The 115453-nt window shown below is 39.6% G+C and overlaps 2 protein-coding genes across 2 annotated transcripts; both read right to left on the reverse strand.

Annotated features, from left to right (window-relative positions):
• Positions 1–16617: 16617 nt before the first annotated feature.
• MIPEP (mitochondrial intermediate peptidase) lies at positions 16618–94242 on the reverse strand. Its single transcript, XM_070749786.1, has 19 exons — positions 93869–94242; positions 91808–91981; positions 87226–87314; positions 87017–87103; positions 85699–85762; positions 83788–83970; positions 81257–81413; positions 79780–79828; positions 79222–79282; positions 78621–78673; positions 70030–70183; positions 68560–68637; positions 66219–66423; positions 61410–61519; positions 48064–48138; positions 44757–44876; positions 35468–35589; positions 32770–32843; positions 16618–16820 (listed from the first exon to the last, which is right to left on the reverse strand). The coding sequence occupies exons 1-19, from the start codon at positions 94037–94039 to the stop codon at positions 16723–16725; spliced, it is 2124 nt and encodes a 707-aa protein (XP_070605887.1). The 5' UTR covers positions 94040–94242; the 3' UTR covers positions 16618–16722.
• Positions 94243–97676: 3434 nt separating this feature from the next.
• On the reverse strand, positions 97677–103736 carry LOC139166367 (complement C1q and tumor necrosis factor-related protein 9A-like). Its single transcript, XM_070749793.1, has 4 exons — positions 103654–103736; positions 102324–102494; positions 100164–100226; positions 97677–98917 (listed from the first exon to the last, which is right to left on the reverse strand). The coding sequence occupies exons 1-4, from the start codon at positions 103688–103690 to the stop codon at positions 98121–98123; spliced, it is 1068 nt and encodes a 355-aa protein (XP_070605894.1). The 5' UTR covers positions 103691–103736; the 3' UTR covers positions 97677–98120.
• Between the last annotated feature and the right edge of the window lie 11717 nt (positions 103737–115453).

Consider the following 115453-nt stretch of genomic DNA (forward strand, 5'->3'; position numbering starts at 1 on the left):
ATGAAGAAGGTGAGGTGAGGGGAATCAAAAAAATCCAAAACTTTAAGGCTTAAAAAAAAGAGGTACTCTGAGGTGGCGAGGAGGAGCACGCGCCTCCAATAAATCCGGCGCGAAGCTGCTTCCCATACACTGGCTGCTGCTGCTGCTACCTGCTTCCTTTTCCTTCCCATGCTGAAGGGCTACCCTCTCCTCTCACTCGCTCACTTTGTAGCCAGCACCTTTCCTTCGCTGTGGTGACTCCTTGGCTGCCCAGAGCGAAGGGAGCGTTTCTTTTCTCTGGGCGCTGGCAGAGAGTTATTCCCTCTCCAAGCACCCAGAGAAAGGAAAATGCTTTGTTGGCTCTGGACTGCCAAAGCCTCCTTAAGTGCCACCGAAAGGCTCCTCTGGCAGCCCAAAAAAGCCCAAGATGGCCGGGATTAAAGAGGGAATGGCAGGAAACTGGCTGTGCCTTTGTGCCACTCCCAAATTTCCTGGCAAATTTTTTCGGGCTCGGGGTCTTAAGTAGAAAATTGTTCTTAAGAAGAGGCAAAAAAATCTTCAACACCCGGTTCTTATCTATAAAAGTTCTTAAGTAGAAGCGTTCTTAAATAGAGGTACCACTGTAGTCTGAAATTCTAGATTTTAAATATGTTTTCCCTGTCTATTTAAAGCATCTGTTCCATTTAAAATATTGCACAGTCATAATAAAATAAATCTATCCAGAGCTGCATTGTGGAGTGAGATGGATGGCATATAAATTTATTTTAAAAATGAACCGACAACTTCCTTTAGATGTGTTTGAATTCTATCCCCTGACAATGCTGTTTTTCACTGCATCTAAACTGTTCTGTCTGGGTTCCCCCAGACGCCAACACCAACTGAAAAGAGTATCCAGACACGCTGGTAAAAAGCAAAGTCATTTTATATCTTTGAAAACAAACACAGATAACAAAAACTGTTCTTACAAACTGGAATGCTGTGAAGCTTCACAGAAGAGTCATGACGGCCAAACAATACAACAGGCTTCTTGCTGGCACACACACCACTGTAGATAATAAAACCCACGCCTCCCGCAAGTTTTCAGCCTTCGAGGCCACAAGCCAGAATCAGAGACGCCAAGGATCGAAGCAAGGTCACAGGACTCCCAAAAGATAACTCTCCACAATACAGGAAGGGCGGGCTTGCCTTTTCAACCTTTCTGAGGAGAACCACACCCAAACCCAGCTGTTGCCTATTAGGGATGGAAATACCTAGCTAATTGTCCCCTTCGTTGTGCTGCCCTTCTCTGCCTCATATTTATGATGGCTTGTGCGTTCTCATCTAATGACTCCGGGCTACTCGCTGGGGAGAGCTCCCCCCCCCCGGGGGTCTCAAGCTGTTCCCCCTCCTCCTCGTTCTGACATTCCTCTTCCCCGTCTGCCTGGTCCTCCTCCTCCTCCTGTTCCTCGTCCTCCCCCTCTGAGCATGGAGCCGGCAGAGTTCCAGCCGTTCCCTGAGGAGCCTCAGACTGAATCACAACACTAAACAATACAGTTATACAATTGCATTTTATTGTAACACGTCTGTATTTCTGTAATACATTTCTGAAACATTTCTTGACACCAACAATTCTTGTTTTCTGGAACATTTTGCATTGCTTACAGTTATTTAAGCAACCCAATGAAGTACATACAAAGTGCATTTGCCGATGACTCTAAAGTGTGCAATAGGTTTGATATTCCTGGAGGCGTCTGTAATATGGTAAATGATTTAGCTTTATTAGTGTTCAGTTCTGGAGACCTCACCTACAAAAAGATATTGACAAAATTGAACGGGTCCAAAGACAGGCTACAAGAATGGTGGAAGGTCTTAAGCATAAAACGTATCAGGAAAGACTTAATGAACTCAATCTGCATAGTCTGGAGGACAGAAGGAAAAGGGGGGGACATGATCGAAACATTTAAATATGTTAAAGAGTTAAAGAAGGTCCAGGAGGGAAGTGTTTTTAATAAGAAAGTGAACACAAGAACAAGGGGACACAATCTGAAGTTAGTTGGGGGAAAGATCAAAAGCAACATGAGAAAATATTATTTTACTGAAAGAGTAGTAGATCCTTGGAACAAACTTCCAGAAGACATGGTTGATAAATCCACAGTAACTGAATGTAAACATGCCTGGGATAAACATATATCCATCCTAAGATAAAGTACAGAAAATAGTATATGGGCAGACTAGATGGATCATGAGGTCTTTTTCTGCCATCAATCTTCTATGTTTCTATGTTTCTATGCACATCCCAATAAATCTTGATAATGAGGTGTAATACCAGGATAATACCTTTTGAACAAGCCTGGGGATGTGGCAATTGGCTTCTCAGGTGAGTAGATGAACATTTGGGTATCGTACCAAAGTTAAGCATCCCGATAATTCAAAAGGAAAGAGGGAATTAGGATCTTTCTTAAATTTATTGCAGTTGCAACCTGTTATTCCTGTTGGAGCAGCCTTCAACCATCAATCAGCAGCTGAGAGAAGAAGCCATTACTTCAAAAGACCAGTTTATCAACAAACAGCTCTTGTATTTTCAAAAAGAATCTTGGGCAACGTGTTTTTTATTTAATCTCCCTTTATTTAATCAATAGAACTAGTTTGGCAATAACGGTGCATAGCTTTCATAAGCTTGTGATGCACACAGTGCTACTTCTTGCTTAGGATCTGGTTATAAATCTGTTGTAGATATTAAGATTCCTATGTCAATATTTGCTGTCCAGTGCTCTTGGGTGCTGACAAAAAATAATTGCAAATGAAGGGACAAAATGGAAGAATATGCAAGAATTACAATTGCAGAATACAGTAGCACAGAGATCTTCAAACATGGCAGCTTTAAGACGGGGACTTTAACTCCCAGAATTCTCTAGCTGATATAAAATATCATGGTATGGTAATGGTGGGAAGACATGGTAACTATTATTCTCAGGCTCTTTTTCTTCCTCCCTGTCTACTTCAAAACTTTAAATATTTGAAGTAAACTATGTTCCAACAATTCGCGTTATATTATATTGCATATGTCAACTCTTAAATCTTTAGTGTTTTGACATATCTTGACCTCTTTTTGATTCACAGGTAATAATAAAATGGAGTTCAGCTCATAAATTCTAATGAAATATTTTTAGATAGTGGAGTCTGCATTGGTTGCCGATCAGTTTCCGGTCACAATTCAAAGTGTTGGTTATGACCTATAAAGCCCTTCATGGCACCGGACCAGATTATCTCAGGGACCGCCTTCTGCCACACGAATCCCAGTGACCAGTTAGGTCCCACAGAGTGGTTCTCCTCCGGGTCCCGTCAACTAAACAATGCCGCTTGGCGGGACCCATGGGAAGAGCCTTCTCTGTGGCGGCCCCAGCCCTCTGGAACCAACTCCCCCCAGAGATTAGAATTGCCCCCACCCTCCTTGCCTTTCGTAAGCTACTTAAAACCCACCTCTGCTGCCAGGCATGGCGGAATAGAGATACCCTTTCCCCCTAGACCTTTACAATTTTATGCATGGTATGTTTGGGTGTATGTTTGGTTTTTATATTAATGGGTTTTTAATCGTTTTTAGTATTGGATTATTATTGTACACTGTTTTATGATTGCTGTTAGCCGCCCCAAGTCTTCGGAGAGGGGCGGCATATAAATCCAATAAATAAATAAATAAAATAAAGTATGTAATTAATTCACTGACAAATGACAGCATCTTGAGAAATTTGACGGGAATGGGATTTTGAACAGTCGAAGGTTAATTTGGAACAAAACACCAGTGGACCTTTGGCCATTGATGTTGCATCTCCTAGAGCTCCAAAAGGGTTTGGCATCTTGGCTGAAGGCATCACTTTGAACAAAGATATTGCTTAAATTTAAAAGTTCCTCATTAAACAAGATTGGACATGCCTCCCAGGGCAGTGATGGGCTCCTAAGGGTACGGTCAGGAACACAATACTGGTAGCAAAATTTGGAGCTCCACCCCAGAGCACCCAATTTGTACTGAAAGATATAGTCTGGAGGACAGAAGGAAAAGGGGGACATGATCGAAACATTTAAATATCTTAAAGGGTTAAATAAGGTTCAGGAGGGGGAAGTGTTTTTAATAGGAAAGTGAACACAAGAACAAGGGGACACAATCTGAAGTTAGTTGGGGGAAAGATCAAAAGCAACATGAGAAAATACTGTATTATTTTACTGAAAGAGTAGTAGATCCTTGGAACAAACTTCCAGCAGACGTGTTTGGTAAATCCACAGTAACTAAATTTAAACATGCCTGGGATAAACATATCCATCCTAAGATTAAATACAAAAAATAGTATAAGGGCAGACTAGATGGATCATGAGGTCTTTTCCTGCCGTCAGTCTTCTATGTTTCTAAGATATTTAAACAAAATGCATAAGCCACGCCCACAGTGTGGTAGTAAAAATTTTGGTAGCCCATCACTGCTCCAGGGTGATACTGCCCTCCCCTTCACACTAAAAAGATATACTGTACTAGTGAAAATTATAGTATTTTGCAGGATAACAAACGTTACTCGCTCATTGTGGGAAGTTAAAGGTTCTTCATCTTAATTTAGAGGATATGAATAGCATCTTAACCAATAGTAAGAGTTGTCCCTGGAAATTGCCATTCTTTTTCTCTGACATTTACCATTTTTCCCCAAGCCTTGGCATTTGGATGCCTGTGATCTGTTCCTGTTTAAAATTGCTGCTTGTTAGCCCTACATGGCATTGGACATAGTTATTTGAGGGAGTGCTTACTTCTCATAGACAATTTGATCCTGCAGGGTTGATTTACTCTAAGTCCCTTTGATTAACAAGGTGTCCCTTCTCTGTTACAGCTACTGCATTATCTTTTAGGTTCCCCAAGGTCCAAAAATTGTGGCGCACTCTGTTGTTGTGTAACTGCGAAGTCCCGACTCTTCCCCCTGGATTTTTAGAGAAAGAAGACTATGATATTTTGCTTTATCACCCAGTCAATATTTTACATTTATCTTTTATCTTTATATACTTTACAGATGGTATACATTTGGAATCCTGTATTCAGTTCTGGAGACCTCACCTACAAAAAGATACTGACAAAATTGAACGGGTCCAAAGACGGGCTACAAGAATGGTGGAAGGTCTTAAGCATAAAATATATCAGGAAAGACTTCATGAACTCAATCTGTATAGTCTGGAGCAGTGTTTTTCAACCAGTGTGCCGTGGCACACTAGTGTGCCGCGAGACATAGTCAGGTGTGCCGCGAAGCTCAGAGAGAGAAAGAAAACAAGAGAGAAAGCAAGCAAGAGAGAGAAAGAAAGCAAGAGAGAAAGAAAGCAAGAGAGAGAGCAAGAAAGAAAGAAAGCAAGAGAGAGAAAGAAAGCAAGAGAGAGCAAGAAAGAAAGAAAGCAAGAGAGAGCAAGAAAGAAAGAAAGCAAGAGAAAGAAAGCAAGAGAGAAAGAGAGAAAGAGAGAAAGAAAGCAACAGAGAGAGGAAGAAAGAAAGAAAGCAAGAGAGAGAGAGGGAAGGTGGGAGAGAGAAAGACATAGAGGGAGGGAGGGAGGGAGGGAGGGAGAGAGAAAGAGCAAAAAAGAGGAAAGAAGGAAGAGAGAAAAAAAGAAGAAGGGAGAGAAAGAGGGAGAGAGAAATAGAGCGAAGGGGAGGAAGAGAGAGATTTTTTTTGTCCAAGCTTTTTTTAGCCCCCCCCCCCCAACTGTGCCCCATGGTTTTGTAAATGTAAAAAATGTGCCGCGGCTCAAAAAAGGTTGAAAATCACTGGTCTGGAGGACAGAAGGAAAAGGGGGGACATGATCGAAACATTTAAATATGTTAAAGGGTTAAATAAGGTCCAGGAGGGAAGTGTTTTTAATAGGAAAGTGAACACAAGAACAAGGGGACACAATCTGAAGTTAGTTGGGGGAAAGATCAAAAGCATTCTATTCTATTCTATCCTATTCTATTCTATAGAAGCACCATATGTTCAGCTATTCTGTGCCTAAAACCAGACAGCAAATGCTCTGTTTTTGGTGTGCAGGAGGTAATCCTGCCTCCCCATAATTCCTTAGGGGGGAAAAAACTCTCAATACAATAACATCAAATGGAATATAGGCCCTCATAACAAAATCCCAGCTTATAGGCACAACAACATTACGTCTTGAGAAAGGAATGACTGATCCTAAAAACCTGCATCCACCAGAAATCCAAAATAGCTGATTCCAGCTCAGAGGGCAAGCTCATTCATCTCAGCCACCGAATGAGCCATATCAGAAGGCAAACTATAAAACATTAACTGTGCTTCAAGAGGATAAAAAGGTGTGTTTGCAAAACACAGCTGTGTTTTATTTACGTAGTTCGGGGGACCCCATTCTTCCTTTACATTCAGTTTATTCAAAAGAATCCTGAAGACAGCCAGGCTAAAGGGGCAGGAGGTAAACGTATTCACAAATGCCTTTGAAGCTTCCCTTTCTCCTTCCCACCCCACCCCTCTGGATTTATCAGTAAGCCATAATCATGAGCAGTTAAAACAGGAAAGGTATAATTATTGTTCTGTCTCTATAATCCATCTCTCTCAAGGTGCAATTGGTTTCCACTGTGTGGCACGTAAATTACTAGTTACAGAGGCTTAAAAAATGGTCACATCAAAGACTTGTCCTTAAAGGGGTTCCTTCGAAAGTAGAGCAAGAACGAAATTATTCTTATTTACTTATTTAATGGCAGAATTAGATGTGATGGGCAGCTGCTCAGGGGAAGGAGGGGGAGAAGGAAATTTAAAGCAGGAATTGGCTTTTTTTTTTTGCACCCAAACTAAGTGAGGCTAGGGATTTTTTTCTTAAAACAACAACATCACAGTCTGATATAGTCAGTTATTATTTTTTTATTATTATTATTTATTAGATTTGTGTGCCGCCGCTCTCCAAAGACTTGGGGTGGCTCACAGCATATAATATAAAACAGTAGTACAAAGACAAATCTAATAATTAAAAACTACATAAGCTAAAAACCTGATATATTAAAAATCAATCAAACAAATTCAAATCACATACATCACATTTATTGGCCAGGGGGGCCAAAATCTAATTACCCCAAGCCTGGCGACATAATTGAGTCTTAAGACTCTTGCAAAAGGTGAAGAGGGTGGGGGCAGTGTGAATCTTTGGGGGGAGGTGATTCCAGAGGGCTGGAGCCCCCACAGAGAAGGCTCTTCCCCTTGGTCTCTCCAAATGACGTTGTCTGGTTGACAGGACCTGGAGAAAGCCAACTCTATGGGACCTAACCAATCAATGGGATTTATACGGCAGAAGGCAGTCCCACAAGTAATCTGGCCCAATGCCATGCAGGACTTTTAAGGTCATTACCAATACTTTGAATTACATCTGGAAACCAATCAGTAACCAATGCAGTTGTTATTGTGTCCACAAAATCAGAGGGGCTGATGTTGACTCAGAGACAGTGGAGGCAAGTAAAGGTGTCCTGTGTTCATGACACTGGAGACTGACAGTGAAGAGGACGTGGGGTCAGAGGCTGAAGAGCAACCAGAGCCTTCTGCATCTCCTGAGATGAGTGACTCAGGAGAAGAGGAGCCCCTTCTTGATGCTAGGGTTCACAAGGCATCTAGGAGGCATGAGTGGTTACTCAGGAGGAGATTTACTCATGAGTAACAGCGCTGGCTAGTGGGCCACACCTTCAGGCTATTTAAGACAGAGTCATGTGTCACTTTGGTGCAGAGAAAAATGCAGTTCATCCTAGAAATCTAATTTCAATTCTTGTTTTGGCTTGTGTTTAAAAGGACTACATTCTTGGCTTTCTTGATGAGCTCTGGGCTTCCAGCCAAATTATATAAGTTCATGGTAAGAAACTTATTACAATCTAGCAATTATTTGCTGTATTTGTCTAAGAGCCGGGGTGGCACAGCAGGTAGAGTGCTGTACTTCAGGCTACTGAAGCTGAATGTAGATCTGTAGGTCAGCGGTTGAAATCTCATCACTGGCTCAAGTTTGACTCAGCCTTCCATCCTTCCGAGGTGGGTAAAATGAGAACCCAGATTGTGGGGGCAATATGCCAGTTCTATTAAAAAGTGCTATTGCTAACATGTTGTAAGCCGACCTGAGTCTAAGGAGAAGGGCGGCATAAAAATTGATTGATTGAAAGAATGAATAAATAAATAAATAAATTCCTGGGACTCTGGCCAGCTGCTAAGACTTTATAATCAGTGCAGAAATTCTGTAAAGGTAAAATGGGGATTGAAGCTTCCATAAGGGTATGGAATTCCCTCTTATCTCGCTTCCCACCCTCCGCTCCAAAACCCATCAAGAAAAATACTTAATTTGGGTTATTGAGGTGCCATGAAATGAAGGTTCAAATTACTATTTATGCGTGTGACCTAATCATCAGGTGACTGGGTAGGAGTGGCTTGCCAACCATGTGACCAGGTGGGAGTGGCTTGACAATCATGTGACCAGGGTGGCTTAAAGATCATGTGAGTGGGTGGGAGTCGCTTACCGACCAAGATATGTTTTCAAATGGGTGCTTGGAATCTTTTTAAGTTGATTAAGTCACATTATTTGAATAGCCCCAAAAAGGAGAAATGATAGACAGCATTATTTGTTGAGGAGCACAGTAACAGATTAGACAAGTAGCTCGGTTTTCTTTAATTGTTCTAAAAGTTCAGTTCTAGATAATGATTAAAATGATTAATGTATATTTTATTTTATGTACGCTGAGAGCATATGCACCAAGACAAATTCCTTGTGTGTCCAATCACACTTGGCCAATAAAATTCTATTCTATTCTATTCTATTCTATTCTATTCTATTAAAGCGTTTATAGATAAAATATTTCCTATTTAAAAATTTTAAATTAAGGATCATACTAAGGTACTAGAGAAGGAAAGACAATAAAGGAACTATTTTCAATAAATAGTGCATAAACCTACTCTTCCCACTGTGTCCCCCCCCTCCGCGGGGACAGCAGCCCATTACTGGGGATGGATTCCAGAATACCCTACGAAAATAGACTAACCATCCTGGGCCTTGAAAGCCTAGAACTACGGCGCCTAAAACACGATTTGAGTATTGCCCACAAGATCATACGCTGCAATGTCCTTCCGGTCAACGACTACTTCAGCTTCAACAGCAACAACACAAGAGCACACAACAGATTCAAACTTAATATTAATCGCTCCAAACTTGACTGTAAAAAATATGACTTTAACAATCGAGTTGTCAAAGCGTGGAACTCATTACCGGACCCAATAGTGTCAACACCCAATCCCCTACACTTCTCCATTAAACTCTCCACGATTGACCTCTCCAGATTCCTCAGAGGCCAGTAAGGGGCGTACATAAGTGCACTGATGTGCCTATCGTCCCCTGTCCAATTCTCTTTCCTTACCCTTTTTATCTTATATATTCCCTCCTCTCTATATATTCTCTTCTTATCCACTTCTCTTCTTTTTTACTTCCTATCTTTATATATATTACCTAATGTCTATTCTCTCTCATATTATTGTATATTGGACAAAGAATAAATAAATAAATAAATAAATAAATTATTTTTCAAGCTAGAGAATCAGCTAAATGGAGATATTAAATGCAGCAGGCATTTATTACAAGTACCAAATCCAACTTGGTCTCCTGCTGTTCCTTATTCTGCAAACACACAAACACATGTTTGGTTTGTGCTCTTTCTCACAGACTATTCATAAAGCTAAGCAGCTGTTTAAATTCTTCTTCCAGCTTTGCCTTTTGTTCCAGTGTTTAACAATAATCACAGCCACCATAAGCAAAAAAGAGAGGGAAGAAATAACCAACCTCAAACTTTTCCAAAACTAAAGAGAGCTGCAACTCTTTTGAATGATTCATGAATCATAATATCCATGTTTTTTTTAACTTTTAGTACAGAGTGACCGTATCAACCAATGTGGATCAACACACCAGCAAAGAAGTTAAATTCTTCCCAGGCTAGATCTGGTTGCCTTATTTATTTATTGCAAAACAGCTCTGAACTCTGTTGCTATCTGTCATGCTTCTACAAAGGTTTTCTATTATGAAACCCTGCAGCCAGGATGGAGGGCTTTCTTCATAAAATCAAATAAGCATCAAGCTTTGATGTTATTTCTTCAATCACACTTTTTCCCCCCTATCGGTGTTTCCTCCAAGAAGCTCTGAGAACATTCAAATGTTCAAAGAGAAGCAATATGTTGTGATTGAATAGAATTTTCGTATTCCAATCAGAATGAAGAACAGCATAGCATAAAGATGTGTTAAATGCATAAATACAATCCCAGAAAAGATAATCAAATCAGTCATAGTCTAATTCAGTCCAGTTCTCATCTCTTCCAGGATCCAATTAGCATTGTGTGACTGGCTCTGTTTATAGGCTGAAATTAATAAAAGAGAAGACTGCCTCCAATTCTTGAAAAGACCTTGGGAACTGGCAAGCCTATTGAAGCTTGCAGAGTATGCCCGTTAGTAACCTGGATAACAATGCCATTTATTTTTTGTTTAACATAATGAGCAAACCAGGTCACTATGTCTTGTCCAACAAAGCCTATTTAATCAAATCCTGGTTTAGCATGTTTTATTTATTGTATTTATATGCCTCTCACTCCAAAACCGACTCTGAGCAGCTAACAGTAGAAATAAATACGACAACAATAAAAACAGTTAAAATCTAATAATAATAACTAACAATAAAATAAAACAGTAACTGTTCTGTAGGGCTCTCTGGTACACTCCTCCCAAAAATTCACAGGTACAAATTTCAGACACACACACACGTTTGAAAATTCAAAACAATGTTCTTTATAATGAAAAGTCACTTAAACCAAGCCCTCTTTTGGTATAGCAAAGAGCACTGGTCTCCAAACAAACTGGTAATTTGTACAAGTCCCTTATCAGTTCTGTGATACTTAGCTTGCAGCTGTGAGGCAATTCACAGTCCTTCCTCTTTCACAAAGTGAAACACACTTTGCTCTGGTTTAGTTTCAAAGTGGGGAAAAATCAGCACACAAAAGGTCAAAGTCAGTAAAGCAGTCACGAAACACAACTGTCAGATAATCCTCCACAATGGCCAAACCCACAGGCTGCTCTTTATAGCAGCCTCACTAATTACCACAGCCCCACCCAACCACAGGTGGCCTCATTTTCTTTGATAATAATCTCTCAGTTGTTGTTGCCTATGCATCGCTCTCCGCATGCGTGGCTGTATCATTAACTCTTGTTCTGAATCCAAGGAGGAGCTAGATAATTGATCTCCTTCTGAGCTGTCTGCCACACTCTCCTCCTCCCTGTCACTCATGTCTTCTTGGTCAGAGGAGCCTTCATCAGCAGATTCCACCGGGGGGGAAAAACAGGCCTGCAGCATGTGGATGTCTCCCCCACATCCACAGTCCTTGGGGCAGGAGCTGGGCCAGAGCTAACCACAACAGTAACGACATAAAAACCATACATATTTGCAATCAACCTAATTCCAGGCCTGCCGGAAAAGCCAGGTCTTAACAGCTTTCTGGAAGGCCGGTAGGGTGGATCTCTGGGGGCAGTTGGTTCCAAAGGGTCAGAGCCACTACAGAGAAGGCTCTTCCCCGAAGTTCCACTAACCGACATTGTTTGGTGGATGGGACCTGGAGAAGGACTTTAGTGGCCGCAGTGAGGTATGAGGGAGGGGGTGCATAAACCTAACCAAAATAATGCTCAATACAAAGCCTGTAAAGAAACTTTAGGGGCCTCATAACCACTGGTGGATTTCAATTATTTTTTAAAATAGAATAGAATATAATAGAATTTTATTGGCCAGTTTATTGGACACACAAGGAATTTGTCTTAGTGCAGATGCTCTCAGCGTACATAAAAGAAAAAGATACATTGGTCAAGAATCATGTGGTACAGCACTTAATGATTGTCATAGGGGTCAAATAAGCAATGAAGAAACAATCATGATTAATGAAAATCTTAGGATACAAGCAACAAGTTACAGTCATACAGTCCTAAGTGGGAGGAAAAGGATGATAGGAATGATGAGAAAAACTAGTAGAATAGAAGTGCAGATTTAGTAAAAAGTCTGACAGTGTTGAGGGAATTATTTGTTTACTAGAGTGATGGCGTTTGGGAAAAAACTGTTCTTGTGTCTAGTTGTCTTGGTGTGCAGTGCTCTGTAGCAACGTTTTGAGGGTAGGAGTTGAAACAGTTTGTGTACAGGATGCGAGGGGTCAGTAAATATTTTCCCTGTCCTCTTTTTGACTCATGCAGTATACAGGTCCTCAATGGAAGGCAGGTTGGCAGCAATTGCTTTTTCTGCAGTTCTGATTTTCCTCTGAAGTCTGTGTCGGTCCTGTTGGGTTGCAGCACCAAACCAGACAGTTATAGAGATGCAGATGACAGACTCAATGATTCCTCTGATAAAGCGCTCACCCCCCCCCATGCGCTGACACGAGTAACACCGAGATGGCCACGCCCTCCCCACTCCCCCCAAGCTCAAACACAACCCCAATGCGATCTTCAATGAAATCAAGATTGACACCCTTGTTCTAACACTATTTATTGCATCCTAAATCTACTAACTTAAAATGAATTACTGTATAGTCTTCATAAAACCTTCCATTTAAAGAAAATATAGAAACATAGAAACATAGAAGTCTGAAGGCAGAAAAAGACCTCCTGGTCCATCTAGTCTGCCCTTATACTATTTTCTGTATTTTATCTTAGGATGGATATATGTTTATCCCAGGCATGTTTAAATTCAGTTACTGTGGATTTATCTACCACGTCTGCTGGAAGTTTGTTCCAAGGATCTACTACTCTTTCAGTAAAATAATATTTTCTCATGTTGCTTTTGATCTTTCCCCCAACTAACTTCAGACTGTGTCCCCTTGTTCTTGTGTTCACTTTCCTATTAAAAACACTTCCCTCCTGGACCTTATTTAACCCTTTAATATATTTAAATGTTTCGATCATGTCCCCCCTTTTCCTTCTGTCCTCCAGATATGATTAGTTCCCTCCAGTTATAATGAGAGCTAAATTAAGTGCAAAGCATTAAATGTGCTCAATTAGTTGCATGACTTCCTGCCATTGTGATGGAAGCATGTTAAGCATGCACGGACACTTCTATTTAAGAAAACAACAGGACCAGAATGGCAAAGAAGAACCACAGCAATGAGCTTGAAAAAAGGAGTGCCCTGTCTACATTGTTGGAAATGGGAAGGAGCCCGAGTGGGAAGCTGTAAAAACATACTTGAAAAGGCTTAGAAAAGGCTTTAAGGAACAAAATTGTGTGCCTTGGGCAATAATAAGAGCTTGCCACTGAAAAGCTCCAGAGTTAGAGCAGGGGGCGGAGGAGATGGCTACTTCTTGCATAAAGTGATCCAACCACCCATTGACCCTCCGGCTTGCAATTCACAAGGAAAACAAAATATTTAATATTGCTTTCATTCACTCTTTCTGCTCCTGGATACTTCAACTGTGTACTTCAGTGTTAATTTCCTCTTTGCTTTTTCTCATTTGCATCCCCTGACCTATCTATTGTGGAGTACAGTAGTGAAATCAAATGCAAGACTTGAAAGACAACTTCAAATACACAATATTGCTTTCTGAGCCCCGATTTAATCAATTTAGGCGTAATCATTCCGAATCTTGGGCATCTAACCCAGTTGCAGAAAAAAATAGTACTGTATTAAGCATATTTAAATATACATGCAACTGTTATGTACTCTGCAGCGTTTCATTAGAAATAGACACACAATCACTTATTCCCTTGCGTTCCTTGAATCTAATGATTATTTCCCCTTATTTTCTAATTAGTAGTAATACTATGCTGTCTGTTTCATGAAATTGCTAGAGGAGAGCCTGTATTTTCATCTTATTGGGTCTTTCCTTTTGGTGTGTGTGTGTGTGTATAAATTGCTATTGTTTTTCCACACCTTACAGAGATTCAAATTCACATAGCTCAAATTAAAATACAATACAATATCATATCAAATGCAAAACTATTAATCCAATTTTCCTAATTATTTATCCAATGTATTCTGGTACATATTATTCATCCTGTGCTGCCTCCTTTTCAAATACAGTGTTCCCTTGACTTTCACGGGGGATACGTTCCAAGACTGCCCGCGAAAGTCAAATTTCTGCGAAGTAGAGATGCTCCCTTTCTTTCCTTCCTTCCTTCCTTCCCCTCCCTCCTCCATTGCTGGTTTTACTTACCCCCAGAACCCACAGGGGCAACGGGGTGGCAAACGGGGCAGCAAGCAGGGGGCTTTGCTGTGCTCACGGCGGCGGCAGTGGGCAGCAGTAAGGCTCAGCTTCAATTGGAGCGTACCAATGCTCCGAGAATTAAAGGGGTGGGATCGGAAGGCTGGGGCGGAAACGGAGCTTTTATTTAAAGAAGCAGGATGGCTGAGGTGGAAGGGAGGAGGAGAGTTAAAACGCACATTATTGTACATCGGTCAGCCCCAGAAAAACCTTGGTGTGCAAAAAAACCAGAGAGTATTTTTTTAATAATATTTTTTGAAAAAACGTGGTATAGACTTTTCGCGAAGTTCGGACCCGCAAAAATTGAGGGAAAACTGTACTATCATCCAGATTTCAGATATTATTTTTCGCCTTCATTTGAATTCAAAATGTTATTAGCTATCTAAATTTCTCTTGGCTATTTGCTGTTTTCCAAAAGTATGCTGTTGTGCATTTCTTGTATTCTTACTAAACTCATTCCTGCTTTTTAAACCCTCATTTTATCTAGCTACCCTTAACAGAAGAGCTTTCCAAATTTACTTCTCTTTAGATCCCAGGAAGGAAAGAAAAGAAAAAAAATACCGTTCACATCATATTTTAGTCTAATTATAACAATATCAATATACATAGGAGGAAGGGTTGTTATTAAAGATTTAAAATATACTTCCTACTCGCTTCATTCCTTTCATTATACCGGTATATCATTTCTACTTTAACAAGTCAAAATCATTATATAGCATATTATTATATTATTTTTCAAGAAAAGTATCTTCCATTAGAAATCCCAATATAGTAATATTCTTCCCTAATCTATATATTTTCCACTGCCGTTCTTAGTGTAATAATCTTCCCTAATTTATAAGTTCCACTGCCAATCCCACAAGAAGGTCTTTTGGCAACTTGGGAATCTGAATGCTTTCATGTTAGTGATTCAATCTTGTGATAAATGGCAAAGCAGCTGGGGGAAAGTTAAGGCATGCAAAAGTTCAGAGAAGTCAACGTTTGTCCAAAGCTGCATTAAAGGAAATCAGTCGCTCCCTGTTATGTGGCAGTTATGTGAGAGTTGAGGAACATAATAGGAAGCTCAACGTAGCAGGAATGGGATACTTCAGGAAGAAATGCATGTGATAAGAGAAGAATAAATGTTGACTGAATTTAAAAGTGGATGTAAGAAGCACATCCAAGTAGACAAGTAGATAAGCTTGGCAATAACATAAAAGACATTCTACAAGTCATTCTAAAATTTATGACTAATTATGGCTAGCCAGGAGTCATAAAGAAACAAGTAATAAATCACAAATGATACCTTACGCTTCGGAACAAGATCCGGACGCAGCCATTCATATTTTGCAAGATTAAACTAATTCAGCGTCTCTTCCGTTTTACACCCGGATGTGAAGTAATTCATTATTTATTTTATTTATTTATTGGATTTGTATGCCGCCCCTCTCCGGAGACTCCGGGCGGCTAACACCAATAATAAAACAATGTACAATAATAATCCAATAAATACTAAAAATGATTAAAAAACCCATTAATATAAAAAACCAAACATACATACAGACATACCATACATGAAATTGTAAAGGCCTAGGGGGAAAGAGCATCTCAATTCCCCCATGCCTGGCGGCAGAGATGGGTTTTAAGTAGTTTACGAAAGGCATGAAGGGCTTTATAGGTCATAACCAATACTTTGAATTGTGACCGGAAACTGATCGGCAACCAATGCAGACTGCGGAGTGTTGTTGTAACATGGGCATATTTGGGAAAGCTCATGATTGCTTTCGCAGCTGCATTCTGCACAATCTGAAGTTTCCGAACATTTTTCAAAGGTAGCCCCATGTAGAGAGCATTACAGTAGTCGAGCCTCGAGGTGATGAGGGCATGAGTGACTGTAAGCAATGACTCCCGGTCCAAATAGGGCCGCAACTGGTGCACCAGGCGAACCTGGGCGAACGCCCCCCTTGCCACAGCTGAAAGGTGTTTCTCTTTAATTAATTAATTACTCTCTAATATCTCCTCCCTTTTACTTACCAGCATTTCTGAAACCTTCTGAAACGAGCATCCCTCCATCTGTGATCTCCCCCATTTGAGTAACTCAAACTCATGTCTATGTCATTAGCTCCGTGGTCTTCACTAGCATTGCTAACTGTTGGTAGAGCAGGGAGATTTATGATCTCTAAATCCCATTCATCATCCAAATCTAAAAACTCCTTACACTGCAAGGAAGTACACACAACAGATGGTATGTTGCTGATGGGCATGTATGTAACCTGTTTGTACTGAGGACATATAATTTGTCTTTTTCTGAACATATGTGGGGGAAGTTATTATTTTAGTATACATATATTCAAAGAAAAATAATCCCAAATATGTGAATGCTGCACATGTTTAAGTTCTTATCTTTCTATAAAGAAAAAACCCCACCACTTTACTTTTCAAGTAAAGCATTTATTTGATATACATTTTTTAACAAATGCTAACTTCTATGTACACTGTCAATACATTCAAAAACTTTCAGAATATTCTTTTCTGTTATTCAGAATCCATAAAGAATGTTTCAAAGTCTTGATCCAAGTCTGTTACAAGAGCTTCCACAAAATCTTCCACTGTTGGTTGCTTCTGTAGCATACCTAGGAAATATCAAAGGGAGACATTTAGAATGAATTGAATGTTGACTCTAAACACCTGATAAAAATTAACCATAACTGAAAGTAGAATAGGTCCCATCACAGCTGCCCAGGTCTTCTGCCTTAAAACAAGGAACTGAATTGGAAATGCCAAATTATCAACAATCAGCACTTTTCTCCCCCAAATAGCAACAAAGAGTAAAATCTACTATTTTCAAAAGAAACGTTAAGAAAATATAATTCTTTCTTTTCTCTTGATCTATTCATTCTTCCTCCATATATTTATCTTGCAATACAATTTTCTAGCGAAATCTGGAAAGTGGGCTTTAGATTCGATGTCATTTCTCCATCCCTCTCTCCTGATTTCTATCCCTCCTTATTTATTTAATTGGACTTATATGCAGTGTTCCCTCTAATTTTTTGGGGGGGTGGGCGGAAAAGTATAGTGTCTGAGCAGCAGTCCCTTCGGGACTGGGCGGCACAGAAATAATAAATAAACAAACAAACAAACAAACAAACAAATAAATAAAAAACCCACCCTGTTTTGCCTCAGAGAATTTCAAAGTAAAATACTGTACTGTGTGTCTATAACAGTGAGCTCATAATAGGGCAACTCTATCAATATCAAAATGCCACTTAAATAGTTGAGCTAGTTTCAAACTAGATTTTGATTTTCTTTCTCTCTTCCTTACTCCCATTCTTTTTCTTTCTCTTTTCCTTCCTCTGTTTTTTCTATCTGTTTCTCTCTCTTCCTCTCTTCCTCTCTCTCTCCTTCCCTCTCACTCTTTCCCTCTCGGCTTCTGGGCAGGTTTGGAAAACTCTGAGTTGATGATGATTTTTAAGTGAGTGATTGCTCACTGCTCAGCTTAGAGGGAACTATGCTTATATGCCGCCCATCTCCGAAGACTCATGGCCCTAACTCTAGACAGCATGCAAAGTTTAAAACGACAGTTTCAACAAACCAAATTGTAAATGACTAAAATCACAAACAGCAATTCCAATTTACAGTGAGGCAACATTAACTAGTATAGCTCAAACATCTGGAGAATGAGATGTATTTTTTAAAGACTTTGTGTTGTGAAAAACTAAGAATGTTGGGACCATCCATTCCATTATTTTCAGAGACATGCTCTTCTACAGAGGGAGAACTACCACAAAGAAGGCATGACTCCTAAATCCAACAAGATGACATTGTTTCACACACAACACATAGAACAAAACAAAAATATTTAAAAAGAAAATTGGACGAATGTGTAGCAAATCCATATAACGGTTCTAACAGTGTGTATACAGTGATCCCTTGATTTTTGCAGGGGATGCATTCTGAGACTGCCCATGAAAGTCGAATTTCCGCGAAGCAGAGATGCGGAAGTAAATACACCATTTTTGGCTATGGACAGTATCACAAGCCATCCCTTAACACTTTAAACCCCTAAATTACCATTTCCCATTCCCTTAAAAACCATTTACTCACCATTATTACTGGTACTCACCATTGAATAAGACACAGTTATCCTGATATTTATAAACATAATTATTTATTAACAATAATTAATTTTTTTGTTATTTATCTGCAAAAATTATTAGTTTGGCGATGACGAAACCGTAGTATAGAAAAAAAACCGCGAAGTATTTTTTAATTAATATTTTTTGAAAAACCGTGGTATAGGCTATTCGCGAAGTTCGAACCCACGAAAATCGAGGGAACACTGTATATGTATTTAAATAACATTTATTTTTAATTTTTAAAAAAGATGACATTGTTTCATGGAAGGGACATGGAGTAGACCTTAACTATTAAATCAGGCGGGCAGGTGGAGACCTGACAATAATTCTTTAAAATAAGTTATGCCTTTTCTGGGCTTAAAAATATTAGATTGAAAAAAAACCAATAAAGAAAACGTTTAGAAATACCATACAGATCTGCAATCCTCATTCATGTTCATAGGAGAACTAACCACTTCAATAGTTCTTTTGTGCTCATCAGTTGCTTTTGTATTCAATCAATCGATTCATTCTTAACCTATCGGTTCTTGTTTTAGAAACATAGAAACATAGAAAACTGACGGCAGAAAAAGACCTCATGGTCCATCTAGTCTGCCCTTATACTATTTCCTATATTTTATCTTACAATGGATATATGTTTATCCCAGGCATGTTTAAATTCAATTACTGTGGATTTACCAACCACGTCTGCTGGAAGTTTGTTCCAAGGATCTACAACACTTTCAGTAAAATAATATTTTTTCACGTTGCTTTTGATCTTTCCCCCAACTAACTTCAGATTGTGTCCCCTTGTTCTTGTGTTCACTTTCCTATTAAAAACACTTCCCTCCTGAACCTTATTTAACCCTTTAACATATTTAAATGTTTCGATCATGTCCCCCCTTTTCCTTCTGTCCTCCAGACCAGCGTTTCCCAACCGGTATGCCGCGGCACACTGGTGTGCCGTGAGACATGGCCAGGTGTGCCGCCAAGCTTCAGCTGGGCGGGGCGCTGCCGGTACTTCCGTCCTGGGGCTCCCGCTCGCAGCTGTCCCCTGCCTCCTGCTCGATGCCGTGGTTTTCGGCGCTCTCCTGCTGGGCCCCAAAGAAGGAAGGCAGGAAGAAGGAGAGCTCCGTGCACCTTTTTCCCGCCTTCTTTCTTTGGGGCCCAGCAGGAGAGCGCCGAAAACCGCGGCATCGAGCAGGAGGCGGGGGACAGCTGCGAGCGGGAGCCCCAGGACGGAAGTACCGGCAGCGCCCAACCCAGCTGGAGCTCCTCTGGCGTCGACGGCAAGTGTCCGATGGGAGCGGGGGGGGGGGGCCGCAGCGGCCGCAGGCAGTCGGGGGAGATGGCGGCGGCGAGAGGGATCGCTCGCTCGCTCTCTCTCTCGACGGCAAGTGTCCGATGGGAGCGGGGGTGGCCCGCAGCGGCCGCAGGCAGTCGGGGGAGATGGCGGCGGCGAGAGGGATCGCTCTCTCTCTCTCTCGACGGCAAGTGTCCGATGGGAGCGGGGGGGGTGGCCGCAGCGGCCGCAGGCAGTCGGGGGAGATGGCCGCAGCGAGGGGGGGGGCGCAGCAGCCGCAGGCAGTCGGGGGAGATGGCGGCGGCGAGAGGGATCGCTCTCTCTCTCTCTCGAGACGGCAAGTGTTCGATGGGAGCGGGGGGGGGTGGCCGCAGCGGCCGCAGGCAGTCGGGGGAGATGGCGGCAGCGAGAGGGATCGCTCTCTCTCTCTCTCTCAGCTGACTGCAAGTGGGAGCCCTGACGGTGGCGGTTGGACGTGCTGCTGGACGTCGTACATGCTGGCGCTGCGTGCCTGGCATATACGGTGTCCAGCACCACGTCCAGCTGCCGCCGTCAGGGCTCCTGCTTGCAGTCAGCTGAGAGAGAGAGAGAAAGAGAGACATAGCAAGAGAGGCAGAGAAAGAGAGACAGAGCAAGAAAGAGAGACAGCAAGAGAGGCAGAGAAAGAGAGATAGAGAAAGAGAGAGAGAAAGAGAGACATAGCAAGAGAGGCAGAGAGAGAGAAAAAGAAAGAGAGACATAGCAAGAGAAAAGGAGAGACTTAGCAAGAGAGGCACAGAGAGAGAGAGAAAGAGAAAGAAAGAGAGACATAGCAAGAGAGACAGAGAGAGAAAGAGAGATAGCAAGAGAGGCAAAGAGAAAGAAAGAGACATATAGCAAGACAGTGAAAGAGAGAGAGAGAGCAAGAGAGAGAGAAAAAAGCAAGAAAGAGATAGCAAGAGAGACAGAGAGAGAGAGCAAGGGAGAGAGAAAGACATAGAGGAAGGGAAGGAGGGAGAGAGAAAGAGAGCAAAAAAGAGAGGAAGAAAGAAAGAAAGAGGGATGGAGAGAGAATGAAGGGAAGGAAGGAAAAGAGAGAAAGAGGGAGAAATAGAGCGAAAGGGAGGAAGAGAGAGGGGTTTTTTGTCCAAACTTTTCTTTAGCCCGCCCCCCCCCCCCCTTTCAGTGTTCCCCAGGATTTTGAAAATACGAATAATGTGCCGCGGCTCAAAAAAGGTTGGGAAACACTGCTCCAGACTATACAGATTGAGTTCATTAAGTCTTTCCTGATACTTTTTATGCTTAAGACCGTCCACCATTCTTGTAGCCCGTCTTTGGACCCGTTCAATTTTGTCAATATCTTTTTGTAGGTGAGGTCTCCAGAACTGAACACCATGAAAACCTCATCCCACTGCATTCAACATTTATGTTCCTCTTGACATATTCCACTCTTCGGTATGACTAAGTGGACAGAAGTACATTCTTATACACAGCTATTTTCATTTCTTCTGGCAAACATTCATTCTTTTCTACACCACCCACATCCTTGCTACCAACATCTGGGCATCACATAGTTTTCAATCTGTTTCTCATCTTCTGTAAACATCCCGCCAAAGTACACAGGTTCATCTACTCGCACTGGTTTCCTGCCATTTATATAAGTAATCTGCAATACTTTGCTTCATTTCCCACTTCAAGAAAAGCTAGTTTGCTCCTTGATACATTGATGATGTCCAGTCAACGAAGCAGTGGAAGTGATGTGCCGGTGCCTGTAGGCTGTTGGGGCCTGGATGGGTGTCAACAAACTCAAACTCAACCCAGACAAGACGGAGAGGCTGTGAGTTTTGCCTCCCAAGGACAATCCCATCTGTCCATCCATTACCCTGGGGGGAGAATCATTGACCCCCTCAGAGAGGGTTCGCAACTTGGGCGTCCTCCTCGATCCACAGCTCACATTAAAGAAACATCTTTCAGCTGTGGCGAGGGGGGCGTTCGCCCAGGTTTGCCTGGTGCACCAGTTGCGACCCTATTCGGACAGGGAGTCATTGCTCACAGTCACTCATGCCCTCATCACCTCGAGGCTCGACTACTGTAACGCTCTCTACATGGGGCTACCTTTGAAAAGTGTTCGGAAACTTCAGATTATGCAGAATGCAGCTGCAAGAGCAGTCATGCGCTTTCCCAAATATGCCCATGTTACACCAACACTCCGCAGTCTGCATTGGTTGCCGATCAGTTTCCGGTCACAATTCAAAATGTTGGTTATGACCTATAAAGCCCTTCATGGCACCGGACCAGAGTACCTCAGGGACCGCCTTCTGCTGCACGAATCCCAGCGACCAGTTAGGTCCCACAGAGTGGGTCTTCTCCGGGTCCCGTCAACCAAACAATGTCGCTTGGCAGGACCCAGGGGAAGAGCCTTCTCTGTGGTGGCCCCGGCCCTCTGGAAGCAACTCCCCCCAGAGATCAGAATTGCCCCCACCCTCCTTGCCTTTCGTAAGCTGCTTAAAACCCACCTCTGCCGCCAAGCATGGGGGAACTGAGATACTCTTTCCCCCTAGGCCTTACAATTTTATGCATGGTCTGTCTGTCTGTATGATTGGTTTTTATATAATGGGTTTTTAACTGTTTTTAGTATTGGATTATTGTCATATACTGTTTTATTACTGTTGTTAGCCGCCCCGAGTCTGCAGAGAGGGGCGGCATACAAATCCAATAAGTAAGTAAGTAAGTAAGTAAGTAAGTAAGTAAGTAAGTAAGTAAGTAAGTAAGTAAGTAAGTAAGTAAGTAAGTGTAAACAAACAAATAAATGATCCCGATATAGACATTGTCATCAACTGATGACCACAATTGAGCCTAAAATTTCCATGCTAAGCAAGGCAGTAAAGTGAGTTCTCCCTCATATTATGACCTTTTTGCTGCAGTTGTTAAGTAAATCACATCGTTAAGGCTTCCCCCTTGACTTACTTATCTGAAGTTGCCTGGGAAGATTACAACGGGTGATTCACATGAATACTTGTCAGTTGCCAAATCCCTCAATTTGATCACAAGGGGAATATTGCAGGGTTTTTTTTTTCATTGCTCTACTTGCTCCGAATGTTTCTTTCCAGCCCTAAACAGCTGCTTATGATGTTCCCAGCTCTTACTGGCTTGCAAGCTCTTTTATTGTTACTCTCTTTGAATAAGGTTTTTTTAAAAACCTACCCCCCCTCCCTATGGGATAAAATAATGTGCTGAAGCTGACCAGACTAAGGACGCTAGCCAGAGGAATATCTGGTAAGCAGATTCTTTTCCCTATTTTCCTCCCCCAAAACTAAGATGAGTCTTATGCTCCGGTGCGTCTTATACTTCGAAAAATATGGCGACTGTTGTGGTTAGCTCTGGCCCAGCTCCTGCCCCAAGGACTGTGGATGTGGGGGAGACATCCACATGCTGCAGGCCTGTTTTGCCCCTGGTGGAATCTGATGATGAAGGCTCCTCTGAGCAAGAAGACATGAGTGACAGGGAGGAGGAGAGTGTGGCAGACAGCTCAGAAGGAGATCAATTATCTAGCTCCTCCTTGGATTCAGAACAAGAGTTAATGATACAGCCACGCATGCGGAGAGTGATGCATAGGCAACAACAACGGAGAGATTATTATCAAAGAAAATGAGGCCACCTGTGGTTGGGTGGGGCTGTGCTGATTAGTGAGGCTGCTATAAATAGCAGCCTGTGGGTTTGGCCATTGTGGAGGATTATCTGATCGTTGGGTTTCGTGACTGCTTTACTGACTTTGACCTTTTGTGTGCTGATTTTTCCCTGCTTTGAAACTAAACCAGAGCAAAGTATGTTTCACTTTGTGAAAGAAGGACTGTGAATTGCCTCACAGCTGCAAACTAAGTATCACAGAACTGATAAGGGACTTGTACAAATTACCAGTTTGTTTGGAGACGAGTGCTCTTTGCTATACCAAAAGAGGGCTTAGTTTAAGTGAATTTTCATTATAAAGAACATTGTTTTGAATTTTCAAACGTGTGTGTGTCTTAAATTTGTACCTGTGAATTTTGGGGAGGAGTCTACCAGAGAGCCCGACAGAACAGTAACTTACAAAGAACATTTACAGGGCTGCCTTTTTTGGACAAAATAGGGCTTTCTCATAAACAAAACAGGCTAGCGGGATCAGCAAAGACACTTTCAGAATAGAACAGCCAACCTGAATGCTGTCGCACCAATTTTCTTTGCATTAATTGCTACCTGGCTTGGATCATTCTTAGTCATGCCAAATGTGGGCAGAGTTTATTTAAAACAGCCTTCACACTAATGCTGTCGGTATCTCTCCTAATCTCAGTGATATGATGACTGGTGTGTTGTGACATCTGTGATGTAATCTCCATTCTTTTATATTTATAACCTAAGAGGCATAATTTGCGGTTGAGGTGTGCGTTTTGTCACTGCATCTGCCTATGACTAATACACTGCTCAAAAAAATAAATAAAGGGAACACTCAAACAACACATCCTAGATCTGAATGAATGAAATATTCTCATTGGCTACTTTGTTCTGTACAAAGTTGAATGTGCATAGCAGCATGTGAAATTGATTGTCAATCAGTGGACAGTCTGATTTCACAGAACTTTGATTTACTTGGAGTTATATTGTGTCGTTTAAGTGTTCCCTTTATCTTTTTGAGCAGTGTACGTATCACATAACACTAAGAAAAAGTCAACTACTTCGATAGTTTATAGAATATTTTCCTCAAATTTGGTTGCATCTAGTCCAGAGATAGTATTTTTCCAACTGCAATTTAAGTTCAACTGTAATTTAAATTGTTTCTGTCCTCTTTTTTTTAAAGCAGAGAATGCTTGGAAACGATGCACTGGTCTTTGTAGTTTAAACAATCAATGATGATTCAGAACATCTGCTCTTTTATATATAAAAGGAAAAGATACAGACTAACACACACACACACACACACAGAGAGAGAGAGAGAGAGAGAGATAGAGAGAGAGAGAGAGAGAGAGAGATATGCCTTTCTTGTGTCATTAACATTTTAAAAAGTTACATTAGGAAAATTCCGATATTGTTTAACATTAGAGAAACAAACTTTACAGAAACACTGATTCTCTCTGATGTGAACCATTCCTTTAGAACTGCCAACATAAATATAACCTTAGTACACAATTTAGAGTAGTAGTACCTAGTAAAATCGCTCAATATGCCTCAGATATTTGGTTTTCTTTCTCCAATTCTTCTTCTCCTTCTAGTAATACTACAGAATGCTTTTAGCCAAAGTGAAATTTTCCATGAAGCCTTTAATATGTATCTACAAGAGTCAACGAGCTTGAATGTGCATTTTTGTACGTACAATAGTGTTGTGCTCCTGCCCCAAGGATTGTGGATGTGGGGGAGACATCCACATGCTGCAGGCCTGTTTTGCCCCCGGTGGAATCTGCTGATGAAGGCTCCTCTGACCAAGAAGACATGAGTGACAGGGAGGAGGAGAGTGGGGCAGACAGCTCAGAAGGAGATCAATTATCTAGCTCCTCCTTGGATTCAGAACAAGAGTTAATGATACAGCCACGCATGCGGAGAGTGATGCATAGGCAACAACAACTGACAGATTATTATCAAAGAAAATGAGGCCACCTGTGGTTGGGTGGGGCTGTGGTAATTAGTGAGGCTGCTATAAATAGCAGCCTGTGGGTTTGGCCATTGTGGAGGATTATTGATCGTTGTGTTTCATGACTGCTTTACTGACTTTGACCTTTTGTGTGTGATTTCCCCCCGCTTTGAAACTAAACCAGAGCAAAGTGTGTGTCACTTTGTGAAAGAAGAAGGACTGTGAATTGCCTCACAGCTGCAAGCTAAGTATCACAGAACTGATAAGGGACTTGTACAAATTACCAGTTTGTTTGGAGACGAGTGCTCTTTGCTATACCAAAAGAAGGCTTGGTTTAAATGAATTTTCATTATAAAGAACATTGTTTTGAATTTTCAACCGTGTGTGTGTCTGAAATTTGTACCTGTGAATTTTTGGGAGGATTCTACCAGAGAGCCCGACAGAACAAATAGTGGCCCCCACAAAGAAAGAAGAAACGTTGGGAGAAGATCTCAACACAACTTGGAAGTTTATAATAGAGGAGTTCTTGCTAGTTTTGGTGAAACACAAGTATAATTACGTGAAATATACACCTTGCTAATGGTAACTCAATGAACAATTCTGGGAGTTGAAGTCCACAAGTCTTAAAGTTGCCAAGTTTGAGGACCCCTGGTCTATAACCCAAACCACCCACATCCCCCAAACATACCAAACTTAATGGACAGTTCCCCTATTATTCTTTTTTGACCCTTTACATTAAAAAAAAATAAAGTACTCTTTTATTACATGTTTTCTCAAGACTAAAATGATACAATAAGGTCAAAGAATGGAAACCTACAGTACTCAAAATCCTTTTTCTCATGAAAAGAAGTATTTCCGTCAAATACAAATAAGGGTCATATCTGAATTTGAAATAGTAACTGAATTTAAGCATGCCTGGGATAAACATATATCCATTGTAAGATAAAATAAAGGAAATAGTATAAGGGCAGACTAGATGGACCATGAGGTCTTTTTCTGCCACAATCTTCTATGTTTCTATATCATCATATCTTGTGGGCAGAGGGGAGAATTTATTCTTCATAATTCCTGTCTGAGCCCCAATGGTGAAATGATTGCAACAACACACTCCTTTTGGGGATATGTTGTAAATCAGCGGTCCCCAAACTACGGCCCGCGGGCCGGATGCGGCCCGCTGAGGCAATTTATCCGGCCCGCAGGGAGCACACGAGATTTTATCAATAGATATAATAAGCTCTCGAATCTCCCATCCATTCACCGCGGAGGATGAGGTGAGGAGGAGACGGTGCAGAGGCAAGGGGCGGGGAGGAAAGCGGGCCTGCAATTGGCCCCTTGCAGGCCTGCTTTCCTCCCCGCCCCTTGCCTCTGCACCGTCTCCTCCTCACCTCATCCTCCGCGGTGAATGGACGGGAGATTCAGGAACCCCCCTGAATTTGCCCGAATGGAGGCAGCGGCGGCTTCAAGGGACCTGGTCCTTCTCGGCGCTGCGTTGCTGCAGCCTCTGAGCTCCGCTGTTGTCCCCGGGCACTGTTACCTCAGCTGCGCTGAGAGAGAAAGAGAGAGAGCGTGGAGGGCGGCTTGCCGGTCCACGGCCCCCTGGATGAGCGGCCCCGCATGGCCCCAGCACCGGACTTCGCCGTCGCCTCTGCCCCCGGTCCGGCTCTCCAGCAAAGAGTCCACCCCTTTGCCCTCCATGGCGCCCAGCGCCCGGCCCCAGGCCACCACCACCTCCTCCTCCTGGTAGCGCGCTAACCTCTTCCTGCAGGAACGGGTGGTGGGGTGGAAGCGATTGGACTTATGTACACGCGCGCCTGCTGATTGGGAAGAGGGGGGGGAATCTGCGCCTCCAAAGAGGGGAGGGGGGGGGAGAAAGAAAAAAGAGTTCCAACTTGGCGGAAGGCGGAGGGGAGAACCGAGCGTGCTGCAGCAAGTTTGCTTGGCTTTCTGGGGCTTTTTTTCCTCCCCTTCCACCACCCCTGTCTGAATGTCGTTTGCCGCTTAGGAGTGACCCTCTCTCGGGCTTGTTGTGGATGCGGCGCGGATGAGGGGGAAAGCCGTAAGCGTGAATTAGCAAAACCAGTTCAACCTCTTCTTCGCCTCCTTACCGACTACTGAAGAAAAAAGAAGCTTCGTTGGGATTTTGGCTCTCCACAGAGACTTTCCAAATGTGCTTTTCCGGGCAGTCGGGCTTTCCCCCTCATCCACGCCACATCCACAACAAGCCCGAGAGAGGGTCACTCCTAAGCGGCAAACGACATTCAGACAGGGGTGGTGGAAGGGGAGAAAAAAAAAAGCCCCAGAAAGCCAAGCAAACTTGCTGCAGCACGCTCGGTTCTCCCCTCCGCCTTCCGCCAAGTTGGAACTCTTTTTTTCTTTCTTCCCCCTCTCCCCTCTTTGGAGGCGCAGATTTTTTTCCCTCTCTTCCCAATCAGCAGGCGCGCGTGTAGATAAGTCCAACCACTTCCACCCCACCACCCGTTCCTGCAGGAAGAGCTCGGGCGCGCTACCCGGAGGCGGCGTGGGGCTGGGCGTGGGCACCGTGGAGGGCGAAGGGGTGGACGTGATTGCTGCCTCTTAGCTGGAGAGCCGGGCGGGGGCGGAGGCAACGGTGAAGTCCGGTACTCTCCGCTCTCGCTCTCTCTCTCAGCGCAGCTTAGAAGTAACAATGCCTAAGGACAGCAGCGGAGTTTGGAGGCTTTAGCAACGCAGCACCATGAAGGACCGTATGTTGGTCCTTTGAAACCGCTGCCGCCTCCGTTCGGGTGAATTCAGGGGGTTAGCTGGAGAGCCGGACGGGGCGGAGGCGACGGCAAAGTCCAGTGCTGGGGCCATGCAGAGCTGCTCATTCAGGGGGCCGTGGACTGGCAAGCTGCCCTCCGCTCTCTCTTTCTCTCTCTGTTGCCAGCGTGGTGTATGAGAGAGAGAGAGAAAGCAAGATAGAGAGAAAGCAAGAGAAAGAGGGAGAGATAGAGAGTGAGAGAGAAAGAAGGATAGAAATATAGTGAGAAAGAAAGAGGGAGAGATAGAGAGGGAGAGAGAAAGAGGGAGAGATAGAAATAGAGTGAGAGAGAAAGAGGGAGAGAGGGAGAGATAGAAATAGAGTGAGAGAGAAAGAAAGCAAGAGAAAAAGGGCGAAAGAGGGAGAGAGAAACGAAGAGGGAGAGATACAAAGAGGGAGAGAGAGTGAGTGAAAGAGACAGAGAAAGAAAGAGAAAGAGAAGAGAGAGAAAGAGAGAGGGACAGAGAGAGAAAGAGGGAGAGATAGAGAGGAAGACAGAAAGGGGGATAGATGGAAAGAGTGAGAGAGAGAGAAAAAGAGAAAGAGAAAAATGAGAAAACGAGGGAGAGGAAAATGAAACAAATGAGAGAAGGAAGAAAAGAGAGGGAAGAGAGAAGTAGAGAGGAAGGAGGGAGGGAAGGAAGGAAGTAGAAATGGAGGGAGTTTCTTGATTTAAGTTTAAATTTACTTGTTAATAAAAATGTATAAATTACTTTATTACTTAATTACTTCTTATTTTAAATATTGTATTTGTTCCCATTTTGTTTTTTACTTTAAATAAGATATGTGCAGTGTGCATAGGGATTTGTTCATAGGGTTTTTTTTATAGTCCGGCCCTCCAACAGTCTGAGGGACAGTAAACTGGCCCCCTGTGTAAAAAGTTTGGGGACCCCTGTTGTAAATGGTGTGGCACTGGATATTTTAAAAACAGAGCTGCTATGTATTTTTTTCTGGTTAGCTAATGTTTTTGTGCTAATTGTTTCCAAATCTATAGTACTTTACCCCGAGTCTACAGGAACTCTAGCTATCACTTTCACAGAAGTCCACTTCCATATTAAAATATTAACTGTTAACCATGCCTCTACTTGAAATAGTTGCCCCCAAGCTTCAACCACCTGCAAACTTCATTCATCAAACATTGCAGTTAAACGTGGCTATCTCGTTATTTGGAAAGTTTGTAATTATGCTGTTCCCACTACTTTGGCTAAGTTAACTACTCACTGCTGCTTAATTGCAAACCGAAAATATCCACTGCATCTTTTAAATGACATACACTTTTTAAGTAAACACTGAACTAACCTGCACTTAGTAAGTAACATTCTGGGTATCAAAATACCCACCTGAAATTGAGTATAGAGCAGGGGTGGGCAATTAATTTTGCCATGGGGCCGCATGAGAAATTAGGATGGTTTTAGAGGGCCGGAGTAATATAATTAACTCAGTTCTACCCAATACTGTAAAGACCCAGACCCTGGCCTGACCTAAACACCCAGACCCACTCTACAGACCCCTAATAGAAACATAGAAGGCTGACGGCAGAAAAAGACCTCATGGTCCATCTAGTCTGCCCTTATACTATTTCCTGTATTTTATCTTACAATGGATATATGTTTATCCCAGGCATGTTTAAATTCAGTTACTGTGGATTTACCAACCACGTCTGCTGGAAGTTTGTTCCAAGGATCTACTACTCTTTCAGTAAAATAATATTTTCTCATGTTGCCTTTGATCTTTCCCCCAACTAACTTCAGATTGTGTCCCCTTGTTCTTGTGTTCACTTTCCTATTAAAAACACTTCTCTCCTGAACCTTATTTAACCCTTTAACATATTTAAATGTTTGGATCATGTCCCCCCTTTCCCCTTCTGCCCTCCAGACTATACAGATTGAGTTCATTAAGTCTTTCCTGATACATTTTATACTTAAGACCTTCCACCATTCTTGTAGACCGTCTTTGGACCCGTTCAATTTTGTCAATATCTTTTTGTAGGTGAAGTCTCCAGAACTGAACACAGTACTCCAAATGTGGTCTCACCAGCGCTCTATATAAGGGGATCACAATCTCCCTCTTCCTGCTTGTTATACCTCTAGCTATGCAGCCAAGCATCCAACTTGCTTTTCCTACCGCCCGACACCAATCTAAATCATTTACCATATTACAGACCCCTCCAAGAATATCAACCCTATTGCACACTTTAGAGTCATCGGCAAATAGGCAAACCTTCCCTACCAGACCTTCCCCTATGTCACTCACAAACATATTAAAAAGAATAGGATGGTTTGCTTTACGGCAACACGGTACACCACAGTCACTGCACTGGAGTGTTTACGTGGTTTCTGTGCTCGGACGCTCTTGGTAGGAGATCAGGGTCCGCTCCAGTGCGAGGACGAAAGAGCTCACCGCGTCTGCCGGGACTCCTCCGGTTCCTGCTTTCCTGAGGAAAGCAGGAACCGGAAGACTCCCGGCAGACGCGGTGAGTTCTTTCGTCCTCGCACTGGAGCGGACCCCGACCTCTGCGGACTGGTCACAGATAGTGGGCGGGCCGATCACAGACAGCAGGCAGGCCGGATGCGGCCCATGGGCCGCCCCTTGCCCAGGTCTGGTATAGAGTATAGAAGTAAAGAGATCAACACATAGCCTTTTTATTTATTTTATTTCTGAATTTATACCCCTCTTCCTGGCTTCACTGTGCCATTATGCAAAAGACATTATGTCCCTGCTCTTGATAAGGAAAGAAGAAACAACCAGCAATTGCAGTAGGTAGAGCTGTGGTGCTGCAGTATTGCAGGGCTAACTCACTGCTCACTTCAGGAATCCAATTCTGTTAATTTACTTGTTAGTTTATTCCATTTTAAAATTGAAGATCGAAACAAAGAAAATGTAATCCCTCCGCAAATAGAAAGTAGTGCCCGGGATTTAACGTTATTCTGAAGTCGTAGAAATTCCAATCCTTATTACAGCTTTACCAAATCATGCCTCTTAGTACTCTCATACGACTTATGAATTTTATATCCAATCTCAATCAACTCTAATCCAAGTTCAAAAGTTCAATTTAATGTGAAAAGAGGAAAAAAGTAGATCTGGCCGTCTGTTCTTTGGCCCCAGGATATGAATTTTTTCTTCAAACTTTCTTTTTTGCCTTTTTGTTTTAAACTTTTACTTTAATCCAATCTTCCAAGCTTATCATGTAACAATGGAATTTTACCTTAATTCTTCTTTTCTCTTTGTATTCCCTTTCCGCTCCGTTGTTCTTTTAGATCCTTAAATTCTTCTTCTCACTTTTCTGCTTCCCACTGGTGAAGATGGATCGCAATGGCCGAGTCCTCTGGAATTCCAAGGATCGGTTCTCCCTTGTCCAAAGCTGCGGGCGATCCCTTGCCTCTGGAGCTTCGGCGGTAGCTCCTTGGACAGAGGGGAGCCCCCTGTTCTAGGATCGGGCCATCCGGACCCGATCCAACCGCAAACCACGACCTCTGGAAGGGTAGAAGGAGTCTCGGGGACAGAGCCCTGCCCCGGAGCCTCCGCAGCGATCCCGGACCAAACCAGAAGTCCTCAGGAATCCAATTCTGAGTGGCTCAAAGTTGACTCAGCCTTCTACCCTTCTGAGGAACAACTTTTCTCTAGAAGTTGTGAATGCTCCAACACTGGATATTTTAAAGAAGATATTGGATAACCATTTGTCTTAAGTGGTGTAAGGTTTCCTATCTAAGCAAGGGGTTGGACCAGTAATGTGGATAAGGACGCTGCACCAGTAGTGAACATTGAGCTGCACAGCCAGCTTTGAATCTCTACACATGTGCAAGAAGCAAAAAAGGATATGCACGTGTGTGTGAGATTTTGGTAATTGTTTGCTTCTGCGCATGCGTGGAAGCAAAAGAAAATGCCAAAATCTCTCTCACGCACCTGCCCCCGCTCACAAGTTTTTGCTTCCTGTGCATGTGCAGAAGCAAAATCTCGCTCAGATGCATGTGCAGGCCAGAGACACGAAACTCCGAGCGCAGCGCACCGGTAGCAGTGGGAGTGGCAACCCCGACCTGGGTTGGACTCCAAGGTCCCTTCCAACCCTGTTATTCTGAGGTCAGTAAAATGAGGACCCAGATTGCGGGGGTTTAGAGAGGGCTGTAAAGCTGTGAGTAAATAGAAACATAGAAACATAGAAACATAGAAGACTGACGGCAGAAAAAGACCTCATGGTCCATCTAGTCTGCCCTTATACGATTTCCTGTATTTTATCTTAGGATGGATATATGTTTATCCCAGGCATGTTTAAATTCAGTCACTGTGGATTTACCAACTATGTTTCCTGGACGTTTGTTCCAAGCATAATAATAATATTTTCTCACGTTGCTTCTGATCTTTCCCCCAACTAACCTCAGATTGTGTCCCCTTGTTCTTGTGTTCACTTTCCTATTAAAAACACTTCCCTCCTCTGAACCTTATTTAACACTTTAACATATTTAAATGTCCCCCCTTTCCGTTCTGTCCTCCAGACTAAATACGTCTAAGTTCTATTGCTATTGCTATGGCACTATTAGTGATTACTATAAAATTGAGAAAAAAATGAGAACGACACTAGGGGACTATCATATGCTATTCCTAAATAAAAGTAACTGAAGCCATGTCATTATATTATTTCTAAAAGGGATAGCTAGTGCCCAAAGAATAAGAATAGATGGCTATAACATGTGCAATTTTAAAAACAAATGTTCATAATGGTTTTTTTTTAATCACGTTGAATTACAAACCATGGTTATTCCTAAATGTATGTTGAGGAAGAGCAATGAAAGGGTAACAACTTTTATATTACCTTGAACCATGAGTATCGGTTCTTTGCCACCACCATGTGCCAGCATTTCTTTCCGATAACGTTCGCCCATTGCTCTGAAGGAAGAGAGAGCATTGTTTAATATCATCTGCAATCACCACCAGTTCAGCTTCGTATCACACCTCCCTCCAGGTTCCTCACTAAACTATCAAGAAACTTTGTAGTAAGATATAAATGTAATAAGTACCATATTTTTCAAAGTATAAGATGCACCTTCCCTCCTTAAAAAGTGTTGTGTGTGCTCCCTGTCAGCCGATAGAATGCTCAGATTCAGAGGGGGAAGGTGAAATGGAACCTGTCAATTTACCTGATTTAGGAAATGAAGAGAATTTTAATGAAGGTGAAATTGAAATGGGGGAGCAGCTTTTGAGTGACAGCCTGCAGACAGATGTGTCTTCAGGCAGTTCCAGCTGTCAGGATTTGAGATGGATTGATCCAAAATTCAGAAGGCAGCAGAAAAGGTCAGAAGAAATTAGTGGGAAGAAATTTTGAGATGCATTTCAGAGTGTAGTTAGTTAGTTAATTAATTAATTATATCACGTCCAGAATTGACGGAAACAGTAGCTGTTTACGTCAATCTGACATCCACCCAACATGGATTCCTGCCCGGGAGCTCCGGGATGTGAAGGTCTTATCGTGTGAGTTATTGCCTACTTATTGTCTTTCTAATCAGCAGAAACCGGCCTGATAATTAAGGAAAGCCTTCTAGCAGCCAGTGAAGCAATTATAAAGATAAATGATCTAGTTTATCATGGGAAAAAACGAAAGTAATTCTGCTGCGTCACAGAATTGTATTGTACTAGAATGAAGTAGAAGAAATAAATAGAAGTGTTACTGTTTGAACATTAAGTTGAGAAGCAATTTATTCAACTATCATCTGACTAGCCTGAACCAGAACAAAAAGGGGATGAAAATGTTAGTGCCTCTCATACACCGAATACATACAATATACCCCATTTTTGTGAAAATTGGCCAATTTTTCGCAAAAATGGGGCACACAGAGGGTTTGCGAGGCCTGCTTAGTGCTCCTGGGGGCTGGGGAGGAAAAAAACATTATTTTTTAAAATAAAACTTTATTAATTTTCATAAAAGGTGACAAACATACAAACATTTAACATAAAGTAGGGGTTACAATTTCCTCTCTTGTTGTAGAAGTCAAATTTTTTTACTGAAAAAGAATACATTATTAATACCTTAAGTCAACATATTAATTTAAGTGAAAAGAAGAAATTTTGCTCAACCTTACAATAAAAAAATTTCATACGGAAAAAGAAAAAGAAAAAGAAAAGATAAATCATTTTAGTATATTTATAATTCTCACATAGGTTTTACATTTAATTTTCCTTCTTATTTATCCATATATACACCTTATTCCAAATAATATAAAATTCTGATTCCTCCTGATTATTTAACCTTCTTGTTATCATATCCATCTCGGCGCAGTCCAATATTTTCTTAATTACCTCTTCACCTTTGGGAATATTTTCCCCTTTCCAATTTTGCGCATAAACTATCCTGGCCACGGTCAAAATATGAATAACTGGCTAGAGAATATCTTTTTTTTCTTACTTATCTCTTCGAAATCTTGGTGCATCTTATACACTGGTGGGTCTTATAGTCCGAAAGATACTGTATCTTTTCTTAGTAAGGGAATTGCTGATGGCCATCACAAATCTTTACTCCTTTTAGCTTTTAAAAGTAAAGGCAATAACTGGATGTCCCATTGTATAACTACATAATTACAAAGTCCATTTCTATTTTCATCAGGAAAAACAGAGGGAAAAGCCATGTTGGCAGATTATAAAATCCAATATGGTGGAAGCATCAGGCGCTCGCTCACCTTGACAGAACTAAGCCTGTGTGTCCCCTACTTTAAGAGGGCCAATTTGGGCACAGGTGCAGTGACAGGTCTTCTCTAAGGTTGCCTCATTTTTCAGAACACATACTTTCATGAGATATTGCTTGACCCCTTCCTTCCCTGCATTCCATAAAAAACTTAAAGAGAATTTTATTCTTTTGTTTCTGGGTTACCTTTATGGATATATGTATGTTGTTTTTTGTAAACTTTCCAGAATCTCCATGGACTTGACATTCAAAATAATATGAACGAGACACTCAAATTTAACTCATTTCTCAGCAGATCTGAGCAGCAAAGAGTCCTATCACACCCTATACAGTGGTACCTCGACATACGAGTTTAATTCGTGCCAGAGCCGACCTCGTATGTCGATCATCTCGTATCTCAAACAAATGCATTTAGATTTGGCTTTTCGCCCGGAGATAACTGGAAAGAATGGAATTCTTGCACCACCTAATGGACGCTCGGCTCGTATCCCGAATTTGAGCTCGGGTGTCGAACAGAAATTTTGCTTGCGTCGCAGCTCGTAACTTGAAATACTCGCATGTGGAGCAGCTCGTATCTAGAGGTAATACTGTATATATCTGCATATACCAGCTGAGGTTCCAAAGTGTTTTTCTTCTTGAATTTCTCCCATATGCAGAGGTGTAAACCAGTGCCACAACAGGTACCCATCTCAACTCACAATAAATACTTTACTCCTGGGTTGGATAAAAATATTGTAACAAGAAAAAGAAGAGCAGTATAGATGAAACATTTCAATGATACCTGGTTAATCAATACTTTTTTTTAAACTGTAGTGCTCCACATTTTACTTCATACCTGTTGAATGGATCCTGTGCAAAGCACTGCTTCCACACCATAGATGATACAGCCCTAGACAGGAGGTAGGAATAGTACTTAGCGCCGTAACCCACAAGATGGCTGAATCGGAGCTGCCAGGCCTATACAGTATATGAAACAGAGTTAAAAAGGAGGAGATTGTAATTCTAGATTATTTTTGCTCTGAAACTAAAGTAACTATTTTATAATTTACACACACACACATACTGTACATCAGTCATCCTTAAACAAATTATTTTTAAAGAAAAATCACTTTGCAAGTTAGAGATGCCATTGTGTTTTTGTTGTGGCCTGTGCACCTGGTAGCGGATCCATCCCGAGATGCTACCTTCTGTTGTGGTTGGCTCTGGCCCAGCTCCTGCCCCAGGGAATAGGGAGGTAGATGCAGGGGAAACTTCAACATGTCATAGACCTGTGTTATTGCCGACAGAATCAGATCAGAGTTTAGTTTCCTTGGACGAAGAAGAAGATGGGAGTGACTCGGCAGAGGAGGGCTTGGCACACAGCCAAGGCAGTCAATCTTCCTTATCTTCTATTGCTTCAGATTATGACGTTTTGGACCCACGTAAGCGCAGAATTATGCGTAGAAGAGACCAAGTAAGAACATATTACAGGAAATAAGGGAGGCCACCTGTGTTTGGGTGGGGCTCCAGGAATTAGGGCTGCTGCTATAAATAGCAGCATGTGGGTTTGGCCATTGTGGAAGAATATCTGTTGCAGTTTCGTCAGGAATCTTGTGTGCTGGACTTTGTTGCTTTTTCACGCCTTTGAAACCAAAGCAGAGCCGATTCCAGCTACTGAGCATGCGCAGAAGCCAAATTGCATGAGGGAATGCATGCGTGAGGTGGGCAAAATGTTGCGATGCGAATCGGTGGCAACGGTAAAGGGAATCCATCCCTGCAGTGAAGGTAGATCTTTGCTACCATTCAAAGAAAAATCTTCCTACTTATCCAAATACAAATACGGAAAAAAAGATAACGTCAGCCCTTCAAAGTAGGCCATGGAAGACACCTCACTAGGATTATGGAAATTCTACTTTATCATTGTAGATTACAAAAACAGAATCTTGAAAGCTTGCCATAGTTTTTGTCTATTTCCTCTTATAGCAACGAAATCATGCCTTTTTTCTTTCCGAGGACTGAATTAGTATTTTCCTTTACAACTTCTAACAATTCTAATATATCTTCCTTTGTCAACAAAAACTTTCCATTCCTGTACAAATGTCTATCTGTTAATTTTAATATTGTCTGTAATGGATTCATTCTCTGTTTCGGCTTTAAATACTGCTAATATCACTTCTACACATATTTCTAAATATCTACAGATCCCTCACATCCTGGATATAAATGCCTCAACTTCTACCCTTAAAACAATGCTACAGAGCACTGCACAGCAGAACAACTAGACACAAAGACAGTTTTCCCCGAATGGCATCATTCTGCTTAACAACTAATTCCCACAACACTGTCAAATAATTTACTAAGACTGTACTACTATTAGACTTCTCTTCTTTACTAGTATCTATCTTTTCCCCTTATTACTATAACCATGTTGCTTGTATCTTTCAATTATATTGCTTTTGTTTGCTAGTACGATTTGGTAGCTGATTAGTAAACTTGACTATCACTGTTGTATCTTTTTATATCTTTATTCTCCTTATGTACACTGAGAGCATATACACCAAAGACGAATTCTTTGTGTGTCCATTGTATTCTATTGTGTTCTATGTTCTACTCTACTCTACTCTAAGCAGTGTTTAAAAAGCCAGAAAGGTATCTGTAAGGCAGTGTTTCTCAACATTGGTAAACTTGTGTTCAAGCTGGATGGAAATTCTGAGTTATAAAATCCATACATTTTAACGTTGCCAAGATTGAAAAACACTGCAATAGGGGGGGGAAATCGTGTTGCTTAGATGGAATAGAAACATAGAAACATAGAAGTCTGACGGCAGAAAAAGACCTCATGGTCCATCTAGTCTGCCCTTATACTATTTTCTGTATTTTATTTTAGGATGGATATATGTTTATCCCAGGCATGTTTAAATTCAGTTACTGTGGATTTATCTACCACGTCTGCTGGAAGTTTGTTCCAAGGATCTACTACTCTTTCAGTAAAATAATATTTTCTCATGTTGCTTTTGATCTTTCCCCCAACTAACTTCAGATTGTGTCCCCTTGTTCTTGTGTTCACTTTCCTATTAAAAACACTTCCCTCCTGGACCTTATTTAACCCTTTAATATATTTAAATGTTTCGATCATGTCCCCCCTTTTCCTTCTGTCCTCCAGACTATACAGATTGAGTTCATGAAGTCTTTCCTGCTACGTTTTATGCTTAAGACCTTCCACCATTCTTGTAGCCCGTCTTTGGACCCGTTCAATTTTGTCAATATCTTTTTGTAGGTGAGGTCTCCAGAACTGAACACAGTATTCCAAGTGTGGTCTCACCAGCATTCTATATAGCGGGATAATAATCTCCCTCTTCCTGCTTGTTATACCTCTAGCTATGCAGCCAAGCATCCTACTTGCTTTCCCTACCGCCTGACTGCACTGTTCACCCATTTTGAGACTGTCAGAAATCACTACCCTAAATCCTTTTCTTCTGAAGTATTTGCTAACACAGAACTGCCAATACAATACTCAGATTGAGGATTCCTTTTCCCCAAGTGCATTATTTTACATTTGGAAACATTAAACTGCAGTTTCCATTGCTTTGACCATTTCTCTAGTAAAGCTAAATCATTTACCATATTACAGACGCCTCCAGGAATATCAACCCTATTGCACACTTTAGAGTCATTGGCAAATAGGCAAACCTTCCCTACCAAACCTTCCCCTATGTCACTCACAAACATATTAAAAAGAATAGGACCCATCTATCCTATCATTTGGAACTTACTATCAATGTTTCCAAATAAACTAGCACTCTACTCTGTGATAAAACTCTTACCATTTTTCTCAAATAGACATTGGTCTTGTTTTTATAAAATGTTTGTTCTTCTAAAATAAAGTGTTCCTTATGTTCTACCAACAAACAACTATTCTTTCTATAATTGCTTGCAGGCTGCACGCAACATAAAAAGAAGACATTAAACAAAAAGCATATTTTAGCTTTCAAATTAAAATCAGCATTTTTTTTTCTCCCCAAGTAACTTTCCTAAACTAATGTCTGATAATATGTTCAGCTTCAACTTACATTATTCTACATCTAGAGCAAAAATATTTTGGCAGCAGCATGTATACCCCCCCCCCTCGCTTTACCTACTCTCTTTCCCATAATGCAAAACACACAGCACATTTAAAAATAAGCAACAGGGTACATTATACAAGGTTTTAAAAAAAAAAAAAAAAAAAGTTTTGATCTGCATTTTTTTTTCCACCTGAGGGTTTAATGTTTCAATGGAGGGAAAGTTTTAATGTTTGCGGTATTGTTTGAATAGAACTGGGGTTCTGAATTATTTTCCAAATGGACTGACAAAATTGTGAAAGTGTACTTTTTTTTTTACAATTTTGGATTCCCCCCCTCCCAATAATGAGAGAATTATTTTGATCTTCCAAGGAAGTTGTTTGCAAATGTTCCTCTTTGACGAAACCGATCTTGCTTCAAAATAACTATAGATTAATAACCTGCAGATTAATAAATTGCTTTTATTTTATCTTAAATCTTCCAAGAATACAAGAGTAGGCCATTCTCTTCTAACCCTAATTTTCCTTCCCCATCCTCTACTGTTTTAGCCAATCCCCCTTTAATCCTATCCAAGTTAGTGATTATTACCATATATTGAGTTAATGAATTCCACAAGCTAATCTTGCACTGCATGAAGAAATAGTTTGTTTTGTCTATTCTAACATCTTGAATATGTTAATGCTCAGTTCCTTTTTCCCCCAAAGTAAAAAGTTCCAACCATTCTAGGTCCCATTGTTATAGGTAAGGTGTTATGGCCACTTGATTATTTGAACTGCCTATTTTTGTACCTTTTCCAGCTCCAAAATCATATAAAGAACTTCTATTGATGGCCCTCTAAAACAGAATGTGACTATGTCTTAGAAAAGCTCTATAGAAGTTTTAGTTTGCCCAAATTATTTTTTAATGAAAGTGCATCTATAAAAATGTATGGCGATTAAAATAATGTATTCCATAGAATTAATTTATCAAAGATAACAGAAACCTGCTGATTTTGTTATCGACACGACTAGATTAGATTATTGTGGCTGAAATTTTACTTTGGAACTGCTCAAAAGTAGTAGTAGTTGTTATTATTATTATTATTTTTGTTGTTATTATTATTATTATTTAGATTTGTATGCAGCCCCTCTCCGAAGACTCATTGTTGGGATTTAGACAGCATATACATTTTAAAAACAATAATATTTTAATTAATTGAAATACTTTTAACTTCATGCAGCTATAAAATGTGTCTCACCGTTTAAAATACCAAGTGGGGCATATATGGTTTAATGCTAGGAGAACAGTAAGACAATATTAATATTTTCACCAAATTCCTATTTTATTTTTTATTAATTAATTGGATTTATATACTGCTCCTCTCCAAGGACATTTATAAAAGATGTCCGTAGTAGCTAAAAAAAGAATATCTTTTTAAATGTAAACAGTAAAACTAAGACAAACAAATCTTCACACAAATATGAAGTTTTCTTTTAGATAAGGAACAGTATGATTAATTTGCTGTTTTGTTAGTCTAGTGCTTTTATTTAGAAATTTATATGATAGTAAATCCCAAGTTAGTTGCCTGTCTCCTTAGAACAGTAATACAATGTCACTTCAAAGCCAATAGTTTGTTTGTGATAATGCATTAACAAAATTTTGAATTATTATGAGCCTGAACTGTACAAAGATTTGCATTTATAAATAATAATCAGAATGCATGCCATATATAGGAGCAAATATATGTATATTTAGTCTACTGTGTTTCCCCCAAAATACGACCTACTCAGAAAGTAAGTCCTAGCTTGATTTTTACACGTGAGCCCAAATAAGCTCTACCACCAAAATAGAAATTATTTAAGTGTTCTTTCTATGTAATTAGAAATCTGACATGAGTTTTTTGGGGGGACTTGATATGAATACGCAATTCTTTGTGTTAACTGTGACTTTTGAAGTCTAGTATTTAAAATTAGATTATGCAGAGTAATAAAAAGAACATGTAAATAACATGAGGATGAAAGAAATAGAAGGGACAGAAGGAAAAGGGGGGACATGATCGAAACATTTAAATATGTTAAAGGGTTAAATAAGGTCCAGGAGGGAAGTGTTTTTAATAGGAAAGTGAACACAAGTACAAGGGGACACAATCTGAAGTTAGTTGGGGGAAAGATCAAAAGCAACATGAGAAAATATTATTTTACTGAAAGAGTAGTAGATCTCTAGAACAAACTTCTAGCAGACATGGTAGATAAATCCACAGTAACTGAATTTAAACATGCCTGGGATAAACATATATCCATCCTAAGATAAAATACAGAAAATAGTATAAGGGCAGACTAGATGGACCATGAGGTCTTTTTCTGCCGTCAGACTTCTATGTTTCTATATTTATCCGCAGGACATATAATAGTGAACAAAGTTCTGTGGTCACATATTTGTAGACATTGATTTATCGCGTATTTGTTGACTTTGATTTATAGTAATGTTATACTCAGAGCTATTCAGACCTATTTTGCAGTCTTTCACTCATTAACATTATTGCCTTTTAATAATGCAAACCTATGATTACTCAAAAATAAATTTCCCTGTTGAGACTCAATCTCAGGTGAAGGGAATTATAACTTATTCTTATTATTATTTATTAGATTTGTATGCCGTCCTTCATCGAAGACTATTATAAAAATAATAGATGGAACTCAAAAATAGAACTGTAAAAGAAGACTTGAAAAGACCCATGACATTTTGAAAAGTGAGTCAAGATTAAAGGTTTCCATTTATAATGCTTCTCTGCTTTTATTAGCAACTCATAAATAAACCGAGTAGGACAAGAGACATAAATATTTTTGTAGTAGTTTATATTGGAGAAGAGGAAAGGAATTTCACATGCAGTTAAGCACTTAGGTGTTTTTAGAAAGATACCATATGGGTCTTGAATTACAGAAATATACCAGCTATTATGGAGCACAAGACTGACATAGCAACAGTTGCTGGGATTTGAAACTCTTTACTGCTAAAGAGACTAGTTACCGCTATGTCCATTAGACCTCAATGAAAATTGAATTGTGTTAATTCAGTAGTCTACCCTCTCGCCATGTGATTCTGGGCTATACTATCATGCTGTGGGGTGGTGGCACAATGGTTAGAATGCAGTATTGAAGGCTAATTCTGCCAACTGGGAGAGGGGCGGCATACAAATCCAATAAAATCAATCAAATCAAATCTGTTTGAACTTGGCCAACTCAAGTTGATCCAACCCTTGCATCCTTTTGAGATCAGTAAAATAAGGACCCAGATTGTTGCGGGCAATATGTTGACTCTGTAAACAGCTTACAGAGAGCTGCAAAGTAGTATGAAGTGGTATATAAGTCTTAGATCTACTGCTACTGCTATATTAATTGAATGAATCTGTTTTTAGTATGGTTGCTCTTTTGTTTCCTGATTTCTATACTTTAAAATTTTTGGCCATGTTAACCAGAGATATGAGTTTGAGATGGACAGTCTTGTAACTTGAAATAATAAATAACAAGTTTTTAAAATAACTTTTAAAACCCCACTAATAACAATGAAAACATCTTGTGCTTGAAGCAGTTCACACATCCGTAACAAATCAAACCAAATAAATTAGGTTCCAGTAACTTCCTGGCCCAATGCTGGGGGATGATCCGGTTCTTCAATGCTTTACAAAAGACAGGCAAAAGTAGAGACATCTGGGTCTCTCTATACAAAAGCCAGATGTGCCTATTCAGGAGTAAGCTTTACTGAACTCAATGTGACTTACAGTGAAAAAACAGTATTCTCTATATGGTGGTGTTATCTATAATGTAACTGCAGAAATGAAAACTCTTCTTTGAAAAGAAGCCATCAGGATTTTGAAATTAATATTATATGTATGATATGTATGAACCGCCTGCTACCGCACGAATCCCAGCGACCGATAAGGTCCCACAGAGTTGGCCTTCTCTGGGTCCCGTCGACTAAACAATGTCGTTTGGCGGGCCAAAGGGGAAGAGCCTTTTCTGTGGCGGCCCCAGCCCTCTGGAACCAACTCCCCCCGGAGATTAGAACTGCCCCCACCCTCCCTGTCTTTCGTAAACTACTCAAGACTCACTTATACCGCCAGGCATGGGGGAGTTGAGACACCTTTCCCCCAGGCTTTTTTTTAATACTTTGTTTTATGTTTTGTATGAATGTGCTGTTTGGTTTTTTTAAAATAATGATAGGGTTTTATATGTTTTTTAATATTAGATTTGTTCCACTGCTATATTGTTTTTATTACTGTTGTGAGCCGCCCCGAGTCTTTGGAGAGAGGTGGCATACAAATCTAATAAAATACATAAATAAATAAATGAACCGACTCCTATAAAGCAGCCACCATAGAGTTTTTGCAGAATATTCCACAAAGAGGCTTATCCCATATTTACTTCATTGTTTTTCCCCCCCGATACAGTAATCCCTTGCTCCTTCGCGGTTCATCTTTTGCGGATTCGCTACTTCACGGGTTTTCAAAGGGGGCTTAAATCCATTAAAAATTCATAAAATTCTTCTACAGTACTACTGTACGCTGTTAAAGAAACTGGTAGGATATCACATGTAGTTCCAGCTGATGCAAAGGGTGCAAAGGGTGGGTTTTTAAAGTCCAAAGTTCTGTGTTAGCAAAAACTTCAGAAGAGAAGGATTCAGGGGTAGTGATTTCTGACAGTCTCAAAATGGGTGAGCAGTGTGGTCGGGCAGTAGGAAAAGCAAGTAGGATGCTTGGCTGCATAACTAGAGATATAACAAGCAGGAAGAGGGAGATTGTGATCCCCTTATATAGAGCACTGGTGAGACCACATTTGGAATACTGTGTTCAGTTCTGGAGACCTCACCTACAAAAAGATATTGACAAAATTGAATGGGTCCAAAGACGGGCTACAAGAATGGTGGAAGGTCTTAAGCATAAAACGTATCAGGAAAGACTTAATGAACTCAATCTGTATAGTCTGGAGGACAGAAGGAAAAGGGGGGACATGATCAAAACATTTAAATATGTCAAAGGGTTAAATAAGGTTCAGGAGGGAAGTGTTTTTAATAGGAAAGTGAACACAAGAACAAGGGGACACAATCTGAAGTTAGTTGGGGGAAAGATCAAAAGCAACGTGAGAAAATATTATTTCACTGAAAGAGTAGTAGATCCTTGGAACAAACTTCCAGCAGACGTGGTTGGTAAATCCACAGTAACTGAATTTGAACATGCCTGGGATAAACGTATATCCACTGTAAGATGAAATGCCGGAAATAGTATAAGGGCAGACTAGATGGACCATGAGGTCTTTTTCTGCCGTCAGTCTTCTATGTTTCTATGTTTTTATGTTTGTTAAATACATAAAAAAATATCTTTCCTCTACTTCACGGAAATTTGTTTTTCACGGGTGGTCTTGGAGCGCATCTCCCGCGAAAAATGATCACTGTAGTCAGCATCTTCAAGTTCAAAGTGAACACCTTTACCAAAGTGGTAAATTACAAGCATTCCAAAACTTAATGTTATTTTCAAAACTGATTCAAAAAGGCATTTAAAAAAATAAATAAATCTGTTCCTGTAAACAGAATTGGCAACAATGTATATTTGATTCTAAAATAGTCCACCTGCTTTTTATAAAACATTAACAACTAAAAAAAAAAAACAACCCTACAAGATTACATGTCATTCTAAAAGGTTCCTTCACTGATTTATGTCAGAGTATATATCCCTTTGGATATTCTATGAAGGGTACATTAAAATGCAGAAAATAATTACTGGGGAAAAGGAAATGAAAGAGAATAACATTCACCCTGTGTTCCCTCTCCTTGAAATGTCTGTAGCATCCCAAATGGTTCCCATTAACTTCGATAGGAATTTACTTAATAGGAATGCACTAAAAATAAAACCGTAGAGTGGGAAAAGTCAGGCAGTTCTTGAAATCCTAATTATGAGAATTTTAGGAAAACATACTCATTAAGAAATCATTACAAAATACTTACTTATTAGAATGTTGAATATGCCACTAAAAGAAAACAACTTTACGCAGTTACGTGAGGATGATCATTGCTAACCTTTATTTTCTTAAATTTATGAGATTTGCTACTCACAGTGTCGGGAGCATATGGCAATCCATAAAATTTCTCTTGTGTTTCCTTTAAAACGTCTGTGGTTGACTTTTTTAAAGGATGTTTCCCATGGTATATTTGATCCAAGACAGCATAAAAAACCTAGAGAAATATACTGATAAATATCTACACTCAAATGCAGAGATCCAACACACACACACACACAAAATAGTCAGAATAATTAACCAGACTTGGAGCAATTTAAAAAAAAATGAAGCTATAGTAGATGTACTTCTTGGGGTTTTTTCAGGAAAAATAATATTGAACAATTCCTTTCTCGAGGCATTCATATTTTCAAGATGAATCCAGTCTACTTCTATAGGACTGTAAGTTTGATCTTTATATACCATATTTTTGCATGCTTGTACACTCTTATTTACAAAATCCTCCCCTTTTAGAAGTTTGGGTGATGAATAAAACTGCTGTTATTTTATAAATTATGGAATGATTTCTGAAATTAAGATTAAACTTCAAGTTACATAGATTTAATTTAACACTGATTTAACTGCATTCAGATATTTGAAATAAATCTAAATATCCAATTATTAGCTCCGTGCTCTGTGAAAGTTAGCAAAACATTATAACATGACTTTGCTGGGACAAGCATTTTACTGGAGATATTTTTATTTTTTGCTCCTAGTGAGTACTAGTAATAGGAAGGCTATTAAATGTATCTGAGAACTTTCTTGATTACATTTTTTTTGGAGGGGGGGGGGACAAAACCTAATAGTGTTCCCTCGATTTTCGCGGGTTCGAACTGCGCGAAATGTCTATACCACGGTTTTTCAAAAATATTAATTAAAAAAATACTTTGCGGTTTTTTTCCCTATACCACGGTTTTTCCCACCCGATGACGTCATATGTAATTGCCAAACTTTCGTCTGCCTTTAATAAATATTTTCTTTAATAAACTTTAATAAATAAACATGGCGAGGAATAATCTAAATGGTTGCTAAGGGAATGGAAAATTGCAATTTAGGGGTTTAAAGTGTTAAGGGAAGGCTTGGGATACTGTTCATAGCCAAAAATAGTGTATTTACTTCCGCATCTCTACTTTGCGGAAATTCGACTTTCGCGGGCAGTCTCGGAACGCATCCCCCGCGAAAATCGAGGGAACACTACATTCGAGTGATTCAAGTATGCTTTTAAAATATCCCCATATTAACAACAAACAAAAGAAAGCAGCTATAAATATGTATGAGTGTCAATATAAAAAATAAACATCAGTCCACCCATCTGCCTAATCCAGAAATTATATCTCTGATGTTAAAAATAAAAATGAAGCACCTTTATCATGGATTTGGTATTCCACGTTTCCTCAATTAAACTGTGGAAGAGAAATGAAGTGGCAATAGCAAAGAATTTAAAAGTATAATTATCTTAGCCTTGATATCCTGTAGTGGCTTGGAAGGGACAGGCATGTAACCACAAATATGTTTCAGATTATCCTTGTTTTTTGCAGGGTGAGGTGGATAACCTAGGCAGAACGCTTAGTCATCTTGCGATTTCCAGCGAAAGCTTACGTTGAAAGAACTGTCTCTTTGCCAAAAGAAAGTTTTTATGATTTGCCATTATGACTCTTGTCCTAAAAGGTTCATTTTTCCCCAGAATGGACTACTTTAAAGACAGAGTCGGCCTCTTCAGGCCCTGTCGGCCAAACAATGGCAACTGGTGGGTCCATGGGGGGGGAGCCTTCTCTGTTGTGGCCCCGGCCCTCTGGAACCAACTCCCCCCAGAGATTAGAACTGCCCCCACCCTCCCTGACTTTCGTAAACTACTCAAGACTCACTTATGCCGCCAGGCATGGGGGAGTTAAGATATTCCTTCCCGCTAGGCCATTACAAGTTATGCATGGTATGTTTGTGTGTATGTTTGGTTTTATAATAAGGGTTTTTAGTTTAGTTTTATTAATTGGATTGTTACATGCTGTTTTTATCATTGTTGTTAGCCGCCCCGAGTCTGCGGAGAGGGGCGGCATACAAATCCAATAAATAAATAAATAAAATAAATCTTATCTAGAAGAGAAGAGACAGTATCTTCATTGGAACAACGGATGGGTTCCTTGACTGGTCAGATTCCTGCTATGTGTTATCATCATCATTATCATCATCACATTTTTCATGAACGGGCGGGGTCCACTTTTTAGGTTAACAAGCACCATCACTTCCACTTCCACTGCTTCAATGAATTGACACGGGGTGGAGATGTACAGCTGAGTGTCGTTAGCATGCTGATGGAAACTCACCCCGTGCCTATGGATGATCTCACCCAGCGGTTTCATGTAGATATTGAAGAGTAGGGGAGAGAAAACCAACTCCTAAGGCACCCTACAGAAAAGGAGCCTAGGAGACAATCTCTGCCCCCCTCCCAACACCAACTGGCTGTAAGGGTTTGGATGGGCATCAACAAGCTCAAGCTCAACTCTGACAAGACTGAGTGGCTGTGGGTTTTGCCTCCCAAGGACAATCCCACCTGTCCATCCATCACTTGGGTAGTGGGGGGGAGAATCCTGACCCCCTCAGAGGGTCCACAACTTGTCAGTCCTCTTAGATCCACAGCTGAGGTTAGAGCAACATCTCTCAGCTGTGGCTAGAAGGACTTTTGCACAGGTTCACCTGTTGCACCAGTTGTGAACGTATTTGGACAGGGAGTCTCTTCTCAGTCACTCACATCCTCATCACCTCTAGGCTCTAGGTGGGGTTGACCTTGAAGAATGTCTGGAAACTGCAACTAGTCCAGCATGCAGTCGCGAGAGCTGTGTTGGGTGTACCCAGGTATTCCCACATCAGCCCAGCACTCCGTGAGATGCACTGGCTGCCGATTGGTCTCCGAATGCAATTCAAGGTATTGGTTATCACCTATAAAGCCCTCCATGGCCTTGGGCCAGATTATTTACGGGACCATCTTCTGCCTCATATATCCCAGCGACCAATTAGGTCACACAGAGTCGGCCTCTTCAGCCCCTGTCGGCCAAACAATGCCAACTGGTGGGCCCACGGGGGGGGGGAGCCTTCTCTGTTGTGGCCCCAGCCCTCTGGAACAAACTCCCCCTGGAGATTCGCTCTGCCCCCACCCTCCTTGCCTTTCAAAAGGCGTTAAAAACACATCCATGCCAGTAGGCCTGGGGATCATGAGCTTCGCTCCAACCATTTGTATGAAAGAAGTATGATTGATTGTTTTAATAGTGGGTTTTATATATTTTTAATATTTGTGTTTATTTTTACCATTGTGATCCACCCCGGCCTATAAATCGAATTAAATAAACAAACAAACAAATAAATAAATGTACCTGAAGTTGCATATCAGCGGCAGCACATACTTTTTTAGATTCACAGAGTCTGGACACCATGTTTTTAGGCAGTGGCTTTTAACAGAAAAAAAGAGGACATGTTTCAAACAATTTTTATCTGCGATTATAATAAAGGTAAGTTTGTACAATATCCTTAAGCTAAAAAGGAACAATGTCTGGGTTTCTAACTGTCCTTTATGAAGAGGTGCTTAGTTTAGCCTGACCTTGTTACCTTATTACTGAAAGAAAAGTATTAGGACAAGTGGAAACACAGCCAAAAGCACCAGAGAACAGAAAACCAAAAAAAGATCCAAAACAAATACATTCAAAAAGTTAGGGTTGCGTTGCAACCTGAGATATTCTTATTAAATTTCAATAACCCGTATCTTTGCAAAATATATAAATTGGCATTGTGCATGTTAATGTCTTCTTTGGAAAAATGACTGGCTAAATTGTATAGGCACGTTTCAACGTCTAGAATAAAATAGAATAACTTTGCGTTTAGAAAGTAAGTTTGATATAGGTTTTTAATGTAATTGGAAAGCATTCTTAGATTACAATTTCGTGCAGGGAATTTAACATGTAAAATTGGGGTTTGGATTTTATATCTAAATTTAATGTAAAATTTACAGCACTGCTTTAATGTCTTTTTTGGCTACCTACAGTGGGTTTTGTTTTAATGATTGAATGAATCTTGCCAACAATTTTAAACTTTAAAGCTCAACAGAGGGCTACATTTTCCAGGTGTAGCCTGCTACGTCTTGTTGTGATTCCGTCCAAGGCCCCTCAGGGAACGGCTGATCTTCTGTCGGTTTCCTGCTCAGAGGGGGAGGATGAGGAACAGGAGGTGCAGGCAGACGAGGAGGAGGAATCCCAGGCTGAGGAAGAGGGGGAACAGCCAGAGGCCCCCGAGAGGGAGCTCTCCCCAGCAAGCAGCCTGGATTCCTTAGAGGAAAATGCACAAGCAATAATCGATCTGCGACAGAGAAGAGCAAAACAAAGAAGGGACCAATTGGCTAGGTACTTTCAGCACTAAAGAGGCAACAGCTGGGTTTGGGTGTGGTGCTCTCTGGAAAGGCTAAAAGGCAGACCCACCCTTCCTGGCTTGTGGAGTATTATCTTTGGGAGTCCTGGGACCTGGCTGTGATCTTTGGCGTCTTGGAATTCTGGTTTGTGACTTTGAATACTGAAACCTTGGGGGAAAAAGGTGGGGGTCTTATGCTCTACAGTGGTGGGTGTGCCAGCAAGAAGTTTGCTGTATTGTCTGGACATCAGGACTCTGCTGTAAAGTCTCCTAGCCTGCCTGTTGGGAAGAACAGGTTTTTCTCTGTGTTTATTTTTCAAGCTATAAAGTACTTTTGCTTTTACCAGCGTGTCTGGCTGTTTTTTCCAGTTGGTGTTGAGGTCTGGGGGAACCCAGACAGAACACGTCTTAGCCCATATAATCCTGCCTAATAAACTGAAAGGTTTTCTTAGCTTCTAAAATCTTCAGTCATTCCACAAACTTTGCATCTGAAATATACACAATACACTACAGAGAGCAGATCTGGGGTAGTGGTTAAGGCATCAAGCTAGGAGTTGGTAGACGGTGAATTCTAGCCCCACCTTTGGCACAAAACCAGCTGGACAACTCTTTCAGTCCTACGGAGGAGACAATGGCATGGGAAGTGACATTTGGCACTTCCAAATACAATGCCAGAAAAACCAAGGTTATCTACAACACACGGTTGAGGACAAGACAGCTAGAAGACTAGCAGAGTACATTAATGACGCCCAACTAGTTGTGAGAAAACATTGCAAAAAATCTCATAATCACATGGACAGATTTAAAATCAGTTTCAACTGGGAAACTACTTGTGTCTTAGAGCAAGCCAAATAAAAAATACTGGAAGCCTGGCATTCAGACTTATCAGTCATTATTAGACACATAGAGATTTCTACCTTTATATACCATTCAAAAGATAATTTAAAAAAACAGGAAGGAAACAAAAAGACTATATATATATATATGATACAAACACAAATAACTAAAGATATACTGGAAGTGAAAAATAGATAAGAAACATTCCTAAACTTAAAGGCTATTTCGCACAGTAATTGTTCAGGCAAGATTACAATTTTCTCATCCAAAAACAGCCATATAATTATAAAAAATTAGGAACATTAAATAAGCAACACTGTAATTTTCTATAGCACCATTTAACTAACCAACACACATTTGCTCCATACAGTAGTAATGCAGCTATTCTGGGACTTATTCCCCAGATATGGTCCTTTGATTAGGGTCAGACTTTTTAGCTAGAAAAATAGCTCTCTTCTCCCCTCCGAACAGTAAAGAACATAAACATACTAAAAATAATTAAAAGAACAACCACAGACTTCAATGTCAGACCACACACAGTCCTAATTAACACCATACAGATGAAAGCTAAACAAATGGACACAATATTTCCTCCCTAGCTCTTCTAATAAAAGAAAGTAGCTGATAATTACTACTTTACCACTTAATCTTTTACTCCTCTGGGCTCCAGAACTATAGCCCATAATGATGCAGTGGTATGCGTTGATTAAACAAGCAGGATGTGGCAGTAGATCCAGGGAACAGGGCTAAATTAAATACACATACAATACTGCATCACTGGGTTACAATCTACCTCTTCACCCACAACATGATAAGTATGCTCAATAAAAGAAGGACTAGAAGAGGTTCTAAATATTTTTGGGAGGGTTTTTTTTAATGAGGTTCATTAAGCATTTTTGTCCTACTATTAAAAATGGATGGGCCATGCTACACTAGGGAAATTATTTTATTTATTTACTTGACAATCAAGTATAGGATAATAGTTTATATAAACATAACAGAAAGTAATGATAAAAGAAGACAATAGGACAGTAGGACAGGGACGGTAGGCACAATGATGCGTTTATGCACGCCCCTTACAGACCTCTTAGAAAAGGGGAGAGGTCAACTGTAGGCAATCTAAGGTTGAAGATTTTGGGGTTTGGGGAAGAAACAACAGAGTCAGATAGTGAATTCCAGGTGTTGATCACTCTATTGCTGAAGTTGTATTTTCTGCAGTCTAGTTTGGAGCGGTTTAAATTTAGTTTGTATCTATTACAAGTTGTGTGTTGTTGCAGTCGAAGGTGGCACGCCCGTTTTTTGCTCTCACCAGGCTTCAGAGACATTCTAGGAGCCTGGAGAGGGTGAAAATGGCTTCCTCACACCCCTGGAGGCCCTCTGGTTGGGGGAGGCCGTTTTCGCCCTCCCAGGCTCCTAGAAAGGCTCTGCAGATTGGGGAGAGCAAAAACAGGCCCTTCCTACCCCCTGCTACCCCTTTGGAGGCCAGAAATTTATTTATTTATTTATTTTATTTATTGGATTTGTATGCCGCCCCTCTCCGGAGACTTGGGGCGGCTAACAACAATAATAAAACAATGTACAATAATGATCCAATAAATACTAAAAATGATTAAAAAGTTGGGAAATGGGCCATTTCTGTCCTACGGACGACCTCTGGTGGGGGGAGGCTATTTTCGCCCACCCAGGCTCCTAGAAGGGCTCTGGAGCTTGGGGAGAGCAAAAACAGGCCCTCCCTACCCTCTGGAGGTCCTTTGGAGGCCAGAAATGGTCCATTTCATGTTGGGAAATGGGCCATTTCCAGCCTCCGGACGACCTCGGGTGGAGGGAGGCTATTTTTGCCCACCCAGGCTCCTAGAAGGGCTCTGGAGCTTGGGGAAAGCAAAAACAGACCCTCCCTACCCTCTGGAGGTCCTTTGGAGGCCAGAAATGGTCCATTTCATGTTGGGAAATGGGCCATTTCCAGCCTCCGGACGACCTCGGGTGGAGGGAGGCTATTTTTGCCCACCCAGGCTCCTAGAAGGGCTCTGGAGCTTGGGGAAAGCAAAAACAGACCCTCCCTACCCTCTGGAGGCCATTTGGAGGCCAGAAATGGTCCATTTACAGTTGGGAAATGGGCCATTTCCGGCCTCCGTATGACCTCTGGTGGGAGGAGGTTATTTTCACCCACCCAGGCTCCTAGAAGGGCTCTGGAGCTTGAGGAGAGCAAAAATGGGCCTTTCCCACCCCCTCTGGAAGTTGGAAACAGCCTGTTTCCTGAATCCCAGTGGGCCCAGAGGGCCTGAAAATCAGCTGGCCCATTTTTGCATGCACGCCGGACCTGAGCTTGGGTACCCATCAATATGGCTCCACATGCCATTTGTGCCACACGTGCCATAGGTTCACCATCACGGACCTAGAAGGTCTACACATCAACCTAACATACAAACAAAATTCTGTAGTGACTAGAATCTGGAATGCTTAAGTTGGAAACATAAAAAAGCAATATTTCTTTGCAAAATGCATAACCTATTATGGAATTCACCAGTTAAAGTTATAAAGTATCAATTAGCATAAGATGATCCTTAAACAAGGTTAAAAAGTTTCATGAATGTAATTTATTAATTACAAACAGATTTTACAAGTAAGTGAAACTTCCATATTGAGACACAGGAGAGCTATGAGAAGGCAAGGAGACAAGCCACAGAAGATGGGTTTTTTAAAAATTTGCCGGCTTTAGAAATGGAAAGAAAGAAATTACTTTTTGTATAACCCAACAACATCGTCTTGCATTTTATATGTCCTTTTGACTGGTTATGACTTACTATGGTACCCAAAACTTTTAAAACAGATCCCCCATTTCCAATATAACATCTCCCCACTGAATTTTTTTTAAAAAAAAATAACAAACTGAAAACACTGGCAAATTTTCACAGCAGTAAACGGGTTTATTTTATGGAGCTCTAATTCTTAGCAGAGCATCAGCCAAATTGGCTTTTCCAATGTAACTTGCATTTTTCACAGTTTTATATTTTAGCTGTTTCAAATCACATCTCCCCAAAAAGAGGGCTCTGAGCTGTCAAATGGCATCCTGTTTAAGACAGGACAAAATAGCAGAACCCTGCTAATTGATGTTTTGGTAAACCACAATCCCACAATGGCACTGAATGGAAACTCAGGTTTGCAGTTCCCTGGAGAAAACAGAGGGAGTTCTTTGTAACTGGGGAATGGGCAACACAAGTATCGTATTTTTCAGAGTATAAGACGCACCTTAGTTTTTAGGGAGGAAAATAGAGAAAATAATCTGCTTACCAGGTATTCATCTGGCTAGTATCCTTAGCCAGCACATTATTTTATCCCCTGGTTAGGGCTTTAAAAGAACTTTATTCGGAGAGAGTAACAATGAAAGAGATTGCAAGGCAGTGAGAGCTGGGAACATCATTAGCACCTGGAAAGAAACAGTCTGAGCAACTAAAGCAAGGGGGGGAAAACCCTGCAAAGACCTAGGGCTTAGAAAACATTCTTTGCAGAGAGTAACAGTGAAAGAGTTTGCAAGCTGGTAAGAGCTGGGAACATTGTTCGGAAACTTCAGATCATGCAGAATGCAGCTGCGAGAGCAATCATGGGCTTTCCCAAATATGCCCATGTTACACCAACACTACGCAGTCTGCACTGGTTGCCGATCAGTTTCCAGTCACAATTCAAAGTGTTGGTTATGACCTATAAAGCCCTTCATGGCACCGGACCAGATTATCTCAGGGACCGCCTTCTGCCGCACGAATCCCAGCGACCAGTTAGGTCCCACAGAGTGGGCCTTCTCCGAGTCCCGTCAACTAAACAATGTCATTTGGCGGGACCCAGGGGAAGGGCCTTCTCTGTAGTGGCCCCAGCCCTCTGGAACCAGCTCCCCCAGAGATTAGAATTGCCCCCACCCTCCTCGCCTTTTGTAAGCTCCTTAAAAGCCACCTCTGCCATCAGGCATGGGGAAACTGAGATATTCCTTCCCACTAGGCCTTACAATTTATGCATGGTATGTTTGCGTGTATGTTTGGTTGTTTTAGTATTGGATTGTTACATGCTGTTTTTATCATTGTTGTTAGCCGCCCCAGTCTATGGAGAGGGGCGGCATACAAATCCAATAAATAATATTAATAATAATAATAATAATAATAATAATAATAATAATAATAATTGTTAGCACCTGGTTAGGGCTGGAAAGAAACTTATTTGGAGCAAGTTAGAGCAATGAAAAAAACCCTGCAAAGACTTAGAGCTTTCTTTGCAGAAAGAAACTATGAAAGAACCTGCAAGTTAATAGCTGGGAAGATCGTTAACAGCTAGTTAGGGCTGGAAAAAAAAGCTACATTCAGAATATAAGACACACCCAAATTATCAGTCTATTTTAGGGCGGAAAAGGGTGCGTCTTATACACCGAAACATACGGTAAATAATTTATCTCTGTGTCACACAGTCCATAGGACATTTGCAAGGGAGAAACATTATCCTATCTTATTTGAGGCACATTACCCCTAGCATCAGAGCATCAGCATAGGGGCAAAAATGTATCACCTGTGAGATTTTCCTCCATACATATTTATAGCAAAATCACATTTATATCCATCTGTTCTGCGGGAAAACTACAGGAAAACAACTTATTTTGTGGCCATGCATATTTAAAAATTGCTCAGCGGCAATTGTAAATATGGAATTGTTGCCAATTATATCTAATGCACAGATTTGACTGACAGAAGGCCTTTTTATACGTTGGAAAAGTGTGTGAATGAGGCACCTCAAAATTATCAAAAAGACTAAATTACAAAATTTGGGACCCATTACTCCTATGACACTGAAATTTGACAATGCTGGTGGTTGCTTCTGAATCTGAAGTTAGTTGGGGGAAAAGATCAAAGGCAACATGAGAAAATATTATTTGACTGAAAGAGTAGTAGATCCTTCGAACAAACTTCCAGCAGACGTGGTTGGTAAATCCACAGTAACTGAATTTAAACATGCCTGGGATAAACATATATCCATCCTAAGATAATACAGAAAATAGTATAAGGGCAGACTAGATGGACCATGAGGTCTTTTTCTGCCGTCAGTCTTCTATGTTTCTATGCCATTTCAGTACCGCCACGCTTCTTGCATTCAACCATGGTCACGTAAGCATCATTTCCAATCACCTCTAACAGCTTCCATTGAGTCAATAAGAAAAACAGCAGGAAGGTTAAATTTGATTATGGGCTGACGTTCCCTACCATCTTCTGTGGGGAAACTGGCAGGAAGTTGCAAAACCAAGACTATTAGTGGTAAATAAGTGGCTGATCTACCTACCTATCTATCTATCTATCTATCTATCTATCTATCTATCTATCTATCTTCTATCTATCTTCTATCTGTCTGTCTGTCTATCTTCTATCTATCTATCTATCTATCTATCTATCTATCTTCTATCTGTCTGTCTATCTATCTGTCTATCTTCTATCTATCTATCTATCTATCTGTCTATCTTCTACCTATCTATCTATCTATCTATCTATCTATCTTTTATCTGTCTGTCTATCTTCTATCTATCTATCTATCTATCTATCTATCTATCTTTCTTTCTGTCTGTCTGTCTATCTATCTTCTATCTATCCATCCATCCATCCATCCATCCATCCATCCATCCATCCATCCATCCATCCATCCATTTAATTTCTATGCCACCCTTCTCAAAGTGACTTAGGGTGGCATACAACATAATGAAAAACAGTATATACAAAGAAATCTAATTATTATTAAAAAGAATTATTTATAAAATAATTTTAAAAAACCATATGCAGTCATGCCCATTCTTTTAATCCAATCATTCGCAACATCAGCCGGAGACAATCTCGTCTCTCACGGCCTCCATGCCCACTGGCAGAGGTAGGTCTTCAGAGCGTTACAAAGGACCAGAAGGGAGGAGGCGCTACGTATCTCCAGAGGGAGTTCCACTGTTGCCTGGCGGGGCTCTCAGGGATCAAAGAGATGCAGCAAAGGTCAGGGAAGATTGTGCAACAGTGCAGGGTGTGGTCCAGGGAGGGTACCCAAAAAGTGTGGCAAGGGGCAGAGAGTGTGCGGAAGAATGCAGTGCAGATTAGGGAGGGTGCACAGAAGTAGTCTGAGGAGGCTATGGCACAGGAAGGGTGTGTAAGACTGGAAGAGGATGCATGAGTGAGGTACAATTTACCCACACAACTTGCAACCTATCGATTTCCGATTGACGTTGTCCCTGCTAACCTCCCAAAAGCAAAATCAAAAGCAAATCATAAATGGCTTCTGCTCTCACTGTATAGCAGTAGTGGATTTCAATTATCTTCACTACTGGTTTGCTATTGGGAGCACACACAGGGGCTTCTACACATGCACAGAAGCTTCTGCGCAGAGATGTCCGAGTAGGTTGACTGAGCCTCTCAACGCCGCTGCTACTGGTTTACTCGATCTGGGCCAAACCGGTAGCAACCCACCACTGCTGTATAGGATATAAAATTGTGAATATTCTAAAGTAAGTAGAATATCTAATACAGTGTTCCCTTGATTTTCGCAGGAGATGCGTTCCAAGACCGCCCGCGAAAATCGAATTTCCGCGAAGTAGAGATGCGGAAGTAAATACAGTACACTATTTTTGGCTATGAACAGTGTCACAAGCCTTCCCTTAACACTTTAAATCCCTAAATTACAATTTCCCATTCCCTTAGCAACCATTTAGATTATTACTCGCCATATTTATTTATTAAAGTTTATTTTAAAAAATATTTAATAAAGGCGGATGAAAGTTTGGTGATGACATATGACATCATTGGGCAGGAAAAACCGTGGTATAGGGGGGAAAAACACAAAGTATTTTTTAATCAATATTTTTGAAAAACCATGGTATAGCCGTTTCACGAAGTTTGAACCTGCGAAAATCGAGGGAACACTGTATATAATTATCAGTGAATTTACAAGAGGTGTGGGTTGCATTGATAGTCTACAGAGAGGGGCGGCATACAAATCTAATAAATAAATTAGAATAAAATAATATTGTCATAGACCCCTAGATAATTTCTAACACATTACAGAGATTCATAGTGTTTCTGAAAAACTTTAGGGCAGAATAACTTTAAAGGTCCTCACCACATAGAACTTAGTGAGAAATATGACAAATCATTAGTGAGAAAAGAAAACTGCCCTTGGAAATTCCTAAGTTTGATCTAGCAAGGGCAAGTCTTACATAGAAGGAGATACACAGACTAGACTTTTATTGAGAAGTAAAAGCTGTTTAAAAAAGCACTGTTTACTGAGAGTTTTCATGTAATTCTTTTGTTTAAGGAAACTTCACTTCTTAGATCTACATTTTTTTTTGTTCTGCAACCAAGAATCTTTGATGAAAAGCTTTTGCATAAATTTTTGAAAAACTGACATAATTAGGAGCACTAAATCAATGCAACACTTTTCAGTGAGCATAACTAATGAAGAAGAAAGCAAGCATGTTTTTGGCTCCACTTCTAAGAGATTGAAAACAAGATTTTCCTAAAGCAAGATAGATTGTAAGCAAGCCACATTATCATAACAAACAACAGGTTTACTCTCAGACTCTGATTACGCATATTTATATTTAAGATTGAAAAGGAGAAAACATTTGAACAATCATTATTTTTTAAAATAATTTCATTTTTTAAAAATATACACAAGAGGCACATATTTAAAATCATTACAACAAAGAAGCAGGCATGAATCCTAATCCTGTCATCCTGTCTATTCATCAAGTCAAAATTAAAGTTGATTCAATTGCTTCCTGGTGCAAAGCAGGTTTATGCCAATCAGTTTTCCCCCACAGATCAGACTTTGGAATATATAAGAAATGAGTTCTAATATGCCTGGCTCCAAATTTGTGAATTAAAAAGAAACAAATTCTGTTAAGGCATTTGGGGGAAAAAATAAAGAGATGGCATGCGGTAAACAATAAAGCTGCAAACTGAATCTATGGACCCACATCAAAGAAAGCATGTTTACCATTACTCTGTACAAATAATTCCTGGATGCCTTTTCATTTCAACTCCCCACTCAGTTTTATAACTCCAAAAAGTGATTAAAAAGTTACAATTTCCTTTGCAACAGAAAATATCTATGTGAAGCTGATGTGAAATGCTTCCGGAATATTTTTAATTTGATAAGCAAAATAATTCCCAGAACTGTTGGAAATAAAATTGCATGGACTCAAAGACCATGTGGATCATTTCTGCTCCAAGGTAGAAAAGGGGTTTTAGAAGAGCATGGATACTGATGTTATACTTCCTTAGAGAAGCTGAGCATTTTTAATGGATTTGCTTTGTAGCTTTGCAATCCCAGGAAAATATGTATTGGGAGATACGGAGACACTGGCAGCCTGCCCATAGGGACTCTGAAGCATCTTGACATACGCTGTCAGCACTTCCCTACTTCAAACACATTCTTGGGAAAATATTCAGCTTCTTTAAAATGATGCCAATAGTTGTGGCATCCATGCCCCCACATCCCTTTACTGCTATATACCCAAAGTGCTGCACATTCATGTACACAAGCAGATCTACTGAAACATCCTGAAGAATAGCCATTCCAATCTAATTTTGCAACTGAATTTTATTGAAATAGTCGCTAATCTCCAATCAAATCAAGGTTACAACAACGCTAAATAAATGTCATAATGATAATGATAATGATAATGATAATGATAATAATAATAATAATAATAATAATAATAATAATAATAATAATAATAATAATAATTTATTAGATTTGTATGCCGCCCCTCTCCGAAGACTCGGAGTGGCTCACAACAAAACAGTACTAAGCAATGGTTATGTTCTAGGCCAGTGATAGCAAAACTTTTTTCCCTTGGGTGCCAAAAGAGCATGGGCATATGTTATTGCACATGCAGGAGTGTTCACACCCATAATTCAATGCCTGGGGAGGGCAAAAACAGTTTCCTCCACCCCCCGGAGGTCTTCTGGATACTGGAAATGGCCTGTTTCCCAACTTCTGGAGGGCTCGTATTTTGCCCTCTCAAGGCTCCAAAGGCCTCCCTGGAGCCGAAGAAGGGGAAAAACGCCCTCCCCCAATCCCCCAGAGGCTCTCTGGAAGCCAAAAATGCCCTCCCAGAGCCTCTGTCAGCAAAAATCAGCTGGCCAGCACACACATGAACGTTGGAGCTAAGCTAGGGCCATGGCTCGCATGCTAGCAGATATGGCTCCGCGTGCCACCTGTGGCAACTGTGCCATAGGTTTGCCATCACTGTTCTAGGCACATGGAGCCATATCTGAGGAAACGCAAGGTGTTGCCCTATGTCAGCTCCAGAGCGCATGTCCAAGCTGGCCAAGAGATTTTTGGCCTTCCACAGGGCGGGGGAGAGGCTGTTTTTGCCCTCTCCAGATTTCGGGAAAGCCTTTTTAGCCTGGGGAGGGCGAAAAATAAGCCAACTTCCGGTAGGCCCGCTGGGCCATTTTTGGCCTTCAACAGGCTTTCCAGGCTTTCCTGAAGCCTGTAGAGGGCAAAAAACAGCACCCAATGGGTCTTCTGGAAACTCAGACATTTTAGTGAGAACTGTGCAGGTGCATGGGGGTGGGGGCAGCATAGGGAGGGGGTTGTGCGCACATGTGCAGGTGGGAGGGCATTTGCATTATGGGTGGGGGCAGGCACGTATGTGCACATCCTTTTGGCACTCAAATTTAAAAAAAGGTTCGCCATCACTATTCTAGGCACTTGGCAATTGATTCACATTGATATCCCTTACTGGATATAAGTAATCTCACAATCTTGTGGTGACCATTTGCACTCTTTCCTGCTGACTTTTGTAGAAAGTCAATGGAGAAGCCAATGGGGGGAAGGTCATAGATTGCTAGGGTGCTTTCCCCATCCGCGTAACCTCCTTCAGTCCCTTTGTGCTGTGCATCTTCTCTGACCCTTGCCACACTCCGTGTACCCCCTTGCACCCTCTCTAGCCCACCTCTCACCAATACCCACCCTTCCCGTCTCAACTGGCATTAAATACTCACCTGCCTGTTAGCCTGTAACTTGCAACTTCATGCCACCTTCCTCACTGTCTTTGGTTGAGGGAAGCCAGCAAGAAGTTGCCTCACATAACAACCATGGAAAAGCAATGAGGCGGGGTGGCGCAGTAGGTAGAGTGCTGTACTGCAGGCCACTGAAGCTGATCTGTAGGTCAGCGGTTCAAATCTCATCACCGGCTCAAGGTGGACTCAGCCTTCCATCCTTCCGAGGTGGGTAAAATGAGGACCCGGATTGTGGGGGCAATATGCTGGCTCTGTTAAAAAAGTGCTATTGCTAACATGTTGTAAGCCGCCCTGAGTCTTAGGAGAAGGGCGGCATAAAAATTGAATGAATGAATGAATGAATGAATGAATGAATGAATGAATAAATAAATAAATTGCAGAGACTTGCTGCCATTAAGTGATGGCAGTCCTGCTTTATGATCATATGGTTTAGTGCAGTGATGGCGAAACTTTTTTTTCTTGGATGCTGAAAGAGCATGCATGAGTGCCCACACTCATAATTCAATGCCTGGGGAGGGCACAGCTTCCCCCATCCCCTGGAAGCTGGAAACGGCCTATTTCCCAACTTCTGGTGGGCCCGGTAGGCTTGTATTTCACCCACCACAGGCTCCAAAGGCTTCTCTGGAGCCAGGGTAAGGTAAAATGTCCTCCCTCATCCCCCTCGGAGGCTCTCTGGAAGCCAAAAACACCCTCCCAGAGCCTCTGTTTGAGCCAAAAATCAGCTGGCTGGCACACACATGTACCTTGAAGCTGAGCTAGGACAATGGCTCGCGTGCCAGCAAATATGGCTCTGCGTGCCACCTGTGGCACCCGTGCCATAGGTTTGCCATCACTGGTTTAGTGAGAGAAATTCTGTTCTAACTGCCATTGTAGGCCAAGGACTGAGTGTATGTGTGATCCTGATAAACAAGGAAAATATGCTTTTAAAAAATTCTGAGTATTTTGAAACAGCCTGCAGCATCCCAGCCTATATAATGCTTTGAAAAATCCTATAATACATAAAAAGATAAGAGAGTATTAATTTGTAAGTTCATTATGGGAAGAGTTTTTAAAAGAGGGGCGAGTACAAGTGCACTAGAGTGCCTTCCGTCCCCTGTCCTATTGCTCTCCTATATCTCCTATACCTTTCTTCTATTCCTATATCTCTTCTTCTATTCTTTCATTGATATGTTCTATTACTTTATCTTCTTTTCTATTATTTCTTAGATATATTTTACTATGAGTATCTCCTCTATAACCTTCATCATGTATTTTACTATGTGTATATAGATATATACCCACTAAAACCCTCATTGTGTATTGGACAAAATAAATAAATTAATTAATTAAAACAAGTACACTTCTGTTTGTCTAATGGTTAATGGGAGAAGGGGGGAGAGAAAAAATAATAATTCTTCACTTAACATTATGTAATTGGACTAATTTAGTGGTGGGGGGGGGGAATGTTTTCCTACCTGACCCGTTTTATAATGTCTTGCAAATTGGTTCACCACTCGATAGTCATTTGCAAAGTATTCCATTAAGATAGAAGGAACTTCAGCAAAGTCAGTAGAGCATCTTGTACCTATAGAAGATGATATTAAAAAATTAATACAAGGGAAGCTAAAGCATTTGTATTTTTTTTTCCTTCTGTCTCTCTCAATTTTCCATTTTGCACTCATAATAAAGCGGTAATAACTCGTTGTCATGTAAATATTTCATTTTATAGTATCACTCTGCCCATTGGCAAGAAAGCTAAATTTATACAGTACTCCTACATATTTTCAGCAAATCACAAAATAAAACCAAATATTTGAACAACCCGGGTGAGGCACCTTGTGAAGCTGTGAATCACCCCCTTTTATAAACTTAAAGCCAGGCTGCAGCAAATCTGGTCTCACTTTAAACATCAAATGTCTAATTGCCTTAACTCTGTGCTTACTTAAAATATCAAACTATGCCTGAGAATTTAATCCTGTCTGCAAATATTATCATCCCCATCTGTCTAATGAGATCACATAGCTAACATTCGTATTGTTTCCTTTATTGTTTAAGATGCCAATCATTCAAAGAACAGGTTTTTTGGTTTGCTGCTTCTTTTCAACAATTTCAAGACATCTGATGATGAAATAATTTTTTTCTATTAAAAACGTCGTTCCTCAAATCAAGTTTTTCCTCTGTTATAATTGTCTACGTGCTTCAAACCTTTCCAGGGTGCCAGTTTGTGGAGCAACAAATGCAGTGTCTGTTATTTTTCAAAAATTGTACCCAAAACCTCTTTACAAAAAAAGGACAGAGTTGGTTTTTGGAGAGGGAGACTCGAAAGACACAGTATTATAACTTTGATATGTTATTTCCATCTTGGCTAAGAGAACCCTTATGGCTGATGGTCTATAGTGCATTCTGCCGCATGAATCCCAGCAACCGGTTAGGTCCCACAGAGTCGGCCTTCTTCAGATCCCATCAACTAGACAATGTCGCTTGGCGGGGCCTAGGGGAAGAGCCTTCTCTGTGGGGGCTCCAGCCCTCTGGAATCCGTTCCCCCGAGAAATTTGTACTGCCCCCATCCTCCTTGCCTTCAGCTAGAGTCTTAAGACTCATTTATTCTGCCAGGCTTGGGGCAATTAGATTCTAGCCCCCTGGTCGATGAATGTCACACATGGTTCTTTTTCAGTGGATATGATTGGCTGGTTTTTTAAATAAGCCGGGGTGGCGCAGCAGGTAGAGTGCTGTATTGCAGGCCACTGAAGCTGACTGTGGATCTGCAGATCAGCGGTTCAAATCTCATCACTGGCTCAAGGTTGACTCAGCCTTCCATCCTTCCAAGGTGGGTCAAATGAGGACCCGGATTGTGGGGGCAATATGTTGGCTCTGTTAAAAAGTGCTATTGCTAACATGTTGTAAGCCGCCCTGAGTTTAAGGAGAAGGGCGGCATAAAAATTGAATAAATAAAAATTGAATAAATAAAAAATATTTTATATTTTACGTTTAATTTTTTTAATTAATTGTATTTAGATGATTATATTGTATTTGGAGAGGGGCGGCATACAAATCTAATAAATTATTATTATTATTATTATTATTATCATTATTATTATTATTACTATTACTATTATTGTTCTTCTTTTTTATGTATTGTAAGCCGCAACGAGTCCTCGGAGAGGGGCGCCATATAGATCCAAATAAATAAGTAAGTAAATAAGTAAATAAATAAATATTTGATTCTAAATATCCTGAGTGTGCGCCAATACATTGCGTGCACTGTAATTCTTTGTTAGTGTGACATGGGAGGTCTAAGATAAACTTTAGATTAAGGATGCTGACTTGCACTGGAAAGGGCGCCACATTGGCCAAAGTGTGTCTGAAGTATCCAGCAGTATTCTTACTGTTATCAGAAATACGATTACAGCTGGTAATCTAGTTTCAACCTTATCCACCTTACTAAAAAGTATTACATGAAAGATTAATGGTAGGATGTCTGGCAAAGTTCAGTATCTATGACACCATATGGAGAAAGCATGTGATATAGAAGACTGAGATTCATGTATAAGAAAGTAAAAGCTAAGGCATGGATTAACAAAAGAAACAAAAATCTACTCAATATATGTATGTGACTCTCACCAACACTGGAGGTTTTAAAGAGGATAGTGGACAGTTATTCATCTGAAATAGTATAGGGTTTCCAGCTTGTGTAGGTGTAGGCTATTGTCGATTATTGCAACAATATGACAAACCTATCTTGTCAATAAAGCATCTCATTATTTTGTCTTATTTAAGTCTAAAAAGTTATACTTTCTGTGTATCTAGGGAAAAGAGTAAAATGTGGGTTAACTATCCAGAATATGGAATGCCCTCTGTGGATATGATAGGATCAAACCTAGATGCCTGGATTAGCTTAAGGAAATAATTATCCATTTAAGCTTCCATTTACCTAAGGTAATTGAAATCCTTCTGTCTGTCTATGGTAAAAACTAATTACAGTGTTCCCTTGATTTTCGTGGCTTCGAACTTCGTGAATAGCCTATACCACGGTTTTTCAAAAAATATTAGTTAAAAAATACTTTGCGGGTTTTTTTATATACCACGGTTTTTCCCACCGGATCACATCATACGTCATCGCCAAACTAATAATTTTTGCAAATAAATAACAAAAAAAAATTATTGTTAATAAATTATTATGCTTATAAATATCAGGATCACTAAGTTCAATGGTGAGTAACAGTAATAATGGTGAGTAAATGGTTGTTAAGGGAATGGGAAATGGTAATTTAGGGGTTTAAAGTATTAAGGGAAGGCTGTTGTGATACTGTTCATAGCTAAAAATGGTGTATTTACTTCTGCATCTCTACTTCGCGGAAATTCGACTTTTGCGGGCGGTTTCGGAACGCATCCGTGGAAATCAAGGGAGCACTGTATATACTCTTCTGTTTATTTAGCCGTCCTGCATTGGCAGGATTTTGTCTGTATGCTATGTGTTACATATTAACCATTCACATTGTAACTAGGTTAAGTAAAGAATGAATACTTTATATTTTTATATGCAGGAAACTGGCTATGAAAAAATAAACTGGCAAATCCAGAGAGAGAGCTTCAAATCATGAGGCTGCTCAATCAGAGAGATTTCCTGGCCCTTTGTTCTACAAATCATATCTCCATGTCTGTGGTTTTTACAGGCAGGAGGTTGGACTAGAACAAGAATCCTCCAACCCACGGGCTATGGACCAGCAGCAGTCCGCAGCTTCCCAGAAACCAGGATTTATGAACTTACCTGGATTTATTTAATAAGTAAGAATGTACAGTATGTTGGTTGACCTGTGGTGGTAGTGGTTAGATGCAGTATTGCAAGCTAACTCTGCCCACTGCAGGAGTTTGATGTTGACAGACTCAAGGTTGACTCAGATGTGCCTCCTTCCAAGGTCAGTAAAATGAGGACAATGTTGTGGGCAATATGCTGACTCTGTAAACCACTTTGATGTAAATCACTATGAAGTGGTATATAAAGTCTAAGTGCTATAGCTATTGCTATTAATTCATTTTGACACCTCTCTGCTAGTAAACCTATTTTTAGACATTTTAAAAGTTTTCAGTGGACGCAGTTGTCTGTCTGTCTGTCTGTCTGTCTGTCTGTCTGTCTGTCTGTCTGTCTATCTAATCTATCTAATCTATCCATCTATCTATCTATCTATCTATCTATCTATCTATCTATCTAATCTATCTATCTATCTATCTATCTATCTAATCTATCTATCTAATCTATCTATCTTATCTATCTAAGTGCTATAGCTATTGCTATTAATTCACTTTAAATGTTACAGTTGCTACTGTAAAACTGTACTGTCACTTAAAAGGTTAATGTGCACTCAAAGCGTTAACATTTAATTGCAGAGTAAATGTTCAAGGCTATGTCCTCATTGAAGCTACAAAAGCTCATGATCGTGCCTGGTCACTTCCTTGTTACTTGACATTTGCCTGAAACAGGGGAGTTGATTTTCTAAGCTCCGTGCTTATATTTAGCTTTGTGCTTTTATCTATCTTATTGTATTTTAGCTTCGTGCTTTATCTATATATTTTAGCTTTGTGCTTGTTATCTATATTCTGTATTATTCTGTATTTGCTAAGTGCATATTTTGGATTGTTTATATTTTGTTTATATGTAAATAATACTTATTTAACTAAGTCTGTGTCTTGGCTTTATCACACATCCACGCTCTATTAAAATTCTCTGCTCGGTATTGTCAAAGGTTTCATAGCATAGCTAACCGAGACAAGCCAACAAAAACAATCATACGTCTCATACAAACCATACGTAAAGCGGGAACGGCCCAGGGGAATCAATTCCCCCATGCCTGACGGCAGAGGTGGGTTTTAAGGAGTTTGCAAAAGGCAAGGAGGATGGGGGCAATCCTAATCTCTGTGGGGAGTTGGTTCCAGAGGGTCGGGGCCGCCACAGAGAAGGCTCTTCCCCTGGGTCCCACCAGACGACATTGTTTCGTCGACGGGACCCGGAGAAGGCCAACTCTAAGGACCTAACCGGTCTCTGGGATTCGTGCGGCAGAAGGCGGTTATGAAACTCAGAGTGACTAAAGAAGGATTCTGCAGACCTAGTTTATGTCTTATTCAGACTAGAATATTTATACTGCTAGGAATCAGTTTGTATCCAATACAGAAGATCGTGTTAAACATATTAGAAGCCAGAATTAAACGAGGAAGTTATCTTTTATATGCAATATAAATATGTAGCGTGCACTTCATAAAATACTTGGATTGTAATATTGATTGCTTACCCGTCACGTGTTGATAGCGTGTTCTTCCCAGCATAGAATGCATAGCATGACCCATTTCATGGAAGAGATTCTCCATCATTCCAGGAGTGAGCAACGTTGGTGAACCATTGCTGGATTGAGGTAAGCTTAACATAAGGACAACGACAGGAAGTTGGTATTCTTCATTTTCTTGCAGCCTGCCTCCACGGATTGTAAAATGACAGTCCTATATTTAAAAAAATCACGCACACATATATACACTCACATAACCACACGCTATCAGAAATATTCAACATAGAAACATAGAAGACTGACGGCAGAAAAAGACTTCATGGTCCATCTAGTCTGCCCTTATACTATTTTTTTATTTTATCTTAGGATGGATCTATGTTTATCCCAGACATGTTTAAATTCAGTTACTGTGGATTTACCTACCACGTCTGCTGGAAGTTTGTTCCAAGGATCTACTACTCTTTCAGTAAAATCATATTTTCTCATGTTGCTTTTGATCTTTCCCCCAACTAACTTCAGATTGTGTCCCCTTGTTCTTGTGTTCACTTTCCTATTAAAAACACTTCCCTCCGGAACCTTATTTAACCCTTTGACATATTTAAATGTTTCGATCATGTCCCCATGATCATGTTCAACTTAGAGTAATACCAGTACAATTTGTAAGAGTCACAAAACTGTTTATAATTATAGCATTATCTAAAATTTTAATTTTTAAAATATTCAAAACTGATGTTGAATTCTGTTAATAAACTTGACTAGCAATTGCCCTTTAGATTTATATACTGCTTTGTAGTGCTTTACAGCCCTCTCTAAGCAGTTTACAGAATCAGCATATTGCCCCCAACAAGAGTCTGAGTCCCCATTTTACTGATCTGAGAAGGATGGAAGGCTGAGTCAACCTTGAGCCTGGTGAGATTTGAACCACCAAACTGCAGCTAGCAGTAAGCTGAAGTAGCCTCTAACCACTGCGTAACCTCGGCTCAGCTCGACCAAGCAAAACAAGGCCTTTTGCATGACTTAAATTTACATATTTTATACATTTCTTTTCTAGTTTTCTTTTAATTTCAACTGCATACCAAATCCTTGAATTAAATTGGAATGAAATTTAATGCACACTTGCCAACCAATATTAATGTATTCCCTGAGCACTGGGAAATCATCTGTTTGTGTAGATGATGAGTTATTTTTGAAGGATTACAGAAATTTCCAGCTCCACTAAGCATTTCATTCTAATAGCACATGAGAATTTCCTAATTAAAGTGCCTTTTGGGAAGCTATGGGGATTTCCAGAACAAGGGAATGACAAAAGCTCCTTCCATGAGCTTTCTTACAGTCATAGATCCTAAAATGCATTTTGCAGGTTAAACTATCTCTAAATTGAAAAAAGGTTCACAAAAAAGCCCCCTCCCCGCCTTTTATCAGCAAAATAAACCAATAAGCATCAATTTTTTCAGTTCAATTTTCATTTCATTGTGTGCAGAAATGTTCAGACTACCTTCCAAGTGAAAAAGGTTTCAAATTGACCAAACATAAGCACCTCAAATGAAGAATTTTCGGTCCAGGTCAGGGTGACCCAGGAAGAGTACAAGTGTGACTTTTGTTTTCAGCAAGAAAGAAGCCCCCCCCCCCCCAAAAAAAAAAAATTCTCATAGAGAGAACTCCTGAAATGATGCAAACTCATGAAATTTCAAGTTTCAGATATGCAGGGAAAACTTTTTACAGGGTCTCAAAGTTCGAAAACGGGTCTCACAGACCCGAAGTTAACAGCAGCGTTAAGAGAACATAGCCAGTGGCCAAAATTTTCTGTATGAACTAAAACGAAGAAAGGACTTTTAATTGTGTGACATCACATCACAAAAGAACTAAACATTAAAGCATTCCTTCTCCAAAAGCTTAAAGTGTTGAGTTTTGTCATTCTCTCATTTAAGGCTATGTTAAATGTTTTACCGTTTCCAAAACAATGGTCACTGAAAGTCATAAACTATTCAGGCTGTAATTCAGCAGCTGGTCACCTTGGCAGTTCAGGATGTCTGACGTGGCACAAAAGGAATTTGAAAGTATCTACTGTACTTCTAATGTAGTAGACATAAAAAGGTAGGTAGTGTATTTTGATTCTCAATCATCTGCACTATTTATGTATTCTTAAACATGTTGTTAATGCAAAAATACAAAAAAATTCCCACCCTTGGATTTTATTTAATTCAATTTTTTTAACCAAATGTATTTTAATTTAAGTGGCATATCCTTAATTTGCTCTGAATAATGAAATACGTTTTATAGTTTACCATGTATTAATTTTTGGAGGGTAGGGATAAGATAGGCAAAGTGATTGTTGATGTTAGAATGTTACCTGATGAGGCTTGTCTGGCCTTTGAAAAAAGTCACAGTAAATATATCCCAATAATCCTTCTTTTTCATGGACAACTGCCTAAAAATAAAAAATGAAAGTTGAAAAATTTGCCATGAGTTAAGTGTTGATAATTTCATACCAAAAATTAAATATAAAAACTGCTTAACTGTGTTCCACATTTGATTTTCATCTAATAATGGAGGCAGGTTGAAAACAGAATCAGTCTGAATTATCAATTTTTTTGGAGTATAAGACGCATCGGAGCATAAGACGCACCATAGTTTTTGGGGAGGAAAATAGGGAAAAATATCTGCCTACCAGACATTCATCTGGCTAGTGTCCTTAGTCTGGTCAGCTTCAGCACCTTATTTTATCCCCTGGTTAGGGCTTTAAAAAAAACCTTATTCAGAGAGAGTAACAATGAAAGAGCTTGCAAGAACTGGGAACATCCTTAGCACCTGGTTAGGGCTGGAAAGAAACATTCTGAGCAAGTAGAGCAATGAAAAAAACCCTGTAAAGACTTAGGGCTTGGAAAACATTCTTTGCAGAGAGAAACAATGAAAGAGCCTGCAAGGTAAGATCTGGGAAAATCATTAGCACCTAGTTAGGGATAGGGAGGGGGGGGAGCTAGATTCAGAGTAATAAGATGCACCCAAATTTTTAGCCTCTTTTGGGGAGGAAAAGGTGTGTCTTATATTCCAAAAAAATAGGGTAGTTTTGTCATCTAAGATGCTAATGGAATCCTAGCTGCTCTCAGAAACCATCTCAGTCATTGCTAGACTAAAGTCTCCAAATGCATATAAACCTAGTAAGTCTGATCAGTGTTTTTTTTCCTTCAATCACAGATTTAACACTGAGTTTAATTTGCATAATTTTTCCAATTGAAATCAAATAAATTACGATTGGTGAAATAAATTATGATTGGCGTGCCTACCGCACCTGTCCTAATGTTTCCCTCTTATTAGTACCCATCTCCGAGTCTTCGGAGAAGGGTGGCATACAAATCTAATAAATAATAATAATAATAATAATAATAATAATAATAATAATAATATATAATTTTACAATTACAATAGTTTACAATTTTATGCATGGTATGTCTGTATGTATGTTCGGTTTTATAATGTGTTTTTAACTGTTTTAATATTGGATTGTTATATGCTGTTTTTATTACTGTTGTTAGCCGCCCCGTCTACGGAGAGGGGCGGGATACAAATCCAATAAATAAATAAATAAAATAAATAAACAATATTAAATCTATATATACTACCAATACATACTTGACAAAATAAAAATAAATAAATAATTCAGTAAGATTAAAGCTGAACTAACTTAGCATAGATTGAACTCAAGTAGAATAATCAAAGCTTTAAATAGATGGGGAGAAAGATTATTATTGTTATTCTTACTTACTAGATGCAGTATCTTTATTTCTTTAACTTCGAGACATTTAGAAATTAAATTTCTTACCAGTTTACGAACATCCTCACACCAGACTTCTCCCTTCGCAGGCTGTTCAGCATAGAGAGAGATTCCTAGAAGCTTATTGAACAAAATGTTCAGTCCATCCATACATGCCCCAAGAGAGAAAAAGGGACAATATAGACTTGGTTCAATGTTATACCTAAAACACCCCAAAAGAATATGTGTTACAAAAGAACACGAGGCTGTCCTACTTAAATAACATTACCAACTAGGGGGACTTTAAGTCAGTCACTGTCTCTTAGTTCAACCCACTTCACAGGATTTTTGTTGTGGGTAAAATAGGAGGTGGAAGGTGTATTGGGTATGTTCATTGTCAACAAAGGCAGGATACAAATAAATAAAATAAAAATCAAACTGTTTACATACATTGATACAAGCATATATGCATTTGCTAGCAAAACTGGAATTTTATGCAAATTGCTAGGCTTCTGACCCAAATGTAAATTATGTATGAAAAAGACATTTTAGATAAATTGTATTTCCACTGCTCTCTAGGCTTATTTTACTTACAGCAGACAGACTCAAACTCAACCCGGATAAGACGGAGTGGCTGTGGGTTCTGCCTCCCAAGGACAATTCCATCTGTCCGTCCGTAACCCTGGGGGGGGGGGATTATTGACCCCCTCAGAGAGGGTCTGCAACTTGGGCGTCCTCCTCGATCCACAGCTCACATTAGGGAAACATCTTTCAGCTGTGGCGAGGCGGGCGTTTGCCCAGGTTCGCCTGCTGCACCAGTTGCGGCCCTATCTGGACCGGGACTCACTGCTCACAGTCACTCATGCCCTCATCACCTCGAGGTTCGACTACTGTAATGCTCTCTACATGGGGCTGCCTTTGAAAAGTGTTCGCAAACTTCAGATCGTGCAGAATGCAGCTGCGAGAGCAATCATGGGCTTCCCAAGGTATGCCCATGTTACACTAACACTCCGCAATCTGCGTTGGTTGCCGATCAATTTCCGGTCACAATTCAAAGTGTTGGTTATGACCTATAAAGCCCTTCATGGCATCGGACCAGAATATCTCCGGGACCGCCTTCTGCCGCACGAATCCCAGCGACCGGTTAGGTCCCACAGAGTTGGCCTTCTCCGGGTCCCGTCGACTAAGCAATGTCGTTTGGCGGGACCCAGAAGAAGAGCCTTCTCTGTGGCAGCCCCGACCCTCTGGAACCAGGTCCCCCCAGATATCAGAGTTGCCCCCACCCTCCTTGCCTTTCGCAAGCTCCTTAAAACCCACCTCTGTCGTCAGGCATGGGGGAATTGAAATTTCCCTTCCCCCTAGGCTTATAGAATTTATACATGGTATGCTTGTATGAATGAGTGGTTCTTTAAATTGGGGTTTTTTAGATTGTTTTAATATTAGATTTGTTTACATTGTCTTTTTATATTGTTGTTAGCCGCCCCGAGTCTTCGGAGAGGGGCGGCATACAAATCTAATAAATACAAATATAAATACACCAATTAATATTCATACAATGAATGAAAGTCAACAGTCTATTGACATCATGTTGGACATTACCCCTGGATGATAGAAGTGAGGAGAAAACAGCTAGACGATGGATTCACACAATATTTTGTTTTAGACATGATGTCAGATTCAGAACAGTTACACAAAACCTAACAAGCACATTCCAAAATATTAGTAGAGTCTACAATATATTTGGTTGTCAATATATTGATTGTGAAGTAAGACGACTTGATGGTAGGAAACTATCAGCTAGAAGAAATGCATCTACCAAGACCAACTGACAGTCAGAAAGTTGTTGAAAACTTTTTAATTTCACTGGAAAGAAAAAGAAATACCAAAAGATGCAGAAGTATTTTAAAAAATTATGGAATGTGCAGAATTAGATATGATGACAAAACTTTTGAACAACCAAGCTGAAACAGAATTTTATAAAACATGGGACAAAGTATATAAATGGTGGAACTTTAAAAATAGTGGTAAAATTAAATAAGTAAGAATTTATAATTATTTGAACTTATTAATTTGAATGTTAACTGTATGCATATATGAGAGAACATTTAGAAATAAATAAGACAGGGTTTTCCTTTTTAAGTTATACTAAATAAGTGAATTTCAAAAAAATTATAACATGATAATGATAGATAGAATGTAATAGTTTAAAAGCAATATAAATATAGTCTTTTTGCAATATTATCAATTTTAAACTGTTATTTTTTATATTTTAATATTAGTTTAAGTATTTGATATTTTATAGATAAGAAAATTAATTAACAAGAACATAGAGTACGTGTGTTATATTTCTATACTGGTCTGATTATAGTTAGCTTTTTTTCTGTACTAGTTAGACTTCTGCGACAAGCGGAGCAATGGTAGCTCCTTGAATGTTGTTTGTTTTTGTTTGTCTAATGAAAAATAATAAAAAAATATTTTTTTAAAAGAAAACTTTTTAATTTCACAAAATTTGGACAAATTCGAACACAGTTCCAATTAGCAATCTGATAATATTTTAGATCAAGCCAAATCCAAAAATGCTACGGAATTCCTGAAAGTTTGGCATTCAGATGTATCATTTATCATTAGACACATAAAGTCCATTTAAAAGATACAATCAAAAGCCTTAAAAATTGTTTTCTGAAATTTATGAAGTGGCCCATGTTACTTGTATAATTCTGGGTGGCTAATAAACCAGTTCACAAGAATTTAATGTATAATCCTTGTGATCAAAACAAAAGGCATAGTTAAATTACTTACCTAAATACCCGAGTGTAGTTTTGCATATGTTTCCTGGGAGCCTTAACTATGCTCAAAATGCTGAGCAGAGTGTTCTTTTCCACCTTCTCTCTAATGTCCTGCTTATCTTTTATATTTCTGGGCTTGTAGGCCTTAGAAAAGAACTACGGTATTGGCCACAGCAATCCATTAACCTTTGGAGATCCATCTGAAGCCTGGAAGCATTTTGAGAATCATTTCTGCCTTTCTACAGCATGCCAGCTTCTTAAATACAGTGGAACCTCTACTTACAAACATCTTTGTGGGGCCTCTCTAGGAATCTCCTGGGAGGAAACTGGGCCTCTACCATCCCTGTGGTTTCCCCAATCACACACATTATTTGCTTTTACATTGATTCCTATGGGAAAAATTGCTTCTTCTTACAAACTTTTCTACTTAAGAACCTGGTCACAGAATAAATTAAGTTCGTAAGTAGAGGTAGAAACATAGAAACATAGAAGACTGACGGCAGAAAAAGACCTCATGGTCCATCTAGTCTGCCCTTATACTATTTCCTGTATTTTATCTTACAATGGATATATGTTTATCCCAGGCATGTTTAAATTCAGTTACTGTGGATTTACCAACCACGTCTGCTGGAAGTTTGTTCCAAGGATCTACTACTCTTTCAGTAAAATAATATTTTCTCATGTTGCCTTTGATATTTCCCCCAACTAACTTCAGATTGTGTCCCCTCGTTCTTGTGTTCACTTTCCTATTAAAAACACTTCTCTCCTGAACCTTATTCAACCCTTTAACATATTTAAATGTTTCGATTATGTCCCCCCTTTTTCTTCTGTCCTCCAGACTATACAGATTGAGTTTATGAAGTCTTTCCTGCTACGTTTTATGCTTAAGACCTTCCACCATTCTTGTAGCCCGTCTTTGGACCCGTTCAATTTTGTCAATATCTTTTTGTAGGTGAGGTCTCCAGAACTGAACACAGTATTCCAAATGTGGTCTCACCAGCACTCTATATAAGGGGATCACAATCTCCCTCTTCCTGCTTGTTATACCTCTGGCTATGCAGCCAAGCATCCTACTTGCTTTTCCTACCGCCCGACCACACTGCTCACCCATTTTGAGATTGTCAGAAATCACTACCCCTAAATCCTTCTCTTCTGAAGTTTTTGCTAACACAGAACTGCCAATGCAATACTCAGATTGAGGATTCCTTTTCCCCAAGTGCATTATTTTACATTTGGAAACATTAAACTGCAGTTTCCATTGCTTTGACCATTTATCTAGTAAAGCTAAATCATTTACCATATGACAGACCCCTCCAGGAATATCAACCCATTATACAGGTACCACTGTATAATGTAACGTAATGATTGTTAATCATGTAGGTGTGTTTTATTATATTGTATTGTGAAGTATTGTATTGTAATACAGTATTCCCTCGATTTTTGCGGGTTCGAACTTCGTGAATAGCCTATACCACGGTTTTTCAAAAAATATTAATTAAAAAAATACTTCGCGGGTTTTTTTCTATACCAGAGTTTTTCCTGCCTGATGACATCATACGTCGTTACCAAACTAATATTTTTTGCAAATAAATAACAAAAAAAATAATAATTGTTAATAAATGATTATGTTTATAAATATCAGGATCACTAAGCGTCTTATTCAATGGTGAGTACCAGTAATAATGGTGAGTAAATGGCTGTTAAGGGAATGGGAAATGGTAATTTAGGGGCTTAAAGTGTTAAGGGAAGGCTTGTGATACTGTCCATAGCCAAAAATGGTGTATTTACTTCCAAATCTCTACTTCGCGTAAATCCAACTTTTGCAGGTGGTCTCGGAACGCATCCCCCGCGAAAATCGAGGGAACACTGTATATTTCTTTTTAGAACGGATTTTGCAATTTATATCAGAAGTAACATTAGACTAATATTCTGTTTCACATAACAACTGAATAGAAAACTTTTTATTGTGTGCTAACTCAACATACATAGCAATAAAGCAGATAGATTAAAGAGCGCATTGATTTATTTGAACCGAAATCCTGATTCACATTAAAAGGAACAATTTGCAGGACCGGTGGAGGTTTGTGAAGGGGAGAGAATCCAGTAATTTCAGTTTGGCTCAATAACATTTTTATAGGCAACAAATCAGGTCAACTGGTCCAATGAGGTAAGAAAAGTTTGTTCATTATTCTTCATGAACAGCACGATTCAAACATTAAAGACTGTGCTACTAAAGGGCAGTAATTTCAGTGGGCCATGATAAACAATTGTATCAAAGCCTGTATGCTTTCAGTGGTTTAAACAAAATACAGGCATATAAAATTACTCTCAATTAGACTGAACATTTGGGGAAAATATGTCATGCATGACTGCCATCAACTTCATGGAATGGTTTTTTGATAGCTGTAATAATTATGAAAATTATTACATTCAAATATCTACCGGTATTACAAAATTTTCAGCAGAGATTTCATCTGGCGTTCATCAACCACAGTTTGCAAGACAAAGGTTTCTGTATTGTGTTGTCAATAAAATAATAAACCTTTACATAAAGGGTATTTACAACAGAAAGATCCTTTCAATTTTGCTCTCACTTTTGAGGATGGGAAGCTCCTCAACCTACTGTCTCTAGAGGTCCTGATCATCACAGTCAGTTTTGGCCACAAAATTGTCTCAACTTAGGCTAAGATATTAGATTTAACCCACAATCATTCTTGGCTTTGTGGTGAAGACACATTTTGAAGCAATCTTTTCCACAATCCAAAATCTACAGTGTATTATATACTATACAGTGATACCTTGTCTTACAAACTTAATTGGTTCCAGGACGAGGTTCTTAAGGTGAAAAGTTTGTAAGACGAAACAATGTTTCCCATAGGAATCAATGGAAAAGCGATTAATGCGTGCAAGCCCAAAATTCACCCCTTTTGCCAGCCGAAGCGCCCGTTTCTGCGCTACTGGGATTTCCCTGAGGCTCCCCTCCATGGGAAACCCCACTTCTGTGCGACACTGCAGGAAAATCCCAACATTGCAAAAATGAGCACTTTGCTGGCAATGGAAGTCCGGAGGTGGGGTTTCCCAGCGAAGGGAGTATCAGTGAAATTGCAGAATCGCAAAAACACTGAAGTCCTTGAAACCCCAACTCCGGACCTCTGTGTTTTTGCAATGCCGAGATTTCACTGAGGCTCCTCTTACTGGGAATCCCCACCTCTGGACTTCTGTTGCCAGCGAAGTGCTCGTTTTTGCGCTGCTGGGATTCCCCTGCAGCATCACAAAAACATGGAAGTCTGGAGGTGGGGTTTCCCATGGAGGAGAGCCTCAGGGAAATCCCAGCAGCACAAAAACGGGTGCTTCACTGGCAACGGAAGTCCAGAGGCGGGGCATCCCAGCGGTGGTGGTAGGTTTGTAAGGTGAAAATAGTTTGTAAGAAGATGCAAAAAAATCTTAAACCCCGGGTTTGTATCTCGAAAAGTTTGTATGACGAGGCGTTTGTAAGACGAGGTATCACTGTATATCCATTTCATGAGCTCTGTCTCTGTCTCTCTCTCCAGACTGCACCCCCTAAACAGTCTTAAGAGATAATCAAAGTCTAAGATCTTTAACCTACAATGTTTACTGTGTAGCATCCATGTGTATACATGCATTTTTCCTAATTTATAAACAAAATCTGAATATATATTTTTTCAAAATTCAGAGAAGTGCATACTTAGCTGCAATTTTAAGAGTTAAAATAATACAGACCACCCAAAAATGATCACCTAGACCTGCAGCGTGCCTTCAACCAACTAGGTTTCATTTGATGTTTGAGACTTCTAAATAAGCAAACATAGGAAACCCTACTCAGCTTCATGGGATTTATTCCTAAACATACAATTACAGCCTTAGTAAGAAATAAAGTCTATCCAAAGCTGATGAATTGTATCCTCAACCATTTTTTCAATCAAGACTGGAAATTAGCTAATCCTTGCAGATACCAATCCTAATTTAAAGGGTTAAATAAGGTTCAGGAGGGAAGTGTTTTTAATAGGAAAGTGAACACAAGAACAAGGGGACACAATCTGAAGTTAGTTGGGGGAATGATCAAAGGCAACATGAGAAAATATTATTTTACTGAAAGAGTAGTTGGAACAAACTTCCAGCAGACGTGGTTGGTAAATCCACAGTAACTGAATTTAAACATGCCTGGGATAAACATATATCCATTGTAAGATAAAATACAGGAAATAGTATAAGGGCAGACTAGATGGACCATGAGGTCTTTTTCTGCCGTCAGTCTTCTATGTTTCTATGTTTCTAATTGATTCATAACTACTGTATGTCTTAATATGTCCTGTAGGATTTATTGACAAGTATCTATACATAGGATTGGAGTCTTATAGCAGACGCCTGAGCATGTTCAACTAAAACTAAATCCTCTGCTAATAAATTACACTCTAACATCCAACAGAAGAATATATATATATATAGCTCAGGGTTAAACTGAGTCCTTGGTGTTCTCTGAGCTTGGTTGTTTGCTTGCAAAACATTTCATTACCCAAATAGATAACATCATCAGTGCTAGTGAGTGTTGGGTTTGCTCCCTGTTTTTATACAATAGCTTGCCCTGCCAATGTTGGTAGGATGTGTGGTTTTCTACTTTGTAGTTTCTTGGGTGCTGCACAGGAGGTGTTTTGGTCTTTCTGTTTCCTTCTCTAACTTTTTAGTGTGTATTTTGAATGATGTGTGAATTTGGTTTATCTCTACATGTCTATGGATGGCTGATCTGTCTGAATGTCAAACTTCCAGAAATTCCCTAGCACTTTTTGTTTAGCTTGGACTAGGATTCTTAGTTTCTCAGTTGAAACTACTATTGAATTGAATGCTATGTGTTGGGAGATTAAGGGGTTGTGTCTGGGATTCACATTTTAAAGCCTCACACTGCCTGTTTCTGGTTCAAGAAAATACACACCTTAATTACTTAGAAACGGTCTAGCAATTTAAAAAAATATATGCAGCAAAGTAAACTTACTTTTCCCAAGAGCTTTTTTAAAAAAAGTCATTTATTAATTAAATTGCATTACTTCAGCTTATATGCTACTCTGAAAATCCAAATCAGTTTACAATTAAGATATTATATTAAAATACACAAAATTAATTGGATAAGCTGAAACAACAAAAAGTCCCTAATATGTCACCATCTGGGCAGCAAAATTCTTCAAAATGCCTCTCTGAAGAACCCTGTTTCATAGCTCTTCAAAAATATAGTACTCAGAGGATTTTAATATAGAGAGTAAAAGTAATGGTATCACAGACCATTATTTTTTAAAAAATATAATTCTGAGTAGAGTGCAAATTACACTACTAGCACCTGATAGTAAATCTAAAAGACTGCTCACCCAAAATAAAATTTTACAGTTGTGAAAAAATAGTGAAGTTTAGGCAAGAACTCTGCTGCCAGGCATGGGGGAATTGAGATACACTTTCCCCCTAGGCCTTTACAATTTTATGCTGTATGTATGATTGGGTTTTATATAATGGGTTTTTAACTGTTTTTAGTATTGGATTATTGTCATATACTGTTTTATTACTGTTGTTAGCCACCCCGAGTCTGCGGAGAGGAGCGGCATACAAATCCAATAAATAATAATAATAATAATAATAATAATAATAATAATAATAATAACAATATTAAGATGACTAAAGTGATTATGGAAAGATTTCTCTCCACTTTGGTTTTAAATTCCAATTGAAAGTATTGACATGGGAAAATATCTTATTTGGGCAGGAAGAACCCAAAAAAGGAGTTAACAGAGAATGAATGTAATATTTCACGCCTAATAACTCTTAATAATAAGTAAAAAACTAGAGAAGTTAACAGAAGAGTCCAATGCTCACCTCTCAGCACGTAAAACACCACTAAGGTATGGATGATCCCAGGGCATTAATTTCTGAAAATGAAAGAAACCAAATTCTGAAACACAAATTTTTGAAAGTATTTCAGCAGGTATCACATTAGTGGTTAACTTATTCTGAATGATATTATAATATACTTTACATAGGGTGGTGTTTCTGAAAGCTTTAATGCTATTGTTAAAAATACAGGCACTATTTTATTAAGTTTGCATAATTAAAATATTAAAAATATACAAAAACAGAAATAAAGTCAAAAACAAAAAAAAAGATACTGATCCAGTTAACTTTATAAAATATGTACAATTTTTCAAGTCTGATTTCATTGTTCTGAGTCTTACATCAACCCTAAACAGGTTTAACTTAAGATACAATATTATATTGAACATAGAAATATACTGCTATATTGAAAGCGGTATCCTTCAGCATGCTATTTCTTTAAAATATTAATTCTGAAAACAATTCTGTTGACATGACATGAATACAAAAGAAAAAAGGAAAGTTACATAAGGTCAATTTATTGTTGAAGTTATTGAAAACATTTTTCAACTTAGATTAGTTATAAGGAGGGAAATTAATTACTTACTGATTTAAAAGGATATAGTTTCATTTTCATACCTTCCATCATTTCAAAATCCTTTTGAGTGCTACAAAACAATTTTATAATTAACTTTTCTTTAAATAATTTTAATTAATTTGTACAAAGATAAATATAACTCAGGCAAAACACAATAAAATATTATCAGAGAGAGAAATGCAATTTCTTCATTTCTTAGGACTGTTCCAGTAACATATAAAACTACGAAATTATATGGGAATCTTTCCTTCTTCCCCTTATTACAAAATAATTAAGATTTCAGAAACGACTTATTGTCTTAAGACAGAGCCTCAGTGGCTCAAGGCCATATATCTTGCTTTGTGCCTAAGGCAGGACTGATATATTAATATTACACCAAGCTGGCTCTATAAACGTTTATATTTAACACTTTTTGGAACAGTTTATTTTAATCAATATTTGAAAAAGAAGTTAACAAGAAATGTATGTTAAGTTCTATTAGTATAAAATTATAAAAGTATTTTTGCCTTGATACAAGATGAAATTGCTCATTTAATTAATAAAATTAAAATTGAAAGAAAGACTCACCGGCTGGATAATTTATCTGAAAGATTTGTCAGAAACTGCATTACTGTCTCTGAAAAAAAGAAATATAAGAAACTTTTAAGAATAACAACGAACGGTGAGAAAGAGCAGTTAGAAATCAAACAAGAACTAAAATATGAAACTGTTTAACCTTTGAAGGCAGTGTTGGGCTGCCAAAATTTTTACTGCCACACTGTGGGCATGGCTTATTTTGTGGGTGTGGCTTGAAGGTCATGTGACCGGATAGGAGTAGCGTACCAACCAAGATATGTTTTCAAATAGGTGCTTGGACTCTTTTTCAGTTGATTAAGTCACATTAGTTGAATAGCCACAAAAAGGAGAAATGATAGACAGCATTATTTGTTGGGAAGCACAGTAACATTCTAAGGTTTTGTATTGAAGCCACAACGTTCAGTATGAAAACAGATTAGGCAAGTAGCTCAATTTTCTTTAATTGCTATAAAAGTTCAGTTCTAGATAATGATTAAAATGCTTAAAGCATTTATGGGTAAAACATACTATTTATTTCCTATTTTAAAAGTAATTAAGTAAAAAAGTAACTAAGATACTAGAGAAGGAAAGACAATTAAAAATTATTAAGTATTCAATAAATCGTGCATAAACTTACTACCCTCACTGTGTCATCCCCCCATGGGGGCAGCAACTCATTACTGATTGAAGGTAAGGAAGTGGAGTTAGCACCCTTCAGACATGTCTGATGCTAAGCTGCTTTGCTTAGGGAAGATGCCAGTGCCAGTAGTGATTGCTAAACATGGACTACCTCTATTAATATTTAAACCAAAACACAGAAACTTCAGCCTTAAACTAGACTATTCCCTGAACCTATACACGCAAACCCAGCAAATTTAATATGCATCAAATATAAGTGCAAAAATATGAATAGCAACAAAATATAAAACAAAAATGCTTCCATTTATTGATGTTATTGACACTTGGTTATTTGGGCTTTGTTTCTGTAAAGATCAAATTAACTTACAGTGTTGAACATAATATGCTGAGGTGGCAATCTACTCTAAATTAAAACCAAGAAACTTTTAGATGATTACAAAATGCAATCATTATATTTATTTTATTATTTATTTGTTCGTTTCTTTTGTCAAGTACGTATTGGTGGTGTACAAAGATATAATAATATTTATATACATGATATTAGCAAAAGAGAGACATTAGGACAGGGGACGGAAGGCACTTATGCACGTCCCTTACTGACCTCTTAGGAATTGGGAGAGGTCAACAGTGGATAATCTAAGGGTAAAGTTTTGGGGGTTAGGTGATGATACTACAGAGTCTAGTAGTGAGTTCCATGCATCAACTAGTAAAAAGTAAAAAGCTGGTTTCTAGTAACATTTTACATTTACATTTCTAGTAAAAAGCTGATTCTAATTCCATGCGGTAGTTTGCATAGCCAGCGCTGGCTCTCATTGTTTCCTTATCTTTCAGTACAAAAGATGCATTTTACCTGGAGTTTGCGCCATTGTTCCTTGAAGAGCTCGATGAGCAAATGTATCATAACCGACTAACTGGGCTAGAGCATTTCTACTAGCAAGGAGTTCATCTAAACATTGCAGTTGCTGAGCATTCGGGTATAGAAAAACCTTGTAGGCGACTTCACGTACCTGGTATTAACAACAATAAAAGCAATGAATACACGTAGGCACAAGCATAGTTAGAATAGAACAGAATAATTTTTATTGGCCAAGTGTGATTGGACACACAAGGAATTTGTCTAGGTGCATATGCTCTCAGCGTACATAAAATAAAATATACTTTTGTCAAGAATCATGTGGTACAACACTTAATGATTGTCAGAGGGGTCAAATAAGCAATGAAGAAACAGTCAATGTTAATAAAAATCTTAAGGACACAAGCAACAAGTTACAGTCATACAGTCATAAGTGGGAGGAAATGGGTGATAGGAATGATGAGGAAAAAACCTAGTAGTAATAATAGTGCAGACTTAGTAAATAGTTTGACAGTGTTGAGGGAATTATTTGTTTAGCAGAGTGATGGCGTTCAGGAAAAACTGTTCTTGTGTCTATTTGTCTTGGTGTGCAGTGCTCTGTAGCGACGTTTTGAGGGTAGGAGTTGAAACAGTTTATATCCAGGATGTGAGGAGTCAGTAAATATTTGCACGGCCCTCTTTTTGAGTCGTGCAGTATACAGGTCCTCAATGGAAGGCAGGTTGGCAGCAATTGTTTTTTCTGCAGTTCTGATTATTCTCTGAAGTCTGTGTCGGTCTTTTTGGGTTGCAGAACCAAACCAGACAGTTATAGAGGTGCAGGTGACAGACTTAAAACCAAAATAAATGATAGTAAAACACTGACAAGTGTGGGTGTGGTTGTTTTTTTGTCAGGACAACCTGGTCTACAAAATTATGGAATGGAAGGATTATACTCCTGATGAAAAAAGCTTTCCCCTGGTATGACAAAGGTAGGAGTGCCTGGGGCTTAGAGGTTAGTACATCTACCTAATATGCAAGTAGCCCAGATTAGAATCTCAAAAGGGTATGGCTAGCTGATGAAAGCTAAATAGCTTGAAATAGATCTATATTTGCCTCCCTTTATTTCTTTGTCAGTAAAAACATAAATTTAACACTAAAACATTGTTAAACTGTCACCATTTTTGTATAAAAAGGCTTCTATATTAGAGGAACTCCAAGAAATAAACAGTTTACAACTATGCCCTCAATTTGTTATATCTGCTGTCACGCAAGCCGTTACCTTAGCTCAGCTCCAATGTGCATGTGCGTGATTTTCAGCCCACCCAGAGGTTCTGGGAGGGCATTTTCAGCTTCTGGAGAGGGAGATGGGGGAGGGCATTTTTGCCTCTGGAGCCTGGGGAGGGTGAAAAACGGGCCTACTGGGCGCACCAGTTTGGGAAATGGGCCGTTTCAGGCCTCTAGAGGGCCTCGGGGGGTGGGGGATGGCGGGAAGATCATTTTTGCCATCCCCAGGAATTGAATTATTGCGCATGCACAATAGCACACACACACACACTTTCGGCACCAGAGGGGAAAAATGTTCGCCATCACTTGTATAACAGATGTAAATTTAAAAACTCTTCATCTGTAATCTGAATATTTATTTATTTATTTTTATTTATTTATTTATTTTTGTCCAATACACAATGAGGGTTTTAGTGGGTATATATATCTATATACACATAGTAAAATACATGATGAAGGTTATAGAGGAGATACTCATAGTAAAATATATCTAAGAAAGAATAGAAAAGAAGATAGAGTAATAGAACATATCAAGGAAAGAATAGAAGAAGAGATATAGGAATAGAAGAAAGGTATAGGAGATATAGGAGAGCAATATCTCCGAGACCGCTTCCTGCCGCACGAATCCCAGCGACCGATTAGGTCCCACAGAGTGGGCCTTCTCCGGGTCCCGTCAACTAAACAATGTCGGTTGCCGGGCCCCAGGGGAAGAGCCTTCTCTGTGGCGGCACCGGCCCTATGGAACCAACTCCCCCCGGAGATTAGAACTGCCCCTACTCTTCCTGCCTTCCGTAAACTCCTTAAAACCCACCTTTGCCGTCAGGCATGGGGGAACTGAAACATCTTCCCCTGGGCATGTTTAATTTATATATGGTATGCTTGTGTCTATGTCTGTTAGTATATGGGGTCTTTTAAAATCTTTAAATTTTAAATTTATCAGATTATTTATGATTTGTTTCCACGTGTTGTGAGCCGCCCCGAGTCTTCGGAGAGGGGCGGCATACAAATCTAAGTAATAAATAAATAAATAAATAAATAAATAATAAATAGGACAGGGGACGGAAGGCACTCTAGTGCACTTGTACTCGCCCCTTATGCCTCACTTCAAGTAACAGAAAATACTTCCTTCCTGGTTCTACGTCTTGGATGATTTGTTTTGCTCCATTGAAAATGGTACATTGTAAAGAGGAGCACTTATAAAGTTACTCATATGTACTGCTAAGCAATTATGCAAACCAAATTAGGCTATAATTATTTTTACATACCAAATCATCTGGATTCTCTGCACTGAGAGAACTGATTTGGGCAAAACTGCCTTCAACTGCGAAGTTATGGCGAATGTGTTCTGGTAAAACACTCTTCTCAATCTTGTTTGGAAGATGAGACCCCAAGAGGAATTCATTGCATAAATCCAAAATATTGACATTAAGATTTACTGCATTCCTGCGCTGCAAATAAGGGGAAAAACATAGATATTTTTTTCATACATTTCATAATATGTAAATATATTAAAATATTTACAGAAAACACTGAAAATAGTAGCATCCATGAATTCCACCAGGAATTAATACTAAGTGCCCGTTGATGGCCAATTTGTAAACAATGACTTATTCAAGGGACCAACACTGACAATGCAAGCCACTAGTACGTAAAATGAGTTCAAAATCCATTCCCTTCTAGCACTGATGACATTGCCTAGCTTGGTAATGAAATGTCTACAAGAAAACACCAAGCTTTGAAAGCATATTTAGTTTATCTACACAAATCAACTTATGGATACAACTGGTTTCCATCAAATGCTTGAGGCGTAACACGTGTGTTGTGAGAACCGCAGCAGCTGTTAATGAATATCAGGTCTAATTCAGTGGGATGATTATTATCTATAGAGCCATTTATGGCTTAAGTCCTCATGATTTTCAGGGCCATGTACCCCAGAGGTCCTCAAACTTGGCAACTTTAAGACTCGTGAACTTCAACTCCTAGAATTCTCTAGCCAGAATTTTCCAGCTGGCTCTGGAGAATTCTGGGAGTTGATGTTCACAAGGCTTAAAGTTGCCAAGCTTGAGGATTTCTGGAGTACTCTGTGCAAAATGCATAGCCAATACAAGTTGGTCAAAAATGAGAAAAAATTTCTTGGTGGCAACACTATCACTCTGGAACTGCTTGCCTCCCATGTTGTAACCTACCCTGAGTCACTTTGTGGTGATATGGCAACAAATAAATTTAATAAATAAGTTAATTTAAAATAAATCAATAAATAAAGTCAGGATTGTCTCCACTCTATTAAAGTTTAAAATTTATTCTGAAGGATGATTGCTATGTGTTGTGGTTAGCTCTGGCCCAGCTCCTGCCCCAAGGACTGTGGATGTGGGGGAGACAAACACATGCTGCAGGCCTGTTTTGGCCGCCCCCCCCCCCCGGTGGAATCTGCTGATGAAGGCTCCTCTGACCAAGAAGACATGAGTGACAGGGAGGAGGAGAGTGTGGCAGACAGCTCAGAAGGAGATCAATTACCTAGCTCCTCCTTGGATTCAGAACAAGAGCGATGCATAGGTAACAACAACTGAGAGATTATTATCAAAGAAAATGAGGCCACCTGTGGTTGGGTGGGGCTGTGGTAATTAGTGAGGCTGCTATAAATAGCAGCCTGTGGGTTTGGCCATTGTGGAGGATTATCTGATCTTTGTGTTTCGTGACTGCTTTACTGACTTTGACCTTTTGTATGCTGATTTTTCCCCCCGCTTTGAAACTAAACCAGAGCAAAGTGTGTTTCACTTTGTGGAAGAAGAAGGACTGAATTGCCTCACAGTTGCAAGCTAAGTATCACAGAACTGATAAGGGACTTGTACAAATTACCAGTTTGTTTGAAGACGAGTGCTCTTTGCTATACCAAAAGAGGGCATAGTTTAAGTGAATTTTCATTATAAAGAACATTGTTTTGAATTTTCAAACGTGTGTGTGTCTGAAATTTGTACTGGTGAATTTTTGGGAGGAGTCTACCAGAGAGCCCGACAGAACACTATAAAACACTGTAAATAGGGTTGGTGGCAGTATGAAGGTATATAACATAATATTTCTTTTTAATTGGCTGTTTTTTAAGTATTGCAAACCACCTAGTTAAGGAATATGTGGCATCAAAATGACTGCCTATTTTAATTTTGGTAAATAATAAATACCTGTTCTTCATTCAAATGAATACCACTGATCTCAAAATCAAACATGAAAAGCTCAGCCACTCGCCTAAAAGAATAAAATTCCATTGTCAGGAAAATAATGTCAAATAAATAATAATATAAACCAAATGTTACAAATCAAATACTAAGAAGTGAATTTAAGACATGCAGGTACAAAAATTATTCTGTTCAACAAAGCATACAAAAAGGTAAGCAGATACATACAGAACCTTACTTTTTTCCTTATTCATAGTATCATATAAAAGATAAAGATGTGTACAATTTGTGCAATTTAATTACTATTCTTGATAGAAATTCATTTAAAATTAAGTCACATGCCCCTTCAGTTTTATGACTATATATTTATAAACACATCAGCAAGTAAATATTGCTTGTTTTTAAGTTAGCATGCAACCTTAGTTATCAGGAAAATTAAGTTACTAGAGAAACGCCGCAAATAGATGTCAGATTATTAAGATAACACAACAATATTATTTGTAATTTATTGACTGACAGATGATGCTAGAAACAAATCATATATATCTCTAACTACCTTTTAGATAATGAAATATGCTTCTGTATAATGTCTTAGTTAATAGGACAATAATTATTCAAAGCACACATAAGCATACAGCTTTCATCTATCTCTTCCTTAAATTAATCATTTCTCCTATGATTGTATAATGGTCCTAGGAAAAGATGTAACTTTTAAAGTTGCAAGCAGGTATGACACATTCATCCATACTCAGAATCACCTTTCTTTCTTCAAAATCACAACTGCTGCATATTTTATCCTAATCAGTTGCAGCCACTAGCATAAGCCACTTTTTAAACAATTAAAAAGAAATTAGATCTGCCAAAAACTAAACGCAACCATACTTCGTGGATCAAACAAACATATTACTTCATTGATCTGTAAATTCATGTATATACATGTGCATTATTTCATTGTCTTGTTGGCCAAATTTTTATACTGGGTTGAGTATAGTCTTAGATGAACTATTGTAAGAAACATACAGGAATAGGAATACAAAAATAAAATGTTAATTATGCCTCCAGAAAAAAGAAAGAAAGGAAACAGAAGTAAGCCAAAATAGAAACCAAAAATAATTTAGCAGTCCAGAATAATCAAGAATGTCAAATATGATGAACAAGAGGCAATTTTTCAAAGGATTATTTGAAAGAATTGGAAGATATCATACAGTCAGAAACAAGTTCACAATATGTTCCAAAGTAACATACGTACTAATGTAGTGAAATATAGTATTCCACATTCACTGAATATTACAGGAAAATTGTTACTCTAACAATTAAAATGTACCTTGTTTCAGGGTCAAGAGAATCCATAATATCTTTATCAATTAATAATCTTCTCAGACTCTGACATAAATCTACATTTGTATTTAATCTAGAAATATAAAAAATAGATATAGTTAATGTTACATTTACAATCAGACATTACTAGTTTCTGTATTTTCTGCCATGCTTTATAAATGTATTCAACTTCAGAAAAAGTTATCACAGACATACTTTTCTACCATAGTACCAATACTTCTGCAGGCTTCCTCAGCAGCATCTCTGAAAGCTGGATCAGGGTGGGCTATTTTCACAAAATCAGCCTGTTATAGTAAAAAAACACATGAAAGCAAAAAAGATGAGAAAATGTTGCATGTTTGTTAAAAAAAAACACTTGCTAATTGCATAAACATTGCACATGATTTGAAATGTTCATAAACGTATATAAGTTTTCAAAGAGCTACAACTAAAATGATTCCTAATCTTAATATTTCTGTAACATAGTTGAAGAAAAAAACATGTAGATTTGTTGTTCCTGACAATTTCAAAGCAGGATAGTATACAAGCCCAGTAAATGTTCTACTGTAAATAATGTCAAGTGGCTGTTTGACTTGTACATGCAACAGATAACAAATGTACCGTATATACTCGAGTATAAGCCGAGTTTTTCAGCCCAAAAAATGGGCTGAAAAACACAACCTCGGCTTATACTCGGGTCATTGACAAAGTCACCACACGAGGGCGCCATTGCTTGAGCCAGAGCGAGGAGGCACCAGCTTTTGTCTCCTCTCGCAGGCTGTAGTTCCTCTCCCTAGCTCAAGCAAAGGAGGCAGCCATTTGCTCCAACCGAGAGGGGGAAAAAGTAATGGTGAGTAACTATTCCTTGCTCTCTCTGCATTGCCTTTAGTCGGATTAAAAAGGCCCCCTGCTGTCAGATTCTCCTCCCCCTCCTTTGAAAGGATTTAAACTGTTTAAAAAATGGTATTTTGTGGTAGTTGCTGTCCTTGCTTGGATAGGATCTAATAATGTATTATGAGGCAGAGCTAGACAGGAATTCTTTTTCTATCTGTCTATCTTTCTATCTATCTATTTTTCTATCTGTCTGTCTGTCTATCTATCTTTCTATCTATATCTATCTATCTATCTGTCTATCTATCTATCTATCTATCTATCATCTATCTATCTATCTGTATCTATTTCTATCTATCTATTTTTCTATCTTTCTATCTATCTATTTTTCTATCTATCTATTTTTCTTTCTATCTATCTATCTATCTATCTATCTATCTGTATCTATTTCTATCTATCTATCTATCTATCTATCTATTTTTCTATCTGTCTGTCTGTCTGTCTATCTATCTTTCTATCTATATCTATCTATCTATCTGTATCCATTTCTATCTATCTATCTATCTATCTATCTATCTATCTATCTATCTATCTATCTATTTTTCTGTCTGTCTGTCTGTCTATCTATCTTTCTATCTATATCTATCTATCTATCTATCTATCTATCTATCTATCTATTTGGTTTTCTATGCTGATAACCTCACAGCAGCTAATGCTGAAGCTCTTCTTTGGATACACTTATTTATTTATTTGTTTGTTTGTTTATTTATTTAATTGGATTTGTATGCAATCCTTCTCCAAGGACTCAGGTTGGCTCACAGCATATATAAAAACAGAACAATAATGTAAATCCAATTAATGATGAGAAGGAATCCAGTTTTGAAGGATTTTAACTCTTAGGTTTTAGCTTTGTTCCTGATCGAGCTACTTTTTTTACTTTTTAATTTATTGTTAATATTGTTTATTTGTTTACCCTCTTTTAAATTTACAGAGCTAGTTTACTGGTTTTCTTTAAAAATAAATATTCTAAAACATGTCTCAATTAATGTAATTTTATTGTTTTCCATTTTTATAAGTTACCAGTAGCTACTGCATTTTCTAACCTCGGCTTATACTCGGGTCAATACGTTTTCCCAGTTTTTGTGGCAAAAATTGGTGCCTCGGCTTATACTCGGGTCGGCTTATACTCGAGTATATACGGTATGTATATCTATTATGGTATTTTAAAAGTCAGGGGAGAAGGATCTGAAAAAAAAAAGTTGTAGAGGAGAATATTTATGGGCCCACCATTGAAAACCATGTCAGGTGGAAAATTGAAACTTGTAATGTAAGAGAAATAAACAAATGATAAAGAGCACGAATAATAAATATATATGTTGTGCATTTGTGAAATTGAGAAAAAGGGGAGGTTAAATAATAGATTGAGGTGCTGCAAAGTCCCTGAGGAAACGATGTCTTCAGAGGGACTTAGAGCAACCCCAGCCATGGGGGGTCAACTCATGAACGCGAATCCTAGAAAGAAAATTTGGACACATTTCTCTCTGGGTGAAATGACACAGTATTGAGTTGTGCACCTCCTTTTATTGGGGGGCATATGCAAATGGGATAGATTATAAGTACATGTCAAGTGATATGCAAACATCCAATAACGTAACTCTAAGATATGACACAACTTCCGAGTCCTTCCTATCTACATATGGCACGTAACTAGTTTCTACTGAAGCAGTGGAAGTGATGTGCCGGTGCTTGGAGGCTGTTGGGGTCTGGATGGGTGTCAACAGACTCAAACTCAACCCGGATAAAACGGAGTGGCTGTGGGTTTTGCCTCCCAAGGACAATTCCATCTGTCCATCCATCACCCTGGGGGGGGAGTCACTAACCCCCTCAGAGAGGGTCCGCAACTTGGGCGTCCTCCTCGATCCACAGCTCACATTAGAGAAACATCTTTCAGCTGTGGCGAGGGGGGCGTTTGCCCAGGTTCATCTGCTGCACCAGTTGCGGCCCTATTTGGACCGGGAGTCACTGCTCACAGTCACTCATGCCCTCATCACCTCGAGGCTCGACTACTGTAACGCTCTCTACATGGGGCTACCTTTGAAAAGTGTTCGGAAACTTCAGATCGTGCAGAATGCAGCTGCGAGAGCTATCATGGGCTTTCCTAAATTTGCCCATGTCACACCAACACTCCGCAGTCTGCATTGGTTGCCGATCAGTTTCCGGTCACAATTCAAAGTGTTGGTTATGACCTATAAAGCCCTTCATGGCACCGGACCAGAATATCTCCGGGACCGCCTTCTGCCGCACGAATCCCAGCGACCAGTTAGGTCCCACAGAGTTGGCCTTCTCCGGGTCCCGTCAACTAAACAATGTCGTTTGGCGGGACCCAGGGGAAGAGCCTTCTCTGTGGCGGCCCCGACCCTTTGGAATCAACTCCCCCCAGATATCAGAGTTGCCCCCACCCTCCTAGCCTTTCGTAAGCTCCTTAAAACCCACCTCTGTCGTCAGGCATGGGGGAATTGACATGTTCCTTCCCCCTAGGCTTATAAAATTTGTGTATGGTATGCTAGTGTGTATGATTGGTTTTTAACTTGTGGTGTTCTTAAAATTAATTTAATATTGGATTTGTCTTGTATTGCTGTTGCTGTGAGCCGCCCCGAGTCTGCGGAGAGGGGCGGCATACAAATCTGATTAAACTAAACTAAACTAAACTCTCATGGCCAATTCCCTGGGCCCCTTTGTTGTTAATACGGCTATCTCCTGTTTACCACAAAGCAAGGTCTTTTATCACAGCCTTCGTCCTGTTTACATTCTTGTTATTCGAGGAGAGATACTTTGAGCCGCTTTATGGCCAGTCACTTCCTAAGCAGATTTCACCAGAAATGCAGACTCACTATGTGACCTACGTGCAGTCTTGTTCCTGGCTAATGGAATCGGAGTGTATAAGGCATTTGTTGTTAGAAGTCCAGATATCAAATCCTATCCTAACATTATGCTATGGCAGCTACAATAGATTGAATGAAGACAATATGATTTAATGGAGTAGAACGGATCACTTCATACAAAGAATTGTAGAGATTAATCTTCCAACAAAAAGGAGTGGGAAATAGACATAAGGAAAGCAATGTGAAAACGGTTTGAAATACAATATCTGGCATTACACTAATACAAAGAATTGAAACAATATTCTATGTGGCGGAAATAAATTAGGAAGAAGACAAAAAAGAAATCATTCAGAACTAAGGAGGAATTAAGAGAAGGGCATATATCTCCTTGGTAAAGTTGATGGAAAGATAGCAGAGAACAAACAATATGCTACAAAGAACAGAAGTTTCAGACTGTGTCAGCTGATTGCTCTACTGCAGGGGTGTCAAAAATGCATCATGTGCTGGCCACACCTACATCCGGTTTAGCTAAGGTGATAAAAGTTGCGATATGTCAATGCGAGTTTGACACCCCTGCTCTACTGTATGGAAGATACGTCAAGAAAAACAAAAGTTATGTTTAAAGTAAGTAAATACAACGGGAATGGGATATTTTAGAACAATGTTTGGTAAATCAGGATGATCAAAAATAGATGGTTGCTGAACAAAACTGGACTGAAAACAGACGTGAATGACCACTGTGCAAGAACTATATTGGGGTGATTTGATTATATAGGGGGGGAAATGAATGAAACCTTCCACAGAAACATGGATTTGTACAGTAATTTATAATAATAATTAATGTTACATTTCAGAAAGTTACAGAATTCCAATTAACCTAGAAATATACCAGCCTCGATGGATTAACACAGTGTTTCCCAACCTTGGCAACTTGAAGATATTTGGACTTCAACTCCCAGAATTCCCCAGCCAGCAAATGCTGCCTGGGGAATTCTGAGAGTTGAAGTCCAGATATCTTCAAGTTGCCAAGGTTGGGAAACACTGGATTAACAAACCACATTTTCAAAGATATCATATTGTCTTACCAGATCTGCTACTCTACATAAAGCATCAGAGAGCTGATCAAAAACCATAACAATCTCTTTCCCAGGTGGTGTAACGCATGCTTTTTGGACCAGTCGTTCTGCTTCTTGCAATGAGTGTTTTTGAGCTTCTTGAAATCCTTCTGGACAATTAAGTTCTGGTACACCAAACAGACCCTAAACCATAGAAAAGAACATTATCAACTTAGAATAGAACAGAATTTTATTGGCCAAGTGTGATTGGACACACAAGGAATTTGTCTTGGTGCATATGCTATCAGTGTACATATTTTTAAAAATATAATATTCTATTCTACAATAATTTTAGAAATTGAATATGATGAACCAAAATCCTGCTGACAATGTAATTTTGACAGATAAATAACTTATACAGTATGAACCTAAAGGATAATTACATTAAGCGCAACTCCTTTGCACATTTTCCTGAGTTCTCAATCAATTTTGATTTGAAGCCTAAATTATTTTTTCAACATCTAATTCTGAAAAATCATAGTTTGTTCATCTGGAGTGTTCCGGTAAACTTCACACCAATCTTTCCCAGCAAAACCAGTCCTCATAATCACAATCAAAATATCATAATAATATTCTATCATATCTAAAGTGTTGTGATATAATCCTATACAGACTTAATGCTGATAGTAAATGAATGTTTACTGACAAATAGGAATTTAAAATGAAATCTGCAAATCAGAACTTTGTCTCCCAGTCTCACATAACATTCTACATTTATATACATTTATATTTTTTGCAGTCCAAACATAGTATCCTACTTCTTAGGCTTCTTCTTTCTGTTCTGCTCCTTGATGATTTCCCCATTTATTGCCAATATTTAGCCACTGAGATATATTCATTTTTTAGTGGACTCTTCTCCTCCCAACCGTAGGTTTTTTCTTTTTCTTTCTTTCTTTCTTTCGTCTTTCTTTCTCTTTCTCCTTTTTTTTTTGCAAAACTTGGTGCCTCTTAAAAGTTCTTAATTCTCTTTTTTCAAATCCAGAAATTCTCTTTTATGTCTGCACGCTTCCTTAGAAATTCAAGTGACTGTTAATAATTTATCAATATTTAACTATCTTGGGAAACTGTAATTTGATTATCCTTAAGATTTTTATTAATATTGTTTTCTGATTGCTTATTGGACTATGACACTCATTGGCCAATAAAGAATTCTCTTCAATTATTATTATTGTTGTTGTTGTTGTTGTTATTGTTATTATTTTATTCACAAAAATAGTAATACACAGCAAATGAGATTTATATGCTAGATTTCGTATCACAATGTCACAAGTCAAACACTTCCCAAACATTTAGGACTGTGTAGTATTATTATTATTATTATTTTTATTATTATTATTATTATTATTATTATATTTATATTATTATTATTGTTATTATGTTATTGTTATTATTATTTTATTCACAAAAAACAGTAATACACAGCAAATGAGATTTATATACTGGATTTCATATCACAATATCACCATTTAGGACTGTGTGTAGAACTTTATTATTTTTATTATTATCATCATTATTATTATTACAGAAAGCAGCTTTACTGGGAACAGCTTCCATACTGCCATATCTGTTAACACTATCAAACATCCAGATTTGCCTATCCCAGGTCCTTGGTAAGAACTTTATAGGTAGACAAAAATGTCAAACCCAGTTTGAACATCTGGCTGACAGTGCGATATTACTACTGTTGTTGTTGTTGCTTTGTCATTGTTGTCCCGTTCCAGCTCTCTGAACTCAGCATCCACAACATGCATGGTTATGGCAAAGGATTAAAGAAGCTGTAATCCAGCTCATTTTGGAAGAAAGCTGCTGAGTCCTCTTCCAACGTAGGGAAAGCCAAGGATCTCCTGGACCAGGGCTAGACAAAGTCGGCGCTTCTATGGCTTGTGGACTTCAACTCCCAGAATCCCTGAGCCAATCATGCTAGCTCAGTAATTCTGGGAGTTGAAGTCCAAATGTCATAGAAAAGTCAATTTTGCCTAGCCCTGTACCTGAACGTTTTCGGCCCCATCTCACTCCAAACCCGCCTCTCACCGTTTTCTCCCCCACCGCCAGCCGCTGCTGTTGGGCGTTGAAGGCGGCGCCCACCGGAGACCAGCTGGTGCTGACCCATTTCTTGGTGCCGCCGCCGCCAAGCCGGCCCAGCCTCGCTTGCTTCAGGCAGCCCGAAGCTCTGCGCGCCACTCGGCGCCATCCAGCCCACATGGTAGCCGGGAGACCGCTCGCCTCAGGAGAAACACACCGCCTCCAAAGCCGCCAAGCGGCGGGTTCCGGATTGTGGGGACTGCCTTTTCCGAGGCCCGGCCGTGAGGAGGAGCGTCGGTTCAGAACCTGCTTTTCCCCGCCCTCGGGCGGGTTTGCTAGGCCTAGCGCGCTCGTTAAAGGCACCTTCAGTGGGAACAGGACGGACTTCAACTCCCTGAATTCCGTACTAACACAGGGGCCTCCAACCTTGGCCACTTTAAGACTTGTGGACTTTAACTCCCAGAGTTCCTCGGCCAGCATTGTCAATTATATGGCACAGCTTTGCCGGCTGAGGAATTCTGGGAGTTGAAGTCCATAAGTCTTAAAGTTACCAAGGTTAGAGATCCCAGCGTTCTACCGAATGCCGCGGAGGATCTCGCTGCTTGCTCTTCAACTACTTAAAGCCAACGACAGCTATTAATAGTACAGTAGTACGCGGCAGATAAAATGTAAAGTTTTCCCAAGTCGAATGACACTTTGGCTGCTTACTGGACGCACCTGTATCATTTTATTTTACCACAGAGATTTTCCATCTTTTTTTGTTCTGGGCGGGTTTTTCCCCCTAATTTTTTTCTCAGTCTTATCAGGAAGGAATAGGAATCATCATTTTATTTATTTTTATTTGTCAAGTACGTATTGGTAATATGCATAGATATAACATAGTTATAAGATGGATACTGATGAGAGGGAACATTAGGACAGGGACGGTATTGTTTCCCAACCTTGACAACTTGAAGATACCTGGACTTTAACTCCCAGAATTCCACAGGAGTTCTGGGAGTTGAAGTCCAAATATCTTCAAATTGCCAAGGTTGGGAAACACTGCTATAGAGCACCGCACACCAAGATAGCTAGACACAAGAAGAGTTTTTCCCCCGAACACCATCACTCTGCTAAACAAATAATTCCCTCAACACTGTCAAACTATTTACTAAGTCTGCACCACTATTACTCATCATTGCTATCACCCATTTCCTCCCACTTATGACTGCATGACTGTAACTTGTTGCTTGTAACTTTAAGATTTGTATTAATATTGATTGTTTTCTCATTGCTTATTTGACCCCTATGACAATCATTAAGTGTTGTACCACATGATTCTTGACAAATGTATACTGTATTTTCTTTTATGTACACTGAGAGCATATGCACCAAGACAAATTCCTTGTGTGTCCAATCACACTTGGAATTCTATTCTATTCTATTTATTCTATTCTAGGCAAGCTGGTGCGTTTATGCATACCCCTTACTGACCCCTTAGGAACTGGATGAGGGTAAAGTTTTGGGGGGTTTGTGAGTCAGGTAATGAGTTCCAGGCATTGACCACTCTGTTTATTTATTTATTTATTTTTATTTATTTATTTTGTCCAATACACAATGAGGGTTTTAGTGGGTGTATATATATATACACACATAGTAAAATACATGATGAAGGTTATAGAGGAGATACTCATAGTAAAATATATCTATGAAATAATATAAAAGAAGGTATAGTAATAGAACATATCAATGAAAGAATAGAAGAAGAGATATAGGAATAGAAGAAAGGTATAGGAGATATAGGAGAGCAATAGGACAGGGGACGGAAAACACTCTAGTGCACTTGTACTTGCCCCTTACTGACCTCTTAGGAATCTGGATAGGTCAACCATGGATAATCTAAGGGTAAAGTGTTGGGGGTTTGGGGATGACACTACGGAGTCCGGTAATGAGTTCCACGCTTCGACAACTCGGTTACTGAAGTCATATTGTTTACAGTCAAGTTTGGAGCGGTTAATATTAAGTTTAAATCTGTTGTGTGCTCTTGTGTTGTTGTGGTTGAAGCTGAAGTAGTCGCCGACAGGCAGGACGTTGCAGCATATGATCTTTGGAGCAGTTCACTTTGAGTTTGTATCTGTTGTAGTAGAAGCTGAAGTAGTCATTGACAGGAAGGACATTGTAATTTTATGACTTATGCTTAGGTCGTGCCGAAGGCGTTGTAGTTCTAAGCTTTCCAAGCCTAGGATTTCAAGTCTGGTTATGTATACTGGTATACTGTTGCGGGTAGAGAAGTGGAGAACTCTTCTAGGAAAGTGTCTCTGGACACTTTCTAATGTATTTATATCAGGGGTGGGATACTGTCCGGACGGGGGGGGGGGGGGGAACGCATTGGGGTAGCAAAAATGGAGCTCCACCCCAGACTACTCAATTTGCACTGAAAGATGTCGAAAGAAAATGCAAGGCATCCTGCATAAACCATGCCTACAGTGTGGTGGTAAAAATTTCAGTAGCCCTTCACTGATTTATATCCGATACGCAGTGTGGGTTCCAGACAGGTGAGCTGTGTTCAAGGATTAGTCTGGTGAATGTTTTGTATGCTATGGTTAGTAGTGTGATATTACCAGAGAAGAAGATTAGGTTAACAACTCTTGAAGCGTCATCATTATCAAATGTGATGGCAGCCTTATATGGGCCTGGCTTAAGATGAGAACCATCAAGAAATAACCTATAAACAAATCTTCAAAACATTTGAAAGATGAATTTCAATTCTATCTCTTCTGTTAAGGCCATTTTTATAGTATCAGGTATTCTAAAGAGAAAGTTCTGCATGCATTGTGCAAAATATTCTTGCATTCTCTATTCTTTATTACTGGGTCTTCTACTTTAATAATCTTTAATTCTTTCTAGTTCCCTCTAATTAATACCATTCAAGGTATCCTCTTATTATATTTTTATTCCCAGAACATTTTCACAGGAAGAAGTTTCTTATACTTAAACTCAAAATATACATATATTTTAAATAAAATTTTAAACTACAGTAAGTACCTTAATATATATATATTTATGTCTTGTATCCAGTGAATCTGTCCCCTTACCTATTTTAACAACTTTCCAAAATCAAAGTTCTAATCACCCTTTTGCTTTTTATTCCCTTGTTTTATTTCTGATTTTATTTTGATTCCCCCCCCCCCCGTTTTCCAAGTAATCTACAAAACTCCAGAGAAACAGCAACTAAAAATTTAAACTAGATTTTTTTTCCCCAAGTAAGTGATCATTATTGTTCTTTTCTATGGACAAACACAGCTTTTTCTAATATACACAAAAAAGCCTGGTTAAAACAAATAATGATTGAATGTGATATCACTTTAAAGACTACAGAGGACTGAGGACAGTAGAAATTAAAAACAAGAAAAACCCAGGATTATTTTTTATCTTGAAAAAAACCTAATTTTGTTTTATTTAAACATATTTAGGTATAAATATATAACAATGTGGTTTTATTAATCAGCCTAAAATATTTTTGTAAAAAAATAAAACAGGCTTACTCGATTAAAAGAATAACAACGTATTGTTTTCTATCCTGTGATTAAATAATTAGGTAAGATATGAGCATTTTTTAATTAATGTTGATGCAATTGTAGATTTTCTGAGAAAAAAATAACAAAAATATATTTAGGAACTGTATGAACAAAGTAATGAACAAGTGGTGTTCAGCATCATTTTGCAAAAAAATATGACTGGGAGTTCTGGATTTGGCTTCATGAACTTTGATGGAAACTTTAGGTGAAAATTACACTATGCCATAATAATTCACATATTCAAAACCCAAGCAAGCAGCTTATATGCTGGAGGGCAGAGATTTATTTGTTATTTATTAATTGGATTTGTATGCCACCCCTCTCCGAGGACCCGGGGCAGCTCACAACATATCAAACAATATCCAATGTTCATATCTAAAAATCCAGTTAATATCGCTAAAAAACTTTAAAAACTCTAATAACATTTAAAACCATTCATTTCCGTTCACACAGCAAGATATACTACACTTGTCGGCCAGGGGGCTAGGATCAAATGGCCCTGGGCCTGCTGGCACAGATAGGTCTTTAAACTTTTATGGAAGGCAAGGAGGGTGGGAACCTTACGAATCTCTGGGGGGAGCTGATTCCAGAGGGCCGGGCCCCCCACAGAGAAGACTCTTCCCCTAGGTCCCGCCAAATGACAATGTCTAGTTGACAGGACCTGGAGAAGGCCGACTCTGTGGGACCTGACCAGTCGCTGGGATTCATGTGGCAGAAGGCGATCCCGCAGGTGTTTCTGAGGTACTAAATAGAAGAAAGCCACTGAAGACCGTGTCGTCATCCGGATCGGCAAACAATCCGTTGAACGTCTCTCCTCCGTAAGACTGCAGCCATATCCGATCCCCTTTCTGAAGTTCCAGGATGATTCCTCCAGAGGCCTGGTCTTCGGACCCTTGGTACATGTCTGCAGTGTGGAGCATCCTGTGCTCGTTTTTAACTAGAGCGACTCTCATATTCCTTGAAAAAACTGTGATGTGGTAGATAAAATAATAGACTCCGGGGATTTGGCAAGTGAACACTCCGGTTTCGGTGCTATAATGGTCAAAGCCGTTGTACAAGACTTTATCAAATTTGATGGGAACATTGAGTGGGGGAAATTTAGCAGTAAGGCCCACGCTGAAAGCGCTTCTGGGAATAACGGGGGTACTGCCGAGATTCCCTTTTTCTCCCTGTGCTCCTTTCCAACCCCTTTCTCCCTGGTTGCCTTTACTGCCCTTCGGTCCGGGCCCGCCGATCTCTCCTTTAGGACCCACGTGGCCTTTTGGACCGATGGGCCCCTGTAGTCCTATTTCACCTTGAATTCCAATTTCACCTTTTTGTCCTTTGGGCCCAATTGGTCCAAGGTCTCCTTTTATCCCTTTCCTTCCCTGCGGTCCTAGCTCCCCTTGTTGACCTTTGTACCCTACTGGTCCAGGAATTCCTTTCGGCCCAAATTTCCCAGGCCAGCCTCGCTCTCCTTTGTTGCCTTTGATCCCTTTTTCTTCAACTCTGCCGTCAGCCCCTAAATGGAAAGGAAAGACCGGTTAATCTTTTACAGAGTTGTGAAAGCATCTTGTCATCTGAGGGATGAAGGCAGAAATCTAAGATAATAGGAAGAGGTGTTTGTTATTCCTGTATTAGCTAACACAAAACCACGAGCGGGTGAAGTGAGACTGCCTTTGATATTTCCGGATAAGAAGGAAAAAAGAAAAAGTGCAAGGATCTCCCAAGCAAACGTATGAAACGAGAGTGTCTCAAATTATGTAAGAAGATGATTAGGAAAATTGTGATTAGGAAAAGGCTAGATTGTGCCAAATTAAGCAAATTAACATATGATTTACAGAATAAACAAAATAAAGACTATTACACAGTTTGGGGAAAACTATATACAGTGATACGTCGTCTTACAAACGCCTCGTCATACAAACTTTTCGAGATACAAACCCGGGCTTTAAGATTTTTTTGCCTCTTCTTATAAACTATTTTCACCTTAGAAACCCACCGCTACTGCTGGGATGCCCCATTTCCGGACTTCCGTTGCTAGTGAAGCACCTGTTTTTGCGCTGCTGGGATTCCCCTGAGGCTCCCCTCCATGGAAAACCCCACCTTTGGACCTCCGTTGCCAGCGAAGCACTCGTTTTTGCGATGCTGGGATTCCGCTGCTGGGATTCCCCTGCAGCATCGCAAAAACACAGAATCCAGAGGTGGGGTTTCCCATGGAGGGGAGCCTCAGGGGAATCCCAGCAGTGGAAAAATGGGCACTTCGGCTGGCAAAAGGGTTGAATTTTGGGCTTGCACGCATTAATCGCTTTTCCATTGATTCCTATGGAAAACATTGTTTCGTCTTACAAACTTTTCACCTTAAGAACCTCGTCCCGGAACCAATTAAGTTTGTAAGACAAGGTATCACTGTAGTTGGATAGAAAAGAAAAAAGAACCGAATTAACATTGAAGAATAAGAAAGAATCGTTGAAAACAGAATTGTAATATATTAAGTTGATTCACTTTGTGCTTGTTTTATGTTTGTAAGTATGTTTGTATGTTTATTTCTGTTTTGTTTTGTCTTTCATTATTAAAATAATAAAAATTATGTAAGAAGGAACAAGTCTGGAGAATTGGAATCTTTGGGGACTTCCACCAAAAATGTGTTTTTCCTTCTAAAATTCTGAAACAAAACATAGGTGTGTATCATAGACAACACCTAATCACAGAACATTACTAGTAGATGAGCACAACCTTATATTCTGGATACCAGTTTTGGTTCCTACCTGGTTCTCCTTTATTTCCATTGATGCCATCTAGGCCTGACTTTCCTGGATTTCCTGGGTCACCTAATAGTAGCAAAATATAGTAATTGTTCATATCAATGAGGTAACATTCAGAACTTCAGACAGATACCTTCCTAATTCACTGAAGTATAGGGAAAAGGAAGTGCTACACAGTGGTGGAAATCAATTTCTTTACTACCGGTTCTGTGGTCTGGCTTGGTGGGCATGCTAGGGGCAGGATACTGCAAAATCCCCATTTCCTCCTGATCAGCTGGGACTCCGAAGGCAGAGAATAGATGGAGCAGGGACCAGTCAGAAGTGATATTTACCAGTTCTCTCACCTACTCAAAATTTCTGTTACCAGTTCTCCAAACTACTCAAAATGTCTGCTACATGTTCTCCAGAACGGGTCAGAACTAGCTGAAACCCACCTCTGGTGCTACAGCACAATCCGACTTGTAAGATTTTGTTGTTATAGCCTCTATAAATAATAATAATAACAACAACAATAACAATAATAATAATAATGTTCTGCCGGGCTCTCTGATAGGAGCCTCCCGAAAATTCAAGGATACAAATTTCAGACACACGTTTGAAAATTCTTTATCACAAAAATCAAAATAAACTAAGCACTCTTTTTGTATTACAAAGAGCACTCTTCCCAAAACAACCAGGTAGTCTGTACAATTTCCCTTAAGCAGTCAGTAAGTACTTAGCCAGCAGCTGTGGAGAAACTTCACACCCCTTCTTCTTCCAACGAAGGGAGACACACACACACACACTGCTCTGCTTTGGTTTCAAAGACATGAAAAAGCAACAAAGTCCAGCACACAAGATTCCTGACGAAACTGCAACAGATATTCTTCCACAATGGCCAAACCCACATGCTGCTATTTATAGCAGCAGCCCTAATTACTGGAGCTGCACCCAAACACAGGTGGCCTCCCTTATTTCCTGTAATATGTTCTTACTTGGTCTCTTCTACGCATAATTCTGTGCTTGTGTGGGTCCAAAATGTCATCATCTGAAGCTATAGAAGATAAGGAAGATTGACTGCCTTGGCTGTGTGCCAAGCCCTCCTCTGCCAAGTCAATCCCACCTTCTTCGTCCGAGGAAACTAAACTCTGAACTGATTCTGTCGGCAATAACACAGGCCTGTGACATGCTGAAGTTTCCCCTGCATCCACCTCCCCATTCCCTGGGGCAGGAGCTGGGCCAGAGCCAACCACAACAAATAATAATAATTTATTAGACTTGTATGCCGCCCCTCTCTAAATACCGTGTTTCCCCGAAAGTAAGACAGTGTCTTACTTTCTTTTTACCCCCAAAAGCCCCACTATGTCTTACTTTTGGGGTATGTCTTACATTGGAAAAAAATTGAAAGGGTTGCGTTCCCGAAGGCATCTCCCCAGAGTCCAGAAGGGCAGCCGCGGGACAGGAGCCTCGTGAGCCCTTTTCCAAGTTCAACCTCAGGGCTCCGTGCACGCGTGGAGCCGCAGACGCGTGTCGGGGAAGCATGTGTCTGGAGGGGAGGAGCCGCTCTGCGCAGTTGGGCAGCCCTACCTGCCTGCCGGAAAGGAGGCGGGCGAAGGAGGGCACAGCTCCGGCCGCTCACCTTGGAGCCGGTCGGCCTCGCCGGCCGCGTGCAGCCGAGCCTCGGCAGGACTCGGTTGCTGGGACGAGCGCCTTCGCTGCAAGCCGCCGCCCCGCTCGGCTCGCTTCGGACCAGCGCCGTCCTTCGCTTTGCAAAGCCGGGGAAGAGGTGGTGGCGCCGCGCCGCGGCAAAGGCCAGGGGTGCACGGGGAGCTTGGAAGCGACGTCATCGGGCTCCCCCCCGGCAATACCCCCCGTGTTTCCCCGAAAGTAAGACATATGTCTTACTTTCGGGGTACGGCTTATATTAGCCGACCCCCCTGAAACCCCCGATACGTCTTACAATCGGGGGTGTCTTACTATCGGGGAAACAGGGTATTTCTAGAATTCCTTTTTATAACACCTTTATTAACTATTCGGTATGACCTTCAGGAGTCAAATATTAGGCTCCTGGTTGACCGTTACAGCTTTGGACAAAGATTGGAGTATTCATTATTGAGGTTATTCTTTTATGCACATTTCAGAAACATTGCTGGACATACAGTTCATTACAATAAAACAATATACCTGTGTCTCCTTTTGCACCCTTTGTTCCATCTCGTCCGTCTCGCCCTGGTATGCCATTGTGGCCAGGATTCCCAGGAATCCCAGGATATCTTTCAGCACAGCTGTTCTCTCTTGGCACTTCCTCGGTGCTGACTGCAACAGCCAGCAAAAGAATCCAAAGTTTCATCTTATCTAAGGTCAAATTTTTTTAAAAAATCAATATACTGTATTGCTGGTTTTCTAAAATCACTAGCTACCGCACATATCTAAGTAAATGTTAAACTTTTTTTAAAATATATTTTTTATTGGTTTTGCACATAAGAATTACATAAACAAACATAAAACAGTGCACAGTGCATGTGCCCATCACCCGACTGACAATACCACTACCACCACCACCAATAGCGGGGGGTTCAAATACTTACTAATTTATATTCTTTTATTTCCTTAGCTCTACTTTGCATTTATTATTATTAAAAGAATGATTGAAGTTTATTTTTCACCTTTTCGTCACAAATTCTACTCAGCATATAATCTTTCACCTTATTCCATCGTACCATCAACTTCTCCAATTTATTTTCGTCAAACTTGTTTAATCTTATTTCCATGATTTCAAAATGAATGTGATCCACCATGTACCAGTACCAATTCTGTAACGTCCATTTTATAGACTCTTTCCAACCCAATACCACTACCGCTTGAGCGCTTTCCAATGCTGCAGTTTTTATTTCTTTGAAGTCTCTTAATTCTCTTTGTTTAATTAATATCGCTATTTCTTTTGTAATTATCCAATTAATATTTAACATTTTATTTATTTTGTTTTGCACTTCCTTCCAAAATTTCTGAACTTCAACACACTCCCAGAACCTATGCATGAAGATTCCTTTCTTTTGGCAACCATGCCAACAATTACCTTTCCCTTTCCTCTGGAAGTGTGAAAGTTGTGCTGGTGTATAATACCATTTATGTAAAATTTCTCTTCTCATCTCTTTAACTCTTGTATTCTTAGTCTTATATATATTTTCTACTATTTCTTTCATTTCTCTTTCATCTATTTGTAAATCATTTTGCCAGCATCTTGTCAAGCCTTTTATTACAGTAAATGTTAAACTTGAGTCAAAAACAGATGTTAGAGTTTCAGTGACCATTATTCATAATCCTGGAAAATATACTTTTACTACATCATCCATGCACTTGATAGTTTCCAAGTATCTTGAGCTTGGAACTTCCATTATTTCCCAGCCAATATGACTAATAGTACCTGCTTGAGGAATGCTAGCATAAATAATAATGGAAGAATCATCGGTTTTATGAAGGAAGTTATTTTAATTAGTTTGCATTCAAGGCTTACCTTTACTTATTGCTGCCCAGATGGATGTTTTAGACATATTGTACTTTCCTTCCAATGGTTGTACATGAAGGAAAAAATCAGGACAATCATTTAATTGGTTACTAAGTTTTAAAGAGTGTTATTCAGTCTTCAGAAATGTTCAATGATTAATGTAGATTAAGATGCCAAGATGTGGAATGATTTTAGTATTTAAATATTAATCATCAGCAGAACTGCCAAATGCTGATAATACTTGCCCAACATTTTATCACCTTCTACACAACGGGGGCCTCAAAGTTATATTGGCTTATGCACTTGTACTGATCTGAGTTTCTGGTTCCATGTATGTATGCATGTTTCACGGGGAAAAGATCCTTGAAAAAGGATGTGCATTTCATTGAGGTGGAGAGCTTTCTGTTATATTACAAAACGATCTCCAGTGTCACCAGCCACTGAGTTACTCTACCTCTTTGGCTACTTGATGACTACTAATGATACCATATCCATGAAAGGTATAATGACTGTTGTGCTTAGCTCTGGCCCAGCTCCTGCCCCAAGGACTGTGGCTGTGGGGGAGACATCCACATGCTGCAGGCCTGTTTTGCCCCTGGTAGAATCTGCTGATGAAGGCTCCTCTGACCAAGAAGACATGAGTGACAGGGAGGAGGAGAGTGTGGCAGACAGTTCAGAAGGAGATCAATTATCTAGCTCCTCCTTGGATTCAGAACAAGAGTTAATGATACAGCCACGCAGGCGGAGAGCGATGCATAGGCAACCACAACTGAGAGATTATTATCAAAGAAAATGAGGCCACCTGTGGTTGGGTGGGGCTGTGGTAATTAGTGAGGCTGCTATAAATAGCAGCCTGTGGGTTTGGCCATTGTGGAAGATTATCTGATCGTTGTGTTTTGTGCCTGCTTTGCTGACTTTGACCTTTTGTGTGCTGATTTTTCCCCGCTTTGAAACTAAACCAGAGCAAAGTGTGTTTCACTTTGTGAAAGAAGAAGGACTGTGAATTGCCTCACAGCTGCAAGCTAAGTATCTCAGAACTGATAAGGGACTTGTACAAATTACCAGTTTGTTTGGAGACGAGTGCTCTTTGCTATACCAAAAGAGGGCTTAGGTTAAGTGAATTTTCATTATACAGAACATTGTTTTGAATTTTCAAACGTGTGTGTGTCTGAAATTTGTACCTGTGAATTTTTGGGAGGAGTCTACCAGAGAGCCCGACAGAACAAATGACCAATCCTCCTTTTGTATACTCAATGTCAATACAAGTTAACATGTGAACCCAGAACCCTTGACCAATGGGTATTCATTTAGGGAGGTCTGATTTAATTTTAAAAATTGGCAAGTGTAATAGTATCTCAGTGGTATTTAGAGTTTGTTTGCTATGGTACAGCTCTTCAGAAATTTCTGGAGAATTAAATGGTTTGACAATGAAAATTAAGGGTTGACAGATCACTTCAATTTCAACAAGAGACAGAAGACCTAAAGATAAGGACAACGTTCCTCCTTTGCAATTGCAGGAAATCAGAAGATCAAAAGTGGTCATTTGTATTTCACCAAAACTGGAATAATATATTAACATTTCCCCCCAAAAAGGAAGAGACTTGTTAATACCTAATCAGCCTCATAAATAAGCAGTGATAGTCTCAAAGGTGCTTTTTCTGCACTGTTTTGTCCTTGAGAAAGAACAAAATGTTTTGTTTTGATCGCGCACACACAGTGATAGCATTTTCAGAGCACAGAAATGATAAAGAACTGTGCAGTTTTCAAAATCTCTATCGCTCCCCTATCATTTCAGATATGAGAGAAAGCTCACTATCAACAAATGCCTTTGCCAATGACTTCACATTAAATCATCTTCCAGACTGTTATCAAAAATGAATCAAATGGCATGGTACATTATATTGGTTGTAGGGACATAAATAATAACACTATTTTTGTAAGTAATTATGGGGCAGTTTCTAAACATTGGCCTAGAAATTAGGCTATTTCTGAACACCAGTTTTTCATATTCTGTTTACTAGTTTTTTCATTTTAATTATTCTATTCTGTTCTGTTCTACTCCACTCCACTGTATTTCTGTATCCTATCCTATCCTATCTGTTGTGGTTCAGCCTGAGGCTGCTCAGGGACCGGCTGTGTCTCTGCTGGCTCCATGCCCGGAGGAGGATGACAGCGAAGAGGAGGGGGCTGAACAGTCGGACGGGGGAGAGGAAAATCAGGAATGGGATGAAGGAAAACAGCATGAGAGTCCCGGGGGGGGGGCTCTCCCCAGCCAGTAGTTTGGAGTCATTAGGTGATGAAGCTCAAGCCGTCATTGACATGCGACAGAGACGGTCAGATCAAAGAAAGGAGCAATTAAAGAAGTATTATCAGCACTGAATTAGGAACAGCTGGGTTTGGGTGTGGTCCTCCTTAGCAGGGTTTAAAAGGCAGGCAAGCCCTTGAAGCCATGTGGAGTGTTATCAGTTTGGAGTTGCGTTATCCTGTCTTGTTTCTCAGCGTCTCTGTTCCTGGCTTGTGGCCCAGCAGCTTTGGAAGACCCGTGGGAGGTGTAGGTCTGCTATCTACAGCCTCGGCTTGGCAGCAAGAATTCTGTATTGCTGCATGGACTTTTGCCTTCATGGATATATCTGAAGATACAGCGTTTTCCTGTTTGTAAGGACATTTTCTGTTACCTGTGTTTTTCTTGAATTTTATAAAACTGCCTTTGCCTTTTACCAGTGTGTCTGACTTCTCTTTTTGGATTGGTATTGGCTTCTGGAATGACCCAGACAGAACACCTATCCTTGTCCTGTCTCTGTCTCTGTCCCTATTCTATTCTATTCTATTCTTATTCCATTCCACTCCATCCCATTCCATTCCACTCCATCCCATCCCACTCCACTCCACTCCATCCCATTCCATTCTAATTCCATTCCACTCCACTCCACCCCATCCCATTCCACTCCACTCCACTCCACTCCACTCCATTCCACTCCACTCCATTCTAATTCCATTCCCTTCCATTCTAATTCCCTTCCATTCCATTCCACTCCACTCCACTCCATCCCATTCCATTCTAATTCCATTCCAGTCCACTCCATCCCATCCCATCCCACTCCACTCCACTCCATTCCATTCTAATTCCATTCCATCCTAATTCCCTTCCCTTCCATTCCATTCCGGCAAGGGTTCCTCATCTCCAGCATTACCCGTGTGCTCCTCTAGACCCGCCCTCGGGTGTGCAAATCTGATAGGTGGGCGTCATCAGCATGAGATTCAGCTTCTGCCCAGGTGCCAGAAGTGAAATCTCAAATGAGGATGCTTACACATGAGATTTTGCTGACTTTTGGTGGTTTCTTTGCTTCCATGCATGCGCAGAAGCAAAAACCAGCAAAAATGGGTATTACAATCGTGTAGTGGTAAGCCAGCAGAAGCGAACGAGCAATTCCAGTGGTCAGTAGATCATCGACTGGCGTTGTGGTGAATGTTAGAGATGAGCGTCCTCATTCTGTTTCCCGCCAAGTACGAAGTTGCGCTGTAGTACCCTACCTGAATGCTAAGGGCATGAACACTGCTGTGATTCATCACAAAATCATTTCAGTTTATGGAGAGGACGTAACATCAAGACAGCATGTGAAAAAAAATGGGTCAATTTTCTGCGCCATATCATCACAACGGCCAGTTCTGTCTTCATTGTAAATTTCCATCCTTCCAAAATTGAAATTCTGTATCCATTTTGCATTTTGCACTTGGAGGGAAATGGAAAGAGGATGCTCAACTCTAACCTTCACCACAACACTAGTTGATGATCTACTGACCATTGGCACTGCTCCTTCGTTTCCACTGGCTTCCTGCTACATGATAGTAATACCAACTTCCCCCGCGAATGTTCCCCGTGAAAGCTACGTGCCTTGTAACCTTATTTTCTAGATAACTCTTGCAACATCTGGTTGTTGAAACGAATGTCCATGTGCCGCCTCTATGTTGGTTGAAGCAGGTAGGAGTCTCTTGGGTACCATTTGTTGGGGGTCACGGGAAAGGGAGGGTTTTGCCTTTTCCTTCTGCTCAAGATCCCCATGTACAATTGGTGGGCCACTGTGTGACACAGAATGCTGGGCTCGATGGGCTTTGTTTCGATTCAGCATGGCTCTTCTTATGTTCTTAACATGCGAATGTAGCAATATTAATGTAGAATGCAAAATTTACTTCATTTTGAACTGAACATGGCAAATAAGGTGCTTAATGTTTATGCATATGCATTTCTATAAATATTTAGAACGTTCTTAAAGTTTTTCGAAAGCAGAAGTAGGCCAAATAAGTAAAAAGCACTTTCCTTTTGCTGTCAGAAAAAATCCCTTTTTAAATTTTGACTTCATGCACTGTGAAAAAACACAGACACACAAAATAAACTGTACAGTAACGTTTATATAAGACACTGCTGGTCAATGTTATACACATTAAAATATAAAGTTAGAAGACAATTAAAGGAATGTACATTTCTATTTACATTGCAGGAAAATACATTTGCTATAACATATAAATGCAGATAAATCTGGCCCAAAGGGATTAAAGCAAATACGTAGCAGGCTGAAGGGACCACATATACACAATAAATTTCAGGTTCCACAGCCCTTTTAAAACAAAGCCATGACCTATGGCTGAAACAAATACAGGTAGTGCTTGACTTATAGACCATAAATGAGGCCAAAATTCCCATTGCTACGCAAGACAATTGAATGAGTTTTGCCCCATTCGTTCACCTTCCTTGCCACAGTTTTTAAGTGAATCAATGCAGTTGTTAATAACACAGTTTTTAAGTGAATCTGATGTCCCCATTGCCTGTGCTTGTCGAAAGTTTGAAAAAGATCACCGTTTGATCCTGGGAAACTACAATTGTCATATATATATGCCAGTTGCCAAGCATCTGAATTTTGATCACATGACTAAAGGGATACTGCAATGGTCATTCATTACAAAAAATGGCCATAAGTCCACACGCTTTTCAGTGCCACTGTAACTTCAAAAGGTCACTAAACTGATTGTAAGTCAAGGACGACCTGTATAGATGCAGAAACTATAAACCGTATGAAAGGGGGAAAAAGTCACAGAACACTTGCAGAATGAAATATATACAAGCGCAATACTGTACTTTGTACACACCTCAATAGTTTTAAATTGATTTTTCCCCAGAATGCATTCATTATAAACAAATTCGTGTACGCAGAAAAAAAAGTAATTGACAAAAATATTGTTTTATTATGGCTAAGATCCTTTGGCTGGCGCTCCAAGTTAGCATCTAAAACACTTTTTTTTAATAAAAAAAATGTCCCCACCAACAACATTTCAATCAACTTCTTCACTTTTCAAAATATTAAAATACAACTTTTATAGCCAAGGTTTATTTAAGTTAAAAGTTTTGGTTTCCGAAACCCAAAGAGTGTCTATTTTGCATAATACTTAAGAGCTGTCCATGATGGAATAAGATGGCAATGTACTATATAAAAATACTAGCCAAGCATTTTAGCTTAGTTCATGAGAACATAACTTCCAGTTACCTTATTTGAAGAAAGTAGTGGCACATTCAGTGTTTTGTACTCAGCATCTTCCATTTTGAGTTTGAAATGGTTGGTTTTTAGTTTAAGATAACTTGTTCCAGCTAGAATGCCAATATTCCAGTGCTGTTTTGACTATTCTGCAGTGTTCTGAACTTGAAACAAATCCAAGACACTTCCAAGATAGTCAGATCAGATTGGGAAAATTCCATAAATCAGAGCAACCCATAAGACATGCTTTGAATTTGAAATATTGTTCATCTTTATTGTTAAAATATAAATTACTAATGAATGAAGGATTCAGAATTTGACACATCTGTTTCTCAAGAGAAGCAAGATTGAGTTTTTTTGTTTTTTAGTTCATTCACATGAGAACTCTTATTAATATAGGATTAAATTTAAAATGTTGCTTATATCCTAAGATTTTTATTAATATTGCTTCTTCATTGCTTATTTGACCCCTATGACAATCATTAAATGTCGTACCACATGATTCTTGACAAATGTATATTTTATTTTATGTACGCTGAGAGCATATGCACCAAGACAAATTCCTTGTGTGTCCAATCACACTTGGCCAATAAAATTCTATTCTATTCTATTCTATTCTAAATTTAAAATGCTGTGTAAAAATGGCCTCCAGTCTTCATATCAGTTAATTGCCCAGATATTATCATAACCAACAGCATGGCTACTGTTCTGAATTATAGAAATTGATCTTATTAAACCAGAGACTTCAGGTTTGCTCTATATTTGATGAGAAATCTAAAATTATGGATGCTGAGTATTCAATTTTGTTCTTTATAATAAATTTGGTTTTCATCCTTCTGTGGCAAAGAGTTTGGAAGGCATCTAAGAAGTTAAATCAAGCAACTATCAAATTCAACATCCACTTTTCTGAATGTAGGATAGAATTGGTGCACAGCTTTCAAATCAATTAAACTATTTAAAATTCTGATCAAGCCAAGTTTATTATTAATTGGAAACACAACATTCTGAAATGTACTTTAATTTCCAGATAGAGCTGTCAGGTTTAACTAGCTAACTTTATCTATCTATTTCACCTTTGTGTTTCAGTGTTGTGTACTATTAGTATATTTTTTGAAATCAGCTTTTTAAAATGGAACAAAATTGAAATTTCTCAGGAAAAAATTATAGAAATTCATATGCTTTGCGTAAAGGATGAGGCAAAAAGTAGAACATTTGAGATCAAATATAAAACTTAACTTGGCTTTTCAGAATTTCAACAGCAGAGGACGATAAAATACCAGTGTTAGGCACTTAATTTGTTAGAATAAATAGCTTACAAGAGTTCTTGTAAAAATCTTAACTGTGACCATTCCTATCAGGTTTTTGTAGCATTCCAGACCAAATTATTATTAATATAGGGAAAAAACCCTAATAATTTTATCTCTTCAAATACTCTTGCAAGCTACAAAAGCTTTTCCTTCCTACAGTATACAATTAGGCTGCAGAAAGATGGCTAATAAGGCTACTAAAAAAAACAGTTTGCCAAGCAAAATGTTGAGCCTAGCATTATTCTTACATAATATGAACGATATGATTTCCCTCTCCTTATAACATTTGAGGGTTTTCTGAAGAATGTATCAGTGCATCCAGAAACAAATTCAAAGAATTCTATTCCATTCATTTCAACCATTAAATCTAGCATTTACTGGAAAAGGAACTGGGCACATGCAAAGAATAGCAGCTATCCGTCACTACTTCTCATCCTGAACTAAGAGTACCAAGAAAAATGGTGGGTCTTTTCCTGGTAATTTTAAATAGCAGTCCCTCTCTAACGGTCCTCAACCAGAGGGTCGGGACCCCTTTGGGGGGCCAAACGACTGTCTCACAGGGGTCGCCTAAGACCATGGGGAAAAACAACTTTCCCATGGTGTTAGGAACTAAATCTTCTATTCTGGCACCTTGGAACATATTTTTACAATCTGACCAATCAGGCGTTTACAATGAGGGTGTCCTTCTGGCCTTCCTATCAATCAGCTTAAAAGCTCTGTTGGGAGAATTGGCACTAGACTTATGGCTGGGGGTCACCACAAGACGTGGAACTGTATTAAGGGGTTGCAGCATTAAAAAGGTTGAGAACCACTGACAATGTAAAGAGGACTTTAAAGTATGTTTGACAGATCTTTCGGGGGAAGAAATAGAAAAAAAGTGAGAAGGGAAGAAGAAGATATTGAGGGAGAAAAATATGGCTATTTTGATATCATGATTAGAGGTAGAAAACTTACGCCCCATACTCTCAAAATCACAATACTGAAGTATGGCTGCAAATCACCTTAAGTAAAACGCTGTGACACTTTGATGTTTGGTGGTAAATAAAAGTGCTCAAAAATAAATAAATAAAGGGAACACTCAAAGAACACATCCTAGATCTGAATGAATGACATGTTCTCTTGAATACTTTGTTCTGTACAAAGTTGAATGTGCTGAGAACAAAATGAAATGGATTGTCAATCAATGTTCCTTTTAAGTGGGCAGTTTGATTTCACAGAAGTTTGATTTACTTGGGAGTCTGTTGTTTAAGTGTTCCTTTTATTATTTTTTGGTTAGTATATAACACTTCCAACATACTTAATGCATCTATGAATAAAACCTCTGCCCAATTTTCAACCTGCCAAAATGATTTTTAAAAAATCCACTTGTCTTCTGATGACATTACCGCATCCCAGCCATACCCCCTACCAACGCTTAACTACAACAAAAAATATTTAAGGATAGTGAGACCCAAACCAAAAATGGCTGGTTAGCCATTTAAAATATATCATCATCATCATCATCATCATCATCATCATCATCATTTATTGGATTTGTATGCTGCCCCTCTCCGCAGACTCAGGGTGGCTAACAACAGTGGTAAAACAACATGAACAATCCAATTAATAAAAACAACTAAAAAACCCTTATTATAAAAAACCAAACATACACACAAACAAACATACCATGCATAACTTGTAATAGCCTAGGGGGAAAGGATAACTTAAGTCTTTTGCTGCAGGGTCCCAATTGTTAAGACACAATTTTAGGGACACATTTTAAAAATATGCATTTTTCAATTTTTTTTAAAGAAATGTTCATTTTAAGGGAACAAGCAGAGTTACTTAGATGGCTTACATGTGACTAAGAGGAATATAAAATATTATTCAGCTTGCTGCCCCACTTCTCTGGGGTCCCCAGTCTCTGGTTGGATCACCAAAAATGTTCTTGGTGATCATGCATTGAACAGATGGTGGATCTAGCTGATCCCCAAGATGGATGGAAACTAATTAAGGACAGAACCAACCTAGAACTAAGGAGAGATTACTTGACATTGAGTACAATTAATCAATGGAACTGATTCGCTCCAGAAGTTGTGGATGTGCTAACCCTGGAGGTTATTCAAAAGAGATTAGTCAGCCATTTGTCTGAGACAGTACAGTAGTACCTATAGATACGAGCTGTTCCACATGCGAGTATTCCAAGTTACGAGCCACGACGCAAGCGAAATTTCTGTTCAACACCCGAGCTCAAATTCGGGATACGAGCCGAGCTTCCACTAGGTGGCGAAAGAATCTCCTTGCTTCCAGTTATCTCGGCGCAAAAAACAAAGTCTAAAGGCATTCGTTCGAGATGCGAGTTGATCGACTTACGAGCTCGGGTCTGGAACGAATTAAACTCATATGTCGAGGTACCACTGTATAAGGTTGGGAGGTTGGATTAGAAGATCTCCAAGGCCCTGTATGATACAAGAGAAATTCAAATGGTCTTGCATAGCCATTTCACCTTGTGAAGGATTCAGTACTTATTCTTGAAAGACATATAGCTGTTCAAACCAAATAGGCAGCTAAGAAGATAAGGAACTGGAGATCGCTACTGCATTTTGTTAAAAAAAATTAACACCTTTGGTTAATATCAAAAGCAAGTATGAACAGCATGAGGACCAATAGAAACATAGAAACATAGAAATCTGACAGCAGAAAAAGACCTCACGGTCCATCTAGTCTGCCCTTATACTATTTTCTGTATTTTATCTTAGGATGGATATATGTTTATCCCAGGCATGTTTAAATTCAGTTACTGTGGATTTATCTACCACGTCTGCTGGAAGTTTGTTCCAAGGATCTACTACTCTTTCAGTAAAATAATATTTTCTCATGTTGCTTTTGATCTTTCCCCCAACTAACTTCAGATTGTGTCCTCTTGTTCTTGTGTTCACTTTCCTATTAAAAACACTTCCATCCTGGACCTTATTTAACCCTTTCACATATTTAAATGTTTCGATCATGTCCCCCCTTTTCCTTCTGTCCTCCAGACTATACAGATTGAGTTCATTAAGTCTTTCCTGATACTTTTTCATGCTTAAGACCTTCCACCATTCTTGTAGCCCGTCTTTGGGCCCGTTCAATTTTGTCAATATCTTTTTGTAGGTGAGGTCTCCAGAACTGAACACAGTACAGTATTCCAAATGTGGTCTCACCAGCACTCTATACAGCAGGATCATAATCTCCCTCTTCCTGCTTGTTATACCTCTAGCTATGCAGCCAAGCATCCTACTTGCTTTCCCTACCGCCTGATTGCACTGTTCACCCATTTTGAGACTGTCAGAAATCAATACCCCTAAACAATTGAGCATCAACACTATTTTAAGGTATTACAATGTAATAACTGGCCACGTGCTTTGTAACTGAATTAGAATTTCAGCTCCTCTAACCCAGTACCAATGCTATTTTGGAATTAGACTCAAAATCCAGCATACCTGGAGGGAAGAAGGCTTGTTTTGAAGAATATGTTAGGCCAGTGATGGCAAAACCTATGCCACGGGTGCTACAGGTGGCACGCAGAGCCATATCTGCTGGCACACGAGCCATTTATTTATTTATTTATTAGATTTGTATGCCACCCCTCTCCGAAGACTCGGGGCGGCTAACAACAATATAAAAAGACAATGTAGACAAATCTAATATTAAAAATAATCTTAAAAACCCCAATTTAAAGAACCACTCATACATACAAGCATACCATGTATAAATTCTATAAGCCTAGGGGGAAGGGAAATTTCAATTCCCGCATGCCTGACGACAGAGGTGGGTTTTAAGGAGCTTGCGAAAGGCAAGGAGGGTGGGGGCAACTCTGATATCCAGGGGGAGCTAGTTCCAGAGGGTCGGGGCCGCCACAGAGAAGGCTCTTCTCCTGGGTCCCGCCAAACGGCATTGCTTAGTCGATGGGACCCGGAGAAGGCCAACTCTGTGGGACCTAACCGGTCGCTGGGATTTGTGCGGCAGAAGGCGGTCCCAGAGATATTCTAGCTTAGTTCCAACAGGCATGCCTGTGCTGGCCAGCTGATTTTTGGCTCACACAGACGATCCGGGAGGGGGGTTTTTTGGCTTCCAGAGAGCCTCCGGGGGATGGGGGAGATAGTTTTTACCCTCCTTGGCTCAGGGAAGCCTTTGGAACCTGGGGTGGTGAAACACGAGCCTAGCGGGCCTACCAGAAGTTGGGAAACAAACCATTTCTGGCCTCCAGAGGCCTCTGGGGGGGGAGTTGTTTTTGCCCTCCCCAGGCATTGAATTATGGGTGTGGGCACAATAGCATCCACCCACACTCTTTCGGCACAGGAGGGAAAAAAGGTTCGCCATCACTGCGTTAGGCTATGTACAGCGGCATATGTAGCATGCTTGTTATTACAACGATCTTTTCATATTGGAGCATTCTTGTTAGTAAAGACATTTCAATGTGTATTAAAAATGAAGACGCACCAATTCCTTGCAATACAACTATAAAATCAATCACAGTTAATCAGCCCTGTGGGTTAGCATTTTGATTACGTCAGAGTTTTTGTTATCTATTGCTGAAGCTGCCCATTGTTAAAAATAATGATAACACCATGTGTGTGCCTATCGGTAATAATGATAGTTGTCCAGTTGTGTCCAATCCTACAGCACTGTGCTCATCTCCGTTTCTTGGCTGAGGGTACTAGCATTGTTCTGAAGACATTTCCATGGTCATACGGCCAGCATGACTATATGCCGAGGCACATGAAACACTGTTACCTTCACACTGAAATGGTACCTATTTATCTAGTTGCATTTGCATGCTTTCGAACTGCTAGATGGGCAGGAGCAAGAACAAGTAACAGCTCACCCCACCACACAGCACTTGGGTCTCGAACCTGGGCTGTCAGCTTTCCAATTGAAGAGCTCAGCATCTTTAACCACTGAGCCACCGTGTCCACCTACGACAGCTCAATGAAGTCAAACTTTGGAACTACCGAATCT

The sequence above is a fragment of the Erythrolamprus reginae genome, chromosome 4 (assembly GCF_031021105.1).
Source record: "Erythrolamprus reginae isolate rEryReg1 chromosome 4, rEryReg1.hap1, whole genome shotgun sequence".
Classification (NCBI taxonomy): Eukaryota; Metazoa; Chordata; class Lepidosauria; order Squamata; family Dipsadidae; genus Erythrolamprus; species Erythrolamprus reginae.

Bases quoted from the DNA above. Each gene is read 5' to 3' on its own strand.
- MIPEP (XM_070749786.1), bottom strand. From the start codon at position 94,039: ATGTGGGCTGGATGGCGCCGAGTGGCGCGCAGAGCTTCGGGCTGCCTG. The intron at 70,184-78,620 runs GTGAGCATTGGA...GGGGTGTTTTAG, and splicing joins GGTGTTTTACGTGCTGAGAG to GTATAACATTGAACCAAGTC. The intron at 32,844-35,467 runs GTATGAAGTAAA...CTCTTCCTTCAG, and splicing joins GCACAGGATCCATTCAACAG to AGCAATGGGCGAACGTTATC.
- LOC139166367 (XM_070749793.1), bottom strand. From the start codon at position 103,690: ATGTCTAAAACATCCATCTGGGCAGCAATAAGTAAAG. The intron at 100,227-102,323 runs GTATATTGTTTT...TGCTACTATTAG, and splicing joins GGGTGCAAAAGGAGACACAG to GTGACCCAGGAAATCCAGGA. The intron at 98,918-100,163 runs GTAGGAACCAAA...CTTTCCATTTAG, and splicing joins TGGAAATAAAGGAGAACCAG to GGGCTGACGGCAGAGTTGAA.